Source organism: Ursus maritimus, unplaced genomic scaffold (assembly GCF_017311325.1).
Source record: "Ursus maritimus isolate PB19 unplaced genomic scaffold, ASM1731132v1 scaffold_12, whole genome shotgun sequence".
Classification (NCBI taxonomy): domain Eukaryota; kingdom Metazoa; phylum Chordata; class Mammalia; order Carnivora; family Ursidae; genus Ursus; species Ursus maritimus.
The window spans coordinates 5,689,292-5,833,470 of record NW_024423564.1 but is presented as its reverse complement, the minus strand read 5'-3'; the positions used below and the strand labels follow the sequence as shown (position 1 = coordinate 5,833,470).

Below are 144,179 nucleotides of genomic sequence, written 5' to 3'. Positions count from 1 at the left end.
TTTCGTTTTCTCTAATACAAACGCCCATCTTTTTATTTTAAAAAAACAAAATAATGAAATGGGAACGGATCAACTGAACTCTGTGTGACATAAAGTCCTATGTTAGGTCCTCAACCCCTACCCCCATTCTGTGGGAGCGGGAGAGCGGCATTCTGGACAAGTCCTCGCATTTATGTTTCTGGACTGGTCTCTCCTTGCCCCAACCAGATCTCTCCTCACTATGGCTGAGGACAAGGGCAGAAAGAGAAAACTGCGAGCTGAGTCTCTGATTATGACCCCACGTATTGGTCCTTTTGAACAAGCAACCCTAGACCAGCTCCTGCGAACCTGGACCCCTCCCTAGAGAAAACTACCCGCGGACACGGTGTCTGCCACGCGCAGTTAGGCAACTTCTATCTTTTCCACCGTCGGGAAAATAAAATAAACTAACCTTTCAAACCATGAGTTCTCGTGAGGCCTGAAAGAACTTCTACTAAACTGTGTGAAGGCGCAAGTGAGATTTTGACAACATAGAAATGCGGTGAGGAAACAGGGTCTAGCCAGAGATGGGAAACACACATTAGCCACGCGTTCCTTTCTGGATTGCCCACACAGGGGTCCGCGTGGACAGGCACCCGCATCCAAATACAAGGAAAGATTTGAGCGGGCGAAATAAATCTCCTTTTAATTTTCTTTTCATCGACTAATAAAAATAATTCCCCAGCACTAAACTCAAATACCGTAACGGGCCACAAGAACACGGAGAATTCATAAAGCTCTGTGTCTGCAAGTCACCCGCTAATCGCGTTATTATTAGCCTCAGGAGCATGGAAATCGAACTGTCACTGCCTAAAGAGAAAATGTAAGCGACAGCTGTCCCTCCTTGGGTCAGCCAGTTTTCCAGCCCCCAAGCCCCTGGGCCCCAAGCTCGGTCCCCAAGCTCTTTGGCCCCGTGGCCACCCCCATCCCTTTGTGGGCCGCCGCCCCCACCCTGGCTTTTCGCTTTCCGGCGCGCTGACCCAGGTTTACTCCCCAGCCCTAGCTGGTCAGCATGAGCACCTCCAGAATGGCAGCAGAAGTCCTGGCTGGAAAGTTTCTGAAACCGCTAAACCAAGCTGCGAGTGTGTGTGTGTGTGTGTGTGTGTGTGTGTGTGTGTAAGTGCGCGCTCGCGCGCGCGCACGCAAGATTCTTCCGACAACAGCTGTTCCCCGGGGCTGTTTTGCACAGTCGAAATCTTGGCACTTAATACAAAACGTTAAGTTGTCTCTCCCTCCAACTACCCGCCCAGGTTTCTACTAAAATGCAGACGCCAACATCCTCTCCGTGTTTTACGTGTTGTGTGCATACAATGTGCATAGATCCGAGACGCAAATTAATCGCTCCGCTCCCCGCAATACACAGAGATGTGGGCCCTGAAGAGTGCCCCGGGGCGCAGGGTAAGGGGTCTAACATACATCCTTTTTCCATAAGCGCCAACGAAGTAGAGATATAATTACGCTCCGTCATCCCCGGAGTACGGGAAACACAAGAACTTGAGTCCCAGAAAAGTTGGTGGGGGAAGGGCGAGGACCGAGGTCGAAGGCTAAATGGGACAAACTGGGGACTTCCCGAGACTGGGTGTCGAGCCCGAGAACTCCGCGCCAGTCCTCTAGGGCTCTCTGAAGAGAACCCCAGCCCCTCTCCGCTCCTGCGGTCGCCTTCGATCTGCGCCCCTCCTTAACCCCAGGGGCCTGCGGCCGCTCAGCTGTGAACACCAAAGCAGTGCGCTCCGCTCTCAGAAGAGAAAGGGATGCGAGCGAAGCCTCTTTGCCTGAGGTTGGCGAAGACAATGCAAGGCTCAGTTCCCCCCAAATTGTTTGCGGCGGATTTGGGCAAGGCTCAAGACGTTTGCGCAAAGAAAAGGAAACCCGCGTTGGCGCAAGGCAGGGCGTCAGCGAGCAGGGCCTCCTTCCACACCACTCCGCCCGCCGGCTGGCGGCCCGGCGTCCCCTCTCCGCCCGCCTCCCTCGGTCTGGTCCTGCGCACTCACCCGGGTGAGGCTCCAGGCCGTGTGCGGCCGCGTCCTCCGTGTCTCCGAGTGGGCCCGCGGGGCTCAACGCCTCCATGGACAGGTCCAACCCCTTCTCCTCCCAGTCTCGCAGTTTCCGCTTTTTATTTGAGCCGATCAAGGCTTCAACGGAGAAGGCATGTGCTCGCGAGCTCAGGGCGACTGCAGATCTTCTCCTTTCACTCATCTTAGCCGCCCGCACCCCGGCCTCCGCTCGCCCTCGCTACTGAGGGAGCTGCCCGCGCCCTCACGCTCGGAGCGCCCGCAGGGCCGGGCCCGGGAGAGGCGGCGGCGCGGCGGCCGAGACAGGCGGCGGCCCTGCGGGTCCTCTGCACCCTCCCCCTGCGCCCTCCCCCGCCCTCCGCCGCCGGTTCCGACCGGCGCCCCTAGCTGCCCCAGCCTCTAGGAACGTGCGTCCGGAGCACCGCCCGCTCGCTGCATGAGCGCCTGAGTCCTGCTTCCCACCCACCGGGGCAGGCGCTCACAGGCTGTGCAGACTGGACTTCATCTTTTTTTATTCTCTCTCTCTCCTCCCTCTCCCTTTCTCTCCTCCCTCTCCCTCTTCCTCTCTTGGTCTTCCCGTCCTTCCTCTGATCCAAACTTCTGGGAAACTTTTTTTCTAAATTCCTCCCTTCCCAAGGAGCTGGGGGCAGGCGGTGCGCTCCTGTCCGTGGGGTGAGGGAGAGGGAGGGGGAGGAAGAGAAAGACTGAGGGGAAAAAAAGCCAGCCCCCGACCAATGGCGAGGAGGGAACAGGAGAAACCCTGAAAGCGCGGGCCAATGAGAGGAGGGGAGAGACTGAGGCTCGGGCCAAGGCGCCGCGCGGGTAGTCTGGGGGATGCTCCTGGGTCGACTTTAACCCCTGGCTACCCGGTCCCCCACGGGTTCTTCATGGGGGAGGGAGGAGCGCTGAAAGTCGAGGTCTGATCTTCGCCGCTCCAAACTCCTGCCGGTCCCAAATCCGTACCTTTTCCTCCCAAATCTGCTAAATCTCATAGACGCTGCAAGCCCAGAGTCATTTTAATTACCGATCTGGAATTTGGGGGCTCTCAACCTGTCCAAAATCGCCAGAAAACGACTCCGATAATCTTGTGCCTGTGCCCGGACGCTATTAGCTCTTCTGGTTCTGCCGGGATTTTGCCACACAGGTTACTTTTCTGTTGTAAGATTTCTAAGCAACTCTGGCTAAGGCAAAACGAAAGAAATAAACAAAGACGCCCCGTTACTATCTAGGGTCTTGTAATTGTAAACGTAATAACCCCTTCCTCCTTCCAGTTCTACCTGGTGGAGAAGGAGACGTAGGCTCCCGCTCCCTCAAAGCAAGAGGCCGGCGGTGGGGCTCACGGCTTACCGCGCACTCCGCAGACTTACCCCGACCCGGCCCGCACGCAGCAAACGCTCGCCTTCTCTTCCGCGTGGATGCTGATCTGAGCGTTGCCTGCTCGGGGCGCCTGTTCTGGAGAACCCACAGAGAAAAGATGGGCAAGGGCAGCCAGTAACTATGACAGCAGAAGAGCTTTTTCAGAATTCCCTTCAAATCTGATCACCTCGGGAATCCGGCTCTCCCCGCTCACTGATCCTTCCTCCACCCTTAAAAAAAATCTTTCAGAACTGAGCGGTCGTCAGGGATTTCTCTGGAACTTACAATCCAGCACTCTGGCCATTCTCGTTTCCCACACCCCCTCCTGGGTCACGCCACTGGTCGCAGGCCGCAGGAGACCCCGAGCGCAGCCCAACGCAGAGCCAGTTCAGAGGGGCCGAGAAGTTGATCCTGCCAAGCAGAAAAAAAGGTCTCGGATTTCGCGGACGGCGGCCTAACCGCAGCGTGATCTTCGCATCCCAATGCCCTGGTCGACACTCCTCTATCCCCGTGCGAAGAGGCAGGAAAGAGCCAGCTCGCAGTGCCAGTGACAGACCAAGAAGCTCAGCAGACAAGTCTCGCCGACAGGCAGGCCTTGAACAAATTCAGCAAGCCTAGGGTAGAGGGGCCCACGGCGTGTAGCAGGCGCCCCAAGAACAAGCCCCCATCTGCCCTTCCACCTTGGGGCCAGAAGGGAGAGCCTGTCGGGCCCCTGAAACGACACATTCGCCTCCTGACCGCAGGGTAAATCTCGTCCTTAATATTATAGTTGGAAATGCTGTGGTGCTGGAGGCAACCGCTGAGTGTCCTGAAGGCACCTTGGGCCTCCCCCGAAGAAAGCAAAAAAAGAACACTTTTGGAGCCCCCTCACACTGAGCGTCAGCCAGAGGAGAGGAAGCTAGTGGCAGCAGCAAAGGCAGAAAGAATAATGGAAGCCACCGGTTGAGTGCGAGTCAGCCAGGCTTGGCCTCGGGTGACTTCCAGGAGTCTCTTTCAGGCTTGGGGATCCCGGAGCAGCACTCCAAGCACCCTGGGATCTAGAAGCCGGCACAAAGGCCCTCCACGTCTCCTGCTGCACTGCGGGGCAAACTCCAGGAACCTGGGTGGCAAAGCGCAGTGTCTCCCACCTCAGTCACCACTCAGCATTGCTTCCAGGAGCCCTGGCAGAAAATGACAGCGCAATCACCACGACAGGGCCTCAGCAAAAGAGTTGGAGACAAGGGCAGGCCAGGAGCATGCAGCTACCTTTCTGCGGCTTGGACCTCTCTTTCAGCTCCTGATTCTGGTGTCACTGCCTGGGGCTGGGGCCTGTTGACCAGGCCCAGTGCGATAGCAGCGATGGGGCCAGCCTCTCTTCCTTCCCAGCATTTTCCTCCTCCCCCTTGCCTGTATCTCCCATCTCCCTCTGGCAGCCTCTTGCCTTGGCCTTCCCTCACAGACCTAGTTTGGATAGCGAAGTAGAGCAGCATAGGCCATACAACCACCCTGCGGCTGTGAAAGTTTCTCAAAAAGAGGACTTTTGGTTGACCCACATACCAAGATGCAGGTCCAGAAAGCCTGCACAATGTAGGTGACCACACACACATGTTGGAGAGACATGCATAGAAAAGAGAGCACTGCCTTCAACAGCATGCATCTGCACCTCACCCCCAAATACACACTCTGCATAGAGTTCTCAGAGGAGCTCCTACACACTTCCTTCAGGTCACACATAAGTTGCCCCCCACCTCCATTCCATATATACACATATCTTAGAATTGTGGTTTAGGCCATTAAAATAAATCAGAGGGTCGGAAGCCAGGTTGCTTTGGATCAGTCATGAAAATAGGAGTTTTCCTCTAGGTAAATGGGAGGGGCAGGGACATTTTCTTTTTGTGACTGTAGGGGTCAATCTAAGTCCCCCCCCCCCAGGGTCCTGCATTCCTTGGTTCCTGACCCTATACTGATGGGGAGGGAGGTCTAGGGAAAGATTAAGCAGGATGGTTTAATGTCTGTGACTTAAGTGTATAGTTTTACGTGATTGGGTGAAGAAGAAAGAGAATTGGGGGATTAAATGTAGAAATCTGGGAGTGTGCTATTCATTTTCCTTCGCTCATTATATCAAAGGGTTTTCAAAATCGCATGACCCAGTATCTCTCTCCTTTAACCTTTGGGAATAAAAGTGGGGTGCCCAATGCAGGAGGCTAATTCCCGAGGCAATCCCCAGATTTCCCAGCCACCAACCTTAGGTCTTGGGTGTAGTCAACAGTTCTGTTTCAGGCCTGAGGCTGATGGAAAAGGAACAAGCTGTAGCTCCCCCCCCCCCATGTCCTTCCCAAAGAGGAAGAGAAGGTTATTGAGCACCTGAGGAGTCAGAGGGGATTAAGGGGAAAGAGGAAGAGAGGACCCCACTGACTACCGGTAGGGACCTATGGGAAATGGATGGCCAGTCCTAGCCTTGACAGGAGGAACGCCCAGAAGGAAAAAGCAGCATAATGACTGCTCACCTGAAACTGACCATGCCCAGATATTTTGATCTTTCTAAGGAACAACAGAGTTCTGCAGCGTAAGGATGAAAGTCCTGGAAACACAGCCCCTACATCCTGCACATACCAGCCTTCCTTCTGTTTCTCCACACTAAATACCACCCCTGCTACTGCCTCAATACAAGGTGATCTACAGACGCTGGGACTTTGCAGTTTTGAGTAATTGAAAACAAAGTTAAAAATAGTTGCCAGCAGGACACGTTAGTGGGCCCTTAAACACGTGGGCAGGACACCCGGTGGGGGTGAGGCAATTACAATGAATTCAGCCTGTCTAGGCACTAGATATAAAACATTATGAGGCGACTATGGGGTGGGAGGTAACCCTCCGGACTCCAAGGCAGGTGAAGCCTAGCGAACAGGTCCCCTTCAGCTCTCAACTGTGTGACCTTAGGCAAGTCAATGCGTGGCCTGTGCCTCAGTCTCCCCTCTGGCAGAATGAAGGAGCCTTAAATACTTCACAACTTAGCAAAGCAGGTAAGATAATCGATTGGAGGCGGAACAGACCTGAGGTTTTATTGTTGCTGTGATCGAATCTTCGGGGAATATGAGGCCAGCGTACCCACTTTTCACTTCTTCCAAATTGGCGCCCAGTTACGGGGTGGCAAAACCGGCCTGGAGCCCTCGGGTGGGCGTGGGAGGGAGCCGATTTCTGGAAACGCCTGCCCGATGCCAGCCCCGCGGACACTGCGCAGGCCCACTCCCGCAGCCCGCATCCCGCATCCCGAGTCTCCGGGTTGGTTCAGGTTGCCGGGCGCTTGGGGACCGGCGTGCGTCGTTGACTGTTCAACCACCCCCTCACACTTTTTAAAATAAATGTCCGTGGGGGCGAAGGGGTCTTTAATGATGTTTTTTTGTTTTCGCGAAATAAAATCTTTTGTTTTTATTTTAAACCAGCAGCGTGCCCACCTCTTGGTCGTTCCAGATGTTTGCAATAAAATCGCAGGTTTTGCCTTTGGGACTGGAAATAAAATTTAACGGCCTTCACCCTGTAATTATTCTCTTAGCTCGCCCTTCATAAATTTATCTGCTTTCTATCGGCGTTGGGGTAGGGGGCGAGCGAAAGGGGAGAAAGCCCCGATTTTATATTTGTGACTATAAAAAAGCGCCACCCGGTTTCCTCGCCTTCGGCGGCCGTGGTGTAACCGGGAAAGCCTGGCCCGGCGGGCGGCAACATTGCGCTATTGTTCGCTGCCTTCGGTCTGCGCAGGAGCTGGGTCCCTCCACAAAGGGGGCCTTGTGCGGCCATGCCCAGAGCGGCCGCGCCCAGGAGGCGAGGAAATCCTGTTCCCCCAGGCCCAGCGCCTCTTTTCCCTGGGCGTATCGTGCAACCCGGCAGCCAGACCTTCGCCTTCAGTTTGCGCCCGCCATGGATGCCGCCCGCTCCTGCCCTGCCAGCCTTCGCAGGAAGCGAAACCTCGAGCCTGCGCTGAGCCCACTGAGGGTGAGGGAGGAGCCTGCCTCTGCATACCCAGGAGCTAGGAAAGGCGGGCACGCGGCATGAGGCTCCGGGGCTTTCTGCAAGGCCCTCCAGCCCCTTTCCTTCCTTTTGCTGTGCCTGGGCTGGAAGGTAACATTTGGGCACCTTCCTGAGCTCAGGATTGCTGGGCAACCCTAGGCAACCCAACCCAAAGTCAGCAGATTTGAGGACACCAGCGTGCACCCCCAAATAAGGTGGGTACATCAGTAACTACTATATACTTGTATAAGAAGCTTGTACATACAAGGTTCATGCATCTATTTTGCATGACTATACAAAGCCATGGTTGTATCTGTCTGGCAGTATACACATGCGTGGACACACCACGTGCAGCACTGTGTGTGTACAAACATGCCTTTCTAGAATCAAACGTGTGTAGAAACAACCCAGGGTTGGGTACAAAGCATCAGGCACAGCCATATGGGGGAAGCATTCTGGCCACACACTCAGCCAGCCCCAAAGTCTGCAGAGATCTCCCGGAATTCCGCCCATTGCATCTCTCTCCCAACTCCACAGTTCCCTTGGTCTCTCCCCAGCCTCCAGAAGCTTAATCCATGTGGCTGTCCCACGACCTCCTCCTTCATCTGCATGGAGCTTCATCCATGGGCAAGGTCTCTTAGGTGACAAAAGAAGTACAAAATGAAGAGCACCAACCCTCTAGGCCTCACCCCTTGGGAGAGCTCCCCGGTGCCTGAGTGAGAAAGCCCTGGAGACCCAGCAGGGCCTGAAAGACTGGGCATTGAGAAATGACACCCAGAGGGAGCAGCGGGGGTTTTGTCTTGTTTAATTTTTAATCGCATGCAGCGCCTTCCACCCTCTAGCCAGCCTGCCTTGGGCCAGAATGCCAAACTTCAGGAGCCACACCAAGCAATGCCTTCTTTTGAGTTCTTTCTGACATGCGGACTCCCAGCTCTTCCAGGTTTGCCCCTCAATGTGACTCCATCTCTCTTTTCCCGCTGGTTTTTGCAGGTGCTTGGGTAAGCAAGGTTAAGAGTTCCCTTTGGTTTTTCTTCTGAGAGGAAGGATTATCCAAAGCTTATGGGGGTGAAGACGGGGAAAAGTCCCAGGCCCCACACTCTAACACAGTAGGCCAAAGTCCTGGGACCTACAGAGGATACTCAGGGATTCCTGGGGATGGGATGGGGGACTGAGGCTGGCGGTAGTGAGGCAGGGGAGAAGGGCACCTTTGTGGGGCTGCCCACAAAGACCAGCAGCTAAAGGCAAATGATTTGACGCATTAGGGCCTTGATGTGATGGCTTTTTTGCCAAAAGTGTTTGGATTTCACTTGTCACTAATAAAAATCGGCCACCCAGGAGGAAAATGTCCTCGGTAGAGCTAGGCGAGCTGGCTGGGCCCGAGCCGGCACTGGCAAAAGCCGACAAGTAGATGTTTACAGCCTCCTTATGGACCAATCTCTCCCTCTTCAGGAGTGAAGAACGAATTGTCCATTATACAAAGAGAGGGGAAAAACAGCTTTCTGACTGCACAGCTCCAAGGAGGGGCTGGGGAATTAAATCCTTGGGTGTGCAGAGATAGGGGTAGCTACAGGGGCCAGACCTGTGCTTGCTTCTGCCCTCCGCCTGGGGAAGGAGGAGCTGGGAAGAAGCATGCTGGCTAGATCACAGGAGGCTTTTCATCAGTGTTGGTCCATAATTCATAAGCCACTTCTTCCACCCTTCTTGAGCGAAACAAAATCAGTAGGGGTGGGAAAATATACAGAAGTCTTGGGTAATAGGCATCACATCCCTGGTGACAAGGAAATTGGCTGGCAAAGGGATATTACCAACACGGGGACCCTTGCTGTCCTGGCAAATGAGCCCTTGAAATGTTTATATGTATAAAACATTATTATATACATAAAACATACACCTATAATATAAAACCAATTACATATATACGCATATCTATAGTTGTTTTCCAACTACAATGGTCTTTCAGAACAAAGACACATGGTGAGTGTCCATGGAGAGGCTGACATTGCTAGAGTTACAGGGCCTGCCGCTGGGAATAGGGGAGACAGTCCCACGCTGGTGGGGCTCAAACAGCAGCGGGGAGGGGGGCATCACACTTAAGCCCTCAGCCAGGAAGCCAGGGGCAAAGAAAGCTATCTATCCCTAAGCAGGAAAAGTATTCACTTAACTTTACACACTTTCCAGAGACTTCATAGGGCAGTCAACAAATCCAGGCAAATGAGGGCATTCCCAGGGCAGAACAATCAGTGCGTCCATATTCTCTCAATCCTCAGTGGTGTCTGCAGCCCCAGAGGCCCAGGATGTTTGAGAATTCTGCGGGCCAAGAGCAGTGGCACCAGGGTGGGCCACTACACTGCCAACTCCTGCCCCCAATATTGTTCTCCTTGACTGCTTTCACGGGAAATGAGAACTTCTGACCCAGCTCAAAAAACAGCAGAGGCATTACCATCCAGAGGCCCCTGCTTCCAGGAAAATCAGACAGAAAAGTTAAGAAGTATGTATTTCTACAGCTTTCCTCTCATGCGGCCAAATCTCATTCTGGATCTCCTCTCTTTCTAGTCGGCACCACTTATGAAGAACTCATATTCACTGAGCCTTTTACTTTGTGCCAGGCCCTGTACTAAGCGCTTTACATAAACTGACTCGTTCCACCCACTTCAAGTTCTGTGAACCAAGAACGAGTGCTACCAGCCCCATTTTACAGAGGAAAAAAATTGAGGTACAAAGGTGTTAAATAACTTGGCATGGGTCTCACAGCTTTCAGTGCAGGTATGATAGCTCTACAGCCAGAATTCTTAATCCCTATACCCTCAGCCTCTCTGCATGCAAATGCTCTAACACGCAATTTACACACTTAGGTTGTCTCTGCCTTTAAGTGACTCTAGCAAAGGGGGCTGGGCTGGGGAGGAACTGATGGAATTGTCTCACACAGGCGGGAAAAGAGCCCACCCCATCTGAAATATACACAGAAGGCCTTCCCAGTTTGAGTTCAGGGTCCTTGTGAGCGAGGAGATAAAAGGGCAGGAGCTTCATCCTGTCTTTCCTCAGGGTGAAGCCCCACAGGTGCTGAATAGAAAAGATACACCACCACCAGCCACAGGAGAAGGGAACCTGGGGTGTAGGGGTGTTGCCGTCTCTGGTGGGGCTCAGTCACCTAAAATCAAGCGAGGTGCCGGCCTCAGGCCAGCCTCTACCTGCAGACTTGCGACCCCAGACCTTCCCTCCTGGCCCAGCAGTGCAGTGGGCCAGTGGGCTGCTTCACTTTAGAAGCATGGGTTTTACATGGCTGGGATCCTTTGATTCAACCCCTAAACCACCTAATCCCTGAAGGCATCTTGCCTGCACATCACCCATCCCCTCCCCCAGGCACAGATCTCCCAAATACTTTCGGCTGGTAACTGAGCAATTAGGAGGCAGCTGAGCCCCACCCCTCCCCAGCTCAGTTCAAACACCTGTCCGTGCCCAGTGGCTTTTTTCCACCCAGTGGTGGATGGTAGCCAGTGCCATGCAGACCACCTCTGCCCTCAGATTGGGAGTTCCCTGAGAACAGAGTGTGTTCATCCGGCAGGCATAGGAGCCATAACTCCAAGGTTACTAGGGAGATGCTGCTCCATATGGTGGACCCTCAAATGTTTTCAGAGTGAGTTCTCCAGCTTCGTTTTTCCTCCCACCTCCTTGCCCCTCCCACCTGTACGCATATTCACAGGGCTCAACTTTGAGGTCCATGGTATGTTCTAGTCCTCATTTCTTCAGCTCAGATCTGTTTGAAATGCAAATAAGGAACAGGTCTTGTGGCCCCAGCACTGATTGGTATCAGCAGTTTATACATCAAAGTAGCTGAGGCCCCAGGTATCAGATTTGTCGCATAAAACGGAACAGAGAGGGAAAACTCCTGAGGCCTTGAGGCCCAGCATAAGGGAGAACTTTGGAGTTCGGAAGAAATACTTTGGTTTAGGAAGAATCATTTTTTGGTTTAGTTTGGTGGGAAAAGAGAGAAGAGCAGAGGTCCCTGGTGCCCAAGGAGGGCTCACTGTGGAGCCACGGACCAGCCAGGCTTGGGTAGGAGACAGACTCAACATCGGGGTCCTCATCCCTCAAAGGGTGCACCTCAGCAGGTGCACCAAAGTCCCAGGAAACCCTCAGGCTCTGTGGGACTCAAACAGAGTCCAGTCATGGTTCGGTGTCCATGGGACTGCAGCCTCCTCCTTTCACCCAAGTCACAAGCCTCGCTCTTTCCTCCTACACCCAGTGAAGGCAGGCAGGCCTGGGGAGTTGGGGCTGTGGGAGTGAAGGGAGCTTTTCAGACAGAGAACAATTCCTGGGATGGCCGGGGCACTGGTCCCAGCCAGCCGCTTCCTGTGGGATCCAGAAAGAGGGAAGAGGGTGAAACTCAGGCAGACCATCCCTTCTCCTTTTTCCCTTTTCCTGATTTTGGTTTCTTGGTGGAATGTTGGCAGCCTCTCTTCTTGGGCTATTTTTTCTCTCCCCCTGATGGCAAATCCAGTCTCCCTGGCCGACTTGCTCTGAGCAAACACCACATGAAAACTCCTGTCGAGGCAATGTAGTGAAGCGCCGGAGTCCTTGGTGTGGCTGTTTCCCTAGGTGGGAGCTTGCATGCTGCTCTCCAAACTCCCTTGTGCTCTCACTGGTAATGTCTGCCCCATCTCTCCGGCCAGGGAGCTTCCCCCAGTGCCACAGATGCATTTTTCCACACAACCAGCTGACCCAGCTCACTTTTCTACCTGCCTGGGACTCCCACTTGTCTCCTTTCCATCTATTTTTCCTGAATTTTTACACTGTAACTGGAAGCAGAGCTCACATGTGTCCTGTGGGGTGGAGAGAGAGGTGAGTGAGTGGGGGTGTTAGGGCAAAGGAGAGGAAAAGAATGTGCGGGGGTGGGGTGGGGTGGGGGGACAGTCCCTGTCCTGGGCCTTCACCTCAGGCCCTGGGAGGCCCTTAGCACTCTAAGATGGTCAGCTTCTGTTTTGCTCCTGCTTCCCCAGGCTTCCTGCAGGACCTAGCAGCTCCGGTGGGCAGCTTGATGGTGGCCCCCTCAGAGCCTGAGAAACCGGTTGGGACTTCTAGGGCTGAAAGGCTACAAAGAATAAAAGCCAGAGAAACATAAGAGGGAAGGGACGGATGGAAGGACAAGACAAAACTTAAGTCATAAAGGAAGAAAAGAAAGGGAAAATAACAAAAGGAAAGAAGAGGAAAAAAGAAAAAGGGAAAAATTGAAGGAAAGAGGACAGGAGGGCTACACCTCCTAAAACCCTAACCCTGGCCTGGGCCGGGTTAAAATCAGTGTCCCAGACTCTGATCCAGCTTCCCAAAGTAGGATTTAGGGTGAGTCAGGCCAGGAGGATTGGGGAGGGGGCCTGGAATGGGGTCTTCCTCAGGCAGAGTCCCTGTAGCCAACTGCTTAGCTTAGGGTTCTTAGAACAAACCAGACTCCTACAGAGACCCCAGTGTCCTAGTCAACCCGCCTGCAGCCTGAAGATGGGTAAGCCTTCTGCACTGCTTCCTCAAGCTGTGACTTGCTGGGTACACAGTCCCCAGGTCTCAGGGAGAGGAAAGAGAAGAGATTCCAATTAGCGAATAGAAAGTAATGGGGCGAAAGGGCTGGCGGGCTGAGGACCCCAGGGAATCCGAGACTCCAAGCCGGCCCTCGAACGGTGGGAGTTCTGCGGGTTTCGCCTGGGCAGAAAAGGAGGGCCTCTCTGCTGGGTGTGCGCGTGGGAGGAGTCGGTGTGAAGCCCGCGGTGTTTGACTGGCTCTGTACGGAGTTTAATATTCTCGAGAAACTAATCCAATTTGAGGTTTTTAGGCAAAGTACCAGAAAAGGTTGCACGTCGGTTTTATTTAGTAAATCCCCGTGGCGGGAAAGCCCAATGGAAAGGGTTGATATTGGCCCTCCACCCACCGAGTCTGCGGCTGCCCCTTACCCTCGGTCTGCGGGTACCGAGCTCTTCGCGGGAAGGCAGGAGGTGCTTTTACTCTCTGAGCTCCTCCTCCCCTCTCTTCTAATTCAATTCACGGAACGTGGAGCCCGAGTCAGAGCTATTCCTACAGCACCTCCCCCCGTTCCCCCTCCCCCGGCCCCCACCCTGGCCGACCTCTCCACACCTCTCCTAGCATCTCTAGGTCAAAGACAAATAAAGCCCAGCTTCCTGCCTGGGGTGAATCACGCGGACCTGTCCGCCGGGAGAGAGGAAGAAAAAACCCTGGCGAAGAGGAATGCGCTGCAAACCGGGGCCCAGCAGATGTGCCTGGCATCCCGGGCCCAGCCCTGGCCCAGCCCGGAAAGCCGCTCCTCAGCCCCGCGCCCGTGCAACTGCATTATGTTCTCCCCGGTCCAATCATCTTTTTATAGAAAAAAAAATTTTTTTAAAGAAATATAAATTACTGCTTTGCAAGATCAAAGTGCCGATTTCTGGTGCATCTGGCTGAGCTGGGAGATGGGGGAGGGAGTGGGGCAGAGTGGCGCAGTCCTAGTTACCCAACTTCAAAGTATTCTCAAGAATGAATTTTGGCCAGTGTATTTTAAATTTTCTTCCTCTTCCAACTTCGACGGGTGCGCAGTGGGGAAGCGCGTAACTGCGCTTGTTCTGGGCGCGTGGGGAAACTTTTCCTTCACCAACTCCACTCGCACTAGATTCAGAGCCCTGAGGCTCCAGCCAAAACACTGACTCTGGGACTGCGCAGGGGCGTGGTGAGCGGGAGGGCGAGGGTGGCTAATCACGGACCATAGGGTCACCAGATACCCAAATAAACGGCGGAGACGCCACCAAATCGCCAAGTTCCTACCAGGTAGCTGCCAGCGACTCCTTGTCAGCCTCCTCTCGCTCCTGCTGGGAAGTCACTTCTGCTCTGCCGGAAGAACTGGGGAGAACTAGGCTAGGATTCGAATTATTCGAGGGACTCGGGCCAGTCCCAGGCTTTCCAGGCAGAAGGTAGCGAAGATCTTGATTGTGGACTTGTTTCTACATAACAGGTCAACTGGGCAATTACTCAGGCCTGGTCAATTGGGCCACCAGAGCTCCCCTGAGCCCCCTCGCGCTTTCTTTAAGTGAAGCGCAGAGCTTGGCATCCGCCACGCCAAAATTTCGAAAGGGTGGTCGGGGTGCCAGCGGCGGAAGCCTCGAGAGGTGCGCGGCGAGTTTGCAGGGCTTGGGAATTTTTGCGGCGGAAGAGGATGATTCCCGGTTGGGTTGAATCCCGGGGAGGGGCCGGCCGCCTCTTGGCGTTCGCCGCCAGGTTATCGCGAAGCCAGGCGGCAGAGATGAGGGCTTTTTCTCGTGCGTCTGCTGAACCGACCTCCCGAGCAAGGGGTGTAGGAGGACCGCCACGTCCCCACTGGGCTCCCCGCGCCCTTCGGCGACGGCCGGGGGCAAGCCGGAAGACTCGGCTGCTCCCAAACCGCGGCGGTCTTTCCTTTCCTGGAAAGACCAAGTGCGCCATGTCACCTCGATTGTACTCGATCTGTGTTGTCCCTGCGTGGCCATTTCTGATGCTTTAAATTTAAGATTTTCCTGCCAAAGCAGGATGGGTTAAACCGCGGGGAGCGCGCCTGCTTTTTCCCTGCCCTCTGTTCCGCTTCTCCCCAGCCGCCCTGGGGACTGCAACTCCGACCAGAGGGTTGTCCCTCCCCTGGGGCCTGGGGACAACCTGATGTTATCCTCAATTCTAGATAAGAAAACCAAGATCCCTAAAACTTCGTTGATTTGTCCTAAGTTATTGTGAGGCAAAATTACGTAGGACTTTTTACCCGGGTCGCCTAAAAATTCTTACTCTTCCCACTCCCTGAGGGGTGATTCCCCCCGCCTCTTACTCCGTTCTCCCGCCCGTCACTAGAGGACGTCGCGGCGGCGGCTCCCGAAGCTGGGCGCGGGCCTGTGCGCATCGCCCTTAACGCGCGCGCCGGGCATCTCACCTCAGCCGGGCAGGTGCAGAGGCGGCGGGCGCGGCAGCCGTGGGTCGTCCGGCCGAAGGGCAGGAGAAGGCTGGCCGCCTCTTTCTGCTGCCCGGTGGCTGAGGGGGCAGGGCGGGGGTTGGGGGGGGAACAGGGCTGGGGAAACCGCCGTCAGCGGGTCCCGGCCCCGCCTCCCGAACACAACATCCAGGAAACCTCGTAACTTTCCATTGTCTTAGGAGCTTCACCAAATTGTCCCTATAGCTCTGGAGCTACTTAGAAGAGCGGCTAACTGGGGGCTCGAGTGCAAGAGCGGGCCTGGGCAGGCCCTGGAGGAGCCCCGTGCCCGGAACCTGCCCGCTGGGGACTGTGACCGCCGGAAGCCCTCAACCGCCCGGGAACCGCTAGGAGGGAAAAGCGCAGCGCCCGTGCTTCCCGGAGCCTCAGCCTGGGAACTGCGCTGCCGGCGTCGAGGCCCCAGGAGGAGGGGGTGTCCACGCCTGGATTCCTGGGTTCCAGATGGGCAACGGTTGGCTCCTGGGAGAGTGCTTGTTCCTCGGAAGACCTGGTGCCAGACTACCGAGCCCAAGCTCCAGGTTTCCCGGACGTTGAATTTGTAGCGATCCCCAACCTGGATAGTGGTGGGTGGTGAAGCTTCCACTTGTCTTGTGTAACAGAAGTTACACCCCTCCACCCCCAGATACTTGCTTTTCCATCTGCAAGGCTCGAGCGTCCCACTTTTCCAGGCACGCGCCTTCCCGCTATGTGCACTACCCCCAACCCCTCCCCGCCGTCAGAGGTGGATTCCCAGGAGGCCCACGGACTCTCTGAACGCGAATCTCCGGTTCTTCTCGCCGCATCGGGTAAAAAACCGGCTGCCTTTTCTTGGGAAGCGGATGCACCGAGTCGCGCACTAACCATGAACAAGTCTCTTGATCACCAAGTTCACATTTATTTGTAAAATCAGGGCGATTAGAGCAGCCCAAACGGGCTTTACGGTTCCTAGGGACCGTCAACTGTGGCGCGGATTCCAAACACATCGGACACGTGTGCACAACTACATCGGACACGTGTGCACAACTACATTGGAATCCCTCCACCTGAGACCCTCAAACACCAGCGCACAGACCTACACTGTCTTTCTGTCCCTCTAGCCACTTTTCCTGCTTGCTGGGCTGGTTTCTGCTGGGTGATTAACGACCCCAGATAGTGTACGGAATTCAGCTTCTCAAACTCAGCATTTTCAATTCTTTAATTTGTCCCTAGGTGACCATTAGCGATCGCGGCTGTAGATCACATCGGGGGCGGGTCAGGTAGAGTGAGCAGCTGATTCAACACTGTTGAGTTGGGTTTGATTTCGTGTTTTAATGGCAACTCAGAAAGCAGCCCCAGGAGAACTTCAAGAAGGCAGCAGGCGGCAGGCTGCCCAGGTCCCTGAGCTAGACTAGCCTTTGGGTTGTCACCGCTCTCATTCTTTACAAACGGTAAAGCGCTAGCAAATCGCAAAGCCCCTCTGGGCCTTAGCCTCTGATGTGGGTGGGGCAGACAGGTGAGGAAACAGAAGATCACAAGCGTCCTGACCCAAGCCCAAAGCCTCAGGGGAGAACTGTGCTCTGGGTCAGGCCTGTTCCTGGAACCTGCTTACCATGGGGCAGCTCCAGAGGCAACCACAGTTTGACATTTTTCTAGCTGCTCCGGTTAGAAATGAGTTGCACGCCCCTCCACCTCTACAGTCTGTTTGCAGGACTCCTCATCACTGTTCATCTCATTGAAAGAGGAGATATCCTTCCTGGGGGGCTGGCAGTTTGGTCTGAAACATTTGTGGTTGTCCCCCAAAGAGCTGCCACTGTTTGTTTGTTTGTATGGTTTTTGTTTTTATTTTTTTCAGTTTGGCTTTAGTAGAGTTTTAAAATACTCCTTTCTTGCCCCCGCCCCACTCTTCTTCCTGCTGAAGCAGACAGAAGCCCTGGAGGCAAAGCCTTTAGACACAGCTCCCCTCCTGGACCTTCTGGACTTCCAAATGCTAGGGGGACTGTGAGGGAAGAAACGAGAGATGAGGGAGGGGAAAGGGAAGAGTCTTTGTCCTTGTTTTCCTGGGTCTCTCAGGCTCAGACAGACTCTGTTCAGAGAGAACAGAAATTAGCTGGGCTCCTGCCCTGTGGTGACTAGGGCACTGGTTTGGCTGCTCCTTCCAGCTTGCTACCCCGTCAGAGAAGGTATCGGGGAAACAGGAGGAAGAAGGTATCCTCATCCTCTAGGTGGCAGCAGGCTGGCTGGGGCACAGAAGAGAATCCTCCATCTCCCTCAGAGGGATGAAGACTTGGGGTCTATTGGATAGCAGTAGTGAGACCCACTGAGTTCAAAGGTCCTGGCACTGGACTCTCTTCTCTGAGGCAGCAGGTCTGTAATTTCTAAGTCACACAGAATTGCAATTAAATACACATTTTTATAATACAAACCTAGAGCATGAGACTAGTCTCAGCCAGATGGGGAACAGTGGCCTCTATCCTTCCCGGAACTGGCAATTCTTTCCCATATTAAGACCCAAAGCTTTCCTGGGAACTTTGGCCACTCTGTGAAAATGTGACTGAGGCTAGGTCTGTTAACAGAGGCGACCTGCCTGTTTCCAGGCCTGTGAAATCCAAGCACTATACCACCTATAGAGAGTATAAAGGAATGTGGGGGTGTGCAGGATGAAATTAGCCGAAGAACCTTTATAGAAACACGAGTGTGATCTGTGAGGGAAGTAAGGACGTGACCAAAGCAATGCATTTGCTTTTACTGGCTAACTGACAGGCTTTGGTGGGGGAAGGATAAGTTTACCAACTAGTTGCAGAGACCTGTGCCTCAGGCAGGGATTTGGGGGAGGGGGTTGCTCGGGAAAACTGGAAAACAAAAAGGGACAGATACAAAAATTCCCCTATATTCTGGGCACATAATTCTTTGTTACATACATGTTACATATGCATACACAAGCTTATTTAGTTTAAAAATTGCCTTGGAAAGAATAAATATACATGAGTTCATTCATTCACTCAACAAATAATCATGGAATGTCTACCACGTGTAGGGCATTTTACTAAGCTCTCCTTTGTAAAACAGTGTGTGTGTGTTTGAGTACGAATTCATCCAGCAAACTCTGATTTCGCTTCATGGTAGGTTTGTGAGACTTTCATTTCAGAACAATCAGAGCAATGGGGCTCAGACTTCAAGATACACACACACTTTGGGTCATTGCCAGAGGTGGTAACGAGTCTGCTGGCGCCCTAGGAGTTCACACTTTTCCTCCTGTGCTGTTGTGGAAGTGGGGGAGGGACAGCCTTGAGCTCCAACTTCCAGTCCTACTACCTTTGGGGGAAATGCTGAGAAGCAGAGTGTGCTAAATCCCTTTTAAATAATGCTTTCCATTCCTAAAGCCTGTTCCCCTTCCAGGAGCAGTCTAAGGAGGTTGGGATCATAAAGCCTGCAACCAAAGAATTTCTTTTCAATGTGTATGCCAGAGAGAAAGAGAGACTGGTTTAGGGCAATTTCCATAGGTGCACACTTCAATATCACCCTCTCACACACAGACACATGTGCACACAAATACACACATTGTAACATTACCATACAATGTCATTTGCACACAGTATAATCACACCTACAAAAAAAGCGGAACAGGAGAAGAGTTTTTCCTACTTCCCAAATTCAGAAACTCTGCAAGTAAGCTCAAAATACCACTTAGTTTTTTTTGCAACCATTTTCATGCATCTTGACTAACTAATCTGCTTTATCAGTGTGTGCCCTATCCTGGACGTGAAGCCGCAAATGAGCCAGTGGCCTGTGGCTTCGTGCCATACTCGGTTAAAATCCGATCTGCACTCCCTGGTATTGAATGCTCAGACCCTCTGAGACGTATCAGAGCTAGTGAACAAGGCTCTGCAGGCTTGGTGTATGCATTTGCATGTACAAGCATATTCCTGGGTAGGGACTTCGAATTCTACAATCTAGGCCAAGCAAAGAGGTACTAATACGGGCATTCAGTTTGGAAGTTCCCCCTCCTTTGTTTTTGGTCAACTAGGGTAGGGTGTGACAAAGGAGTAGGGAGGAAGATAAAAAGTCTCAAAAGATAGAACCGCCAACGGCCGAGGCGGGTACAAGTCTCTCAACGCGAAGGCAGCGACGAGAGGGCACTGCGAACGGAACCCTTTCCTTGTACGGATCAGTGGAAGCATAAAGCACGCGACCTCCCTAATTGCCCATTCGCTTTAGCTTTATCTAGAGAAGCAGACAACAGAGAAAATCGTCCAGCTATATCAAGTTGCAAACATTTTCACTTTCACCTTAAACAAATGAAGCAAACGGCTTTTCCTTTTCTGAACATCGCTCTTATTTCTGCACCTAGTTTTTGGAAATGTAGCCTCGGACTTAAACGTGCGCTATCATTTTCACTGCACCTGTACAGGTGAGAGACGCTCACATCCCTGCGGCGTTGGATCGCTAAAATACAAAGCCAGGCGGCTACCACCTAGGGGTGGCCGCGAGCTTCCCTCCCCGGCCCGGGTTCAGCGGCAGGGCCCAAAGTGGTGCGGGCCGGTGGGAGAGGCAGCGAGGCTGCTTGAGGACCCCAGCCGCCCACCGGCGCTGCAGCGTGGCTGGAAAAGGGAGTCTGGCCGCCGGCCGCTCTAGCGCACGAAGCGGAGGGGTGCCAAACGCACCCTTTGCAGCTCTGCGCTTTCCACTCGTCGCGGAGGAGAGTAGAGACTTCTAGGTCAGGCTCCGTCCCCACCCTGAGAAGCGCAGGAGCTCCTTGTGCGACTAGGCACGTCCGCGATATTCAGGAGACCAGGCAGCTACGCCTGCCTTTGTCCCAGGCGGGAAGCTCCGTGCGGAACTCGGGTGGGGCTGCAAGAGGCAAAAAGAGAAAAGGTTGGGGGAGCGGGGAGCAGCGCGGCTGAGCGCCTGGCCAGCGCCCTGTAGGAAGCCCAGCTCTGCGTCCAAACACGCCTCTCGGACTGAGGCTTCCGCGGATTTCACACCCACAGGGACACCGAAGAGCCTTCAACCCGGGTTCCCTCGCGTCCCGTGCCCCCTCGCGAGGTTTCCGAGCAGGGGCTCATTCCCACGCACCCCACCGCGCTAATGCCCCACGTGGGCGGGCCGCTAAAGCGGCTACGGCAGCCCGCGAGGGGGTAAAAAGGCGCCCTCGTCTTATTTCTAGGGGCTCCAGATGAAGAAGGACTGAGGCGCCTTGTTCACCTTAACCCAGATATGCCTCTTCCCCGTCTTCTGAAGGGGGAAAAAAGACGTCTTGAGTTTTCACTTCTTTTTTTTTTTTTTTTTTTTAAGGATTTTGAAAATCTGCAGCCTCGCTCTCCTTTCCATTAAGGGCCTGCTCCTCTGGGCACAACTTCCGGAGAAATGGGTCCGCGCCGCGAGTTCCGTCGAGCCTGCGGGCGGTGCCCTGGGGGTCGGATCGCACACCTCGACCGGCGCAAACAGGCGTGTGGTCCTGGGCCGCAGGAGGCCTCCGGAGCCGGCTCCAGGTTAAAGCCGAGGCCAAGTCCTCCAGGAAGCTTCCCCTCTTCCTGACTTTTGCGGGTGCCCCCTTCTTCCCCCCTTCTTCTGCCAGCACGGTGGGCCTGTGGGGGTAAAGCCTCGAGGAAGTCCTCCCTCATAAACCCAGGCTCCCCACCGCTGTTTTGTGGAGCGAGGATCTGGCTTTGTTTCGGGCGCGGGGCTCTTAGGTTTTGCTCTACACTCTCAGGGCTCGCACGCCCGACTGCACTGGCGCTCAGTTGCTTCCCGGGCTGCACCAACACATGCACGCCGAAGGACAGAACCGTCTAGGCCCCGCGCTCCTGCCCCCCGCCAGGCAGAGGCTGCGATTGGCTTCCCTTGCACCGACTTTAGCCTCTAGCACAGGAAGGTTTTAGGAGGAGCTCTTAATCCTAAAACACGATCCCCGTCGAAAACAGCACGCAGGGCTCAGACGGTTTCGAGCCCTGACTGCCAACAGTGCGCCCAGTGAGCCCCAATCCCTCCTCGCTGCAACGGGTGACCCCAGCCAGCCGTGGGGGGAGGCGGGCTACCTGGGCCAGCTCTACGCCCTGGGGGGTGGTGGGCTGTGGATGCCCGGGCGCGGGCCGGGCAGCTCCTCCGGAGCGGACCCAGTAGCGCCCTAGCTTGTGAGCGACGGCTTGTAACGCTTGCGGCGGCAGCTGGATAGGGGCAGGCCTGGCTGCCGCCGCGCGAGTGTCCACGTTGATCAGTGAGCGCCGGGCAGAGTCCACACCCCCCTCCTCCCTTTGCTAACTAGTCCCCGCGCGGTCGTGGGCTAGAGCCAGGGCGTCTCGGAACCCGCGGGCAGGCCCGGCCCGATGGGGTGGGGAGGCGAGTACGTGTGTGTGTGTGTGCGCGCGCCCGGGTCGGGGTTGGGGGTCTCCGTAAATTCCCGGAATCTCGGGAATCCCGGGCCTCTGGCTGTTGCCATCCGCGCCGAGGTCGTTAGTATCCCAGGACCCGGTGTCTGCCGCCTCCACCCCGCCGCCTCCTCGGCTTCTGAGGCTTTCCATTTCAAAGACCCAAAGGAAAACCTTTGTGACTGTTCACAACCTCCGGCACAGTCTCGCGCTATCGCCTCCCGCCCGATTGAGAAGGGCGTGAGGCTTCGTTCCTGAGCGTCCTTCCCCTTTTGCCTTTTTTTCTCACTCCTTAACTTCAGCTAAAGAAACTGAGCCCATCGAGAAAATAGTAAGTGAAATCCTTGCGAGAAGGAGGCCGAGGAAACTTAACAGTCACAAGACTGCCCCCAGGTGATAGTTTACAGCAATAACTTTTCTGGATAACCTCAGGTCGCTTTATCTCTTCTGAGCTAATGTCATCTGTGGTAGGAAAGTTATTGAATCCAAACGTCTACGTTAATCCCTCAAGAAAAGGAGAAAGGGCCCTGAGAAGCTTCCTTTCCACAGACTCTGAGAAATTGCTCAATTTGTCTTTCTAGCCTCACTACATTAACATTTGATAACTGCACCTTCAAAATCAAACTCTCCCCTCCCCAAGGGGCAGACCTGCTCCCACCCATCCCCTTTTCTCCCTCCCTTTCTTCGTTGTTTCCTCCTTCTGAAACAATAGTACGGGCTGCTGGAGTCAGTCTGATGATATAATCCTTAAGGCATTCACGGGCAGACCAAGGGCCAAGCTATCAAAGGGTTCAGCTTCTTCTTTTTTTAAGCTGTTTACTATTCAGGAAATTTGGTAATTATTTTTTTTCTCCGTGTAGTGGTATTACCCTCTTCCTTTTGATATTAGATCCTCTATGGGCCCCTAGCTTCAAGCTGTAGAGAAAGGAGAAAGATGAAGGGGCTGAATTCTGCATCAGAATGTAATTTTCCTTTATGTCATCATTGCTGCTAAAGACCAGCTGAGGGCTTCCAAAAGAACAGGAGCCCCCAGAGCAGGCAAAGTCCTCATGTTTCTCAGAGCAGAAGGGAGTGCCAATTTCATTTACTCTTTTACACCGCAAACTTGGTTTTTTCGTACTCCACTCCACCAAAGTATTTTCAGGACTTTTATAGTAGGACTGAAAGGGCACATCAGGAGGGGCAAGGGAAGATAATAACCAAATTGTATTTATTTATTTTTTAAAAGATTTTTTATTTATTTATGAGAGAGAGAAAGAGGGAGAATGCATGCTAGAGAGCGCACAAGTAGGGGGAGCTGCAGAGGGAGAGGGAGAAGCAGGCTCCCCATTGACAGGGGGGGGGGGGCGTGCTCTATCCCAGGACCCTGAGATCACAACCTGAGCTGCAGGCGCTTCACCGACTGAGCCACCAGGTGCCCCGATAATAACCACGTTTTATTTTATTTTATTTTATTTTTAAAGATTATTTATTTATTTATTTATTTGACAGAGAGACAGCCAGCGAGAGAGGGAACACAAGCAGGGGGAGTGGGAGAGGAAGAAGCGGGCTCCCAGCAGAGGATCACGCCCTGAGCCGAAGGCAGACACTTAACGACTGAGCCACCCAGGCGCCCCAATAACCACATTTTAAAAAATCATTTGTTTAGAATGCTTCACAGTGAATCATTTTTAGGGGGTTTTATTGATCAGTATTAATATCCTTGATATGTTATCAGGTTTACCAAGGTTTTCTCTGTGCCCAACATAGTGCCTTGCTCATAACAGGAGGCTGAAATATTTGTTGAGTGAATGGACAAATTGAGAAGTATAAAACAAAGGTACACAAAAGGGATTAGATATTTAACCACATTCAGTTAAAAACTCTTCCAAGACACATTTCTCGAGTGTGTCATACAAAGCAAAACTAGTTTGCTAGACCATGTTTAATGGGTTTACTTTTTTTTTGGTTTACCAAACTGTAACATACTGAGATGAGAGACTCAAGGTTAATACTTTGATTTATACAACATCTCACATCTTGCTGGGTTTATTGAACAATTATCTTAGAATAAGGTGAAGGGAGAAGACTCAATTAATTAAGATGGAAAATGTTAAGAGAAATTTAATGTTCAGACATCCCTTTGGGCAGTGCCAGGTATCCTGAAGGATCAATATATCAATATATAGGAGTCCAGAGGTATTGAAGTTTCTGTTCTGATTTCTCCTCCAATCAGGTCAGATCTCCTCCTGCCCAAATTCTTTCCAGAACGAACATCCTCTCCTCCCTTTTCTTCCCACATTAGGCTATGAAACAGAGAAGGGAATGAGCTAAGCTGAAGATGACTCTTCCGTGTTATTTCCCCCACTCCCCCAGCCATAGCTTTTTTTTTTTTTTTTTTTTTTTTTAGCTGTTCCATTGTAAACTGTGATGACCGGTTAACTCAGTGGGTTTATGTGGGTACTAATGAGGTAGTCCCAAAGGTTCCATCCACCTGGGCATAAGTTGATTGTTTCCTATTCCAAGTACGTCCTTTATAGCCTTTTTGGTAAACATGTGCTGTTTGGCAAAAGGGAACTGGGGAAGAGCCACACTTAATATATCCACAAGGGCGGTTGTATTTTTGGAAAAGGTGTGCCGATTAATTGGATTTTCCCAAGGGAGCCAACTTATCACATAGGCTCATGTGCTGTGTCAGACCATGTAATAAAAAAAGACAAAAACCCATTTTCAAGGAGCTTTCTGTTTTCCACCTCTTTTTGTATTTTTCATTTCAAATTTCCCCATGGCAAGCTGAGGCAGTCAAGGTCAAGTTGTAGGTCATTCCTTGTGGCATTCCAAATAGAAAGACTTTCTGCTTTCTTAGGGAGCCATCTCATTAATACCCTGTACCTGGATGTAGAGCAGAAGGTACAGACATTTAAATGCTGGCCTTCCTAATAATGAAGAGCTCCTCCTTTGATTCCTCACTACGTTTCTGCCTTAACATGTTCAAAAGTCTCAAATATTTGAATTGGTTGTTGGCAAAATTAGAAAGTGAACAGTGTTGAGTTTGCTCCTAACTCCACAAAATCAGAAGTTATTTTCTATCTCAGCCACACATCCTGCCTGTTACAATGGTGAATAGCAACTGTCACTAAGGCAGGGCTCTTTCCTTTGATCAGTTAAATTTGTTTAAAAGGATTAAAGGATGGAAAGCTGACTAGAAAGCAATGGGGCTGATATATATTTTTAAATACCAGAATTTATTTATTCAAATTGGAGTTGTCCTTCAAAGAAGATACCCTGGGATTCTCTATCTTTTTCAAATGATTGTTCAAAACATTTTTGGAATGCCTCTTTTGGAAATGTCTTTAAAAATAGCTTACCGGCCACATAAAAGACTGCACCATCACTTTCTCCAGTATTCTTTTCCTCTTAGCCAGCTAGTATGGGTACACTTCTAGGAATCAAAGCTGCTCATACTGAGGAAGTAACTCTAAAAACGAGGAGTGTCAGGTACAAAGCAACATCTTGCCCAGAGAAAGTATGTCACCGCAATGGTGTCCCTGTGGCAGAAATGTAGCAACCAAAGCAGAGCCCTAGAGCAACCGTGGGTCAGTCCCACCTACAACCAGGGGCTCCAGAGCTCCAGAACAAAGCAGCCCCAGGAAATCAGAGCAGATTCCTAAAGAGGGTGTGCCTGCCTGGAGAGTCCCAGATATTCTGGCTCTTTTTATTTTATTTATTTATTTAGATTTTATTTATTTATTTGACAGAGAGAGAGACAGCCAGTGAGAGAGGGAACACAAGCAGGGGGAGTGGGAGAGGAAGAAGCAGGCTCCCAGGGGAGGAGCCTGATGTGGGGCTCCATCCCAGAACACCGGGATCACGCCCTGAGCCGAAGGCAAAGGCTTAACGACTAAGCCACCCAGTCGCCCCTCTAGGTCTCTTTATTTGAGAGAAAGCTTGTTCCAGGAAAACCTTCCCATGTGGAAGTGTCTGAGATATTGTAAAACGGTCTCAGAGGAGGGGTGCCTGGGTGGCTCAGTCGGTGAAGCAGCTCAGGTCATGATCTCCCTGTTGTGAGATTGAGCTCTGTGTAGGGCTCTGTGCTGGGCGTGGAGCCTGCTTAAGATTCTCTCTCCCTCTCCATTTCTCCCTTCCCACACCTCCCTTTCTCTCCCCCTCTCAAAAAGAAAGAAAGGAAGAAAGGAAGAAAAGAAAGAAAGAAAGAAAGAAAGAAAGAAAGAAAGAAAGAAAGAAAGAAAGAAAGAAAGAAAGAAAGAAAATAAAGAAAGTTCTCAGAGGAATTGGACTAATTTAGCTGCTACGCCCCTCACTTTGCTATCCCCCTAAACAAAATAAACAAAACAATAAAAACAAATGCTTTAGACTAAGAATCAGACTAGCAGGGCCAAACAATGAAATTATAAAAGTTTGCTGATGGCTTAACTGATGATGGATCATTTATAAGTTAAGAAGTAACAACCCAATGGCCAAGCACATGTTGCTTAATGTCCTCCCCACCCTGTAACCTTCCAAAGTGCAGACTGAGGAAAAACTACCTTGCTCACTTACCCGTGGTCGCTACCCGGCCCAAGCCTGCTACCAGGGGGTGCTGGAAATGTGGGGGATCTCGTGCTCCAGCCTATACATGACTCTGGCAGCTGGAGGTGGAGGACGTGTCCCCTTTGCTCCTCATTGTTATTTCCAGATCATTGTCCCTCATTTCTGCCTAAAACCCCTGGCTTGGGAACTTGTGCCATCAGCCTACAGACTCCTAAGACCACTCCTCTTCATTTCTTGAAGATTTTATTCCTGGCTCTCTCTCACTTCTCCAGTGCCTCTCTGGGCAAAGTCTTTGTGGTTGCACATTGAAGTCAATGATCTTTACAATACCCTAGCTTCTTTGACTTTCTCTTCTCTTGAGATCATCTTTTCCACCCCATGTACGCAATCATTCCTCAGGCCGTCCCTCACACTTGATTATCAATACCAAGAATTACCTGCCCATGAGCTTGGATTCTCAGTCTAACATATCCTGTCTTTCCAGCTCACTCCTTCAATTCTTGGACACCTCTGGGAACTTCAATCAACTGATCTTGCTATCTTTTCACTATTTCCATACCCCTCACAGCCTCACTTTCCCCTCTCCTGGTTTGGATGCCATGAGCCATTGTTAAACCCACTTAGATCCTTTGCCCATTTGACCTTTTGTTGCAATTACCTAGCAAAGCACAGCTCTAGGTTAAATCCAACTCTTAACTACAGCAAACAAACTGAGGGGGCAGGGGGGATGGGCATTAAGGGCATTAAGAGCACTGGGTGTTGTATGCAACTGATGAATCACTGGATTCTACCTCTGAAACAATAATACAGTGTATTAATTAAATTGAATTTAAATAAAAATTTTTAAAAAGAAAATCCAACTTTTCCTGCACTGTGCCTACACTCACACAGTGCAATGTGGCTAGAGCAAAATAATCAACTTCCTTGACTGCCCTCATAAATTCATGTTCCCTAGCCTCAAGAGAGACCCTAAATGCTGCCTGCCAGTTCCATTTCATTTCCCTGGTATATTCCCTTTCCTTGTCCCCACGACTGTACTTCCCTCCTCAAACCTCCAACATGTCCTTCCTTGTCTTAATTCTCCGCCGTGGACCTTGATTCCTATTTCACTAGGAAAATTAAGGCAACACAGAGGCTTTCTACCACTTGCTTTTCTACCACACGTAAAAATCCATCTGCATCTGTGTCCATCGATCCTTCCTCCTCTTCTGTCCTCTCCCATCTAACTCCAGCTTGTTCACAAGTGCTCTGGATCCCATCCCTTATCACTCAAGGACGTTCCTTCAGCAATTGTCCTCTCTCTCTCCTGCAGCACACATTTTCATTCTCTACAGGACCATTCTCATCAGCATACACACATGCAATTTTCCGTGCCCCTCCCCCCTTGATTCCATATCACTATCCTCCTGTCCCATTTCTCTGCTTCTCTTTACAGCATTTCTCCTGCAAGGGTTGTCAAGGTCACTAGCTTTCATTTCCCTTTTTCCATTTCCTCTTAAATATATTCAACTCTTGACCCCTCCATCTACCCAGACTGCTTTGATCAAGGTCACCGATGACCTCCACATTGCTTGCTAAATCCAGTTGTCCTTTCCAGCCTTCACTTTACTTGACACAGATTAGTCCTTTTGTGGAAAACAACTTTTCCATTTGTCTTCCAGGGTAACACTCTCTTCTGCTTTTTCTTCTGTCATATTGGCCTTTCTTTCTCAGGCTCCTTGCTGCATATTTTCTCATTTCCTTCTACCTTGAAATAGGATCAGTCCTTGGACCTCCTCTTTTCTCTGTCCACACTCATATATGCAGAGATTTCTTCAAGACTCGTGGCTTTAAGTGCTGTCTCTATCTTGGTGACTCCCAAATTAATATCTCTAGCCTAGACCTCTCCCTGACCTCTAATTTTAAATATCCAACTGCCCGCTAAACATCTCCACATGTCAAAACCAAACTCCTGATCTTTCCAAAGTTACTTCCCCTACAGTCTTTCCCATTTCAGTAAACAGCTACTCCATGCTTCTAACTTTTCAGGTCAAAAACCTTGAAGGTATCCTTGACTTCTTTTTTTTTCTCTCGATATCACAACAAATCTATCAGCAAACCCTGTTAGCTCTCCTTTCACAAATGTATCCCAAATTTGACCACATCTTACTCCTTCCATCACTATGATCTCACTCCAAGGCTTCCCTCTTATATGGATGATTAAAATAATCCCCTAACTACTCTTCCCATGTCCAACTCTGACCCCTATAATAGATTTCTCAACATAATAGCCAGCATGAACCTTTTCTAACTTAAGCCTACAACGGCCTTCCAGTTCCAGTGCCCTAAAGTAAAAGCCAATAGCCTACGATTGCCTGGAAGGCCCTGGCTGCATAGAGTTCCAGCCTATCTACCACTCCCCTCCTCATTCACCCTGCTCTACCCACAATGGTTTCCTTGCTACTCTTTCAACAAGTCAAGCACACTCCTGCTTTTGCATTGGATGTCCTCTCTGGACTGCTCTCACCCCAGATGTTACCTTGCTGTCTTCCTCACCTCATTCAGTTTTCTGCTTAAATTTGACCTCAGCAAAGCCACCCTTTATCAGCCTATTTAAAACAAGCACTCTGTATGAGTAGGGTAGGGCTGCCATAATAAGAAGCCACCAACTGCTGAACAGCAAAACATGTAGAGCCAGACGTCCGAGATCAAGATGTCAGCCTGTTTGGTTTCTTCTGAGGCCTCTCTCCTTGGCCTGCAGAGGGCCACCTTCTTGTTATGTCCTCACATGGTCCTTTCTCTGTGCAAGAGCACCTCTGATGTCGTCCTAATCTCTTTTTATCAAGACACCAGTCAGATTGCACTAGGGCCCACACTAGCGGCCTCATTTTAACTTCATTACCCTTTTAAAGGCCTGTCTCCCTGTAAAGGCACATTCTCTGGTCCTGGGGGTTAGGGCTTCAACATAGGCATTTTCAGGTTTCGGGGGGTGGGGGGGGGGCACATTTCAGTCCACAGCACACTCTAGCCTCATTTTCTTTATATTTCTACATCGCTCCTCACCTTATGCCTAACATTTACTTTCCTTGTTCATTTATTGTTTGTCTCTCTTCACTACAATGTCAATTCAAAGAGGGCAGGGATTTTTGTCTGTTTTATTCACCACTGTATCCCTGGTGTCTAGAGCAGTGCCTGGCACATAGTAAGTGCTGAATAAATATTTGTGAAGTTATTTAATGAATTTACATAGTTATCTGTCTTGTGAAACCATTTGAATTTGCAAAGCCCTCAAAGGCACTTACAAACAAGTACACATACAATAAATGAATGGTAATTTATGGTGCAAATTTCAAGTGCAATGAATAGGTTAATTAATGCCAAAGTACACAGGGAATACTTAACTGTAAAATGGGGATAACAATTCTTATGCTCTATATGGGTTCGTGAAGATGTAACATGGTTATAGTTTGCCAAATATTTCTCCATGTGTTAAATTAGGAAAAGATTAGAAAGTTACAAGAAAGACAGAGGGGGCGCCTGGGTGGCTCAGTCGTTAAGCGTCTGCCTTTGGCTCAGGATGTGATCCCAGCGTTCTGGGATTGAGCCCCTGCATCAGGGTTGTCCGATGGGAGCCTGCTTCTTCCTCTCCCACTCCCCCTGCTTGTGTTCCCTCTCTCGCTGGCTGTCTTTCTGTCAAAGAAATAAATAAAATCTTTAAAAAAAAAAGAAGAAAGAAGAAAGACAGAGACTTCTGGGGGCCACATAAGCTCTCTCATGGAAGGTTCTTGAAGATTGACAGGATTTAACCTGCCTGCAACACCCAGGGGCCTGTTAAGCCTGGTGGGCCAACATAAGCAGATCACAATGATGTAATTCTTGTAACATGAATCCTTGCTGGGGTGCAATGCTGGGGTGTGCTGGAGCCTCACAGAGGGGTCCCTCTCTAGCCTGCCCACACAGTTCAATTTGCTCCCAATAAAAATGCAATAAAAAGCTCACTTGCCTCCAGACTGTTGAATACTTTTGATTCCAAATTATTTGGAAATCCTGACTGACAGTATTTTGGGGAAGAAGATGGATGAAATATCCTTAAAGAGAAAAGGAGGGAAAGAAGGAAATAAATTGGTTGTATCTTATCAAACTGGATGGTAGTTTCAAGACACTGCATGATTTTAAAAACATGTAAGCCAGGGCTGAAGTGATTTCTAGCAGCAAATGACTTTGTTCCAAACAGTGGGTGAGGAAATTAACCCCTTTCTTCTAAAGATGCACAGGGCTTCGAGTAACACTAACTGCTACCTCTTATCACAGAGTCCAGCATTCCTAAGTTTGGCAGTTTGGGGATGTACTAACACTTACTTAAAATTTTTTTAAAAGATCGTATTTATTTATTTGAGATAGAGAGCGAGTGAGGGAGCAAGAGGCAGAGGGAGAGGGAGAAGAGACTCCAAGCTGAGCAGGGAGCCCAATGTGGGATTCACTCCCAGGACTCCGGGATCATGACCTGAGCCGAAGGCAGACACTTAACCTATTGAACCATCCAGGCGCCCTAACACTTATTTTATATGTTAGCACTATCTAAAGTGTTTAGCTCCAATGCCAAAAGCATAAGAACAGTTTGCTGTGCTTAGTAATAATATTTTATGTAGCTTTTGGATTATCTACAGATTTCAATGATCTGAATCATCTCTTGTTAAGAAGAACAATGGCAAACTGATTTTAATCTGAAATCACAAATTCTTTTACAAATTGCATCCATTGTCCCCTTTATTTCCTCTACCTTTATCGCCCATTAAAACTGAAGGGTGTACAGGTTTTATACAAAACACACTAAGTTCAAGAGTCTTTATTCTCGGGCGTTCTCCTTTCTAGCGCATCACTGATACAACATTGGCTTTAGTCCAGTCTAGCTTAGAATTCTGAACACTGAAGAGTATGATGATAAGGGTGGTGACAGCAAAGATGGCACTTGACTTTAATAATATCGATGTCGGATACTTTCAGAATAATTTGCATGTTCCTAACTTGTGCTTAATGCAATTTTATGACTTTCTCACCTATGACTTTAATCCATGCTCAACTGTTTTTATTTCTAGACCATATAATTCTTTATAGGGTAATAAGTACTGTACTTTTACTACCCACGGCATAAAATAACTCCCTCTTCTTTTCTTTCCTGGCTTCAGGAGATCCTCATCAATCCTAATATTGATGATCAAATCTTTATTTATGCTATTTCAAATATAGCTTTAGTTACTTCCCCCTTTAGGATTTGCATAGACCTGCATGACGTAAATTTTTAGGCTGTCTATCAACAATCACATGTGTAAACAAAAAACAATCTAAGCTAAATTATTTTGAGTTAATCTGATGAAAAAAGAGAAGGAGACAGGAAAATAGCAGACAGTCAAGGCAATATTTTGCTTTTATGACTGATTATTTATTTGCACCTTTTTCCCTCAAATATAAATTCCTTGAAAGAGGCCATTTTTTATTTTTATTTTTTTAAGATTTTATTTATTTATTTGACAGAGAGAGAGACAGCCAGTGAGAGAGGGAACACAAGCAGGGGAAGTGGGAGAGGAAGAAGCAGGCTTCCAGCGGAGCATGGAGCCCGATGCGGGGCTCAATCCCAGGGACCCGGGATCACGCCCTGAGCTGAAGACAGACGCCCAATGACTGAGCCACCCAGGCGCTCCCCCTTTTTTCCCCCATTTTTTATTCTTTTTTTATCCCCCAGTACAGTGGCTCTTACACATTAATGTGCATCCAGGTCACCTGAAGGGCTTGTTAAAACCAACTGCTGAGCCCCACCCCAGACTTTCTCATTCAGTAAGTCTGGGGTAGAGTTTGTGGGTTTGCATATCTAACAAGTTCCCAGGTGAGATGATGCCCCTGGTCTGGGAACCATACTTTGGAAAACACTGCCTCACCACATAGAAGACTCTCACAAAATGCTGGTTGGATTGAACTGAAATAACCCAACTGGAAGGAAGACATTAGACAAAGAGTCTAATAAGATTAGCGTATTGGTTGGGATAATAGCTAAGATACTGTTACAAAGAGATCTCAAGATAAAGTGGCTTAAATATAATAAAAGTTTATTTTTCACATAACAGTCCAGAGTTAGGTAGGGCAATCCAGGGACTCAGGCTGAGGGGTTGACTCCCCCATCTTTCTCTTGTGGTTTCCATCAATGGGCTCAACAGGCTGTTCCAGTAAGTGTATATGTGTGTGTGTGTGTGTGTGTGTGTGTGTGTGTGTGTGTGGGAAAGGAACTTCCTTTAAGAGAGATGTGTCTTGGAAATTGCACATAGCATTTTGCCCATATCCCATTGGCTAGAACAAATTCACAGAACCATCGCTTGCTGAAGGGTAGGCTGGCAAATGTGGTCCCTACTCGGCACTACGTTCTCTGCTAAAACTAAGGGAGAGGATTCCATCACTAAAAAGGAAGGAGAGATGAGATACTGGAGCATGGTTAGGAGCCTCTGCCACAACAACGTGATGGCAAGTCCACATCTCAAGTGATGAAAATTGGAACCACAAGTACGGTAAGGGTTCTTTGTGTATCTGTACATATTATTTTCTGGGGGTGGGCGATGGGAGGTGGGGAAGCATTTATGCTTAATGCAGAGGTTGTTACTTTGGGATTTAGATGGATCAAAAGGCAAAACCTCTCCAGTTTACCTTGACATGTCCATATGCCAGGACATCAAAGGGGCATCAGAATGTGCTTTCCTCAAAAGAATATGAAGCTATAGAAGGTGTGAGAACAGCATGGAAGCCGTACAGTGGCTGATGCAGGAAGGACAGTGCAGGAACCAGCAACTGCAGAAAGTCCACTATTTGTTCATTCCCAGGAGGGGAATCCATCATAAAACAACTCTGTGGCTTTGAATTCCCATGAGGCCTCATCTTCCCTTCTAGTATAGGAACTTTCTTCTGGAATCCTGCTAAGGAATAACACCTTGATCACTGGCTGTCTGGCTCTAGGTGGGAACACCTCTCCCCAGGTCTGGTTCCTGTGGTCATGTCTGGATTAGCCACACAATGTTTGGTTTTTAAAAAAATTATTGTAGGAGGGTCGCCTGGGTGGCTCTGTCGGTTAAGCATCTGCCTTCAGCTCAGGTCATGATCCCAGGGTCCTGGGATCGAGCCCCGCACTGGGCTCCCTCTCATCTGGGAGTCTGCTTCTCCCCCTGCTTCTCCCCGCCCCACCCTGGGTTGTGCTTTCTCTCTCTCACTCTCTCTCAAATGAATACATAAAATCTTTTAAAAAGTTCCTCTTTTGGGGGGCAGAGAAGGCTGCTACGAACTGAGGGAACTCTGGATAATCTATTTATGTGAACTGACAGTTGCTCCCTGTGGGGTTCTCTGTGAACAGGCTAGTGTTGGGTAATCTGGTGGTAAGTGCGAGGCACACATACTTCTTTATCCTGCATTCACAGATAAAAGATGGGATGTGGCTAGGAAGCCTGTATTGTAAACTCTTACTTGAAAAAGGGATTAAGGTGGCTATGATAAGACAGTGACTATGTAAAATCAAATCAGGTTATTCTAAATAGAGTCATTTAAAGTCATATCATGTGCTTTTCAGAAACTTTAGGAAATGATGATTGTCAGCCTGGTTTACCATATGTGTATGTGGGTAGAGATGGGGGGGGTAAAAAAAAAAGTTTGCATTCTATAGAGCCAAAATGGTTATATCAAATACTAAATATTCTGTTCCTTTCAGAGCCACTAAATGAGTGTGACATTCAGAAGCCATATATCAAATAATTAAGAGTTAATGCCAGAGTCAATGGCATGTACCCAGGAGAGGTACAAGACCCAGAAGACTTCGGTTCTAGTTCCCATTCTACCTCTCACTAGCTCTCCATGTTCATCTCCAAGAGACCTCTCGTGAGACCGTGTCTCATTTCTAATTCTTGGTGCTTTGATGGTACCCGTAAGACAGCTGCTTGACAAAGTGCTTGTTCATTGGATAGATCAGGTTGATCCACCCTGAACCACCAGGTTTTTGGCAAAAAAAATAAATAAATAAATAAAAAAAAATCAAATATTGACAATTTCCTATGGCTCAACCTAGTGTTTCCATTCTCCTTTTGCCACGAGCTGTGTAGATTCACTTTTCCCTGAATGCTTTCCTGTCCCTGTGTCCTAGTTTCTGACAGGAAAGCCCTTTCTCCTATCATGTAACTATTTTATTCCTTCCCTAAACATCTTGGCTGATCTTTCGTTCTCATGCTCACTCAGAGCTAGTACCTCTGTGTGTCCTCCACTAACCAATTGGCATATCGTCTTTCCCCTGTGCCTTTCACAAAGGAGGCCCTACATAAACATTTGTCACAATGCTGAATTACATATCTGAGGATAAGTCACCAGCCCTCTGAACCTTTTCCTTCCTGGAAAAAAAATCAGAATCCCTGCCTAGCCGATAGAAGAAAATTATTGGAAGTGAACATCTGAGAACTTAAAATGATTAACAGTAAAGCCTCCAGGTCATTCTGCCTATGGGGGTACTTGGAAAAATGACAAGAGAGTGATGGACGTTCTGTTTTCAGCTCTATTTCAGGGAGGAATGGTCTCTTCCCAGCCAAAGAAATTTCAAAAGCCCCCCCTCTGGTTGACAGACTGAAAGGGGAATGTTGATCACACAGGGAGAACACAGTCAATGAGAACAGACAGAGTTGTCATGTTAAAGAGAAAGAGACCAACAGCCACCACATGGCACAGTCACCCCCTTTCACTAGTAACACAGGCACACAGCACTTGACCGCGTGAACTGGAGGAAAATAAAGGCTGCAGGAGAAAACAAACTAGACTGTGCTGTGTGCACAAACGAAACTTGTGGGAAATAATTAGAGGAGCATTGAAGCAAGAAGCACAGGTAGGATGAAGGGAGACAGGGAGGGAGAAGTGAGGGCTAAGGTCATGGGACACACAGGAGAGGCTCGTAAGTGCTCAGAGAAGAATCTAGACTGGTCAGGAAGGGGCAGACCATTCCTTTGGGCACACTAGGTAAGGGGTATCAATGGGTTCCTAACTAGGAGATACTAGAGAGTAATAATCAATGGGTGACTTTATGTAAGTGGCTGAATCTTTGTTTACTTACTTGAAAGAGCAGTGCTAATCGTTCCTATCTTATAGCCTGATAGAAATATGAAATGAGATATTGCATATAAACACACAAAGTGCCCTGCATCGAGCAAGTGCAGAGAGTAGTACGTGCAAGCTCTTATTACTGAAGGATTGTTTGGGGAACTATATGGTCTGTCTTTCTCAAATAATCCTTTCACGATCTTCACGAACTCTCCAGTTGAAGAACTCTCCAGGGAGAGTTCTGACCTGTATGTGTTTGACCTACTACAAGCAAAATCAGTAAGCTGAATGCCTTCACACGGCAGTGTCCAACGGACATTTCTGTGTTGATGGAAATAGTCTCTGGCCGCACTGTCCAACATGCTAGCCATTAGTCACGGAGGCTCGTGAGCACGTACTGAGCACTCCCGTCCCCCGGTCTCATTCTTAGTAATATGAGACTGATACTAGGATTGGGTTTTGAGAATTAAATGAGAGAATATATATAAAGCAGTGGCTCTCGAAGTTTATTATGATCAGAATCACCTAGAAGGTTGTTAAAACACGGATTGCTGGGTTCATCCCCCACATTTCTGATTCAGTAGGTCTGGGGTAGAGCCAGAGAATCTGCCCGGTCGTGCTCATGCTGCAGGGCAAGGAACCACAGGTGGGAAAACATGGTTCTAAGACATCTGGAAGGGTGCCTGATACATGTGACAGCGCAATAGTGTTATTTAATGTTTGAGGATCAGTATCTTTAAGGTTTCTGGAAAAACAAGCAACCCACACTTTAATAGAAACCTCTAGCCCATTTTCGGACATTATTTTTATAAATGTTTATGAGGTACCTACACAGGACAAGACACCCCCATGTGTTCCAAGTGACAGTCTGTCAGAGTGGGTTTGAAATGGGGTTTGTCGGCCTGTGGAGCTACGGAACACCGACTTACCTGGCATCATTACTGCCATGTGAAATACCTTTCATCATTTCAACTCTCTACAACACATATGGAAATGACAATTAAAATCACCTTTTGAGGTGGGCCACCAGTTAGATGTCTGATTCTTCATCTCAACGAAAAGATTGTGTGGAGGCCTGTAAACGGTAGGTGGAAAGGAGGGAAAAGACACCTAGGTTCTCATCTTGGCTCATTTATCAACTTCCTGAGATCACTGGCACATCTCTCAATCATGGGTATGGGTTTCGGACTTGATGAGCCCTCGGGTCACTTGCAACGATAACCAGAGCAGGATGGTCACAAGCCCATCCTCACCTGTGAGGGCTTTGTTCCTTGGAAGTTACCACAAGTCCTGTAGTTTTTCTCCTCCGAGATTCTTTCCATGGCACCTTTAGTTCTGTGGATGAAAGGTGTGGCAAGCAGATTTTTAAAAAAATACACAGACACAAAAATTGGTTTGATAGATCCATCTTTAATTTTGTCATTTTCCAGTATTCATACTTTGGTTCGTCTCAAAGGAAAAAAAAAAAAAGGAGCCTTGGAGAAAATACACCCAAAGAGGCTCTCGGACTATAGATACTACATTCCAAGAAAAGATTCCAAAAAGGATTTGAACCTGGGGTGGATTCTGGGATGCAGTGTTTTGTGTCCTTATATCTGTTCTGATAGAAGGACTACTCTACTTTCTTCCCTTAAGAAACATGAACAGAAATTCTTTTCAGGGCACCTGGGTGGCTCAGTCAGTTAAGCTCAAGACTCTTGATTTCAGCTCAGGTCATGATCTCAGGGTCATGGGATCAAGCCCTTGGTCTGGCTCTGCGCTTAGAAGGGAGCCTGCTTGAGATTCTCTTTCTCCCTCTCCCTCTGCCCCTCCCCCTGCTCTATCTCTCTTTCTTTAAAATCAATCAATCAATCTTTAAAAAAATTATTTGCCCAACATATGTATTATTTGCCCAACATATGTCCCTTATGTATAAAAGGTGATCATGGTACCCACTGACAAAAAACCTTATATTCTCTTACAAAATCAAGCTTACTAACAGGTCCTGGTGCTGTCAGTCAGGACTGTCATTTTCATATACAAAGTGCAGAAAAGCTAGGTTTTAGAGTGACTCGTTATTACTCAGAGAGGCTGAAGTAGAGGAGAGGTGAGAAGCTTTCACTCATCGGGAATGTCTGATTGGTCCGGCCTCCCTCCTATGGTAGTATGGCAGAATAGACTTTGAAGTGTCTCTGCCTTAAGCATAGAAGACAGAACTTAGGACCTGCCTTGGGGATTCTGAGAAGCAAATACAACCAAGTTGGCTGAATCCGGATTTTCTGGTTGAGTTACTGATATAAACAGGGTCCACAGTTCAGGTGTTACATTTTGAGTATTCACCTTCAAAATAATGTTTGGAGTCCTATAGCTACTGCCTCTTATGGTTCTATGCTGATGGAAAAAATACTACTCTTCAAGGAGGGAAGGTTTGAATCTTGGACTTGCTTCTCACTGAGTGATACCGCACAAACTAATGCAGTCTCTGAGCCTCACTTTGGGGTAAAATGGCAACCCCACCCCCCGTATATTTCCCAGTGTGCTGGTGATGTTGAACTAGAAGTGAAGGCAAAGAAGTACTGAACTACAAACAGAATCCAGGAACCTGGGTTTTTGTACATCCACCAAGTTGAAATAATGCAACCTTCTCAGAAGATTGTATCACGTATTGCTGAATTAAACAAAACAAAACAGTATTTATTGGGACAGTCAGTGTGGTTTCATCGGGAAGAGTTAAGTAGCTTAAATACATTTAGGCAGGTACTATCTTAGTGACAAATGAACTCTAATTATCAGCTTATTATTATAAGATCTCAATACAAATTGGTCCAAATGGCATCCCAAGGATTATTAAGTCTAAGAATCTACATACTACTTTTTAAAAGAGTTGGGACAGAGGGGCACCTGGCTGGCTCAGTCAGTGAAGCATGTGACTCTTGATCTCTGGGTGGTGAGTTTAAGCCCCACGTTGGGCATAGAGATTACTTCAAAACAAAACAGAAACATTTAAAAGGGCTGGGACGCATCAAGTGAGCACCCCTGACAGTATGTACTCCACAGAGAGAGACAAATGATACCCTCATTTGCCAAATTACTGCTCACCTCAATCACATTCATGGACCTAAATTCAGGGTAAGGTGTGTGCCTCAAATAACTGAGGATTCAGAGAGTTATGCCTTCTTTCTTTCTTGGCCACAGCATTTTGCTGATGGGATTTAGAACACTGCTCTCTTTGAAAGTTACAAATTCTTTTTTTTTTTTAAGATTTTATTTATTTATTTGAGAGGGAGGGAGAGTGAGAGAGGCAGAGGGAGAGGGAGAGGCAAACTCCCCACTGAGCAGAGAGCCCGACGCGGGACTCTGATCCCAGGACCCTGAGATCATGACCTGAGCGGAAGGCAGACGCTCAAGGACTGAGCCACCCAGGCGCCCCTGAAAGTTACAAATTCTTACTGATCAAATGAAGCCAATAATCATGTGTACCAAAATTAAATGTCCCCAAGCCATCATTTTTCATTTCTGAGGAAAGCTGCCTTTATTAATAGGAGTGCACAGGACACAACACATATAAGCCTTCCTGCCAGGCTTGGAAGCTTCCTATAGAAACCCCACCAATTTCTTCACCTCCTGGCACACGGGATGGGCTAATTCTTTGGCTTTGGCTGACCCAACCTGTAAAACCTTCTCTAAGTGGCTCCTGTCCATCTTCAGTTTTTCAATTTCCCTCTTTATCGGAGCAAATCTCTGAATCACGGCGTCGGCCACCAGCAGCTTGTAGTGAGCGGTGTCCATGCCCGCGCCGAGCCGGAGCGCCTCCTCCACGGGAAGGCCGGCCACCGCCGCGTGGATGGCCACGAGGTTGGAGACCCCGGGTCGGCGGGCTGGCTCGTAGGTCACCTCCGACGTGAAGTCCGTCACAGCCTTGCGGAATTTCTGCACGATCTCCTCTGGGCTGTCTGTTATCCTCACCGTGGCCAGTTTATCAGGGTCTGATTTGGACATTTTGGCAGAAGGATCACGGAGGGATTTTACCTTCTTCATGGATGCTAGGGAAAAACGCCAACATACACGCACCAAAACCAAAACCGTAAGACAATAACAAGGTAAGAAAACATCACGCCAGGAATATAAGTGTCTAGATCTTAAAAAGTGCCAAGAGTAGCAAATGACTTTATTATTACTACAAATGAGTACGGCTGACACACCATGTTACACCAGCGTCAGTGCACGACACAGTGATTTGACAAATTTATACATTATGCTGTGTTCACCACAAGTGTAACTACCATCTGTCACCTACAACACTATTACCCTATCTGGCTATATTCCTTATGCTGTGCCTTATTCATTCCCTAACTAGAAGCCTGTACTTTCCTCTCCCTTTACCCGTTCTGTCTATCCCCTCTCTTCCCCTCTGGCAAACAACAGTTTGTTGATTCTTCTTTTTGTTTGTTTATTCTTTTTTTTTTTTTTTTAAGATTCCACTTATGATTGAGATATGGTATATGCCTTTCTCAGTCTGACTCACCTCACTTAGCGTGATAGCCTCTAGATCCACCCATGTTGTCTCAAATGGCACAATCTCATCCTTTCTTATGGTTGAGCACCATTCACTGTGTATAAACCACATCTCCCTTATCCATCACCTAATGATGGACACTTAGGTTGCTTCCGTATCTTGGCTATTGTACATAATGCTGCAATAAACACAGGAGTGCATATATCTTTCTGAATTAGTGTTTTCACTTTCTTTGGGTAAATAACCAATAGTGGAATTACTGGATCACATGGTAGTTCTATTTTTAATTTTTTGAGGACCCTCCACACTGTTTTCCACAGGCGCTGTACCAGTTTGCATTCCCACCAACAGTGCACGAGGGTTCCTTTTGCTCCACATCCTATGACCTTATTATTTTTATCTGATTATAAAAATAGTGAATACCCATTGTGAAAAACTCAAGCCATTTATATAAGTATGAAAATAAAGATCACCTGAAACATGTAATAAAACTGTTAACATTTGGTTGATCATATTTTCATACAACTTTTAATGCATTTATACACATCAAATGTGTAATTTTACACATATGAAGTTGTATCAATCATACTGTGCATACCTTTTAGAAAAGTCTGGTCTATTTCTTTGCTCTCCCTCTCTTTTCCTCTCTGCTCGTCCCTGTTAGCTAATCACTCTCTGGCCACAACCACTGCCCTTCCTGCCTCCAACAAATTTTAACAATCTGTGGCAATCCTTTCGTTTCTTTATCCACAGTTATAAAAGTATATACCAACACACACACACACCAGAAGTGACTCTGATAGAATCAAGATGTTAAGCTGTGCTTTATCAACCAATATTATTAATAATTGCTTATTTTATGGCTCTTGCAGAAACATATCAAGTTGGAATAGGTAAAATAATAATAGGAAAAAACATTAAAATATTACCTATTGCTAAAAGAAGCTTGATTTCAATGCACGGTATGCCCGTCTTTTCTTATGTGAACCACTGGAACAGCTTAGAAATGTATACCAGCCTTATTCTTCTGAACTGATACTAGGTCCATGTTATACTCCTATAAAATGCCATCAGCTTAATAAAGATGGACAGAGCTTAGGTTCAGTGACCTCTGCCCCTGCCACAAATCTACATCACTACCAAAATGTTGATAGAGAGGCACAGCTTCTCTCCTCCAGAAGATTCCAAACTAGTACTGCCTCACAGCTGCTGGTGAAGTTTCAGATCCAGGGGGAGATTATCCATTCCATCAATGTTGTGCACTTATTTTTTTTTTTATATTTTATTTATTTATTTGGCAGAGAGAGAGAGCACAAGCAGGGGGAGAGGGAGAGGGAGAAGCAGGCTCTCCACTAAGCAAGGAGCCCGATGGGGGGCTCAATCCCAGGACCCTGAGATCATGACCTGAGCTGAAGGCAGACGCTTAACCTACTGAGCCACCCAGGCGCCCCAATGTTGTGCATTTAAGAAAGGAGAGTGTGAGAATGATCAATTCCCTCTTGTTCTATCTAGCTGATGATTCAGCAGTTCTTCTTCTTATGACTTTGTTTTCTTATGAATAGGGAAGGCAAGGTCCAATGGCTTTGGAATCTGAAGAGCTTTGCCGCTAACTTGATATATGACTTGGGTGCAAAATTAGCCTTGCCAAGCCTTAGTTTCCCCATCCATGAAATAGGGAAGGAGATATATATATATATATATATATGTTTATGTTATATATAATTCATGATAAAGTATTAAATGTTACTACATTAACTTATAATATTAATACATTGATTTATTAATACATATTCATATAAAGTATAATATAATTTACTAAATAAATATAACTGGTAAATTATATAATGCTTTATAATGAAAATGATTATTTTTCATTTTTAGGCTTTCCCATGTATACTTTTCAATAGAAAGCATTATATGATTTACCAAATATATATATATTATATAACTTAATGAATTTGAATATTTTTCATTTTTAGTCTTTCCCATACTTTTCAAACTTTTTTGGCTATTTTATTGAATAATCTAATGAGGTCTGCGCGCCCCACATTACAGAGAAAGATGGGGATTCTTGTTCCAAATCCTGAAGCCTGTCCACAAGAAAGCCAAGTTTAGTCCGAAGGAAATTCCAAGCCTCAGTCCGTTATCCAATCCTGTCTTGCAACCCTGGCCTGATTTAACAGTCATATGTTTGTTACTTACTCAGAATGGACCTGGGCACCGGGAAGAACTCCCCATACTTCTTGTTAAACTCTCGTGCTAGATCCTGAACGAGCTCCATGTGCTGGACTTGATCCTCCCCGACAGGAACGTGTGTGGACCTTTAATAAAAGACAGACAGGAAAACTCAGCAAGGCTCCTGCTTATACTGAAACGATATTGCAAGCAGCTGCATTTCCTGTGCCTATTTCACTGTTGGTGTTCAACAAATGTTCACCAACTACAGAGGGAATGTTGAGACCCAAGTCTTTATCTATGTATCAGACAAATGCCAAAGAGACATTTGTCTACTTGAGTTCTGTTTCTTCCATAGCAGAAGAATACAGCCATCAACACCAGTGTGACAGGATCTTGCTGGGAGGGAGGAATGGTATCTTAAATAGCATATGCTCTAAGCATAATTGTATTTTAAAACCACTCCTCGTTCCCTAACCCAGTCAGCACACATTATCCTAGCCTTGACCAGATGCTTTTTACTTCAGAGCTGTGCTCACACTTGAAAGCCACTCCACCCCACCCTTCAAATCAAAGATGGCAGAAAGCTCTTCAGGCAAGAGTTTTTCCTCCCTGTCACACGGGGAGTAACAAGATCTTTCTGGAATATGCGCCTTCATTTTCCAGTAAATTGCAATCACAGCACAATTAATATGCCGTGGGGAACTTGAAATAAATGAACAAATCTATCAGTACAATGTAGACAGATCTCAAAAACAATGTTGAATGAAAAAAAATCAAGTTGTAGGAGACATGTAGAGTACACTGACACATAAATCTTAAAAGTACGTATCAAAATATATTGTTTACAGCTGCATACATAAGTATAATAACATACTGGCAGCCCCTCCACAAATCCATGATTGTAGCCACCTCCAGAGAAGGAGAGAGGAGGATGGGTCTGGGGAAAAAGAACAAAGGAGATCTGAAATTTATCCTGTAATATTTTATTAGAAAATAAGGATGCGAGACAAAATATCAGAATACAGGAGCTTTATTTATAGTTATTTTAACTCCATATATACAATTTTCAGTGTTGGATCACGATGAAGTCCATCAAACAAGGGAAGAATTAACCATTACAGAGAAGTCTTGGTGGGGAAAACTTTCTCCTGAAGTATTACTGGGAAAAGAGACAGGAGAGCTTAAGTCTTTAATGCTTGGCTGGGGAGTTTACATTTGATGATATAGATAATAAACTGCTGTCGTTTCTTGATCAAAAGAGTTTAATGTTCCTCCTGTGAAAGCAGCTGCCTGAAAGTGAACTTGATTATTTATATGATAATTGTACATTTTGAGTGGAAAAATAACAGCTTTTCAAAACAGCTTCAGAAAAGGAAAATTATTCTCCTTTGTTATGGAGAGGAAAACCTCTTACCCCGTGGTTAAGGAGTGGTTCTCAAAAATCTGGCAGAGATCTTCTTATTTCCCTTGTGAATTACTGTCCACAGGCTACTGGTCCACTTAATAAAGTTGTCTAGCATACAGACTAGCTACTTTAATATAGTAAAACATTGGAGAACTTTTTGAAAAACTTTGAAAGAGCCCTCATTATTTTGCAATTATTTTTATTTTTGCAAATTACTTCCCAGTGTTTGCTCTTGTCTATGTGGATGCATATTTTTACATAACTGCAGTATAATATGCATACCATCTTTTATGTTAATAGATATTTCCCATGTTTCTATGTGGTCTTCATTAATAGAATTTTTTTAATAGCTGCATAAGAACATTCCTGTGCTATAGTTACAGAACCATAAGGAATTTATATGATTTTGTAGCAGATTCTTTTGAATATTCACACAGGGGGAAATTTTGATTCAAGTGAAAAAAAAACTGTCTTTTACAATAACCCAAAAGTCCTATGGAGACAAATCTGGTGAATGCATGTTCAGTACTTTCTGGTCAAAAGCAAGTTATGATTGTTAGTTAATGAAACTAGTATTTGTTTGTGTCATAAAATAATTCTGTGTATATTTCCTAAGAAATGCTGATAAATGTTTTGAAGTTTAGAATAAGCAATAGGTTTGAAAGCAACTCTTTGACACTTCTTTTGCATGGAAATAACACATTTTATTTATTAAAAAGACCCCTCTGAACATGAGTAATGTTTTCATATAGCCCCTCAAATACTCATGTAGTTGGGCGGTGTGTGTGTGTGTGTGAGAGAGATTCAGTATAGCACTCATTTAAGAGCACAAGCTTTGGGGATAGGCCAGCTTCAAATCCTGATTCTGCCACTCTCATTTTGTGTGACTTCGGATAAATCATAGAATGCTATCATTGGCAACTTTCTTACCGTAAAATGGGAATAATATTCACCCCATCCTGTTGTTGTGGAGATGAACTGAGAAAATGTATGTATAGTGCTTGGCACAGTGTCTAAAATCCGGTAAGCCTTCAAATCATGGTAGCTATGTAGGGAGTAGAATTCCAAAATGGTATACTGTATTTCCGAAAGGTGTTCAAGGGGCACCTGGGTGGCTCAGTCAGTTAAGCATCCAAACCTTTTTTTTCTTTTTTTTTAAGATTTGTTTATTTGAGAGAGAGAGAGGGCATGAGCATGGGAAGCGGGCAGAAGGAGAGAATCTTCAAGCAGACTCCCTACTGAGCACAGAGCCCAAGGCAGGGTTCGATCTCAGGACCCGACCACTGAGATCACAACCTGAGCCGAAACCAAGAGTGGAGGTCTAACTGACAGCCACCCAGGCGCCCCAAGTGTCCAACTGTTGATCTCAGCTCAGGTCTCGATCTCAGGGTCGTGAGTTCAGGCCCCTCACTGGACTCCATGCTGGGCATGGAGCTGACTAAAAAGAAAAAAAAAGAAAGAAAGAAAGAAAGAAAGAAAGAAAGAAAGAAAGAAAGAAAGAAAGAAAGAAAGAAAGAAAGAAAAAGAAAGGTGCCCACGATGCACTGTCTATGCAACTAGAGGTTCACTCATAACCTGACACTGATTCCAACTTCTCTGTAGCTTGGCCCCAAAGAGGAACAGTTTATGAGGGGAAAAAAATTCCAGGCTCATCTATTTGGCAAAGTGGAAAATCAAGACCTGATGAATATTTATTTATTTATATGTAAATTGACTCTCACAGGAGAGTAAAAAAGAAACAGAATCAACAGAGAGCAATGTTGGCTTATTTTTTCCTCCCTTTGTCCCCTAAATGTTGATATTTCTAAAAACATCAGCTCTCCAGTTCTCACCCATCACTGGAGAGCTCACCAAGTTTCACGTGGGGATCTGCATATCCCTTCGCCTCTGATGATTCAGGGCTCAGTCTCTAGCTCTGCTGTCTCTTGGAAGCGTTAGGACTGTCTCTCTGCTTTCCTGCTAGATATTGGGACTACAGATCCCACATTTACTCCCCAACTCAACATTGAAGAATCAACATTCCAGGTTGGCACTGTAATCCGAGATAGCCTATCTCAATTTCTTACTAAAATACCCACAAAGACAAAGAAAATATAAAAAACTGAAAACTAGCAGCAAGAGTTAAAACTAAAGAGAGAATTTGAGAAGACCTTTCATGAACCGTGAAGATGAGCAGAACTCAGCTGAAAAGAGCTGCTGGTTGAGCTTCTTGTGGTGTGGAATGAGAGCAAATGCCGCCATTGCTGGAAAGCCACCCCAGCCGGAGCCGAGGGCAGACATCCCTCTCCTGCAGCTGGGGTGACGCTGGCCCTCATCAGCTCCGACTCTATAGACACTGAGTCCTGACAACAGAAAGTAGCCCCAGAAGCAGTGGAGGCCGCAGGGGCTGGTCAGGGTGAACTGCGCCCTCACAAGAACAGGGACGTGAGCTCCGGGAGGGCAGGGACTTGGCTCGCCCACCGCGGTATCCATGATGCAGAACATATTCTGGCTCAGGATGGACAGCAGTCCAGGAATATGTATTGAATGAAAAAGGAAAGTGCAGAAGGTGAGGGACTGAAGCAGGATGCGATGTGGGAGCAACATAACCTGGTGACTGCTCTTTGTCATGTATCACCTCTGTTCACAGAGTGAGAGAGCCAGTGCCTCTGTCCCTCCCCCCTGCTTGTGCGTGCTCGCGTTCTCTCTCTCAAATAAATAAATAAAATCTTAAAAAAAAAAAAAGAAAATTGCTTGGTTACCTCAATAGGATTCAAAAAGGCATGGCTGTCACAAAATAAAAACAAGAAGCCACAAAACAGAGAAAACCCTAGGTGGCGGGAGAAAACTGATAAAATGAAAAGAAAATGAATTGAGGAGATAAAGAAAACCAAACACAAAATAGAAGAATCAGGAGCAGTAAGGAGTGAAATCCTAAGGACAGGTCCTATCGGTGATCTGGGTGAGAAACTTGAAGCTCTTCAAGAACTGTGGCAAGAGGAAAAAGAGAGAGAAACTCAACAGGCGAATGGTTGGTTGGAGAACTGTTTTCCTCTGATGGAAGACAGCAGGCCTGTGTGAACAGAAGCAACAACGGAAACATGAAGGAAACTTGATGGAATTGAAAACAAACAAGCAGGCAAACAAAACAGAGTATGCATACTGAAGGGGCACAACATAGTTCAGGGAAGACCACTAGAGACTCACAACAAAGCACCACCCAGGAAAATCTCTGAATTACAAAGGTAAAGAAAAAATCCTGTATGTCACAGTCAGGAAATAAAATCAAAAATAAGAAAAATCAGGTTAATGAATACAACACTGGAACAATGTTTATAAGGGTTGAGAGAAAAATGTATTGAAAACCTAAGCAAGCTGTCTTTTATGTGTGAAATATAAAAATGAGGAGGAGGACAATTCAGTGGCTAATAGCCATTGAACACTTCCTACATGCCGTACGCTTTGCTAAGCATATTTTATGCATTATTATTGTACTTAATCCCTTTTTACAGATGAGGCAGGTTGAACACAAAGAAATTCTCAGGCATGTAAAGGACTAGAAAAAATTCTGAATCAAATCTAAGGACACAGGAACTCAAAAACAGAGATGCTGAAGTATAAAGACTTGCTATGAACACTAAAAACATAAAGTCTAAATTTAGGTTACAGTTTGCAATAGAAAAAAAAATCTGATCTAAAATCGATCCATTTATAACAACAGTCTTTGTTGAAAATCCCCGGTCAGTTAACAAAATCAAAAGGGAGTGTGAGTACAGACCAAGGCTCTAAAAGTGTGATTGATAACCCACCGTACCACATGATAATCATTTTTTACTTGGAATGATTAACAAAAGACTTGAATATTTCTGTTAAGTGAGAGATAAACAGACAGCGGCTAGATAAGAGATGACCGCAAACCTTGATCCAAACCTCTTGAGCCATCAGCCCAAGAAGCCAGTTACAGCCTCTGCAGCAACTGGCCCAGAATGGTCTAGACTCCGTTAATGATGCCGACGCCCCGACTGTGCTCGCTTCCTCCAACGCGGGACGAGCCAGGGAAAGTCAAATATACTCCCCAAACTAATCAGGGAAGAGGCCCCTTCTAGTCGGCCAGCCTCCAGCCTCCCTGTGGCAACAACCTCAAATCACAGCATTCCTGCCTCTTCCTTTTTGCCACTACAAAGCCTCTCGGCCCCCCTGCCTGCCTTCAAGTCTCTGCGAAACATGAAATCCAAGCGATGGTAGGTCTCCCTTACAGTAGCAAGCTCTGAATAAATAGCCTCCACTTGTTCTCAATGGCTGGTCTTTGTTTAAAGATGATCACTACTGGAATTAAACACAGCACGTTTTCTGAATCATTGGAATAGGTCAAAGGAAAGAACACTCAATATATATAGCATGAGGCAGAAAACAAGGAATCAAGAAAAACAGTCAATACTTAATGATGTGGAAAAATAGAAGACAAAAACACCAGGATATAAATTTGGGGGGAAAGACATATAACCTGCACTCATGCCAAGGAGAAGCCACAGTGGCTGGAGGGCGGGGGGGACTTGTGTCAGGCAGTTCTGGGCTCAGATTCCTGCTCTGCCACTGACCAGCTGCATGTGCCTGGACAAGTTAACCTCCTCATGCTTGTTTTTTCTTTCTTTCTTTCTTTTTTTTTTTTTTTTATTATGTTCAGTCAGACACTGTATAGCACATCATTAGTTTTCAATGTAGTGTTCAGTGATTCATTAGTTACGTATAACACTCAGTGCTCATCACATCACATGCCCTCCTTAATATCCATTACCAGGTTACCCCTTCCCCCCAGCCCCCTCCCCTATGACACCCTCAGTTTGTTTCCCAGGGTCCATAGTCTCATGGTTTGCCTCCCTCTCTGATTTCTCCCCCTTCAGATTTCCCTCCCTTCCCCTGTGGTCCTCCGTGCTATTGCTTATGTTCCACATATGAGTGAACCCATATGATAATTGTCTTTCTCTGCTTGACTTATTTCACTTAGCATAATCCTTTCTGGTTCCATCCATGTCGATGCAAACGGTGGGTATTCATCCTTTCTGATGGCTGAGTAATATTCCATTGTATATATGGACCACATCTTCTTTATCCGTTCATCTGTTGAAGGGCATCTCGGCTCCGTCCACAGTTTAGCTATTGTGGACATTGCTGCTACGAACATTGGGGTGCATATGGCCCTTCTCTTCACTACATCTGTATCTTGGGGGTAAATACAAAGTAGTACAATTGCTGGGTCATAGGGTAGCTCTATTTTTAACATCTTAAGGAACCTCCATAATGTTTTCCAGAGTGGCTGTACCAGCTTGCATTCCCACCAACAGTGTAAGAGGGTTCCCCTTTCTCCACATCTTCACCAACATTTGTTGTCTTCCGTTTTGTTAATTTTTGCCATTCTAAGTGGTGTAAGGTGGTATCTCATTGTGGTTTTGATTTATATTTCCCTGATGGCTAGTGATGTTGAGCATTTTTTCATGTGTCTGTTAGCCATTTTAAAACAACTGCCTACTCCTGGAGTTGTCTGAAGGAGAATATAATAATGCATGCAAAACTTGTAGCCTAACGTATTGCATGGTGCACTGGGTGTTATACGCAACTAATGAATCATCGAACTTTACATCAAAAACCAGGGATGTACTGTATGGTGACTAACATAATATAATAAAAAATATTATTATAATAAAAAAAACTTGTAGCCTAGAGGCTTGTACATAGAATGCAAATAAGGATATTAGCTTTAAAAATTGATTTAAAGGAAATGCACTAAGATGTTAATAAGATCAGAAGTAGCAGCAGCGATTTTTAATTTTTTTCCTGTTGAATATAAGAAAGAACGTTTAAACTACATTAGAACATTGAAATGAACCAGTGAGAGACTGTTGACTCTCCCACTGCTAGACTATAAAGACAGTGAAATCATGTATCCTGGATGGCTTACAGATCAAACATCAAAGGCAGGGAGTTGGATCTGTTGAAGACACCATTCCTCTACTCTACTAGAATGTTCTTCCCATAGCTCTTGTACCCCGGCTCCTTTATTTCCAGTTTAAGCTTAAATATCACCCCCTCAGAGAAGACTTCCCCAAGCATACTCTCCAAAGTTGGTTTCTCCCTCTTATTCTTTCCTTTTTTTTTTTTTTCAAACTTTTTCCCCCCTAAGTAATCTCTACCCCCAATGTGGGGCTTGAACTCACAACCCTAAGATCAACAGTTGCACGCTCTTCTGACTGAGCCAGCCAGGCGCCCCTCCCTTTTATTCTTTTCCACATATCCTATTTCTTTTCTTTCTAGTATTAATCCTATCTAATTATTTTATTTCATTTGTTTATTTAATTGTATGTTGTTTTCTCTCCTGCCAAAAAATAAGTGTTTTGAGAGCTTGTCTGTTTTGTTTTTCAATCTATTTCTAATCCCTACGAGAGTTGCCTGGCATGTGTGAGGAGCTCAAGAAATATTTATTGAATAAGTAATCGTTTCTTGACCTTTTGGCTAAGATCAAGTATAAATATTTACTGAATAAGTGAATGATCTCATGAAGAGGGCACTATGACCTAGAAAGTTTTATAGCAAGAGAAAAACCATAACGAAATCAGTTCGTCATCACTGTAGAGGATCAGAGCACAGACTCAGGAGTCAGACTACCTGAATTTATATCACAGCTCCACCGGCTCCAAGGTGAGTCATCATAGCCCAGCTTCATACTTTTTTGAGCCTCTGTCTGGAATTGGGGTTCACAATGGTGCTTACCTCATAGGATTGTTTCAAGGATTCAATGAGATAACCAAGCATAGTACTTGAGAGTACAGCTCAAAAAACACCAGCTATTGATATACACTCATTAATATCTGACCCGATGAAGGACAAAGTGGTGCCTTGGTGTGAGGTCCATTGTGACTTTTTTTCAAACCAGGATCATTTTATTTTTTTGATAGGTGATTTATATTGCAAACAAAAATACTAACACATAATCTCAGGGATACTCACAGATCTGGGCAGCGATGCTGATATGGATAGAAAACGTCTTTGACAGTTCACCTATCTGACTCGGCAATCCCCAAATATAAATAGCATGTTATAGGGATTCTGAGAACCCCATAATTTAAGGAAAACAGAGACAGAATAATGAATGGAAAGGCAAAGCATAGGGACCATGACAATAGATCAGGAAGTGCCTTCTCTTTTTCTAAGGTCATACATGAATTTAGGAAATTCAACATAATGATCGTTAGGGCTTTGTCCATTGCTGTCTTCTACACAGCCTGGATCAGAAGAAAGTCACTGGCTTCATAAATGGTAAAACCGAAACCAAAACTGTTCCTTTTATGTTTCCCTCAGTGCCCACAAGGCCGCATGCGCTCCTCTCTGAAGTACAGGAGCGCAACCCCACCTTTCGAAGTCTGCCTTCTTTACTGGACTCTGCTACTCCTGCCTTGTGATTCTAGTGAGGCTGACGTGCAGAGGTCACTTTGACTCGCCCAAACCAAATTAGCCAATAGGGCAGGTTAAAAAGCAATTACAGTAGCCCATAGGAAATCACAATGGACTGCAGCTAACACAGAAAAAACAATTACCATAATCAATACACTTTAGGCACATCAAAATGAATCTTTCCACATGTCAAAATGGTTCCAGATCCACAAAGCAACCAAACTAAACAGAAAACACATTTAGTTTTCATAATGACTCTGCATGCGTCTTTGCTTTCTGTGAGATCCTTGCCTCTTTTCTTACAATTCTGTGAGGTTTTGCTTTTTTTTTTTTTTTTTTAAAAAGGGATTAAAAAATTTTAATTTTTTTCACCTGGTCCTATTGCTCCACTTGGCTTTTTCATCTGATTTTAGTTTGTTTGTTTCTAGTCTTTCCTCCCTCTGCTCCTGCTGCTCTTTTCACCTCCTACAATTTATCTTGGCCCTTATTTCTCATCCGTTGAGTTTACACTTTACATGAATTCAGCCTGTCTTTGATTCTGTTCACTTATGGGGCTTATTCTCTTCACATTTTCAACCTCTCTCCTCATCGTCTTCCTTTCACTTCAAATAATTTAGAGCTGCTCTTTTAAAATTTATACCCTACATAATGATATCCATATTAATGCCTTCTCTTTTTCCCCATTTTTTTTCTTTTCCCTTTTTCTTTCTTTCTACCTTTCTTTCTTTCTTCTTTCCTTTTTCTTTCCTCTTTTTTTTTTTTTAAAGATTTTATTTATTCAACAGAGAGAGAGAGACAGCCAGCGAGAGAGGGAACACAAGCAGGGGGAGTGGGAGAGGAAGAAGCAGGCTCATAGCGGAGGAGCCTGATGTGGGGCTCGATCCCACAACGCCGGGATCACGCCCTGAGCCGAAGGCAGACGCCTAACCGCTGTGCCACCCAGGCGCCCCTTCTTTCCTCTTTCTTTCTTTTTCTTTTTTCCTTTTATCTTTTTTCTTTTCTTTCATTTTTTTCTTATCCTGACTGTGCTTCTTCCTTAGATACAACATAAAACAAAAGCCTTTCATAACTTTGATTGTTATAACTTCTGTCACATAATAATGCATCTGATCTTCTTCTTTGGTGATGAACTCATTTTTTTCTTCTGCTCGGTTCCTTGTTGTATTAGCATTTACTTGGGATTCACCCCACCCTCTGGCAGAATTAGTGTCCAGATGAATAATCATTGCCTACATGTATCTGCTCACGGAGACTGGATCTCTTATTGTTATTTTTTTCCTACTTCGGCTGTGTTTGTGAGTTTTCAGTGCTGCTGGGCGGGGTGGAGTTTGGTGCTGTTTTTCCTTTCGTGAAGGATGAACTCACCATCACCAGCTAGCTTGTTGGATATGCCGTAATGACTCTCTAATTTAGGAATTATTTCCTGAACACCTATGATGTGCATGGCCTGTGCTGGGTCCTGTGAGAGATACAGAGAAGGTTTTTACCCTCTAGGGAGTTACAGCCTCTAGGAGGAGAGGGCGCCACACGAAGCTATAAATTCTTCTGGCCAGTCCTCTTTCACTGTTTCCGGTCTTCATCAATGGCAACAGCATCAGTCCAACTCAGAAGTCAGAAATGAGGGGTCACTGAGACCTCCTTCTCATACCCATCCAATCCATTATGAAACTCAATCCACTTTACCTCCTAAAGTCTCCTACATGCAAATGCCTACTGCCTCTATCTTCACTGACACCGTCATGGTCCAAACAGACTAGGGAAAGAGCCTCTGAATAGACTGCCCAAAGGGCTCTTGTCCCCCTGCAAGTCATTCTCTATATTTTAATCAGTTCACTTCTAAACATATATATGAGATCATCTCACTCTGTCCTGAAAATCACAAAGAGCTTCCCATTGCTTTCAGGACTGACATCTCAGCACCACCCTCTCCCTTCTACACTATTTGTTGATTTCCAGGGGCTTCACCCCGGAAAGTACAGTTCTGTGTGCTTCCGATTTACCGTAGGCATTTGCCCCAGAGCTGGAAAGTGAAAGAGAAGACGCTACTGCTTGGCAGTTGTGGGCGAGTATGTGGAAGGCGGCAGACGGCTGGAATGAGGTTTGGCCAGCAGCTTTCAGGATCTCATAAAAATTTGGGACAGACTGGTTTCATAGAGGAAGGATGTAATTCAAGAACCAGAAGTCTCCCAAGCAGTGTTAGGAATGGATTATTTTGATTGTCCTCAATGGCGATGATCTGATCCTCGGACATTACAGTCGACTCACCTCTTCTCTGGAATTACAAAGTGTGAAGCTTCCGACCAGTTGTCATACTCTCTACTGTTTTTGGCTGGCTTTGCTTCTGCTTACTCTAAGTTCCTGAGGCCTCTGTTTGCTCATTTTCCTAGGTCATGTCAGCTTTTGCTTTCACTATCTTCTTATCCCCTTCCCATAGTTCTCCATTTGTGTTCTCAAAAAAGAGAAACTGGTTAGCCCAGGTAATCACTCTCATCTCTGTTTGAGCAGACTTAGTAGTACCTCTCTAAAACTTCATTTCCTTATCTGTAAAATGGGGATAATATCACTTACCTATCTTGCAGAGCTGTTCTGAGAATCTGAATAGATAACGTGTGTGTAGCAGCTAGTGTGGGGCCTGACAACTAATGCCCACCTCACGTCAGTTCCTTCCTTCCCTTTGCTCAAGTCCATGCAGAGCACCTTTCTCTGGATTAGCAGCACTGTAGGTACTTAACATGTGTTTGCTGTATGTTAATAAAAACTGTGTGTGTGGAGAGAGAGAAAGAGAGAGAAACATTTACTTAATATATAGCCAGTTATTTGAAACTGGATACTCAGAAAAAGAATGCAGATGCAAAATAAAAACTTGGAGCAAATGCTATTGTTGAGTATTCTGTCTCTCTTCAAATATCTGCTATTTTATGATACTCTCAAGCTTAAGATGGTCTCAGCTTTCCATTCCTGGGTTTCATACCAAGTTCCACCAAAACAATGAAATAAATCTTTCATACGCTTATCTGGAAGACTCCCCTTTTATCTCCTCCCCTCATGTTTATTCTCTGGCCCACCATGTCCCACTTATTCCAATGCTGATTTTGACAAAAGCAAATGTGAAAACTACACACACTCTGTATCAACTTTTCATGAAGATGCCACATAGAGATTTGCTGGAGGGAGAAAATACAAATGTTTTTTGAATCCATATAACTTGCTTGTTTGTATCTATCTATATTTATGATGTAAATATTCATACACATTCAGGCTATGACCTGTTTCAAAATCCAGAACTGTCTGAAACAAAACCAAACAAAAAATACCCCAAGTGCTTGAGCTGTATTATAGGGAAAACAACAGTACAAGCGAAAAATCAGACCTGGGTTTGAGTCCTGCCTCTGCTACTTATTATGAAGCAGTTAGGCATTTCTAAGCTTGGGGAAAAGCATAATGAAAGAGATGAGAAATGTACGTTAGCAGGATAAATGCTGCAGTAAACCAGAGCTGATTTTATTGTACTTGTCTGCACACTTTGGAGGGGTCCAAATGACACACATGCCCAGGAAATGTGGGAGATGTGTGTGGGCACAATCTGAAGAAGGAGGGCAGAAGAAAAGAGCCCAAAGGACCAGAGCCTAAAAGCTGGAGCTTGTGCGGCCAACGGCAGGAAGTCCGGCCCAAGAGCAGAGAGGAGGCAAATGTAGGGCTGTTTCTCTTAAGAAAAGGAGCACGCAGTTGTCTGTTCCATGCCCAGGATCTAATTATGGCATTGCAGGTAGACCAGTTGCTAGGCTAAGGTGGGAGGGCAGTCGTCTTGAATGTAGAGAATTACCTGGTCTTAATACTTTAAATACTTTTCTCTGTTTAACAAATTATATGTAAAATAAAACCTGATGGGGACACTTAGCAATCTGTCACCATAGTCCTCCTTTCAGAAAATAGGAAAAAGAAAGGTATATCATGGCATTCTTAGTATATATGCTAACCTCCAAATGGATCAGTAAGAGTTAAAGAAGGAATATTTATAGTTTGGGAATTTCTTTGCTTTCTGGGAGTTGGCTGGGGGGGGGGGGTAACTGAGGCTGGAAGTTACCTGGGGGTAACTCATCCTTGGAAGCATTAACTAACTGTGAGAACCTGCTGATGTTAGGCCAGAGTGAGGCAGGAAGCTACTGAAAGCTTGAGTTTACCAGCCACATCTGAAATAATTACTGCTTTCTGTAAAAGAGGACATTCACAACCTCAGGCCTGGCTTGAAAACAGGGAGAGTATGTGTCAGATTTGGGGATCTGGAGCTACTTTTGCCAATGTCAGCCTTTTAAAATGTTGCTTGTACTCTTGAAATGTTTGTACTGACCACATGCTAGGTGATACCAATTCATACATCATTTGTTTAATAACCTCTTGAGCTATGCCCCGTTAGCCCCTACTCCATAGACGAAAGCAACTGTAGGATTTTATCATTAGCTAATTGTATTTTGGGCAATGGATAAAAAATAAATGCATCATCACTTTAGTATATATGATCTTGTATTGTCCTGGTTGTTTATGTGATGATTTTGCCCCCGAACATTACCGGCTCCTTAAGGAAGGTCAGCACGGGCCTTAGGAGACCATAACCAAGCTTGGATGCTCCACTGACCACTGACTGGCTGTGCAGCTTTGGGTAAATTGCTCTCCCTCCCTGGGCTGTGTTTGTAAAGCCAGGGAATCGAAGGAGAGCCCTGGCAAAGTTCCTCCCCGCTCTGCTCCATGGTATCACAAAGGGGGCACTCTTCAAGTTTACTTTTTCATAGACCTGAGCTTAGAGGACTCTCGAGACCACTCTTGAATGCTTAAGGAACTCAACTATGCTCACGTGCTTCCGTCTCCTGGTGCTGACAAACCTCACCCTTTGCTTCGGTAAAGAAGTCCCCCTTGAAAGTGAAATCTGACATTGGACAAAATCATCACCGGGCACGACCAAGGGACAGCTCCCAGTCACAGCACTGCCTGGCCATATTTCATTTTAACCTTTTACTAATCCTGTGCAGGATAATTAGTATTCCCATTTCACAGGTGAGAAAACACGCTACTTTGCTGGGAAATGTACTAGACCTTTATTAGACTTTTCATTTGCTACTCCTGGAGAAAAGTGGTGTAGATCTCCCAGGATAAGTCAAAAGTTACTTACTATAAGTAATAAATGCTGTTAGGAATCCAGCATTCAAATTAATACAACAAATAACACACAATCCTTATGTATATGTTTTCATCAGAGTTAAAGATAGCCTGCATGTATTAAAGGACATTCCTGATTTGTGAAGCCAAGCAGCTGTTTTTCTGGCTGTTTCCATCATAATGGCACGGGGCTCAGGGGTCATACTTCGAGGTACACATACTGTATCTCCATGCTATTATCATATTTACATGCAAAGAATTCTAGTTTTCCCAGGAAAGAATCACTTTCGCAGGGTCAGGGCTTTAGGGGAAAATCAGATTGACAGCGTTTCTCTTTTTTCCTCAGAAGCCTTCATAGTAGCAAGGCTTGGCTATGCGTGCCTGCTGATTGGGAAGCTTTATCGCTAGAAGGCCAAATGGGGAGCCAGGGAGGTGATGTGGGGATGGCAGGGAAGGACTGGGAGAGAGATGGGGTCAGAAGTACAGAGAGGGCAGGCCTTGGCATCCTCTGGTTGCAGGGTTTGAGACCTGTAAAGGACAGCATTGGCTGAGTTGAGGGATTATGGGTCCAGGAAAAGTAGGGCACCCTATAGCATGTTGAAAAACTTGCTCTCAACTGCTGATCCAATACAGTAGCCACCAGGCACAGGTGCCTATTTCCATTTAAATTATTAAAATTAAATAAAGTTTAAAATTCAGTTCTTCTATCAACACGTCCTGTGGCTAGCAGCTAAGGTCTTGGAGAACACGGATTCATTTCCATAATTGTAGGCAAGTTCTATTAAAAAGCATTGCTTTAGAATCCAGATTGTATGCAAAATCAACACTGAAAGCTCTCGAAGCTTAATTATTACCAGGGAAGTATATATCGCATAGTGGTTAAGAGCGCAGCAACTCTGTACCCAAACTTTCTATGCTCAAATCCTAGGTCCAAGCTGTGCTAGCTACATGACTTTGGGCAAGGGACTAACCTCTGTGCCTTAATTTCCTCATCTGTAAATTGGGGATGATAGTCATGCAACTTTCCCAAGGTGGTTGTGAAGATTAACTGGGTGAATGTCTGCCAGGCACTTATAACAGTTTCCAACACATGGTAAGTGCTGTGTAAGTGTTAGCCCTTCATATTACTAGTGTCACAGTAAAACATACTTCTATAATTTTGTACCTATTACTGGGTAATAGACGCAAACCGATTCACACAATCCTTTCTATAGCCTCGCTTCCCCGTGAGTCAAATCTTTTTGGGATAGGTTCAAACACTCTCTTGTCAGTATGCATAAGACTGGGGGTATGCTCTGCTCCTTACCTGTACAGCAGGATGTCTGCTGCCTGGAGCACCGGGTATGTGAGCAGGCCCACGGTCCCGCCGTGCTTCTGCGTGGCAATCTTCGCCTGGGCAGTGAAAAGAGAAGAAGGAAAGAAATCCGACATGAATCTAATTACACCCCCAAATTAAGCAATCTTTAAAGCAAGTGAAGGGTAGTCCAAAGCTACTGTATTACCATATATCTTAGTTCATTTTAGCAACACTGGAAGCCATGTGGCTTCCTTGGTTCCCTGTGCAGGCTCAGGCAGGACTAAGAGAAATCCACTTCACCACTAGTGGCCCCGGTAATGGATCCCGCACTGCCACTGTTTCTTGTGCATTTAATTAAAGCCAGGGGAGAAGAGTCTCTAGGTTCCAAATCAGATAAACTCCATTATTAATTAATCTGACAAGTTAACATCGAAAGCCATATTGTTACGTCTGTGGAAACCTCCCAGAAAGTCTCCCACTGTGCTATTGACAAAAATGTAATGGAACCCTAAAATCACACTTAAAAAACCAAAACACCAAAAGTCACAGCATTTAAAAAAATGAAACGAAGGGAAATTTTAATCAAACCAATTATGCATCTGTCTTGACCTGTAGGTGCTGACAACAGAGGGGATAAAATGATTCCAGTGAACAGGACAAGTCATAAAGACTAAAATATTTCCTTAATGGGGAAGCTGATAGTAACACCAGAGATGATACTATGAGGATTTAATTAACGGATGCCAACTGTAAGCTATGAGTATGTACCCACTGACCAGAAGCCCTCGTGATGCCAATTCCCTGCTACAGCAAGTGTTGCTAACAGGTACTTTGGCTCTCTGGGTAGAACTGTGTATTGGGGAAGATTGTGTGACGTTTACTCATCATTGCTTCCAAGGCCCAAGCATATCATCTCTTGTAAAATGATAAATGGTGATTTTGGTGTGCAGATATTATTCATTTAGTTAATATGAATCACTTCCCTGAGGTCTGATTATTTCTGAATGAACTGAATAACTAAATATATAAACTTCCATGATTCTGCGGACCAAGTTCATGGGCTCCCAACTCGGGCTTCCCCAAACAACACACCCTTTGAGTCTGGCTCTGAAAAGCAACAGCTTCTCTCTTTACCCATCTTAATGTCGATGTTTCATAATTTAGGTACAAACTTAACTCTTCTGGTTACTTCAAGTAGTTTCTTGCTTATAGCAATGAATGTTATAGGGTCACTTAAAGGAAGTTTGAACATATAATTCCTTTAATACATCTCTTTATTGCAATGTCCATGATAAAGCCCAGTTAGCAACAATCACTGGTAAAGATAATAAAAGTTTAATTTGGCAATGAGCAAATGGGAAAAGAACCCCATTTTAAAAAACTGCTACTGCATTAGATGTATAGTCTTTTTATATTAGAATACTGGGTCTTGAAATTACAAAGGAAGGGGGAAGATGTGGAGAGCATTAATATTTATTGAGTGCCTATTATGTGCCCCAGATGCCTTCCATCTGTGTTACCTTCTGTGGAATCCTCCAAATAACTGTGACCTCAGCAGCCTGGACCCCACCTTTCTACCCTACTATTCTCCCCTAATCAAAACCAAGCTAGGTGCTCTTAGATCCTCCTACAGTACCAGAATCCCTCCCTCTGATCACTTTTCACACTTCCTGATTGCTTGTGCAATTGTCTCTGCCCAAACAGACTACAAGCCTCATGAAAGTGGCTGCGTCTGTCTGTCCTGTTGACTGCTGTACCTCCAGCCCCTAGCGTGGTATGAGACTTGCAGAAGGCTCCGCCACTATTTGCTAATGAAGGAATGACCAGAGAAGGCAGTAGCATGCTCTAGGATAAGGCTGGCATTTGAAATCCAGGTTTTTTCCCGCAAATAAAATATCACAGTGGGCACCTGGGTGGCTCAGTCGGTTGACTGACCCACTCGTGGTTTCTGCTCAGGTCATGATCTCAGGATGTGAGATGGAGCCCTGCTTCATCTCTGTGCTCAGGGGGGGAGCCTGCTTCTCTCTCTCTCTTCCTCTCCCCTCCCCCTGCTCACACACACACACACTCTCTCTCTCTCTCTCTCTAAAAAATAAATAAATAATTCTTAAAAAAAAAAAATCACAGGCTGGTGGGAAGTCTTCCCCAGAATATAGGTTTCCCCTACTACCTAAAACTTATTATGCCACTTTGCTTTTCCGGAAGACCTGTATTAGTGCCTGCTTTCGGTAACTGAAAGAAACCGGAAGAAGATTTTTGCCTTTATGAAATGGTACTTGCTTCTTGGCTCTGCTCCATTTTGGCTTATGAAAGGTTTCATAGGGATGCTCTAGTTTTAGATAGTGGGGGAAACCTGAGTTAGTGCATTCTCTAGTCAAGTGTTATCAGGAGGTCCTCAGTCGCGATCTTAAAGTGGGAGCATTTCCCATTAAATTGGTAGTCAGTTCCTCTGAAAAGGATTTCAGTATTCAACATAGAGTATTTCAATAAAAGGAGAAAGTCTTGGCTAAAAGTAAAATACGGTAGAGAACATTTCAAAATTTTGTTTCTAATGCCTGGCAGGTAATGATTCTGCAGCATTACCGCTTAACCTCTTATTTCGGCACAGTCACTTTAAAAGCTCTGTTTCTCTCTGCGACGGGTCTGGAGGTTTCTGAACCAGCTTTTGAAGAAACCAACGGCCCTGAAAATATGCTGGAAAGCAGCTTGAAACTGAAATTCAGTGTTGACGCACTTGGGGGCTACCTACCCTCAGGTTATCCAACTGCAAAAATAAATGGAAATGAAGGACTATGAATTATCCAATTTATCTTTCTCAGTTGAATTTCCTAGAAAAAGTACAGCCTCAATTTTTCTGTGGGTTTGAACTGTTGCCTGGACTCAACTTGTTTAAATGTTAAATAAAATATGTTGTTCCTTCTCCCCACGGTGAAAATATCGGAGCCTTACTGCCGACTAATTACATGGCAATGGCAGGCAACTCTGGGGTCCAGTAATCCAGAAACTTCGAGTGTTTGTTAATCATAACATGGTAGGTCCAAAGTCATTACCAAATCTATCCAAAGGTCACTCTGATTCGACCTACACAGATAAAATCAGACAGTTAATAATGTGGATATTTTTATCCTGCTTTTAAGTTGGAATCCTGGAGAACCCTCTTATTTTCCATCTAATACCCTGAGGCAGAGAAGTTAAGATACTGTTCGGGCCACTAGTGACTAACAGACCACGGAGGCCAGTAAACTCAGGATTCCCAGAGCAGAATGCAAAATAAACAGGAGGAAAAAAAAAAGTCATAATGGGGACTTTGAACTCCTTTTTGTTTATTAATCAGATCACTGGCATTTACCTTCCACTGGTGTAAATGCTGTAACCGGGGTAGTCGGACCATGCAGGTGAGGATCCAACTTAACTGTGTGTGTTCAGGCACCTAAAGAAATAAAACAGGACATTAGCAAAGGCGGTCAATGGTTTCTTGCATATGAGGCAAAACTAAACAGACAACAGGTATTACCTCAAGTGGCTGGAAATACCCGAAATCAAGGTCATTTAAGAAATGACAGGCAAAGGGGACTGATTCATAACGCATGGGATTTTAGATGAAGAAGAAATGTTTAAAACTAACCAATACATGCTGTGGTGAGCCCTGGGTGTTATACGCAACCAATGAATCATTGAACGCTGCATCAAAAACTAATGATGTACTATATGCTGGCTAACTGAACATTAAAAACAAACAAACAAACAAACAACTAACCAATATAATTACTATTCCAGCACTTAAATCTTCTTCACAACATCCCTAGCAAGTGGCTGACCAGACTCTGCTTCAACATAGGGAAAGGATCTCATCGTGTCCTGAGGCGTCTATTCCAGCTTTAAAAAGCCAAGGTAATTAACACAGACACATATGCATTCAAATCCTCTCTAAATAACTTCTACATATATGGAAGCCACTCTAATACCTTACGTGTAAATAATAGAGAAAGGTACTGGCCTTAAAATTAATGATTGAATCTGTTAGACCTGCAGTAATTTCAAATTTAGGAATCACTTTATCATCCCACAGGGTGGTTTTTTTTTCTTTTTTTAGTTTCTATTTCTTCTCTTCCTTTTTCTTTTTTTCTTTCTTCCTCATCTCCCCCTCCTCTTCCTCCCCCTTCTTCTTCCTCTTCTTTTTAAAAAGAGATCTAATCAACAAGAAAATATAACCTTTTCTCAATTTGTTTTAACCAAATTTAATCAAGTAACCAAACCTGGCAGCAGATGGGATGATTCTTGGGTCCAGGCCAGGTTCGAACCAATGACCTAGAATTTAAGGCCTATGTATCTCGTTTCTGGACTCTGGGGATCCCAAGCCCTTCATACATTGTGGCTTTTTGTGTGTGTGTCCATATGATTTCCTTAAAATGCAGAGACTGTTGCCAACTCTGAAAAGTGGCCCCAAATGTGTTCTTTGTGGGTTTTGCAAAGGGAACGTAAAGGAATGGAGCCGAGTCAGCCCAGGCCTATTTTACTAGCAAGGAATCACCATCTGGTGTAAGATAGTTTCTCATTTTTTTCCTTGAGTCGTGGAGAGGGAAGAGTTGTTTTTCACATGTTTGACAAGGAACTGCTTTTAAAGTTTTGCAAGTCACTGGGCTGAATCCGTCATCTTTCTTCCAAGAGGCATTTGGGTTTCATTGAGAGCAGCGCTGTCCATACAAATTGCAAATTGCTAACCGCTGCTGTAAACAAACGGCTATCAGACAAAAACAGTTACCCTGGATGCAAGCAAGAGGATTATAGTTGCTTCCAATCATCAAGCAAAACACATCCCCATTAGAACTAATAAGACAAGAGCTGTTTTTTTAGCATGAAGAAGTAGGAGAAAAAAATTTTTTTCTTCTTTACTGAATTAGGGAAAGGAGTAAAAATACAGAAAACAACCATGCATATGCGGAAAGAGACAAGATGACTCCTTCCCTTCGACTCAGGCTTAAGTGCTCAGGTTTGGTGATATGCAAGAGGCTATCACGTCTTCATGAAATCAAGTATTTTTCTTGGAGTAGCCTTTTATTGGAACATATAGAATGAAACTTATTTAATATTCTGCCGACATCTTCCTGGTATTTCCAAATAAGGGGGCATAAAATTAATTCAAATTATTCTTATACAGAAAAAGGTAGGTAAAAAGGCAAAGGCAATTTTCATAATTTATCATTAATAATTATATAAGAAGGGGTAGTATCCTTCAGGATTTGGCTCTCTTAATTTATCCATACTCATGACAACTGCTTGGAAAGGTTCAGATTTCTATCTGGGGAAAAGTGAAAATGGTATCTAAATATAGTAATTCCGACTAAATGTTGCAAAACAAACAAAATAACCATATGATCTGTTTTAGCCACGGGGGTTGGGCGGGGAAGCTTGGAACACAGAAGGTGGCTTGTTGACCACCCACAAACAAGTCAGCAGTGGCCGAAGATTCTGTACCAAGTAAAGACATACACGTCCTTCAGTTGCAGACAGCTTTGCCTGGTTGGTTTACCGCCGTAAAACAGAGTCTGGCACACGGTGCTCGATAAATATTTGCTGAATGTATGAACAATATCAAAGGGTGCAGGAAGAAAGGTTAAGGACCAAAAAAGACTCCATTTGATTTAGCAACATTTTTTTTTTAAGTTTTCATTTATTTATTTGAGAGAGAGCTCAAGCTCAAATGGGAGTGTAGGGGTGGGGAGGGCAAAGGGAGAGGGAAAAGCAGACTCCCCACTGAGCAAGGAGCCCAATCCCAGGACTCTGGGATCACAACCTGAGCTGAAGGCAGACACTTAACTGACTGAGCCACCCAGGCACCCTCTCAACAGACTGGTTGGTGATCCAGGCAAAGCAGTTTCATGGGAGTGGCTGGGATAGAAGCTAAATGATAGAGGGTGGGCTGAAGTGTGACAAGGAGGCAGGATACGAAGACAGACACACAAAAAGTACAGCAGAGTGCTTCAGAGTTCTGCATTGGGAATGAGGCTGCCTGGTTCTGAACACTAACTCTGCCATCTACGAGCTGGGTGACTCCGTGTGAGTGACTTCATCACGCTGTGCCCCAGTTTCCTCCTTTATAAAACGAGGAACACTAGTATCCACCTGTCCGTGCTTAGAACAGTACCCAGAACACAGCGAGCACTCAATAAATGGTGGTTATTACTATACATAACTTTTAGAAAGACTTGTTTTAACTTTCTATTTTGAGATAATTGTAGATTCATGTATTGCTGTAAGAAATAATACAGTGCAACACAATATACCTTTTTCCCCCAATGGCAACATCTTGCATAACTATACTACAATATCACAACCAGGAAATTGAATTGGATACAATCCATCTGCCCTAGTTAGATTTCACCAGTATTACATGCGCTCATTGTGTGGGTATATTTAGTTCCATGAATTTTATCACATATGTAAGATATTTCTTTTTTTTCGGGAAGGAGAGAGACGGGAATAACTAGTAGGGGTTAGAGGAGAAAAAAATTTATTTTGTTTTTTAAGGTGGGATAGACCTACTTTCTATGAAATGTCTTCCACTGAAGCAGGAGGAAGGGAAATAAATACGGATGAGGATCTATCTTATGAGATAGGAGTGGAGAGCAGAAAGTTAGAGAACTTCACATCTAATAGGCTCTGTTATCTCTGAAAATAGAGCAGATGGGTCAGTAGGAACAAATGGAAAATATTCTCAATGGAATTGCTGGGTTTGATAAGACAGAATAAAAAATCTTCTGGAATAGAGTTATATAAGGCTTGATGTTTGGTGGATGCTTTTGTGAATGAAAGAGGATAGTTGTTCAAAAAATACTACTCTTGTGAAAACACTGCTGTTCGTCAAGGTAGACTAAAATGTTCTGCATAAATCATAGGCTTTAAAAAAAAAATTCCAGAAAAAATCAGTTGATTGCATTTGATTTCCTTTAGCCAGTAAAAAATCTTTTTTTTTTATTTTTTATTTTTATTTTTTTTAATTAATAATGATTTTTTATTATATTATGTTAGTCACCATACAGTACATCCCCGGTTTTCGATGTAAGGCTCGATGATTCATTAGTTGTGTATAACACCCAGTATTCTGTTCCACCTATTTTCTATCCAGGCACAGTCACTAGCCAATCAGAAAGGATGCCTGCTGAAGCACCGGGACAGAGTCATGGGGACCCTGTGCTGGGCCAGGGATTTCTCATCTAGTTATTGCATTATGAGGAAGTTTGGGGTACCAGAGTAGGCTTAGGCTCATGAGGGCTGCAGTACCCAACATACTTTGGGCTTCAAGATAGTGGTTTTATTTTGAGGTATGGATGTATCTCAATAATTTAACAGCTTACATGGCCACAGCCGTGTTTACTGGCTGAGTACCAGCCCTGCTTCTAATGCTAAACATCTCCCCCATTACATCAGAGTTTATTCCTTGTTGGTCAGTCTTTCACTGGTTGTTGGCTATTGCAAACATCTAAAAACAATTCAACTACAATGGCATGTGTTTGCAAAGTGAAACTACAAATCTTGTAAAAAAATGTAAGATTTCATGAAATTCCTGAAAATGATGAGGGAGAATGACATTAATTACTGGTAATGATTAACTCATGAATCACTGGTTACTACTAATTAATGCAGTTAAATATAGTTAATATAGATCATGCATATTAATGTGGTTAAAAATACTATACTTTCTGGTGGTGGAAAAAACTTTTAAAAAGAAAATCAATAAGGTTTAAAGATGGGCTTTTCAGATAACTTGATTTGGCAATCACTTTAGGGAAAATTGACTAGCACTTGATTTATTATTATTTTTAAAGTTTTTGCTTAAATTCCAGTTAATTATCACACAGTGTAATAGTAATTTGAATGGTACAATATCATGACTCAACACTTCCATACAACACCCTGTGCTCATCACAAGTGCATTCCTTAATCCCTATCACTTTTTTGATCCAGTGTGAACAGACAGAGGGGCAGAGAGAGAGGGAGAATCTCAAGCAGACTCTGTGCCGAGTGTGGACCCCAACATGGGGCTTGATCTCACAACCTCGAGATAATGACCTGAGCCAAAGTCAAGAGTCAGAGGCTTAACCCACTGAGCCACCCAGGTGCCCCTTTCCCTATCACCTTTTTATCCCATCCCCCTACCTCCCTCCCCTCTGTAGCCCTCAGTTTGTTTCTCATAGTCCATAGTCTCTCAATGTTTCATTCCCCCTTCTGATTACCCCCCCTTTCTTTATCCCTTTCTTCCCCTACTGATCATTCTAGTTCTTATGTTCCATAGATGAGAGAAATCATATGATAGTTGTCTTTCTCTGCTTGACTTATTTCACTAAGCATTATCTTCTCCAGTGCCGTCCATGTTGTAGCAAATGTTGAGAACTCATTCTTTCTGATTGCTGAGTAATATTCCATTGTATATATGGACCACAACTTCTTAATCCAGTCATCTGTTGCAGGGCATCTCGGCTCCTTCCACGATTTAGCTATTGTGGACATTGCTGCTATGAACATTGGGGTGCATATTAGCCAGTAAAAAATCTTAACGGGATCCCAAAAGTACTAAACATAAAGCAAAAAAATACTGATAAATTAAATTACGTAAAATTTAATAACTTCTCTTTATCAAACACCACCATTTAAAGAGGAAAAAGGGAAGTCACAGAGTGGAAGGAGATATTTGTAAACCTATACAGAATATATTGGTATATGGAATATGTAAAGAATTCCTACAAATTGGGGCACCTGGGTGGCTCAGTTGGTTAAGGGTCATGATCTCGGGGTCCTGGGATGGAGCCCCACATTGAGCCCCTCATCAGGCTCTGTGCTCAGTGGGGAGTCTGCTTGTCCCTCTCCCTCCCCCACTCCCTGAGCTCATACTCTCTCTCTCTCATAAATAAAATCTTTAAGAAAAAAAGAATTCCTACAAATTGATTAGAAAAAAAACAGATAACACTATGAAAATGGGCCAAATGCATTAAGTTCAAATTAAAGTCATAATATGATACCATACATACTCAGCAGAATGATTAAAATGAAAAAGTCAAATAATACCAAGTATGGCACAGATATTGAGTAAATATAATACTTATACACTCCTGTGGGAAGGTAAATTGGTATACAAATGTTGAAAACTGACACAAACATTTAACATTCATACAACAAATGACCCAGGTGTTCCATTTCTAGGTATATACCTAACAAAAATGTGCACATATGCACAAAGATATATGTCCAAGAACGCATTGTAACAACCTCAAATTGCAGACCATCCAAACATCCACCCACGCAGAATAGATCAATTGTGGCATCTTCAGACAATGGGATACTAGAGCAGCAAGGATGAATGAACAACTGCATCCAACAACATGAATGAATTTCATAGACATAACGTTGAGTGAAAGAAGCCAGACACAAAAAAGTATATACTCAATAATTCAAATTATACCAAGTTTAAAAACAGGTTATCTTGGGGGAGGGCTAGTTAGTGACTGGAAAGGAGCATGAAGAAGTACATGGGTATGAGTTCACGGATGTGTTCAGTTTGTGAAAGTAGATAAAAGGCTAGAAAATCTAACTACATTTGGTCTTGAAGAAGATAAAATTAAAATGTCTTGGTGTTTGAAACAAGGTGGAGGGCCTTCTAGAATGGCAGAGTAACAAACTCTGAAAATCTGCTCCCCCATCAGGGTAACGGGAACACTAGGAAAAATTGTCAAAGTCAATTTTTACAGAGCTCTGGAAAATTAACCAAAAGCCTGCAATAATGTAAAGAGTACTTATTTAAGAAAAATATCTGAATCTCAGTAGCAACAGCATTTTGTGGCATTTTAACTCACCCGATTCCCATCATCCTTGCCCCATGTCTGTGGTAGCTATGAAAACTGGCAGCCTCACAGCCACTAGAAGGGGAAGACTGGGTTTGGAGCTTCTCAAAAAGACCATTCTCATCTGCAGAGAAGTGTCACTACTTGAGCTGACAGCTCCGTGGAAAAACCCCATTTGCAGGGCGTGTTGTTATCTGACCTCACTTAGAACTCACTCATTGGGAAAACCCCTATCCAGAGCACAATTTCCAGAGATAATCAGCAGCAATGATTTAATATTGCAGCTGCCTGAGGTGCTGATACCAGGAGGGGAAGATCAGGGGCTAGCCAAAAACTTAAAGGAAAAAGCTGGGAAGTGATATGGCCATGAGGTGCTTTGGAAAAACCTGACATATTTGTGGGCATCTAAGGGGACACATACGTGTCCAGCACAGACCCGAGAAGACCCTAACCTTTCACCTCTGGCTCACCTTGAGGCCCTGTGTAAACCCCTCAGCAAAGGGTCAAAAACGTAGGATCAAGGCATTTGGAAATGTCTGTTCAAGTGTCACCTGAACACTAGGCTAACCCAACAGACTGCAGTGGCCGGACATGACAGTGAAGACAGACTTTTACAGAATTGCCTCAGAAAAGCCACTAAACGATCAGCAATGACGAAAATGAACCCTAAGTGTGTGTGGGGTTTCACTAGTGAAATCTAACAAACATTTAAAAAATAAATACCAATTCTTCATAAGCTCTTCCAGAAAATTAAAAAAAAAAAAAAAGAGAGAGAGCATGCTTCCCTACTCATTCTAAAAGGCTAATATTACCTTGATACCAAAGCCAGGCAAAGGCATCACAATAAAAGACAACTACAGACCAATAGCCTTTATGAATAGAGATGCAAAACATCCTTCACAAAATACTAATAAACTAAATGCAGCAACATATAAAAAGAATTACACAACATGATCAAATGGGATTTATTCCAGAAATGCAAGCATGGCTTAACAGCCAAAAATCAGTTAGTGTAATACTACAGTAAACTAACAATGCACTATTGGTATAAGGATAGGATATGTAGATCAATAGAATAGAATTGAGTGTCCAGAAATAAATCCATACACCTACAGTCAATCCATTTCACCAAGGGTGCCAACAGAGTTCAACGCGGGAAGGGTCAATCTTTCAACGAATGGTGGTGAGATAAGTAAATATCCACACGCACATATTTACAGGCAGAAGAATGATGCTGGACCGGACCCCAACCTCTCACCATTGATAAAAAGTAACTCAAATGGATCACAGACATAAATGTAACAGCCAAAACTATAAAATGCTTAGAAAAAAACATAGGAGTAAATCTCCATGACCTTAGGTTAAGTAACGGTTTGTTAAATGTGACACCAAAACCACAAGCAACAAAAGAAAAAAACAAATTCGACTTCATCAAAATGAAAAACTTGTGTGTTTCAAAGGACACCATCAAGAAAATGAAAGTCAATTCACGAAATTGGAGAAGATATTTGCAAATCATACCTCTCATAAGGGAACTGTATCCTGAATATTAAAAAAAACTTTTATAACTCAATAATTAAAGAGAAATAAAGCCAGTTAAAAATGAACAAAGGATTTGAAAAGACATTTCTCCAAAGAAGATATACAAATAGCCAATAAGGCTACGAAAAGAACCTCAACATCATTACTCATTAGGACAATATAAATCAAAACCACATTGAAATCCCATTTCACACTCACCAGAATAGCTAAAATTCAAAAAGACAGACAATAACAAGTTTTAGGAAGGGAATGGAGAACTCGGAATCCCTATACATTGGTGGTGGAACCCTCATACAAAGTGACACAGCCACTTTCAAAACAGTTTAACAGTCCCTTAAAATGTTAAATACAGAGTTACTATACTTGGTATACTGGTGTAAATCAAGATAACTGAAAACATACAAAACATTACGCAAACGTTCATGGTGGCATTATTCATAATAGCTAAAATCAGAAACAACCCAAATGTCTGTGACTGGCGAATGAATGAACAAAATGTGGTATATCCATACAATGGAATATTATTCAACAATAAAAACAAATGAAGTACTGATAATGCTAAACACTGAACACATTTTGCTAAATAAAAGAAGCCAGTCACAAAAGAACACATGCTACATGATTCCAAATCTGTATGAAATGCTCAGAAGAGGCAAATCCACAGGGGACGAAGTAGATTAGTGCTTGCCAGGGAGGGGGTAGAAGAGGCAATGGACACAGGGTGTCTTTTTGGAGTGACGAACGTGTTCTAAAATTGACTGGTGATGGACGCACCACTCTGAATACATGAAATGCCAGTAAATTTACATTTTAAAGGAGTGAATTTTTGATATATTTTCAATAACTATGCAGGTGCAGTTCATCACAACTATCCCTTGAGGCATCAGCAATTCTGTGGCAATAGAGGTAACATTATTACAGGAATCCAGATTTTCTTTTTTCTTTCTTTTTTTTTTAATGATATTTTATTATATTATGTTAGTCACCATACAGTACATCCCCGGTTTCCGATGTAAAGTTCGATGATTCATTAGTTGCGTGTAACACCCAGTGCACCATGCGATACGTGCCCTCCTTACAGAGGGGAGGGGGGTGGGGGAATGGGATAGACCGGTGATGGGTAGGAATCCAGATTTTCTGATCTGTAGCATGATTTCTATTTTCTTTCACACGGGAATATGTGGTCCTCAAGTCAAAGCCAACTCCAGATCCTTTCAAAATGGTTAGTGGGGAGAATGGGCTCACATCAATGAAGATAGATACCAGGGCTGTCTCGGCGTTTGATGAGACTCACTTCTCACTCCAGCCCTTTCTGGTCAAGTTTTCACCTCTCCCACTCCACTGCAACCACGCACCACTGCCAGCAAGGCTAGGGGCTAGGATAAACCATTACTATTCTATTGATATTAATTAATATATTAATATTATCTTAATACTGCAAACACCCAGGTTTTTGTCCTCGATTTATTTCTTCTATTCTTTTCTCCACTCACTCTTTTTGCAATTTCATCGCATATCGTGGCTTTAGATACAATCATGGTTTTAAATACAATCTATATAACTAATGACTTTTAAATTTATAACTCCAGCCAAGACTCTTTGCTCAACTCCAGACTCACATATCCAGCTATCTATTGGGCATCTTATGTGGATACCTAGCGGACACCTCAAACTCAACACATCCAAAATTGAATTTCCGCTCCTCCATCCTGAACTTGCTCTGTCCACAGTCGTCACCTCTGTTGGTGGCAACTCCATCCTTGCAGTTACTTAGGCAAAAACTTTGGCGACACTCTCATGCCTCTTTGTCTCTCACACTCCACATCTAATCCATCTGCAAATCTTGTTAATTCTACCTTCAAAAGATATTCAGAATCTTACCGCTTTTTACCACTTCCCCCACTGCGCTGGCCCAGGCACCATCAACCCTCAGCTGGGGGGGGGGGTTACTGTAATAACTTGCTAACTGGGCTCCCTGCTTCCACCGACTTCTCATACAATCTATTCTCAACATAGCAGCCTAAGTGATCCTTTAAAAACGTAGATCATATGACTTCTCTGTTCAAAACCCTGCACTTCTCATTTCCTCTGAGTAAAAGCGAAGTCCTCACAATGGCATATCAGACCAGGCACGATCATCTCCCATTTAACCCTGTAATGTCTGTGACTCCAATCCCCCACCCCTCGCCCTTTGCTTCCTCTCCTCCAGCCATGCTGGCCTCCTTGTGCTCCCTGAACACACCAGGCATGTTCCCACCTTAGGGGCTTTGCACTGGCTCTTTTCTGTGATCGGGATTCTCCTCCCCCAGATATCCATGTGGCTAATTCCTTTTCCTTATCTTTGCTCAAATACATCTTATCAAGGGGCCTTTCCCAGACCTCACTGTTTAAAATAACAATCTGTTTCCCTCAATGCCACTCTTAATATCCCTTAATTTTTTTTCTGTATAACTTATCACCTTCTAATATACCTTATGTTTGGCTGATTTATTATAGTTATTATTTATATTGTGTCACCCCAACAGAAGGTAAGTACCATGGTGGCAAAGATTTTTGTCTATTTTCTTCACTGATACAACATGAGTACCTAGCAGAGTATCCAAGACATGGTAAATGCTCAATAAATATTTGTTAAGTGAATGCATGAATGAAATAAAAGATTTATTAATAGGGAAATGTCTAAATAAAGTGCAGCATATTTATATAATAGCACGCTATACAACACATAAAAGAAATGAACTATATTTACGTGTATAAACATGAGATCCAAAAAACATACTGTTGTATGAAAAAAGAAAATTGCTAAAAGGTACTCCAATATGGCATCACTTATATAATTCTTAGAAACCACACAAATAAAAATATTATATATTGTTCATGAAATTACAGGTGAAAACAGGTATCACAAATTGGTTAGATCGATACACACCAAATCCACGATTTTGGTTGCCTGGGGAGAGCGAAAAGGGATGCAGCAAGGAGGGGTATAGGGAGTAGGCAAGAGGAAGGATTAAAGGGGCCTTCACCTTCATAATTATTTTTTATTATAATTATTTTAATATAAGAAAGTCAAGCAAATATGACAAAATGTTAACAATATTCACCCTTGCTTTTGGAAACATGAATGTTTATTACATTATTCTCTGTATTTTGCTGCATTTAAATTTTTTTTTCAAAAATATTTAATTAACAAAAAGAGTATGGAATACCATGATTCCCAAAGCTATAGCTGCTAGGTATCAATCAAACCCACTCAAACAATTAGCTGGTTCAGTAAGTACTGGATCAAATGTCTAAGATACCCTCGGTGTCCCTTACAATTTTACTATTTCCCATATAAACATGATCTTCCCAGGAATCAGGTCCTATAAATTTTGGTTAGAACACCTGGAAGACTATTCAGACTCACAAATTCCCATTTATCGTATCCTCTTGAAACGAGCAATTTCATGCTGAGTTATTTTTATTGGACTCCTATCGTCCCCATGACAAATCCCTTTAACAGAACCTTGTTTGGGGATCTGATCTTAATTAAAAGAATTATGTTATCAATAATAAACTCTCACCCACTCTCTTCTACTGTCAGTATTGATGCTTGCAATGACCATCTCTGTGTATACATTTGGATTTTTCTATACTTTTTTTTAGTCTAATACTTCCAAAGCTAAATAAATAGCTTCTATCAGCCTGCTGTTAAGTCACCCCCGTTTAAATTCTATTGCTTATTGTGTATATGTGTGTATGTGTACATATGTTTTTTAAAAAATCTATTGCATTATATCAGTAAGCTACTTCTAAGCTATGCTGAGTAACAAATAACCCCAAATATAAATGGCTTACAGTAATGGTTTCTTTCTCATACACATTACATATTGGTAGCTGTAGGCTGGCTATAACTCTGCTTTATACACCTTCTTATTCCAAGACCCAAACCGAAGGAGTACTCTTTACCTGGAACATGCCATTCTTAAGCTAGAGGAAAAGAGCAGCAGAGTTAGAACAAACATGGAATTGCTTCTAAACATTCTGCTTAGGCATCGTGTACAAAATGCCCAATCACTTTCCACGGCTAAATCAAGTCATATGGATGAGCCCAACATCAGTGGAGCAGGAAGAGACACCCTCTTACAGGATGCACTCACAGTCACATGGCAATGGATGAGGACATATAATCCTCATACATGGGGGTTAGCAAACTACTGCTCACAGGCCAATTCTGGCCTGTGGATTATTTTCATTCAGCCCATGGTTTTTACATTTTTAAAAGGTAGTCAAATAAAAGAGGGAGAGGCGGGGGAGAAGGCAAAAGAGAAGGAGTTAAAGGAGAAGAGGCAGTGGTGACAGAGACTGCATGTGGCTTGCAAAGCCTAAAATATTTACGATCTATGCCTTTACACAAAAGTTTGGCTGATCCCTGTTCTTACAGTAAATGAACACGAATAATTAAAACAATCACAATCTACCACAAGCAACTCCCAAAATTAGCTACCTTGAGGAAGGAGAAGAGACTTGATGGCAGACAGTTTATTTTTTTGGTAAATGTATTTTTTTAGAAAGCTTCTATTTTAAATTTCTATGTGGGTATATCTGATAGCCCTGGGAATTTAGGTCCAACAAAATAATGGAGGGTTTTTGGACTACATCAAAATTAAAACCAAGAACACAATCAAAGTATAAAGGCAACCTACAAAATGGGAGAAAATAACTCCTACACCTCAACAAACAAACAATCGGATTTAAAAAATGGGCAAAGGACTGGAATAGACATTTCTCCAATGAAGATACTCAAATGGCCAACAGACATATCAAAAGATGCTCAACCACACTAATCATCACAGAAATGCAAATTAAAACCACAATGTGATATCACCTCATATCCATTAGCTTGGCTGCTATAAAAACAAACCAAAAAAACACAGAAAATAACAAGTGTTGGTGAGATAGAGAAATTGGAACCCTTGTACACTGTTGGTGGGAGTGCAACATGGTCCAACTGCTATGGAAAACAGTAAGGTGGTCCTCAAAAAATTACAAATAGAATGACTATATGATCCAGCAATACCACTTCTGGGTATATATACAAAAGAATTCAAAACAGGGTCTCAAAGAGATGTTTGTACACCCATATTCACAGCAGCATTGTTCACATTAGCCAAAAGGTGGAAGTGACCCAAATGTCCTTTGACAGATAAATGGATAAACAAAATGTGGCATTATATACATATAATGAGATATTATTCAGCCTTAAAAACAAAAGAAATTCTGGCACATGCTACAACATAGATGAACCTTGAGGACATTATGCTAAGTAAAATAAGCCAGTCACAAAAGACAAATACTACATGATTTTACTTATATGAATTACCTGGAGTAGCCAAACTCATAGAAACAGACAGTAGAAAGGTGGTGGCCAGGGGCTGGGGGAGGAGGGGAATAGGAAGTTGTTTAATGGGTAGAGAGCGTTAGTTTTCTTAGATGAAAAGTTCTGGAGATTGGTTACACAACAATGGGAATATATTTAACACTTTTGAATGGTACACTTGAAAATGGCCAAGATGTTAAATTTGATGTGATGTGTATTTTACCAGAATTTTTTTAAAGGCTATGTAAAGAAAAAAATATAGATCAAACCTATTTCTCAAGGTAGGAAAAAAATGGCTAATTTTATGTTATATGAATCTCACCTCAAATTATTTTTAAAAATCAGGTGGAGGAGCAGGTCAGAAGTAAAAAGGAAATCTCTGGCTTCAGATATGTTAAAGTTGAGATTTGGAAAAGATATCCAGATAGAGATATCTAGAAGGTAGCTAGAAGTGCAAGTCTAGAATTAAGGAGATAGGTCAGGGCTAGCGAAAAAGGCTGGGAGAGAAAATGGCTGAAAGTTATGGAAGAAGGTAAGACTTCAGGAAGGTGGAATACATATATAGAGAGAAATTTGTATCTCAGGACAGAAATTCTGGGGAATTAAAGAAGAGGAGTCAATAAAGGAGACAAATGAACTATCAGAGGAGTAGAAGAAAAATATGTTACTGCCATATCATTGGAGTCAAGAGAAAATCCTAAAAGGAAGAAGGGGTCAATATGTCAATGCATCAGAGAAGTAAAGACATTTAAGAATTAAGAAAAGACTAAACCCAGGTAAGAGGTCACACGGTGTTTCCTTAAAAACACAAACACTTGGTTGTGTTCTTAATCCTGTGATATAACACAAAGAAGTAGAAAATGTGTTTGTAGGGGCGCCTGGCTGGCTCAGTCCATGGAGCCTGTCTCTCTTGATCTCGAGGTTGTAAGTTCAAGTCCCACACTGGGTGTACAGATTACTTAGAAATAAAATCTTAAAAGAAAAAATGAAAATGCATTTGTAAAAGATGGCTGTCCTAGGTATTTTTTGTTTGTTTTGATTTGGATAAATAATGTTTAGACAAGGAAAGACATCAATTTCAAAACAAAAATAATGAAAATCTTACATTATAAGATGGTTTTCATATCCTTATTTTAAGCTCTTTTTAGTTCTTGACTAAAATTTCCTGATATTCTTGGCAGTTAAAATCCCTTCAATCAAATTCAAAGCACTGCCCTAAGCAAACTTTCTCTTTCATACTTTCCTTGCAGTGGGGTCAACAGTTGCAACACTTGGTTTCCCAGTGCTTCTGGCTAGTTTAGAATCTATAACATTTGAAAAGCACAGGGAACATGCTACAACAACAAATCAAACAATTAGTTTACTTACTAAATTTGTGAGCAGTTGGCTTCTTGGTTTCACTATGAATGGATGACTCAAAGATCATATGAAATTTTCATGCCATATCTATTTTGCCTGTGTCATTTAAAGTGTCTGAATGACAGCTACATGGAAATATCTGTAGTGTTCCTACACAATTCCGAGGGCTTCTCTCTTTTTTTCTACTTGAAATAACAATATCCTAAGTGGGGGCGCCTGGTTGGCACAGCGGTTAAGCGTCTGCCTTCGGCTCAGGGCGTGATCCCGGCGTTGTCGGATCAAGCCCCATGTCAGGCTCTTCCGCCATGAGCCTGCTTCTTCCTCTCCCGCTCCCCCTGCTTGTGTTTCCTCTCTCGCTGGCTGTCTCTATCTCTGTTGAATAAATAAATAAAATCTTTAAAAAAAAAAAAAAAAAAAAAAACAAAAAAAAAACAAAAAACAATATCCTAAGTGCCTACTTATTTAAAAATTTTTAAAAATATTAAATCGACTTTGATGAGGCATAATTTACGCACAGTAAGATGGACCTATTTTAGCTGTTCAGTCCAATGAGTTTTGACACATCTACACACATGTGTAACCACCATACCAATCAAGACACAGAACATTTCTATGTCCCCCAAAAGTTCCCTCATGCCCCTTTGCAGTCAATCCCTCAGCCCTGCTCCTGGAGACCATTGATCTGTTTTCCGTTATTATGGATTAGTTCTGACTGTTCTAGAATATTATATAAATGGAATTATGTAATATGAACTCTTCTGTGCTTGGCTCCTATCAACATAATACTTCTGAGACTCTGTATAGTTACAAACTCCTTTTTCATTGTTGAATAGTATTCCAGTGACCGAATAGTCTATAATTGTTTACCTACTCACCAGTTGATGGATGCATGGAGTTTGGGGGCTATTATAACTAAAATACTATGACCATTTCTGTACAAGTCATTTTGTAGACAATGTCTTAATTTCCCATGGGTAAATACCTAGGACTGGAATTAGTGGGTCATGTGGTAAGTATATGTTTAATTTTGTAAGAAATCGCTATTTTATACTCTTTTCAGCAATGTTTGAGAGTTTGAGCTGCTTCATATCCTTACCAAAATTTAGTATTGCCAGTATTTTTAATTTTAGTCATTCAAGTGGGTGAAATGGTTTATCCCTATGGTTTTATTTTGCATTTCTCTGATGACCATGATGTTGAATTTTTCACGTGCTTACTTCTTCATTTGTGAAATGTCTGTTCAAATATAGTGGCCAATTACAAAATTAGGCTGTCTTATTATATTATTGAGATAAGAGTTCTATATACATTTGGACACAAAGTTTTGTCAGGTGTTTGTGTTACACATATTTTCTCTTTATGGCTCACCTTTTCATTTTCTTAGTGGTGCCTTTTAAAAACTAGAAGCTTTATCTTTTCATGAAGTCAAACGTATCAACATTTTCTTTTAAGTTAAATGTTTTTTGTGTACTTTCTAAGAAATCTTTGCCTACCCTCAAGGTCTAAAAGATTTTCCCCCATGAACTACTCTAGAGGTTTTATAGTTTTCACTTTCACATTTAGATCTATGGTAGTTTTCAGCTGATTTGTTGTGAATGGTGTGAGGTAAGAGGCAAGGTTCATTCCCTCCCCCCATGTAGCTATCCAGTTGGATAACTAACACCATTTGCTGAAAAGACTACCTTTCCCCCACTGAAATGGTTTGACACTTTTGTTGAAAACATTTGGCTTCTGGATGTGGGTATACTTCTGGATTCCCTATTCCTTTCCATTGATCTATTAGTCTATTCTTCTATCAAGACCACACTCTCTTGACTACCATAGTTTGACAGTAAGTCTTGAAGAAAGGTGGCATAAGTCCTTAGAAAGAAAACTGTGTTTTCTTTTCTAAATTGTTTTGGCTATTCTAAGTACTCTCTGTATTGCTATATGCATGTCAGATTCAATTTGTCAGTGTCTACAACATTTTAATTGGTATTGTAATGAATCTATGGTTCAAGTTGGAGAGAACTGATATATTAACAATATTGAATTTCCTATCCAAGAACAAGCCTTCCACCGACGGTACTGGCTGAGTGTTCTGCATTAATCTGCTAGGGCTGCCATCACGAGATACCACAGACAGGGTGGCTTAAGAAACAGAAATTTATTGTCTCACAATTTTGGAGGCTGGAAGTTTGAACTCAGGGTGCCTGCGGGGTCAGGTTCTGGTGAAAGCTCTTTCCCTGGTATTCAGACAGCTGCCTTTCCACTGTGAGCGCACATGGTAGACAGAGAGTAATCTCTCCCTTCCTCTTCTGTTGGTGGGAATGTAAATGGGAATCCCAATTTGAAGAGCAATCTGACGATATCCAGTAAGGCTGATGATGTATATGTCACATAATATCCTTATGACTCCACTTCAGGTATGTATAACTAGAAAAGTCTTTCATGTGTCCATAAAAAGCATATACAAGTTTGCTCACTACAGTATTGTTTACAGTAACAAAAAAATCAGAGAAAAAACCTAAATATTCTTTGCTGGGAAAATGGATACATTGTGATAGAGCCAGACAATGGAATGCTGTAGAGTGGTCAAAATGAACAAATCTCAGCCAAGAAATGCTGCACGCAAAAATATAGATGCAGGAAGCTATGTGCATTAAGTTTAAAGCATGCAAAATTAATAATATGGCCTGTTACAGCCAAATCCTCTGCAATATAAATATAAATACATACATTGGAGGGGCGCCTGGGTGGCTCAGTCGGTTAAGCATCAGACTTCACTCGGTGGTGATCTCAGGGTCCTGGGATCAAGCCCTGTGTTGGACTCCTCACTCAGTGGGGAGTCTGCTTCTCCCTCTGGCCCTCCAACCCCCAGCTTGTGCTCTCTCTCTCTCTCAAATAAATAAATAAAATCTTTAAAAAAAATACATACATTGGAATGATGAGTATCAAATTCAATACAGTGGTTACCAAGTGGAATGGGATTAGAGAGAACAGAAAGTTTCCACTATACTTGTAATATTTTATTTCTTTTTTTTTAGGTTAACATATAATGTATTATTTGTTTCAGGGGGACAGGTTTGTGAAGCAAAACTAAGCAACTATGAAGCAAGTATGCCCAAAGGTTAGTATTTCAAAAAGCAACCATTCATCCTCCTGCTTTTCTGAATATCTGAACTATTTAAGAAGGTCCCAAAAAACCTTCAACAATTACCTTTTCAGAAAATATTTTATTATTGAGTGTGACAGCAGGAACTGTCATTAATTTGACCTCCACTTTCCAATTCTACTCCACCTTTAAATCTTTACAGTATCAAGAAGCCTGGGGTGAGGGCTGCCTGGGGGGCTCAGTTGGTTAAGCGTCTGCCTTCGGCTCAGGTCATGATCTCGGGGTTCTGGGATCGAGCCCCACATTGGCTCCCAGCTCAGCGGGGAGCCTGCCTCTCCCTCTGCCTGCCGCTCCCCGTACTTGTGCACTCTCTCCCCCACTCTCTGTGTCAAATAAATAAATAAAACCTTAAAATAAGAAAAAAGAAGACGGGTGGGAGTAGTATTGTATGCAGCGGGGTAGGTAGGGGTAGGGCAAGAGAAAAGGGTATTATTTACCAGTACTATATGTCATATTATTCAAATATCCCTGTTATAGACACTAAAACAGGGGTTCAGAGAACTTGCCCAGTGTGTGACAACAAGAAGAGGTCACAGTGAGATTCAGGCCAACTCGATGCGGCTGCAAAACTTGTGCTTTTCCACTCTTGCTCTGATAATAAACCAGAACTCTTCTTGAAAGTATTAAGATATGACATCATCCTGTGGCCCGGGACGGAGGCAGCGAAACTACTCTCACTTGCTCATCGAGTCACATAGGACTATAGATGTAGGCAAGGAAAGTGGTACTAGTGGAAACTTCTTAGAGAAAGAAATACATGAGGAGTTTGGTTGTATAATGATTTTCCTAACTTCTCTTTATTATTTCTGCCATGGGCCATTTGGATCCTTTGTCTCTCCCGAGAAACTTCGGAGGAAATGCCAATTTTACAGATTGATTCTTCAAGTCCATTAATCCATGTGGACGTTTGTTTGCTTCCTTTCTTCAAAATTTTTTAAATTTATTTTTTAAGTAATCTCTACACCCAACATGGGGCTCGAACTCACAAACCCGAGATCAAGGGTCTCGTGCTCTACTGACTGAACCAGCCAGGTGCCCCTTCTTCCTTTCTATTATGAGTTGTATGTTGCACCTGTTGTTGGTCGCCTAACAACTATGAGAGCCCAACAAATAAAAATCTGTACTCAAAGAGGCTTCTAAAATTCCTGGGATGAGGGAAAACGTGATACTGTCCATCCAAGTTTAGGTGTTGCTGGTCTCACACCTCTGAGATAAGGGACATGGGTCAGGTACAGCTTGTGTTTGTATACAGTGAGCCAGGATTCATGTGAGAGCTTGCTTATTATTTATTATTATCCATTATTATTATTCTTGATTTGAGTTTCCTGGAAAACAAAACATAACTCTAATTAGAGAATGAAGCCACCTTCCAAGGCTGCAGATTCCATTCTCCTCCCTCAACTCTTCCGCGGAGAGTTCTGGGTGCTCTGTAACACGGTGTCCGCTGGTCAAAACTGTTCTTTTCTCCTAGCCTGGGCACAGAGCCAGTGCCCAAAGCTATGAACTCCGGCTTTTATCTTCCATCTGCACGGTGATTAGTTCACAAGGAAAGTAACAACTAAAGATGTGGAGACGTGCACCTCAGAGACAGCTGTGGGAATCAGACTGGATGTGCACGCAGGTCTGCTGGAAATAAAAGACCATTGACTTTGGCATTGGGATGGAAACCCCTGCCAAACACACACAGGCAGGCGTGCACTCGCGCTCTCTCTCTCTCTCTCTCTCTCTCACACACACACACACACACATACACACACACACACACCTTTCAGAGGAGAGGCTCTGTAAAATTCCCCACATATGGCAAACATATTTTAGGGGAAGCGCCATGACTAGAGGCCAGTGGGAGAGAAAGAAAAAGAAAATAATGAGAAAAATCTTCAATAAGTCTAAATTGTTTCAGTCAGACTGCTGAGAAAGAATGCAAAGGATTGGAGATGAAAATTATTGGTAAAATAAGCATTATAACACAGCTAAATTCTTTCCCTACTTCAAATGATTGCTAGAACTTACTCCCCTGGACAACAATAGCACCTGGGGGAACTAGTCTTTATATTTAGCTCCAAGTACTTTGCTTAACACAATGGATAGACAGGGAAAGAGCACATTATATAATATAAAAAAATATTTTTCTCTAACACGCAATTTCAAAAATTCTTAATTTTACTTGTAAATAACTGTGTGTGGGCAGGGAATGTAGGTATATCTAATTTAGCTGGCATTGGCTCACAACACTTTAAGTATAATTGTTTTCTGACTTCTTATCCTCTTGGTTACATATTTAATGATCAATTAAATGCTACCATGCATCACAAAACTCCCAGTAGAGAGGAGCTAACAAAAAACTGTTAAAATGTAGAAATGATCTCTTAAGTTACCCACTTTGTAAGTTAAGAACTGATTTACCATACTTTCTCAAAATAAAACCAGAACCACCCCCAACTCTTGCTTTAAAGAGTTGTTAGTAAAAGTTAATCAGATCATCTGAGTAAAAATAACCTGATGATTAAAAAGTGGTGAGGAGGAAACAACACTGGCCTGATGTTCTCAGGGGCGTCATTCTTTTAATTTTTTAATTTTAATTCTAGTATACTTATATTAGTTCAGGTATACAATATAGTGACTAAACTCTTCCATGTAACACCCAGTGCTCATCACGACAAGTGCCCTCCATAACCCCCATCACCTGTTTCACCCATCCCCCGCCGCCCTCCCCTCTGGGAACCATCAGTGTGTTCTCTGCAGTTAAGAGTCTGTTTCTTGGTTTGTCTCTCTCTCTCTTTTTTTTTTACTTTGCTCGTTTGTTTTGTTTCTTAAATTCCACACGAGTGAAATCATATGCTATTTGTCTTTCAGTGACTTATTTCACTTGGTGTTATACTCTCTAGATCCATCCATGTTGTCTCAAGCAGCAAGATTTCATTCTTTTTTATGGTTGAGTAATATTCCATTGCATGTACGTATGTATGTATGTATGTATGTATGTATGTATGTATCTGTCTGTCTATATCAGGGGCCTCTTTCTTGAAGGGCTTTCTAGAAACTGAGCTTGGATTTTTACCCTGAGGGTAAGGAGAGAGGTGCTGAGGTATCTGAGGAAGAAAGATGAGCATGGCTACAGTGCTGGGGGGAGGCCTGCTGCCAGGAAAGCCTGAGGTAGGAGTGAAGGGGTGAGAGGACTGTCCAGGCAAGAAATAATGAGGATCTTGGGGTCAGTTCTGGCTCTCCACTGCCCCTCTGCCGTCAGCTACTGAGGCAAAGGCATGGTGGGGAGGTAGCATAAGGCTCCCTCCCGTGAGAACACCTTCTAAAAGCAGTGTTTTAGGAAGAAAAAAAAAAAAAGAGTCCTGGATTTGTCACCTGGATGACTTCAGGTTAGGTTAAGAAGATATATTTGTTAAGCATTTACTAAGTACCAGGCACCATTCAGAGATGGTTTTAAGGATGTTTTATAATTTACTCAATCTTTTCATACCTTAATTTATTCACATGTGAAAGAATAGTAAAGCCTAACTCATGTGCTCTTTTGAGGATTAAAAGTGAGGTCATATACATGAAAAGGATTTTGAGATCTTACACATTTAAAAATATTAGTTTTCTAATAAAAATGACTTCTCATTTTTTTTCTAAATATGACAATGCTACGAGTGTTTTCTTTTCAGTCTGCATCTATTAGAGACTCCACAGACTGATAAAGACAGTTGTTGACTACTGTATGATAAGACACACAACACAAACACCGTGAGGATTCTTCCACCTACTAGAACACTGCAAATATGGGGCCAGCTGTCTAGAATAATCACTGTTTCAGGGACACTAGCTTTTCCACTTATACTCCTACTTGAGAATGGTTCTAAGAAGCAAATCCAGCCTGTCCTTCATACTTTCAAGATACAGCATGAGGAAGACCTTCCCACTATCCTCCTTGAACAACTAGAAGCTTCACGGCCGCTCTGAAGGAACTGATGCCCGGGCACTCTATGGGCACTAGGCAAGCAGAGTTTCTTACAAACTATTAAAACTGGTGATGAGCAACTATGTGAATGGTAGTTTATAGCCACTAACCATCAGCCAATACACACTAGCACTAAGAGAAAGCAAAAAAAAATTATAAGGTTTATTTTTATGTTCAAAAGAGCTAATTTTATAATGAATAAAAGGAAACTCAATTAACATATCAAAGGCATGAAAAAGGTGGGAGCATGAAAATCTTAATTTTTTAAAAAGATTTTATTTATTTATTTGAGAGAGAGAAAGAGAGCAAGAGAGCGGCAAAGGGAGAGGGAGAAACAGGCTCCCCGCTGAACAGGGAGCCTGATGTGGGGCTCCATCCCAGTACCCTGGGATCATGACCTGAGCTGAAGGCAGACACTTAACTGGCTAAGCCACCCAGGTGCCCCTAAAAATCTAAGTTTTTAATTCTTTTCAAATGCAGGATTAACTTTATGGGAAATAAAAATAAAACTTGAGCAATAAACAAAAATATATGAAAAAAATGCAATGTGTAGACCTTCATTGGATCATTATTTAAACAAGCCAAATATAAAAGACATTTTGGAGTTGGTACAGCTACTTTGGAAAACAGTGTGGAGAGCCCTTAAAAAGTTAAAAATAGAGCTACCCTATGATCCAGCAATTGCACTACTGGGTATTTACCCCAAAGATACATACGTAGTGAAGAGAAGGGCCATATGCACCCCAATGTTCATAGCAGCATTGTCCACAATAGCTAAATTGTGAAAGGAGCCAAGATGCCCTTCAACAGACGAATGGATAAAGAAGATGTGGTCCATATATACAATGGAATATTACTCAGCCATCAAAAAGAACGATTACCCAACATTTGCAGCAACATGGATGGGACTGGAGGAGATTATGCTAAGGGAAATAAGTCAAGCAGAGAAAGACAATTATATGGTTTCACTCATTTATGGAACATAAGGAACAGCAGGGACATCGGTAGGAGAAGGAAGGGAAGAATGAAGGGGGAGTAAACAGAAGGGGGAATGAGCCATGAGAGACTATGGACTCTGGGAAACAAACTGAGGGCTTCAGAGGGGAGGGGGTTGGGGAATGGGATAGGCCGGTGATGGGTAGTAAGGAGGGCACGTATTGCATGGTGCACTGGGTGTTATACGCAAGTAATGAATCATGTAACTTTACATCAAAAACTTGGGATGTACTGTATGGTGACTAACATAACATAATAAAAAATTATTATTAAAAAAAAGAACAGACATTTTGGGAAAATCAGCATAATTTGAATATGGACTGGGTATTAGATGATCATATGGAATTATCATTAGCTTTGTTAGGTGTGATGACGATATTGTGGTTATGTAAGAAAATTTCCTCGGTTTATACAGAAGTACATTGAAATATTTAGGGACTGAAATGCAATGATGTGTGTTATCTGCTTTAAAATACTTAAACCACCACCGGGACACCTGGGTGGTGCAGTTAAGCGTCTGACTCTTGGTTTTGACTCAGAGTTGTGATCTCAGGATTGTGAGATTGAGCCCCACGATGAGCACTGCCCCCCCCCCATGCCCTGCACTGGACTCCACGCTCAGCACAGAGTCTGCTTAAGACTTTCTCTCCCTCTGCCCCTCCCCCCTCTCTCTTTCTCTCTCAAATAAATAAATAAATAAATCTAAATAAATACTTCAACAACAACAAAAAAACAACATTGATGAGACAAAAAAAAAATGCTAGTAAGTGATGGGGATACAGTACACTAGTTTCCCTACTCTTCTATGCATATTTCAATTTTTCTTTATTAAATAATTAAACGAAGGAAAGAAAACCTGGTAAGATATCCAGTCCATCTGCTGAGTTGTATTCAGGTTGGTTGCCTGAGTTAAAAAAGGAAATGGCCCAGCCCAAATACGTCTTGAGGTCAGAAAGACACCTGAGGAAGTCTTGCATACTGTCTTTGTGGGACAAAGTGTAGACTGTAGGCAGATGAGTACTACGCTCACATTTTCCTGGCAAGCTACCCAAACTCCCTGGAGGGAGCTGCAGTCTGGGATGGGAGCAGGGGACCTATGAGGCAGTGTGGAGCTGCATGAGGCCACCGAGGAAACAGGCAACACCAGTGACCTGCCCTCTCTGACCTAAACCCACAACTCCTGGGACCAAGGAGCTCACTACATAACATAAAAAAAATCAAAAGGAAGGTGACTTTCATGATCCCTCATTTATGAGGGAATTCTTACAAAGTCCCACACTGTGGGTGACCCTTTCAATTGCTGTTTTGAACACCAAAGTACCCCGTTGAAGAAGAGACCTCAATTATTGCAAATTTTAGATGCTTGTGGAGGTCACTGCCCAAAATCCTTCAAAAAGGAGATAAAAATTATAATGTGGTGATCATTCCTGGGGGTATGAGCTCAAAGTGCAAGCACTGGATGTGGTTGAAAATGAGCCTTTAATTTTAAACGTCACTTAACAAAGCAGTCTGGCAAGTGGTTACTTTGTGGAGATGCAGACATTTTTGCCTTCCAGAAGTATGGAAATAAGTACTGGGAATACGATTTTTAGAAATGGTATCACATAAGAATCAAAAGGGAGCTTGTATCAAAAACAGCTTAGATGAAGTGAAGATGTATCAGGTAACTTACGAAGTGGTTCTAATGATCGGCATTATAATGCTGGAGACAGGCTTGAAGAGTGTGAATAAAGATTGTTTCATGAAATAGGACAGGCACATTTCTTTCAAGTAGACAGCAAGAGTGCTCCCGAGGTGGGACAACTAGCTTGAAGGAGGTAAGACCTATGGGGTAAGGACCTGTAGGGTAAGGCTAGTGTGTAACAGATGTCTCTGAGTATTTGAAGAGTAGTCATGTGGAAGACAGTTGATTTACCATGTATTTTTAGAGAGCGTAAGTCAAGTGAGTGGATGGAAATTATAGGGACACAGGTATCTGCCCAACATAAGCAAGTATATTTATATATTTAAAACAACTAGATCAGTCCAAGATTGAATTTGAAAAGTTATGTGTAAATAAAGGCTTTCTGACCAACTTTGAGGAAGGAAATAGAGGTAAATTGCCTTTATGGACATTTTCATGGTCAGAGTCTATTACTCTATCACATTATTTCTAAGCTGGAAACGAGTTTTAAGTTGATAAATGTATTTACTTTTGAAGATATTCATTTCTTACATATTTTTTTAAAGGGTCACTCTCTGTGAATCACTATACTAAGTTCTGTGGGTGATATACATAAAAATGACGATTGTCAGAAGTTTATGATCAAGGCAGGAGATACACACATGTATAACCCATATCACACATGCATACATGTTAACATGTAGCAAACATGTATAACATACTGTTCCTGGGCTGTGGCTTTGTCACAAGGTTCAAGCAGATATGTAATGAGGGCATGATCCAGTTAAATTTTTCATCTTCTTTGCTATGGAGTCTCTTAAGTGCCCTGTCTCTGGTCCAGGCTATCTGCCCGTCCAAGAGTAAACTGATTCATCCATAGTGACGATATCAGTCAAATATTTTGGCTTTGTTCTGAAGCCTTTCTTGGCTTGGACTCAAGAGACTGGACATTGTCTTCCAATTTCCTAGCTAGTTCTCTCAAGTCTTCTCAAAAGCTATTACACAAAGAAGGAACAATGGGAATTATCCACTAGGCCTTCCAAATGCATTACCCAGTAAAGCAACATTGAAATTATGCAAAACCACTGGTTACTAAATTCTATCCTTGATCACCAGGAGATTAGTCAACAGTATGAATTCAGCAGTTTGAATACAACCCAGTAGAGAAAAACAATTCCAGACTTACAAGTACTAACGAGATGTAACGTTTTGGTAAATGAAGCAAGAATAGTGGAGGAAAAGGTGAAAAATACTATTGCTTATAATGACATTTAAAGATATGAATATAGGGTAAACATTAAAATGAAATCATCACATCTGATGAAGTCACTCTTGAACAATTTTAAAAGAATCACAGACAGGAGCTATGTAAACTTTCATTCAAAGTTTTCCTCAAATAACTAGAAAATGCAAGTGTTCTTGGTTCAATCTGAGAAGCTGACCTGAGATTGTTGGAAAAGGATGCTCTTCTCTGGGTTTATGCCACAGGCAAGAAGAACAGCAGTCATGTCCAAGATGCTCTGCTGAAGGAGGGCTGGGTCCTGGGCGACAGTGATGGAGTGTAGGTCAACGATGCTGTAGAGCACCAAGCCATGCTCTTCCTGCAACCTCACCCAGGCCTCAATGGCTCCCAGGTAATTGCCGAGGTGGGGGATTCCTGTAGGCTGAATGCCAGAGAATACTCGCTTCACAGCATCTTTCTGGAACACAGGAAAACAAGCATTTGCTTTCGAGGCAGAATCCATGAATCCTATGCCCATGTTACTGTAGCAATGACAACTAGGTCTATTTTTTACAACTGCAATCTGACAGTCATTATCCTTATATATCCAGCATTTATTTTGTGCCTGGGCAAAGCACTCTATTAGGTGCTATTAGGACAGAAAATTATATTTAAAACGTGGTTGGATTTTTTTTTCACTCAAAAACATACAAATACGAAGGTACATAAGAAAAAGTCTGCAACCCCAGGAGATGCAATCTAATTGGAGAGAGAGGATAGGTTTACAAAGAGATATGTAACAGTACAGTGTGGCAACATGATCACAATCGGTTTGCAAACATAAATAGTGGGGTAAGGCAGAGCTCCCAAGAGGAAAAGATGACTGTGGATCTGGGGGTCAGTGAGAAAGACTTCGGACATAGAATCAAATTTCACTGGAGATTAAAGGGGCCTTGACAGTTTTTCATGTGATTTCATTCATTTTGTAGTTAAGGCCAGGAGTCACAGCATTAGGGCTAAAGGCTACTGCTATTTTCTTAATTCAGCTTTTTTTAAAAATAATTGCTGATATTACAACTTAGTGTTCAGGATCTTGGGTTAGAAATTAGAAAACCTACACACCATTTCTAATATTGCTTCTTGATCAAGTTATTTAACTTTTTTGTGGTTTAGTTTCCTTTTACTTTTGATAAAACCACTCTTTTATTTCTTCAAAAGGAGTTTTTAATTTTGTATAATTTTTTTACATTATAAAAACATTTTTGTTAAGGGCTTGTTTTTCTGGTTTGTACTTTCTAACATTGAAGTTGCAATAGGAAAGTGAGAAGGAAAAAAGTAATACAGGATAAAAAAATGCTATTTTTCTCTTGAATCATTTTGCATTCTGTAATGAAACATGAAAAATGAATATGTATCAGTAAATGTGCTGTCATTCAGAGGTTCTGAAGAAATAAAACGAGTCATTATCATTTTTAACAACAGCAGCAAAATATTAATAATGGCAGCCATAATTTGCTGGACAACTATGTTACGGGCATTTATGCTCAGGACTTGATATACATTAATGCTTTTAATCCTTACAATACCCAATACAGTAGGCATTTTATTACCTCCAATTTGCAATTTACAGATGAGGTAACTGAGGCTCACCGATCTTTAGAGATTGCCCATGGTCACACAGCTAGTAAGTGGTGAAGTTGGGATGTCAAGCCAGGTATCACTTACTTTAAGGCCCATGTATGTTCTTTCCACTACCTGCTATCCAGTAAGGCTTTATCACATTCGTTGCATTAATTTTGCAACTTTTCTGTAGGCTTGCCAATTTCCAAAAAAAAAAACTTATGGAGAGAAAAAAAAAAAAGAACATTCTTATACATGTATCTTTGTGTTCTATGAGCCAACTCTCTCTAGTGTATATACCTAATTACTGGGTCATAAGGTATGTGTACTACAGCGTGCTAACCCCCTCCTAAGTATGTAACATACTGCAATTTCTACCATCAATGTCTATTGCTCCCCATCCTCATCAACACTGCCAGTATTTTCATTTTGAGTTAATAGGGTGGATATGATGTGGAATCTCACTATGGTTTAATTGCATTTCTTTGATTATTAAAGAAATCGAGATCTCTTATGGTTATTGGCCATTTTTATTTCCTCTTCTATGGAGAGCCTACTGAAGTTATATTGCCTATTTTTCTCAGATTGGATTGTCTTTTTATTGATTTAGGTATTTTTATATATCCTGGATACTAATATTTTGTCAATTACATGTATGGCCAATATATGCGCTCATTGTATAGCTATTTGTCTTCTTTATGTTATCTTTTGATGAAGAGACACTCTTAATTTTACCAAATATATAATTTTTGACTACAGACTTTCATGGCATACAAGAAATCTTTCAATACCTTGAGGTCACGAAGATAAGAGTGTTTATACATATACTCACATATAAAGCATATGTATATGCATGTGTGAGTATGCTTTAAAGTTTTATCTTTCGCATTTAAGTCTGTATCCATTTGGAGTTTTTTGCATATGGTGTAAGGTAGGCATCCAATTCCTTTTTTTCCTTTCCCCCCATATGGAGATGTCAGATAATTCCAGCACCATTTATGGAAAAGGTTGGCTTTGACCATTACTCTGGAATGCCACTTCTGTCATAAATCAAGCATCTCTTTATGCTTGTGTCTGTATCTGGTCTTTCTATTCTGTCCCATCAGTCTGTGTGTCTATCTCTGATCAGTACCACAGTGCCTTTTTAGTAAGTCTTGGGACGTAGTGGAGCAAGTCCTTTTTACCTTCATCTTCAAGAATTAGCCTACCCATCCTTGGCTTTTTATACTTCCTCATACATTTTATTTTTTAATTTTTAAAAATATTTTATTTATTTATTTGTCAGAGAGAGAGAGAACACAAGCAGAGGGGGAGCAGCAGGCAGAGGGAGAGGGAGAAGCAGGGTCCCTGCCGAGCAGAGAGCCCAATGTGGGGCTTGATCCCAAGGCCTTGGGATCATGACCTGAGCTGAAGGCCGACACTTAACTGACTGAGCCACCCAGGCATCCCTTCCCTGTACATTTTAGAATCACCTTGTCAAGTTTCAACAAAAAACTATTGGGGTTTTATTGAGATTGCATTGAATCTATGGATTGCTTTGGGGAGAACTGGTGTTTTTATATTAGGTCCTCCAATCCAGGAAACCATATAGCATATGAGGATCTAAGGTAAAACATGGTGATTACAGTTGATAACACTGTGTTGTATAAGTGGAATTTGCTGAGAGTAGAACTTAAATATTCTCACCAAAAACAAATAAATGAAAATAAACATGTAAGATGGTGGTGTGTTAATTAACAAGGTGGAGGGAGCCTTTTACAAGGCATATGTATATCAAATCACCGTGATATACACTTTAAATATCTTACAATTTTTTTCCTTTATTTATTTTATTTTTAAAATTTTTAAAATTTAAACTCAATTGGTTAACATAGAATGTATTATTGGTCTCAGAGATAGAGGTCAGTGATTCATCAGTCTTATGAAACGCCCAGTGCTCATGACATCATGTGCCCTCCCAATGTCCATCCCCCAGTTACCCCATCCCCACCCCCTCCCCTCCAGCAACCCTTAGTTTGTTTCCTAAGATTAAGAGTCTCTTATGGTTTGTCTCCCTCTCTGATTACATCTTGTTTTATTGTCTCCTCTCTTCCCCTATGATCTTCTGTTTTGTTTCTTAAATTCCACATATGAGTGAGATCATATGATAAAAACCACCAAAAAAATGAAATCTTGCCATTTGCAACAATATAGATGGAACTAGAGGGTATTACGCTAAGCAAAATAAGTCTATCTTACAATTTCATTTGTCAATTATACCTCAATATAATTGAGATATATATTCAAAAAAACCAAAGTGACATAATAAAAAGTCTATATACCTAGTCTATATACTAGCTTTTAAGAGCGAATCTTCTTTAGATATGTGTGGGTCAAGGCTATTTAAATTTTGCCCTTCCCTTTCCCCAAGAATTCTAAATCCTACAAATACAGTCTGTCTCCCCCGTATCTGCTTCTTTTCCTCTCTACTTCTGAGATGACAGCTCTAAAATAGAATGCTACATTCTATTGATGCATCATAGCTCCATGGTCCAGAATTATACTTGATCCAAGCACTCAGGAGACCTGAAAGATCTGTGGCTCCAAGGATATGAAAAATATCTTCTAAGTAACTGAGAACAAATAGAATCTTACCACCTAAAACCACATGCACGGGCAACGCGCACACACGCGCACACACATGGCCTTGAGATGACTAATATGACTAATTCCCCAAATCATAATTTAGAAACATTTTTTGTAGAAAACAGTTTGTGGTCGTGAACTGAGGCTGGGGGCCAGGGATGAGAGAGAGAGAGAGCGAGAGAGGATAGAATAAGCACATATCAATGAGGCTTCTTTAGTACCGTGGGAGCTCAACCAGCTCTGGGCTCCTGATATGGGAATAAGCAAAGGAGCTTTCAGTGAGGTAAAAATATGATTAATGGCCTTTAGGGACTGATTGATGAAGAGAGAAAGCAAAGCAGAAAAACAAGCTCTGAACTTAATAAATGGAAGAAAAAAAAAAGTACCATCCAGAAATACTTGACTTAGGACGAAGAGGGGCTGTTTATGCTAAAAGAAAGGGTTATGAAGAGTCGGGCTATCAGGCTGAAAAAAAAAAAAGACTATGGATATCTATCTGCACATACATTCCTCCGTGGTCAAACTCAGGAATTATTCCCCAGGAGAAATGGAAAAACTAATTCTTGAGAAAACTAAAAGAGAAAAGCACTATAGAGGACAGAGTGTGGGAAAAAAAGAACTGTAACCACTGGGAATGGCCGAGACATGATCTAATATATCTTTTCCATTCTCTAGTTTCTGTGATTCTATACATCCACGCAGAGGGAATGATGTTATCAAGAAATAAGAGCAACAAGAAATGTTTTGTTCAATTTTCAAGGAGCTATTAAAAAAATACAGCCTCTAAATGAGAACTGGATTCCTGGTCTTAAAAATATACAGAGTATCCTGCTCCTTTGCGGCGAGTTTATGTTCCCATCTGTTCCCCCTGCAAGAGTCAGCAGGCAGCCTGCCGGCCTGGCAGGGGAGCTCGCCTGGTACTGTGAAATCACGGGGCTGGAATGTGGAGTTTGGGTGGTGGGAGGATGGGGGGTTCTGTGTTCAAAAGCACGAGAGAGAGCTGGAAAAGAACGAAAATGAGAGGAAAACGGGCTTCCCAGTGGACAGGAGGCAAGCCACAAAGAAAACCGCTTCGGGACTAGCCCACAGGCACTCGCTCATGGGGACGTCTGCAGCATCAACCTACAGTCCCATCGCAGTGCAGGGGATAAAAAAGCAGCATTTTACAAAACAGGGCTCCGTTTTTATTTCAGGCGCTATCTCCTTCGCAAATGCCGCTTTAGTCAATATACTCATTGGCTCATTTTGTAACAGAAACAGCTTTACCAGGGGGCAACACCAGCCCGGGGGATCTGATCTATTCCAGAAGAGAGGGTGGGTGCGCAAACCAAAGGGAGAACGTACTTAGCTATCTGACAGGCGTAGCTAACACTCTTCCGGTCTTAAGGTACGTAGTGGATCCAAAATTCATGATTACCTTCATTTTAATTACTGCACCTGAAAGCAAGTGACGAATCAGAATGTGCTTATTCTAGCAAAAAAATATTTTTTGTGATTAGCTAGAAAGAGCTTCTGTCTTTAATTCCAAGTGAATAAAATACATCAAAAGGAGGCTGCCTACTAGCTTCGAAACACTTTCAGCTTGGGTATGGTGTTGGGAACCAAAGGTTTCAAGTGCAAATATTAAGCCTCTTATTATTAGGGCCACCTTAGTAATGCTGTAACGTCAACTGTGCATTCACTGTGCCTGTTTTAACTGCAGGTTGCACACCAAAGCCTTGGCTGAATAACCACTGTATCTAATCGGTTCCATAAAGGGCATGTTAGCATAGAGTATGATTAAAAAAAAAAAAAAAAAAGCAACCAACATTATTCACTAATTGGGCTGAAAATCCCTTTCTATAAGTCTGTTTATCCTTCTAATTGTATATAAATAAAAACACATCTTCAGATTCTACTCCTTAGCTCTCTGTCAGCGTTTCCCAACTCTATCATATATGTCACCCTACTATTTCAATCCTAGGCTCCTTGAACATCTCAATGGTTTGTTGTTGTTGCTGTTTTGAAAATGCTTCTCCTACCAATTCGTGATTTAAGGGCTGAAACAGAGGAGACTCAACATAAAAACCAGCACCTCAGCTCCGGCTGGGAGGAGTGAGGTGCTCTTCTGAAGCTTTCTTTGGCCACCGCTCAGCATTGTTCTGCCACGGTCAGCTCTTTCTTCCAGAAAGTACGGGGAGCCCTGGGTCTGGGGAGAAAATGCTGACTCAGCACCAAGAAAAATGGGTTCATTTCTGCTTAGAAATGAAACCAGATGCTCAGACCTGGGAATCGGTATAGTAAATATTAGTTCAATATAAGAGAAAGTAGGTCTTACATCACCCCCAAACACCGCTTATATGCCCCCAAATATGTAAGCCGATAATTAAAACCAAAGGGAAAAAAATATTTTATAAAGAAAAAATTACAAAGAAGTGACGAGCTCAGTCATCTGTGAGTCCGTTAAGGGCACAGATGATACACACTTAATATGTATTGTTAGGCTGTGCAAGAGTTGAATAAACTCAACTTTTAAAAGGTTCCTGCAGACTTATTTAAGCCTTGTCCACATTTCAAGAGCTGCACGTCTATTTGTCCTGTGTGCTCAGTGTGGTGCTCCCACCATGGGATGGAAGGAAGGCTCAGGCACATATATTTTCCTTCTTGTCACGGGCTGTGGCAATCGGAAACACTCCCAGGCACTTGCACGTACCTTACCTCGGTCAGACCCAGAGCTGAGCTCTTGTTGCTGACTCCAGCTCGGTCCCTTCCTCCACACTGGGCTGCAGCCCGTGTGGCACTTCTTCACCTCAAGGTTGGCCTGGCCATTAAGCACCCTCAGCCCACCAACACCTCCCCTCCCCACATAGCCTTCTCAGAGGGACAAAGTGTGTCCCAGAGGTTGTTTACCAAAAGGCCAAGGACACACAGCTGGTGGTACAGCTGGGACCAGAATTCAGAACCCCAGAGCTCTGCCACCGACCACAGAATGCTCTTCCCCAGCTTTGGACATTGACCATGCTCTTTTCTTCTGTAGCTATTTCCTTTGTACCTCAACTGGGCTTATATTCTTCGGGTCTTCTTTGTTTTTTTCCCTACACGTTAAACGGCAGTTCAGGGGATGTCTCCCCATTGGACAGAGATGATTAAATACAAAGTCTGGGGACTTTGGCTCCCAGGAAACATTGCATTGTCACCTCAGGGCAGCTAAGCTATATTTAAACGGAAAGGTTATATGTAGGTGTACAGAATAAATTGGCTAGTCCCTTGAGTTTTCATTGGAAAGGTGATTAAAAATAAACTAACATATTATCTGAAGATGACAAATATTTATAACATACTGTGATATGGGGTAAGAAATATTTTTAATTCCTAATGATAACATCACTTGCTAAACCAAATCAGCAAGGAAAAAAAAAAGTAAAAATAAATAAACCCAATCAGCGAGGGTGAAATTTTTGACATAAACATCTTCACCACCAACGCACATTATATTTTTATGTTGAATAGAGCAGGAAACACAGGCAAGAGATCAAGTACTAAACTTTTAAAAGTGTAAAGAATAATCTGAAATGCTTAAGAAAAGATCAGTTTTTTGTCATTAGAAAATTCAAATGTTGATCTTAAAGTATAAGATCATCCCAGGGAGAAATGAGTTTCTCATTACCTCTGCAGCCAACTGAAGGCTCCCCTCCTAACCACTGTCCCTGGTCACACAGCCACATCAGTGCTGGCCTCATGTCCCATCTGCAGCTGATGGTCCGACAACAGTCATCCTCTTGCCCGCGGTTGAGAGGTTTGGCTATGCACACCAGAGCCCTCAGACTTAGGAAATGTGTGAGTAGATTACAGTGTTCTTCAAGCCTTTCTTTTTTAGTTACGTACCCTTTTTCAAATGTAATATTCTCCCTAGATGTGCCCAACATGTAAAGCAGCCCAAAGAAAACCTGGTAAGGTGGGTGGCTGATGGGAGGGGGGGAGGGAGCCCTGCCTGCTCTTCGGCCCTACCCCAGCCAGCCTCTGAGGGGGCTTCCCAGAGCACAGGTTTGAACACCGCTGGATTCAAGACATTTTCTAAGTATGAATATTTTGTTGAAAATAAGAAGTTGTCTTCCTCAGGGTAGTGCGAAACATATAGGAGAAGAAAATTCTTTTAAAAAGAAGGTCTGAGATAACAATGTAGTCTTCTCTTTTCTTCTTCTGGGTTAAGGCTCAAACTTTGTGTGGCCAGGAATGCCCTTCCCAGTTGTCCTCCATCATCCTATGTGAAGAGCTAACTTGGTTACTGGCCAGTCCTGTATAGCTCATTCCCAATGTGCATTCAGACTGTTCCATCACCCTGGATGCCCTTCACCCCCTTCTCTACTGGGCAAATCCCCTGGGTCTTCAAGGTCTAACAATCTCTCTCTGATTCTAAACCTCTTAAACACATCTTCTCTTCTCCCTCCCTCCCTGTCTCTCTCCCACATACACAGAGTCAGCCCCCCCATTCCCCATTTTCTTTCTCCTTTCCTCTCCCCCTGCTCTTTCTTTCTCTCTCTCCTCCCGCCCCCTCCCATTCTCTGTCCCCCCCCATCCCCAGGGCAGAACAGATCCCTCCTTCATTCATTCATTCTGCATTATTGCACATATCACACTGGCAACTTGGTAAATATTTTCTTATTTGCTTAGAAAATATTTTCCCACCTAGAATATGAGCTCCTCTAGGGCAGGGGCTGTCTTTTTCATCTGTAAATCCCCAAATATAGCAGTGCCAGGTACACTGTGAGCACCTAATAAATGTGAGTGGAATGAATGACAAGTCTTCCCCCCGCCCCACTTTGGCTCCAAAATGTAAAGGGCAAAATAACTATAAACAAAATGAGTCAAATGTTCCAGTTATGGTTAGTTCCTAAACAAGTTATGTTCTAAGAATTCGTTTGAAAATTGGTTTTCTGAAACTCAGAAACTCAATTCTTTAAATGCCGGTTGAGTTCCTGGAAGGCAGTCCATTGAAGCCTTATTGAGCCCACAGTATTCCTGACAAATGGTTTTAACATCACCATTTCAGCTCTACCTAAACACCATTCATAAAATTGTTTCTGTGGGAAAGTGAAATCCAAGTCCCACTTTGTGACGCCAAAACCCTACCCAGCGGTGCGTCTGAGTTTGATGTACAACGGGCTTAAGATGGGTGATCTGGAATAAGGAGGAGGTTGCATGTGCATATGGAGTAGACTTTTCAAATCAGACTGCATGACCACCTGGAGGTGGGGCAGTATGCTAAAGCTTGCTCAAGCATCCATTTCCTAAGGTGGATATTGACCACGTGGGCTGTCCTGGAGGCAGGTGCCTGGCTGCCACTGTCGGGAAAGAGAAGAGCAGAGGGAAGGTGGAAGGCAGGCACTGGAGCTGATGCTGTCACCATGTGTCCCCTGGTACCAGCAACACCACCATAACAGGGAACTTGTCATAAAGGCAAACTCCTGTGTCCCCCCTCGGACTTACTAACTCAGAAATGCGAGGAGTGGGATTATCCCAGAAGGAATAAGAATGGCACGATCTGGGCTTCCATCAGCTTTCCAAGTGATTCTGGTGATTGTTCGAGTTTGAGAGGGCTTCGGGGGCACCAATATCAAGTCTTAAAATTCACTCCAACTGCATAAAATGAAGTACAGATGAAAACACTATGGATGAAAAAAAAACAAAGAAGATACCTTCTAAGCCAACAGTTCCCAATCTTGGCCTGGGAGTCATCACTGGGAGCTTTAGAAAATATGGATGCCTGGTCACATCCTCAGAGATTCGGATTTAATCAGCTTGGGATTTGGCCTGAGCGTGGGGAGGTTTAAAAGCTCCCCAGGTGATTCTATGGCGTGGCCAAGATTGAAAAACCACTGTTCAGAGCCAACTACTACATAATTATCCTCCAAAGCTGCCAGCCTGCTAGGAAACACACACACAGAGACTGTAAAAATGTGAAAAGTAAGTTCATTTGCTTATAATTTACATTTCAAGGTAGTAAAACCCCTGAGATGGTTATTTATTAATTCATGGTCAGAGGCCATTTGGGCATCAGGCAGTCCTGGTCTCACATTTGGCAGCCAGGAAGGCTAGCCGAGCATGAAGGTGTGCTTGGAGCCTCTATGTTGGTGAGAAAGGACACCTGTAACAAGTAAGCACACCTTCTTTGATGCCTAGGTAGACTTATTTGGCAATGTCTGGGTCCATAAATCCTTATGGCTCAGGGATTCAGGAAGCATATGCAGCCTTGCCTTCACCAAGAAAACAATCCCACTAAGAAGGTGTTGACATCAGAATTGTAATGGAGAGAAGACAAAATGATTTCTGCCCAGAATGCTCTTTTCTACCCATTTTCCTGCCTGGAAAACTCTTAACTCCTTCTGATCCTTATGAAAGAGTCTTAATTCAACATTCAAGCAGTTGTTCGTAGGTCTTGTGGTTACTCAGTTGAACAAAACCTGGACAAACAACAGATGGTGTTGGCTACATGACATGGAAATGCCAGAAATTCTTATACCCAGTGTAGGAAATAACTCCATGACTAACGCAAGTGTTCTGAACCTTTGAGAGAGAGAGTGTGTGAATTTCTTACAAGGTATTACAGTACCAATGGAGAATAAAAAATTTCTAGTTATTTCCCTGGCATAAAGATAGTCCCTTTCATAAAACGATCTCTTTGGCTGTCCTGACCGCTATCAAGAGAAAGAAGTCTCACTTTCCACGCACCCAGGGCTCCCTTTCTCTTCATCTAACCTGTCCACTGACACAATTCCCAGGTTGTTTCAAACACATTTGCTTCAGTTCAAACCCTTCTGTCAGACCCTAGACCTATCTCGACTTTAGAATAAATTAGAAAAATGACAATGTCAAGCAGTAAAATAGGACTATGATGACTTGTTTGGTTATTAACCATGGTAACAAGCAGGCCTGCACCAGGCTGCCTGGGTTAAAGTCCTAGCCCTACTACTTATATGACCTCGAGTGTCTATAAAATGGGTGATTGGGGGAGGGGACTGTGGTATGTTTATTAGTGTAAAGTGCTTAGTGCCTGGCATGTAGTAAGCTCTCCATAAGTTATCTGGCCATTTATGGAGGTGAAAATTTTAAGAGTTTATATATTTGGACCCAACCATTCAATAGAAATCTGTCCTAAAGAAATAATTCTACAAGACCGTAAGGATACCTGGCATTCCGTCCATTATTTAATAACGAGAGAGCCACAAGCAACTAAATGTCCATGAGTAGGAGGAATATTAAATAAGTTACAGTTGTATTTTTATGGATGGAATCCTGGGGAAGAGATAAGAATATAAGTAGCAGGAGTCGCACAGAGTGGGTGCCAGATGCCCAGCTCTGCGATACACTAGGGGTATTTCCCTGTGCAGGTCACAGAACCTCCCCAAGGGTAAAACGGGGACTAATAATAGCAGCTTGGCCCACCAGGGTTCTATATAAACGTTAAGTAGATGAATTCTGACAAAGAAGGAGAATACGCATTTAAAAATAATGGCTGTGCCCCCAGGCGATGGGTGTGGGGGCCTCCTTTTTGATACTTTTGCATTGTTTAACGTTTTTTGTTTAACGTTTTTTTAGGGCAAGAACATTCTCTGTAGCCGAATTTTTAAAAGAGTTTTTGTGCATACAGCTTGATGATATTAATCAACACGTAATTGTAAGAGGCTTGTCCTAACAGGAATGTCCGTTAATACCATTCTCGTTTCACCTGATGGGAAATAAAGACATAAATAAAGTCAAGTGATTTATTAAGCTCAAACATGAGTTATTTTAAAGGTGGAACTGGATGGAAACAATGTAGTCAAACAGAAAGGGCACGAGTTTGGGGGGTGGGGCAGTGCCAGGTTCAAATCCCTTCTGTGCCTCCTATGACTTGTACTAATTAATCTCTCTGAACCTCAGTTTTATTATTTGAACGATGAGGTCAACAATGATAATTAATGGCTAACATGTATTGAGTGCTTACAATGTGCAATGTACTATATATAGCAAGAGCTGTGAATGTATTATCTCATTTAATCCTCACAAAAAAGCCCTACGAGGTAGGTAGTATTATCATCTCTGTTACAGATGAAGAAACTGAGGCACAGAGGGGTTCAGTGAATAGGGCATAGCCAGCGAATAGTGGACTTGAACCTCGCTAGCTCAATCTCCACTGTATACACTTAGAGGGAAACTCTGAAAATACAGCTAGGCACCAAGAAACGATTGGCTTTTACCCCTCTGATTCAATAAATGATACTGCAACCTTTCGAATGCATGACCCAAAATCTGCCTGAATCTTAGGCTTTCATGAACTTCTAAGGGGATGTGGGATTCTATCTCCGGCACTGTTCAGAACATAAAGAGAACCGCCCTATGCACTCCTTATTTTCATTCAGAAGTGGTGGCCCGTACTGGGGCAGGTGACGGGGACAGTGGTTCTTAGTCATCTGGGCAGCAGCTTCAATGCTGATTCTAAACACAGGTGGTGAGAGAGACAGCCAACAGGAAGGGGGAAGGAATCACTGCTGACATGTGCAACTGGGAAGATGGATGGTTTCCCTCCCTCTTTTTCCCCAATGCGTCGGCCTGGGGGCAGAGACGCAGAGCTGCCGAGCGGGGGACAGTAAAATACACAGCACAGTGTCTACCTTGCTGCAGTGCTGATTAATGAGACTGAAATGACACAGAAAACAGGCGGTGCTTCGCCACGAGAATTCACAGGCCTTTCTTTCTTTAATGATTTCAACAAAAGCAGTTCCCATAAACCGCCGGGTTTGAACTGGAATACCCCGTGGTTAGAGCAAGGCAAGGGGCATATTTGGCGGGATGCTGGAGCGAAGGGTGGGAGCGTGAGGGGAGTTGGTAAATGAAGGAAATCTGCTCCCGATCCGGTGGGTACAAATCATTCACGAATGCCTCTCCTCTTTCTGCTTGGCTGAAAACTGTCACAAAGTTCCAGGCAGGACAGTCATTTACCTTCCTAACTTAATGGAAAGAGGGCGACACGAGGACACGCTATCACAGAGAATGTCACCCGGTTAAAAGCACTCTTCCTTTGTAGGAGCTGGGAGACAGGATCACCGATTTTTTCCCCATCTTTTAATACAGCTGTGTACTTTTTACACTAACACAGTATTTTCAAAAAGAAAATAGATTGATTTTAACACATTTAAAAGACTGATTTTAACAAATATTTTTCAAGCACTTACTACAGCTAACTGTCGGACACATCCATTTGGATTTCCCACCCGCAGCTCTTCCAACTTAATATTATATCCAAGACCAAACATACTGACTCACAACCTTCCAGTCAAATTCCCCACCCAACCCCCCACCCCACCTCCAGCCCCAGACCTGCTGCATTTCTGTATCTCAGTCCTGGCTAATGACACAACCTTCTACTCAGCCTCCCAATCTCAAGAGTCACCCCCGATTCCTTCCTTGTGCTCACCAGATTCTGTGGGTTAAAATCCTGACCCCTCCCACAAGTAGGTAGGTGATCTTTGGCAAGAATTTTTGCCTCAGTATCTTCATGTGAAATCAAAATTTTAATAGTACTACTTCATAGGATTATTGCAAGAATTAAATAAACTGGTACACAAAAGTGCTTAGAATGGTACCTAACACATAGAAATTGCTCAATAAATATTACCTATGGTTGATCTTAAATGTTCTCAGTACACACAAAACATTATAATTATGTGAGGTGATGGTTGTCTTAACTAACCTTCTTGTGGTTATCTTTTCCCAGTGTATACATGTATCAAATCATTATGTTGTACACCTTTAACTTACACAATGTATATGTCAATTAAATCTTAATAAAGCTGGAAAAAATTAGCTATTATTATTAACATCATCAAATCAATTACTAAGTCATCAGGATGTTACCGAATACAATTTTACTTCCCTAACCCCATCATTGTGGTCTAAACCCCACTCATCTCATCTGTTCAGTAGCTTTGATATGACCACCTGAAATATCTTTTTGAAATAGTGAATCTCCACTGGTGTTTCCTTTCCTACAGGGTCAAATCCGAACACCTGAATTTAGCACAAAAAATCCTTCATAATTGAACTTCACACACATGTAAATTACTTAGACATGGTAGAGGCACATATCTCCATGAATGTGCCTTAATTAAGCATGTGAGAAATCCTATGAGAAATTTTGGATTAATGTTTCACATTTTATGACATGTTATTTTTCCACTAATTATCCTAGCACTAAAAGCCAATATCACATTCAACTGAAACCACTAGAGGAATCTTTAGTATTTATAATTTAAAGCTCAAAAAGCAAACAAAAATTATGTGACAATTTATATTACTCTAGATAAGATTAAATGTATCATATTTCTATTGCTTGGTATCATGGGTTGAATATATCTCCCTACAAGTCATGTCCACCTGAACCTCAGAATGTGACCTTATTTGGAAATGGACCTCTGCAGATGTAGTCAGTTAAGATGAAGTCTAACTGGATTAGAGTAGGCCCTAAATCCAACGACTGGTGTCCTTATAAGAAGAGGAGAGACACAGGGGTGCCCGGGTGGCTCAGTTGGTTAAGCATCTGTCTTCGGCTCAGGTCATGATCTCAGGGCCCTGGGATCGAGCCCTGAATCGGGCTCCCTGCTCAGCGGGGAGTCTGCTTGTCCCTCTCCCTCTGCTCCTCCCCTGCTTGTGCTCTTTCTCTCTCTGTCTCTCTCAAATAAATAAATAAATAAATAAAATATTTAAAAAAAAAAAAAAGAAGAGGAGAGACACAGAGGGGACAAGGCTACGTGACACTGGAGGCAGAGACTGGAGGGACGTACACAGCTACAAGTCAAGGAAGGCCAAGGATGCAGGGAGCCACCAGAAGCTGGAGGAGTCAAGGAAGGACCCTTCCCGAGAGACTGCAGAGGGAGCGTGGCCCTGCTGACACTTCGGTTTCACACTACCAGCTACCAGAGCTGTGAGAGAATGAATTTCTGTTGTTTTAACCTATCCAGTCTGTGGCACTTCGGTATGGCGGCTTTAGGAAACTAAACCACTTGGTTAATGCGGTGAACTGATCCGGTGGGTCTTTCCGGATCTGTGATCTGCTGGGGTAAGGCAGAGCAGACTACAAGCATTCGCCATTGGCTATGGAGGCTGATCGGACCCCAGCGACACGTGCATAGGGAGTGGTGCTGAGATGCACGAAGCGTTTTTTGCATAGATCACGACAAATAAATAGATGAAGTTGCTGTTACTCTGTTCTGGGAAAACTGAAGTTCTAGGATCATACTTGCGTTGATTTTGTACAATTATTGCACGTGGTTGGCTCTGCTCCATTTATTTCTTACAGTTAAACAGTAGCTCTGAAATTTTCACTATGCTGTAATCACTCTGAAAAATGCAGATTTTAAACTTAGCACATACTATTTCCTTTGGTAAAAATATTGTGTACCATTTATCTGATTAAGTAGTATGGCATACATTATTGGCGGCTATGATCTGCTGCTCTCCTCTGAGAGACTTTTTGTTTCCCCTTTGGAACCTTAAGAGATTGTTTTTTGGGGTAACTACCCCAGCCCAAATGGTTCTGAGATATAGGTTTTCTTAGATCATAAGCAATAAACTATTTCTTTTACTTTTAAGGACAAAGTGAACATGTCCATAATTTCTCTTTGAAGCAGATTGGAAAAAATTCTTAAAACGCTTTGAATGTAATAAATAAGCATGGGGGAAAAGAGGGGAAAATATTCACATTTGGAAGTCAGTGTCAGCCAATCATTAATTCACTATCCCTCTTACTGTTTGAAAGATTGTATGGATAATCTCTGGAAGCCCTTGATGACAGCCCATAACGTGAGAGAACAAATAGTCCAACATATTTTTGACATCCCACATAGCTTCCTGAATGTCACAGCTTTCAGCCTCTTAAAGAAGTTTCACTTTTGAAAGATTTCATTAAGTAATCTCTGTACCCAACGTGGGGCTCAAACTCACAACCCCAACATCAAGAGTCACATGCTCCACCGACTGAACCAGCCAGGTGCCCCTTCTTTTAGACAAGTTTTGAAAAAATTGGCAATCTATATGTAGATGCAAGAGACCGTGGGGTCAAAGAGGTGTCAGTACTGGGGGCATTTCAGAATTTTAAATTCCTCACACTCACCAGTAAACCTTAGAACTTTATACAATCAAGTACTCAGTTCTTCCTTCACAACTTTGCCACCATATTTAATTTCCTACTCATGTTTAGTGGCCCAGTCATGGTTCTGATTTGCATTTACTCTCTGCTTGTGTGTGTATAAAATAACTCTCCACTCCTTGGTCAGCTGTCTCCTTATGCCTATTAAATTCAAGAATATTTCTTTAATCAAGATCGCCTTTCCTTCCTGATTGTTTATATAAATTGATGACATTGTTTTCATTCTGTTATTAAATTGTCTCATCATGTGTTATTGCATAAGTTGAAGAAACATGTATCTCATTTATACGATAATGCAGCTAACTGCAACAAAATGCAGTTTTGTTTCTAAGTCCAATGATCTCATCTGGAATTTGTGCATTTTTACAGTAATCAAGTTGTAAATGTATAAACCAAAACAATTATTCTCTTTTATATTTTAACTTCATTTCCAACAACTCCAAAAACCTGCCTTTATTCTCCAAGTATTGATCATGTCTCTTTTGGAGTGAACATTGTTTTCCAATAAACTTTTAATTCTTCTTTTTATATATTTTTATGTATTTTTACATATTTTACATTTTTATATGGGTATATTTTACTTTTGTAAATATGCTTTGAGTCACAATGATAGTTTTCAACAGCTTCACCACAAAATCAGTACTCATGCTGAGACTGTAATGATTTTAAATGCAATTTACTTCTGAGTTTTTGAGACTCCTCTCCCCTCTCCAATTGGGAATTTTTTCTCTGATACATAGTTCTCTATGACTAAATTCTCGTAGGTAAAATAATCAGTGTAAATAATAGAATATTACTCTAATTTTCAATAATTTCAATCACATGGTTTGAAAGTGTACTTTGAAGTGTACTTTTTTCCATCTATTTCCATAGCCAATTACTGTATACTGAGCAAGTATTAATGATAAAATACTTGGTACCAACAAATGACATGACTGCTTGCCAAAACTGGTTAACTCTTTTACATTTTTGTGAAAAATAACACTAACTTTTGTTTTGATATTACCATAAAAAAATCATAGTTACTGAGAAAGTAATTGCAAATATTCATGCCTGAACCATCAATTAGGGAAGAGGAGTGAGAAATGTATGTACCAAGAGGAACGGGGAGCTGTTTTGTGTAGACAGGAAGAACCCCCCACTGGTAAAGATGATGCTGTTGAAATGTCATCGGTTGAGTTACACGAAAGGGATTTTGTTTATTTTCCATCTGGATGAGAATTTAAAAAGAGAAAAAACGGTGTTGCAGAAAAAAATTAACCAGTTACCTATCAGACGATTTATGTAACACACTCAAAGTATTTTTGCAAGTTCTCTCGTGTTTCCACCAATTTTACCTCTTTTGCTGGCCCCCACCCCACCAGCACTTGTTGTTGGAAAGACCCAGGTCTACTTCGATAGCTTTTTCCTTCCACCGTCCCATTCCATGAGTTGCAGACACCTCTCACCACCCTGAAGAAGCCATAGTCTTTCTAAACGCTAAGCCTTTGCACATTCAGGTGTCTCTGCCTGCTGTGCTTTCATCCACCTCACACATTTCAATCTCTCTTTTAAGACCCAGTTCAGATACCACCACATTTGTAAAGTGTTCTCCACTTTCCCAAGGCAAGGCGAGTTACTTGCCCCCTATAAGAGCTTATAATTCTGGTCTCCCTCTGTTATAGCACATGGTTGTATGTAATTTACTTTTCCTACAAGTCTACTCCCCTCAGCAGCCAGCGAAATCCTCAAGGGCAAGAACCATGTTTTTATTCCCAGCAGCAACAGGGTGGCAGTTCAATGCATGCATTTGAATGAAGCAGAAGCGAACACTGACTATATGAAGCTTATAGAATGCAGGAGCTGGAAGTCTGATGTTAAGCTCCACAGCACTCAGTAGCACCAGGGGAGAGGACGATGAGGGAAGGGCACTTACCAAGACCAGTAGGATGTTATTATCCCTTCCCAGGTTACCTAAGCAAGTGCTGGTTATCTTTTAGTCAACAGTACCCACAACCATCACAACAGTTTTCCGAATTCTTAACATACTGCAATTTTAGTTGAATCTACAATTAAATACTCTTTGGATAAAATGTGCTGAAAAAAATATTTTTGTGAACTCCTTATAAAGTGGTTCAACTCTCCTTAGAATGCAAGCGGTCTTATCTTAAGGTTTAGAGTAGATTTTATGCAATAATGTACTGGTATTTTAAGTATATAGGGAGCTCAGAGCATAAATGCAGTTGGGATTCTGACTAGGTATGCCTTAGGTCCTTAGGTGGAGTGTGTGTACCCTACAACACAGTGCGATTTTCCCTTTTCTGGAAGACAAGCAGTGCGTGCCCCCCCCCTCCCCACCAGGCAGCCAGGAGCACACCTATCTGGCAGGGGCAGAAACACAGCAGAACACTGCAGGATTGGGATGTTTTGAGTTGAGTTAAGGGGTGATTTATGAGAAAACCAAGTGGAAATGTGTTTATGCTTTTTTTTTTAATGAATCTTTAAAAAGTATAAATTAAGAATCTTAAAATCAACATCAGATGTTGTGTGATGACTTCACCACGACAGACAACCTCTTAAAACGAATATTTTGAAACTGAGTTCAACGGCCGCTCAGCTGCTACTGCGGTGGTTCAAGGGGCGAGGGCTTCCACTGTGACAGTTCCCAACCACCGAGAGCCAACAGGGAGAAAAATGCTTCGGTCTGACTAGTGTTCCCAGTAATAATGAAAAAAACGGCCAACGCCTGAGGTGAACTGGTTAAGGTGAGGAGAAATACATGTTTTAGAATCAGGATCATGTCAACATCCCTTTGTTAGACAATAATCAATTTGCAGAATTAGTTCACGGATTTAAAATCAAAACAAGACTATGCTATTTTTTTTAATGAAGGATAACCAAAAACTTTTCCCAGTGAACAAGCTGCATTTTACTGGCCTCATCTTAAGGAGATGGCCTCTGCATACCATAGGGGCTCAATACAGAATTATTGGGTGAGTGAGAGTTTCATCTCCAGTTTCCTTATAATCCCATAGAAAAATAAAAGATTGGAAGTCTTTTTCTTTTTCAAGCAGGCTGGGTCTTCCTTTCTCTTCGAAGTCTTTTACCAAAGAAAAGGCATATGCTTTTAAGTCTGGAATCTTGATGTTCACTTAACAGTCTGATACAGGTTTCCTAACATGGGTTCCCAAGTTTCTCCAACACACACGCTAGTTATTCAGTTTTAAATAGGGATATCTGAACTATCTCAAAGTTACTGGAACATTCAGATGAGAACGCAAAAGCAGGAAGGTGCAGGTTCCTCAGGGGGCTGCAAATATGAGTCCAAATATGGCATTTTTGAACTTGAGCCAGATTCCAGAGCCAAAAGCAGCAGAATAATGTGTGTTAGGTGTAACAACTCTCCCTTTCATCCCTATTGCCAAAGCAAAATACCGCTGCTAACCCTCATACTGCAGAAAGCCAACACACAAAATTTGGGGTGCATAAAAGGGGTACCATCAACTTAATTCAGTCCTGTTTCCAAACTGTAGACTGTTATAGGTTTGTTTAATGATTATATTTAATTTCACCTAGGGATTAGGGATCAAGTGTAGTTTAATTCAATAAAATAAACTTTCAATAAACTCATACTACATACCAGACCATCCACCCATCCAACCATTCAAATATTTATTGAGCACTAGTCATGCACTAAACATTGTGCTGGGCAGTGGGGATAAAAGAGTAATAGAACACAGTCTCTGCACTTGAAAACTCTACAGTCCAATGAGGACTGTGGCAAACCCAGCTAATTCACTGATCCTTTTTCCTTAGGGCAAATTTTAAATCTCCAGTCCACGTAAGCCCCCGGAGTTTCCCTCCCTTTATCAGATGACCTTGGTTCTTGCTTTACTGAGTTTGGTGTGTAATATATCTTCTCTACTCTGTATTCCCAAATATTTCCATGTAGATAGCCATCTTCTCTCCTCTTGTTTTGAAGAGAAAAATCCCTCTAAGACTAACCCTTTCCCACAGTGCTGACTATGTCCTTTCTTGTGTTCTTCAGACTATTTCTCCATCAAGTTTTCTTTTCATTTTCCTCTTTTAATCCTTACACGGTCTTTCCTACTGTGTAGAAATATAAATAGGTCTACCCCTACCTGGAGTTATTTCTCTCTTTATTCTACTCTTTCCAAATATTGCTGAGAACCCTATACTCCACCACCACCTTAATTCCCCATAATCTATCCCTTCTTTAACTTCCCCCATAATCTGTGTTCTCACCCACCAAGTCAGTAAAACTTCTCTAAAACCAATAATGGTCCCCTAATCCTTTAATCCAATGGCTCTTTCTTTCTTTCTTTCTTTCTTTCTTTCTTTCTTTCTTTCTTTTTTTTAAGATATTTTATTTATTTATGTGACAGAGAGACAGCCAGCGAGAGAGGGAACACAGCAGGGGAGTGGGAGAGGAAGAAGCAGACGCCCAGCGGAGGAGCCCGATGTGGGACTCCATCCCGGAACAAAAGGATCACGCCCTGAGCCAAAGGCAGACGCTTAATGACTGTGCTACCCAGGCGCCCCACCAATGGCTTTTTCTGTCTTGTTGCTCTTCAATGGTCTTTTTGAATCTATCAATTGACACTCTTTATAATCATCCTTTCAAACACTCTCCTTTGACTTTCATGAAGCTGCATTGCCTTGTTTGTTATTTTAGCCTCTGGTTTCTCCAATTTTGTCTGTTATTCCTGATTTTCTATTCTCACTCACCCCATAGCAGCAGTTTCAACTTTTTTGCTGCTATGACAAGTAATGTTCACTGAAAAGGGAACCTCCTTTCATCCCCTGTTCTCATTTTCCACCTGGATCAAAGAACTGCTTGTTGAATCGATTTACTTCAAGGACCATGACTGGGCCATGTTTGTTTCCAGATGAGTCTTGCCCTCTCTCTCTTCTCTACAAGCCTATCTCAGAGCCAGGCCTGGCTCCCTAGACTCTCTTGCCTTCATTCAGGAGATGATGTCCATCTCTGGCACCCTACCTCAGGCAGCTGGTAATTCACATCCCAATGTTCGGGTCTGGGTTTAGGACAAGAGTCTTGGTCTAACCAAGTTTACCAGAACTATACATCGAGGTGTCGGGCCCATGCTGAGTTCTTAATAAAATAGTATTTTAATTCTCATATGTCACTGTCTTTTGATATCTATCTATCTATCTATCTATCTATCTATCTATCTATATCTCCTTTGGAATCTCCTAGGGAAGGAAACCTGAGGTTTGAAGAAGAACTGATGCACTCCTGGACCTCAGGCCATAATGTCATCTTTTATTCCTCCTTATCACTTTATTAGATTTTTAAAAAGTCAAATCATGAAGAGATATACTAAGAAGGAAGTTAAAAAAATTATTTCTTTCTTCATGTTACACCCAACTAAAGGAATCAACATTAAGACCCTGGACTATATACACACATAACTTTATCAAAAAAAAAAAAAAGAAAGGAAAAAAAGAAAAAGAAAAATTTTACAGATGTAGGGTACATTTTTAAGCAAAATTGGGATCATATAACACATTACTATGACCTTGCTTTTATTCTCACTTCATAATATGCCATCATCAATGTAAGTATATACAACATTTCTTTTAATATCTTAATACCCATTATATTAGTATCCTTTCCCCTTCACACCTATATTTTTATAAACTTTCTGCTGGTGTCCTTGTCTCCATTCTCTTCCTCTTGAAAATCACGGGACTTAGGAATATTAAAAATCATTAAGTCAAACAGCAATATTTCTTTTTTTTTCTTTTTTAAGATTTTATTCATCCATTTGACAGAAAGAGAAAGAGAGCACAAGCAGGGGGAGCAGCAGGCAGAGGGAGAGGGAGAAGCAGGCTCCCCGCTGAGGAAGGAGTCCAGATGAGGGACCCAAGCTGAAGGCAGAAGTTCAACCATCTGAGCCACCCAGTGCCCCAAACAGCAACATTTCTGAAGAAAAAAAGTGATGCTTCAAGAAATTAACTGCTTTGCCGGAGAACACTAAATTAGCAGGAGAAATAGCCTTTCATTCATTCATTCAACAAATATTCACAAGCATCTACTAAATGGTCCTGCTCTTGTGGAGTTTAATTTCAGGAAGAGACATGCAAAAAAAACAGGTAAATAGCCATAACAAACACAGACTGCGATTAGTGTCAGGAAGGAAAAACAGGGTGAAATAACGGAGTAATGGAGTAGTGCCCACTGGCCATAGAATGGACACAGAAAATATCTGGAAGTAGATGGCATCTGAGCTTTTATCTGAAGAATAAGAGAGAAAGCAGATTATAAAAAGAGGCAAGGCAAAAATATCCCAGACCAAAAAACAAACCAGCAGGAACAGAGAGACCAGTACAGTGTTCCTGGTGTGCACTGAGCAAGGGGAGAAGAGTGGCCAGAAGTAAAGATGGAAAAGCAGACAGGGAGCAGGTCTCATAAGGCCTAGTAGGCTATGGCCAGGTGTTTGGTTTGGGAACTGAGTCAAGGAATTTAAGAAAGGAATGACACGTATCCTGCAACTTTACTAAATTATTTATCAGCTCCAGTATTTTTTTGGTGGAGTCTTTAGGGTTTTCTGTATATAGTATCATGTCATCTGCAAATAGTGACAGTTTGACCTTTTCTTTAGCAATTTGGAAGATTTGGATGCCTTTTATTTCTTGTTGTTGTCTGACTGCTGTGGCTAAGAATTCCAGTACTACGTTGAGTAAAAGTGGTGAGAGAGGACATCCTTGTCTTATTCCTGACCTTATGGGAAAAGTTTTGTTTTTTACCATTGAGTATGTTAGCTGTGGATTTTTCATATATGGCCTTTATTACATTGAGACATATTCTCTCTAAACCTGCGTTGTTGAGAGTTTTTATCATGAACGCATGTTATACTTTTTCAAATGCTTTTTCTGCATCCATTGAAATGATCTTACAGTTTTTATCCTCTCTCTTGTGGTGTGATGTATCACATTGATTGATCTGTGAATATTGAACTATCCTTGCAAACCAGGAATAAATCCCACTTGACGGTGGTGAATCATTTTCTTTCTTTCTTTCTTTCTTTCGTTCTTTCTTTCTTTCTTTCTTTCTTTTTTTTTTTAAGATTTTATTTATTTGAGAGAGAGAGAGTGAGTGAGAGAGAACAAGCAGTGGAAGAGGCAGATGGAGAAGCAGGCTCCCCACTGAGCAGGGAGCCCAGGATCATGACCTGAGCTGAAGGCAGATGCTTAACTGACTGAGCCACCCAGGTGCGCTGGTGAATCATTTTTTTAAAAATGTATTGTCAGATTCTGTTTGCTAGTATTTTGTTGAGGATTTTTGCATCTATGTTCATCAGAGATATTGACCTGTAGTTCTCTTTTTTGTAGTGTTTCTATCTGGTTTTGGTATTAGGGTAATGCTAGCTTCATTGAATGAATTTGGAAGCTTTCCTTCCTCTTCTATTTTTTGGAATAGTTTGAGAAGAACGGTATTAACTCTTCTTTAAATATTTCGTAGAATTCACGTGAAGCCACCTGGTTCTGGACTTTTGTTTGTTGGGAGTTTTTTTTATTACTGATTCAATTTCATTACTGATCATAGGTCTCTTCAAATTTTCTATTTCTTCCAGATTCAATTTTGTGAGGTTATTGGTTTCTAGGAATTTATCCATTTCTTCTAGGTTGTCCAATTTGTTGGCATATAGATTTGTATTTCTGTGGTATTAGTTGTTACTCCTCTTTCATTTCTTGATTTTGCTTATTTGCGTCCTCTCTCTCTCTCTTTTTTTTTTTTTTTTGATAAATCTCGCTAAAGGTTTATCAATTTTGTTGATTTTTCAAAGAATCAGCTCCTGGTTTCATTGTTATGTTCTGTATTTTAGTTTCTATTTCATTCATTTCTGCTCTAAGCTTTATTATTTCCTTCCTTCTCTGGTTTTGGGTTTTGTTTGTTCTTGTTTTTCTAGCTCCTTTAGGTATAAGGTTAGGTAGTGTGAGATTTTTCTTGCTTCTTTAGGTAGGCCTGTAATATCCATAAAAATCATATGCAGAAATCTGTTGCATTTCTGTACACTAATAATGAAACTGCAGAAAGAGAAGTTAAGAAAACAATCCCATTTACAACTGCACCAAAAATAATAAAATACCTAGGAATAAACTGAACCAAGGTGAAAGACCTGTACTCTGAAAACTATTAAATACTGATGAAAGAAATTGAAGATGACCCAAACAAATGGAAAGATATTTCATATTAATGGATTGGGAGAACAAATATTGTCTATACTACCCAAGGCAATCTATACATTTAATGCAATCCCTATCAAAATACCAACAGCATTTTTCACAGAACTAGAACAAACAACCTTAAAATTTGTATGGAATCACAAAAGACACCGAATAGCCAAAGCAATCTTGAGAAAGAAAAAACAAAACTAGCAGTATCACAATCCCAGATTTCAAGATATACTACAAACGTATAGTAATCAAAACAGGATGTTACTGGCACAAAAATAGAAAGATCAATGGAACAGAATAGAGAGCCCAGAAATAAACCCACAATTATATGGTTAATTAATCTTTGACAAAGGCAAGAATATATAATCGGAAAAAGTGTTTTCAGTAGATGGTATTGGGAAAACTGGACAGCAACATGCAAAAGAATGAAACTGGACCACTTGCTTACACCATACACAAAAATAAACACAAAACAGATTAAAGACCTAAATGTGAGACCTGAAACCATAAAAATCCTAGAAAAGAGCATAGATGGTAATTTCTGACATCGGCTATAGCGATATTTTTCTAGATACATCTCCTGAGGCAAGGGAAACAAAAGCAAAAATAAACTGCTGAGACTACATGAAAATTAAAAGCGTCTGAACAATAAAGGAAACAGTCAACAAAACAAAAGGATAGCCTAAAAAGGACAGCCTACTGAATAGGAGAAGATAATTGCAAATGACATATCTGATAAAGGGTTAGTTACCAAAATATATATAGAACTTATACAAGTCAACACCAAAACCCCCAAAAAATCCAATTAAAAATGAGCAGAAGACATGAACAGACATTTCTCCAAAGAAGAAATACAGATTATCAATGGATACATTGAAAGATGCTCAACATCATTAATTATCAGGGAAATGCAAATCAAAACCATAACAACATATCCTCTCACACCTGTCAGAACGGCTAAAACCAAAAACACAAGAAACAGTAAGTGTTGATGAGGATGTGAAGAAAAAGGAATCCTCTTGCACTGTTGGTGGGAATGCAAACTGGTGCAACCACTTGAAAACATGGACGTTCTTCAAGAAGTTAAAAACAGAGTTACCATATGATCCAGTAATCCCACTACTGGGTATTTACCCAAAGAATATAAAAACACTAATTCAAAAAGATGTGCACGCCTATGTTTATTGGAGCAATATTTACAATAGCCAAACTATGGAAGCAGCCCAAGTGTCTGTCAAGAGATGAATGGATAAAAAAGACATGGTGTATATAAATATATACAATGCAATATTATTCAGCCATCAAAAAGAAAGAAATCTTGGCATTTGCAACAAGATGGATGGAGCTAGAGAGTATAATGCTAAGCAAAATAAGTCAGTCAGAGAAAGACAAATACCATATAATTTCAGTCCTACATGGAATTTAAGAAATAACACAGATGAACAAAGGAAAAAAGACAAAAAAACCAGACTCTTAACTATAGAGAACAAACTGATGGTTACCAGAAGAGAGGTGAGTGGGGGGATGGGTAAAACAGGTGAAGGGGATTAAGAGTACACTTACCATGTGATGAGCACTCAGTAACGTGTAGAATTGCTGAATCACTATATTGTACACCTGAAGCTAATATAACTGTATATTATCTATACTGGAGTATAAAAAAATTAATTTAAAAAAAGGAAGGAGGGGCACCTGGGTGGCTCAGTCGGTTAAGCGTCTGCCTTTAGCTCAGGTCATGATCCCAGGGTCCTGGGATTGAGCCCCCTGTTGGGCTCCCTGCTCAGTGGGAGTCTACTTGTCCCTCTGCCTCTGCCCTTCATCCCCGCTTGTGCTCTCTCTCTTGCTCTGCACTCTCCCTCTCAAATAAGTAAATAAATAAAATCTTTAAATAAAAAAAATTTTTTAAATAAAATAAATAAATAAATAAAAGGAAGGAGTCACATGATCAGATTTACATTTATAAAGGATTACTCTGGCCTCTAGATCAAGAAGGGATAGAAGGCAATCAAGAAGGGGAGCAGGGATATCTTAGCAGGAGCAGAGGTAAGCAATGAGGGTAAGCAATTAGGGTACTGGCAGGCAAATGGGAGAGATGTGGACAGATTGGACAAATACTTGGAAAGGAATTTCAATAAGACTTGCTGATGGAATGGGTGTATGGCTGAAGAAAAGGGTGGTACCTGGTTGGAATCCTAAGTATTAGTTGGTGAAACTGGTAGCTGGGGCCATTTTTTTGTTCTGTTTTGGGCAAGTCAAGTTTAAGATCCTTCCTAGTCTTCTACACGGAAATGCTAATTGGGTGGATGGATACAAGTGTGATGCCTAGGGGACAGCTGGAGCTGTAACTTTGGAAATCATGAGCATATTCATGGTATTTGAAGGCATGACACTGGACAAGCTCACTCACAGAAAGAGTGTGGTGAACTCAGGACATAGCTCAGGGGCCTTAAACATGTAGAGGTCAGCGACAAGAGTTAAGAGGAGCCAGGATATGTGACTAAGAAGGTACAGCCAGGGAGGTAGCAGTAAAATCAGGAGTGTGTGTCCTGGAAGCCAACACATAAAGTCAGTGTTCCATAACGAAGGGTGAAATTCAACTGCGTCAAATGCTACTGACTGATCGAGCAATATGACTACTAACTACTGACCACTGGATTTGGCAACGTGATGGTTACTGAAGACTTTGATCAAAACAATGAGAGCAGGGAGCTAGACTAGAACCCACCTTGTAATGGCCTGTTTGGGGGAGGTCAAGAGAGCAAGTACGGACAATTTTTAGGGAAGCTCTACCACAAAAGGGAGCAGAGAAGTGGGGCAGCACTTAAAGGGAGTTATCAGGTCAAGACATGTGTTTTTAAGATGGGAAATAGCAGAGCATTTTGTAAGGTAACAGGAATTATTCAGAGAGGGCAACATTTATGATAAAGGAGACGAGAGAGAGAATATAGAAACAGGTGAGTAGAGGGAACCCAGCACACAGATGGATTGAGAGACCCGCATGAGGAGCGGGAACACGATTTCCACTGTGACTTGAGACACCAGAGAACATGGACCCAGATGGTAAAACAAAAAAAAAGTCTCGTTCTGTTTTCTTCATGACGTAGGAAGTGAGAACCTTACCTGTTTGCCAGGAGGCAGGGCAAGACTCAGGAGTAGAAATAACACAGACTCTCAGACAGCCCTTCAGAAAGGCCAACCAATTTACTAGAGAAACATAGCTGCCAGGCAATAGTAAGTGCGTGTTTGAAGACTTCAGCCAGGAATCCAAGGTTGAAGCAGTTAGCCTGCTATGTAATACTCTGCAGCCATGTTTGGCTGCTTGGGGGCAAGGGAGAAGAAAGTGAAGAGCAGGCTGGGTTTCACTGAGTGCACGCAGCAGAGGGAGAGACTGCAAAGAGAATGAGAATATTTGCAAAGGAGCGATTTATGACGACAGTGGAGTGGAGTGGCGGATCTCGAGAAAGGAGTCAGGTCAACAGGTTGGGGGACATGTTAGGGTTGAACACAGTTGGCGTGTGGGTGCTTGACGAAGCAAGCCAGGGGTTCGCAGGTGGGTTTTAGAGAGTGGGGTGCTGAGAGGTGATATTTGTGAAGCTATGAACTGCCAGTGAGGACAGGATCTTAGAGTTGAAGCCATATGCCGCTACTCAGAATTTCTGACTGTGAGCAGCACACCGACTTGGGCTGGCTGAAGTAGAAGAGACTAACTAGCAGGAACAACCCAGCTAGGACGCTGCCACTGGCCCTGGATACTGTGGGGCCTATCCCACTGCCACCATGAAGCTCACCCTCCACCCCTTCCTCTTTTAGCCTCGCCTCTGAAGATTCAAAGGCCCAGGTACGTGAGTCCTACCCTAGTGCTGGAGCTTGGGTCCTGTGCCTTTCCTTACTCGTTCTAGAAATGGAGGAACCCCTCCTTGGGCTTCCTTAGCGGTGGAAGTGGTCCTGCCTCCCACCGAGCTCACAGAGAGGATTCTTTAAAACTAAGAAGGGGTCTGGGCAGATAATGGCAGTCAAAGAAAAAAAATTTTTTTAAAGAACAAAAGATAGAAGATAAAGACAGAGGTGAAGGAACAGGTCAAACCCCTGTTCTCTGGGAGCTCCTCTTCTAGCAGGAGATCTGGTCTCTTCATTCTTCCAACAAAGGAGGCTTCCACTGCAGTGTCAACGCCAGTAAGGCAACGCTGTGACCTCGAGGATCTCCCCAGCTGCAGTCTTTCCTGCTGGCTAACCCCTAAATTCTTCCCGTAGAACTCACAAGCTTTTCATCTACAATAAATAATAAAGGGCTTAAAATGCTAAACAACTGGTTGAGGTAAAAGGAACCAAACCTGTTTATACTAAAACAGATCAAATAATACCAACAACTGTGTTAAATATAAATTAAGCACCCTGTCATGCCGGGCTCTTCCCGATGCTTGCTTGACTGTCGCAACACACCTAGAACACGGACACTGTTACTAGTTCCACTTTACGGAGAAAGTGAACAAGGCATTGAGATGTTAAGTAATTTGGGTAGGAGGGGGCAGGGCCCGGAAGTCTGGCTCTAATAATGACTTGCTATCACACCTTTTCCTCTGTTGTTGTCCTTTTTGTGTTTAAGTCGGGGAGAGGATCTGAAAGCAGGTAAACCCTACAGGAAAAACAGGCCACTCAGTACAGAAAGGGAGAGGCTAGCCTGAAAGTTGCCAGACAGATGGAAGCCATGAGGATGTGCCCAAAGCTCAGAGGAATAATGCTGCTAAGAATCTGCAACCTTGCTCTGCCCGACTTACGGTTTGGAGGGGATTTTGTTTTTCTTTTTCTTTTTTTAAGAGAGTGAGAATGGGGGAGCAGAGAGAGAGAGAATCTTTTTTTTTTTTTTTAAGATTTTATTTATTTATTTGACAGAGACAGCCAGCAAGAGAGGGAACACGAGCAGGGGGAGTGGGAGAGGAAGAAGCAGGCTCATAGCAGAGGAGCCTGATGTGGGGCTCGATCCCATAACGCCGGGATCACGCCCTGAGCTGAAGGCAGACGCTTAACCACTGTGCCACCCAGGCGCCCCGAGAGAGAGAATCTTAAGCAGGCTCCACACCCAGCTGCATGAGCTCGACACAGGGCTCAATCTCACAAACCTGCGATCATGACTTGAGCCAAAATCAAGAGTTGGATGCTTAACTGACTGAGCCACCCAGGCGACCCAAACAAGTTTCTTAATCTAGGAGACCTACTTGCTGTTCTCAATACTAGGAGAGCTAAAGGGAGAACAGAACAGGCAGATTCTGAGAGTGGAGTCCCTGAATGATAAGATGGGAGTGCGGACAGTTTGTACTGTACAGTTTGGCACAGAATAAATATTAACTCTGAATCCACTGGATAACCTGAACAAGGTACAAAACCGGAGCACTGTGGTCCATGACGCCCCTTTAGCAAGCTGGCTGGACCCCAGCAAGGGCTTCTCCAGCTGTCAGCGTGGGAGGTTTGGGAGCTGCCCTAGCATTTAGGGTGCAGCGTGGGGACCATTTCCGTCCACAAGGAAAAGTCATGTCTGTGCTTAGGGTTTGGCAACTCTTCCTGCCATCTCTTCCCTGGGTAAGAGACAAAATGGCAGTTGTCCTACAATTTTTACCTATTGCACAAGCTATAAATTCACCCCTAAGTACATCCTTCAGCGATTCAAACCAAAGCTTGCTTTATCAGCGCTTAGAGTTAGATGGCCTCCAGCTACCTTAAAACATAGCCATATGCTCCCTGATATTACAGGTCCTATTATGCAAGGCTCCTCCCCAGTCCCAGAGGAGACTGAATGACATGCCATTGCTTGCTGTTGCTTCCTATTCACATTTTTAAATAACAGAATAAAAAGAAAAAAATCCGGCCACAATTGGCTCCAGTTGGTGTGAATAATGTGATGTGGTTGTCAGATTCCTGGAAAGCCGCCAATATGGTCATTAGCTGGCCAATACTGGGCCCACTTATAAAGAGAATAAGGAATACAACTTTAAATGAGGTCGATTTTAAGGAGACATTAAGTTTGGCATTTGGGTGTGGGATGAAACAATCTATGAATTAAAACCCTCGTTGCATGAAGTGCCCTCCCTAAGAAAAGGGAGATAGACTGGGATGAGATGGAGCTTCCTCAATTTTGGAAATTGAGCTTTGCCCAATTAAAATCTGGTCCTTTTTTGAAGTCTATGATGGAAGAATCCTAGCTCTGACAGGTTGGCAGTAATCCTTGTGATCTATTTTACTGGGATATATATTGTCACTGCAAAAATAAAACATTCTACAAAACTGGAGAGCAGACCCTGCCTGTGATCATTAGACAGACTGGACCAAGTGCCTCAAGCCTTTGATGCCCCTGACATATTATTTTCTGGATGGTGTCCAGCAACCCAATGCAGAATAGCTTTTTCTCTACTGTATCCAGATGGCAAATGGAAGAGATCAAATTCAACAGTTTCAGAGCTAACCTTAATGGATGTGAAAGGCTGGATTCTCTACTAGCTGTTCAGAGATCTATGATACCAAAAAAAAAAAAAAAAAGCCTTTGAACAAAGAGACAAATAATTGGCTTTTCTCTCTCTCTCTCTCTTCAAAACTAAACCATGGTTGTGGTAATCTGGTTCAAATCCATCTTCTGGCTGAAAAGGACAGCCAAATATCTGATCAGTTCTAATCATTGACAACCTCATGACACTTTCTGTGAAGTTCAGATGAGTGTTGTTCTTAATATTCCGGGCATCTTTTTTTTTTTTTCCCCTGCCCTTCGAGTAAATATTTTCAATCTTGCTCTATTTCCTCCAAAACTTTAATAAAATATATATATATATGTAATCAGCAGCTTCTTATAGTAAGATTCTCACACCCCTACTAAAGAAAGAATTGCAGAATTGGCTAGCGTGACCCTTACATATTTGTTACCGCATACACTAGAAGTTCATTTATGAAGCCATTTATACAGAAAGGAATAGGTATGAAAGTCTATTTCACTCTCCAGACAAGAGGTTTTACGTATTGAAGTACCACAAATACTTCATTATAAACCAACTGCACATAAAAATCCAATCTTGATCATAAGATCAGCTTTGTAACTGGTTAGCAGCAGAGAAGGCAATGAGGAGGAAGGCTCAATATTTGAAAGAAATAGATTACCTTTTGTGGGTTAAAGGAGTTCTTAACCATGGTTTATGGACTTCTGAAATTGCACATAAAGTTCTGAGAATTTATATACATATTTTTCTTGGTAGAAGGTCCACATTTTAATCAAAGGAAATAGTAACCTCCCCCCACCAACCCAAAAAGTATAAGAACTCTGAGGACAAGACTTAATAGAAACAAGATGAGGTACATTAACATATCTAAAGAAAGAATATGTCCCCTGGAGGGTAGCAGCTTAGAAAAGCACTCTGTTGGGAAAACCTTGGCCATGTGTTTTAAAGAGTTGTCCAAGGGAAATGGTGCTGTGAAACAGACCAAAAATATGTTGCCCAAGGAGCAGGTATGTCCCATAATGCAGATGAAGCTTTGGGTTCTTCAACTGGATTACACTAGCCAATAAGGTGATCTAATGAACTCTCCTTGTTTTGATTCCCCACCTATCAAACTACCTTATTTAATAATCTGGTTTTCTAATTAAATTTTCCTGCAAGTAGAGACTATGGTAATCAGTAAAGAAAAGTGACTGGTACTCTGTCACTCCAAATACATAGATGATATGTGGTGTGTGCGTGGGTGTGTGCATGGACTTGAGTGTGCGTGCGTGCACACATGCACATGCACTGGTCTATGAAACGTTTTCCTCATTTGGCTCCTGGATGTCACCTTTTTCTACTTTTCCTTCTCCTAATCTGGCTACTATTGTCTTGGCTGGTTCTTCTCATCATCCTAATCTCTTAATGTTGAAATGCCCACAGGCTTAGTACTTGGACTCTTCTCTTTCTACAAACACCACCTAAGTGATCACACCCAGTCTCACAGCTTTAAGCACCCAGTCTCTATACCAAAACTTCACAGATTTATAGCTCCATCTAGACCTGACCCTTCAGCTTTGGTCTCATGAATCTAAGTGTTTGCCTGACATCTCCACTTAGATGTTCCCTATGCATCTAAATTCCACATCTCAAAAACTCAACTCCTCATCTGCCCCCCCAAAGACTTGTTCTTCTCACAGTCTTTACCATCTCAGTAAGTGGCAAATTCATTCTTCCACTTGCTCTATCCAAAAGCCATCGGTCTTGACTCTTTTCTTCCTTTCATCCTACATCTAATCAGAAAATCTTATTGGCTTTATCTCCTTCAAAATAAATATCCAGAATCTGACCACTTCTCATGAAACCATTTTTACTACTCATCCAAGTCCGACCACCACTGTCTCTTGCTTGGATCTTGTACTAGCTTCCTAACTGGTCTCCTTGCTTCTATCCTTGCTCCTCCGCATTCTATTTTTAACATAAAAGTGAGAGTAAGCTCTAGAACCTTCATCAGATCATACCACTCCCCTAAACCAAGTCCTCCGAAGGCTTTCCAACAACTCATGTAAAAGACAGTCTTCACAGTTGCTTCTGAGGTTCTATACAATTGAACCCCCACTTCCACCTTTCTATTAGCTATCTGACTTCATGTCCTACTACTATTTGGGGCATATTCAACCCAAAGTTAGAACCCTCACTACCTCCCCTTTTTAGCTATGTGCATTTTGTTGCTCCTGTGACAAGTTACTTAACATCTATTTTATAGATCCTCACCTGTCAGCACTAGCACTGGGTTTATATAGGGTTGTTATAAGAATTACATGACTTAATATTTGCAAAGTATTTAGAGAAGTATCCAACACATACTAAGTACTACATAATATTTGCTAAACAAAGAAAATGCTCATTCTTCTTCAGCCACATTAGTCTCCTTGTTGGTCTTCAAACATGCCAGATTAGCCCATTTCCATTCTTGTTTGCTCCACCTGGCATGCTCTTCCCCCAGATATCCACTTTGTACATGTTCTTACCACCTTCAAGTCTTTCCTCAAATGTCACCCTTTTGGAAGCCTTCATCGACCACCTAATCTCCAACTGTACTTACCATTTCCTGTCTCTGCTTTTTTTCCATCGCTTATTATCATCTAACATATTATATATTTTAATTACTTTTTTATTATTTGTTTCTGTCTCTGAAATGTAAGATTTTTGTCTATGTTCTTCAATGGTTTATCTCTACCACCTTGCACATTTTAAGTGTTCAATATTTGTTGACCACATCAATAGAAATAAAATATTCATGACTTTTTACTTCCATGAATTAGAGATGTGGATACAGTTTACCAGGTGACAAATCCAAATATTCCACTGAACAGTCTTTTAATGGTTCAGGAGACATTGGGCATAAATATCCAAAATGTCTTACATGGCTACAAAAATTGGAGAAGAATAATTATTTACATGTATCCAGCCCTTCATTGTTATGTTCCCACCTCTTAAAAACTCTCCTACATCAATTAAAGGCTTGGGAAGCTGGCACTCTTTCTCCCCTAACTTCCATTATACAAGAGAGTTCAAGGATCAGGTACACTACACCTGCAATACACCAGCATTCAATATACTTGTTTGGTCTCTCCAAAGTCAACCACCTATTCCCATGGTCAGCAACTGGACCTTATCATCACCATGATTCCTCCATTTTTGTAATCATAAATGTCAATATTCCACTCAGTCTGAAACCTTCCAGTTTTCAACTCTTCCTGCTTTTATTTCCACTATACCTACTTCCAAAGTTCATTTAGGAATCAGAGCCTCTGATTTTCCCATTTTTCCTCCCTGGTGCAGCAGTCCCTACTTGTCCCCTCCTCTTCCCTACCTAGCCTGGCTCCAAGGTCAATCATCTGGACTCTGCTCTCATTTGCAACCCTAACTGCTCTTGCTACTAAGTCTCAACAGCCACATAAAAGGCCAAACCTGGATCAAGGCTAGAGAGTTTGTTCTTCATTTACACACCCTGGTGGCTAAGCACTTTTGGTGAAAAATCTCAAAGCAATGCAGAATTTACCTATAAATCTAATTTATGGTTTCTTATCTCATTTAGGCTCTCAACTCTCAACACTGCTTATTGAATCCTTTTTTTTAAACTTACATACCCCTCACCATATGCCTGGTACTGTTCTAGACACTTATAAATATTAACTCATTTAATCCTCACAGCAGTCCTCTGAGGTAGATACTATTATTGTCTCTGTTTTACAGATGAAGAGGTTAAGACACAGAAAGATTAAGTGACTTGCCAAGCACATAATGCTAGTTAGGGACTAAAGTGGTGGAGCCTACCAGCTCTGAACCCTGACAAGTCTGACCACAGAACTGAAGCTTTTAACTTTTTATTTTATTTTATTTTTTTATTTTTAACAGCTTTTATTTGATTTTTTTTAATGTTTTTTTATTATGTTAGTCACCATACAGTACATCCCCGGTTTCCGATGTAAAGTTTGATGATTCATTAGTTGCGTATAACACCCAGTGCACCATGCAATACGTGCCCTCCTTACTACCCATCACCGGTCTATCCCATTCCCCGCCCCCCTCCCCTCTGAGGCCCTCAGTTTGTTTCTCGTAGTCCATATGAAGCTTTTAACTTTTAATTCACCTTGATGAAGATGAAGATGAAGAAAATGAGATAGAGAGGTTCAGTAACTTGCCCAAGGACATCTGGTTATCAAGTGGAAGAACTTGGATTTGAACCCAGTTAGACTTTAGAGTCCATACACTAAACCACTAACCTATCTCATATCCTCAGGTAAGCCCCTGAGAGAATTATACCCAACAGATTTCGGAGTCCCTGATTTCCCATCCCATTCCCAGCAAACTGATCTAGACACACAGTCATCTTTCCTCCAGTCTCAGGGCTGATCTCTCTCTCCTAATGTTTAATCATTTGCTCTGGATTGCATTTCTTCTGTTTCTTTCCATCTCTCTCCTGTATCTTCAACCTCTCCCTCTTCACTGGCTCCTTTAATCACACTCAAGTCGCTTCCATCTTCAAAGACCCCACCACCAAAAACTTTGCTTGGTCAGACCATTCTTTATAGCTCTCTTCCTCTTCTCTGACACTTCCTTCTCACTCAGGCTCCTCAAAACAACAATCCTCACTTCCTCGCCTCTGTCTCACTGTAATTAATCTTCTGCACCAATAACTCTTCTAAAGCTGTAGCTGCTTACATCTTTAGTGACATTCCAATTGTACATGCCAGCAGATAATTTTTAGTCCTTATACCACACCACTATCTTGCTCTTCACTGAGTCTGAAATCCTCTAACCCCTCGAAATCCCTAGATCCACACACACTCCAGTAACTCTTCTCCCATCTTTGTCTCTTTTTCAGATTCATCAACTCTGGGCTCTCTCCTAGAATTCAGCCTACAGAGGGTTAAAAACCCTTGATTTTTAAAAATTATTTTTCCCACTTTACACGCTTTTCTTGATGATCTCGCTAAAGAAGACACAAATTTAAGTGCTATTCAGCTGGCAGTAATCTTATCGGTAGTCACAGCTTTGTTACTCCTTTTTGAAGATTCACTACTTTCTCTCCCAAGCCCTCCTAACATGTGGTCCAAATGGAAGCTGGATGACCCTATCTCCAAATCTAAAGGTGGGGATTTTGCTTTCAAGAAGACAGGTATCATGGAAGTCTGACTCCAAAGTCTGCTATTTAGACAGAAAAATAAGACTAGAGCATAAGCTGTATCTCTAGTTGAGTCATAGATATGTTAATATATTCCCAATCAAAATTAAGGACACATGGTCTGCTACAGAATCTCTCTTCCATTTTAGAATGTGAAAAACAATGTGGGAGATGTCATATGGAGGCTGAAACATTGGAATTTGCAAGACATTTTAAAGATTTATGGGTATAACTGGTCCCTGATTTAATAAGATGTCTGGCCACTGTAGTCACAGACTTATCTGGAAGATGCTGCAATCCTTTTAACAGACATGACATTCTGTGACAGTTCTATGATTATGCTGGGTTGATTTAAGGTTTTATTAAATATGTAAAGGAAAAATTGGTAACAAATATAACAATAAAACTTTCCTTATCGACTACTAAAATACCACTGGCCACTTTAAAAAGAAGAAAATATTAGCTCTTTGTAATAGAGATTAAAATCTGCTTGAATCACACTGCTCTCCTCTTACCACAGTGCACAGAAAAATGGAACAGCATTAAATTGTATGCTTACAAATGGCCTCACTGTCTACACACTGTAACAGTGCAGTGGGACCTAAGGCTATTAATCTATGTAGGGCATACCAAGATCAATAGAGCAAAGGTACTAGGCACAGTCTGACAGGTTGTTTTCAAGGGACTTAAGATGGACAATTAAGAGAAAAGGCAATGTTAATACAATAAAAGAGCTTTTTATTTCCTTCACGAGCTGCATGAATCCTTGATTTATAATATTAGAAAACACAACATCAGTTGTTGTATAGATAATATAGCACATTTACTGAACCAGACAGTATTCTGAGGCAAAACTATGCTCAAAATAAAATCTTCTCATCTTAATCCTGAGTATGTCTATACTTTCCTATACACAGAGGTAACAAACTTTAATGATATGTAGAAGTAGCAAACTGAAGTATAAGAGGTTATGCCTTTGAAAAATAAAGTTAGAGCTAGAGTAGCAATAAAAGTCCATTATAGCAACAACTTGGAAATTACAGCCTTCTTGGAAAATCACTGAAATAAAATTGGCATTATCTTCCAAGCACTTATAAATATCTGGATACTTAGGACAATTACCAGGTCATTTATGAACTGCAGCAAACACTGAACATCTTCTAAAATTAGATACATAAAAACGTACAGTTTAAATTCAACAATATGCTAAATGCCAATGGTACGCATTTTCTCTTGTCTTACCTCCTTGGCTTTACTTTTCACTGAATTCATTCACTCAAATACTTATTGAGCTCTTTCTGTTACAGGAATTATTATGCCAAAAATTTAAGTAATAACTCATTTTCTCACACATATAGTTATCATAGCCGAGGCACAACAGGAAGAATCCTTCCCTCCCCAGCATTTATGACTGCTGGAGGTCTCCATGAACATACTTCTGGTAAGATCTGCCTGCTGAGTGGCCGCCTAAGGCTGCACCTGTGGAACCCTGGTATTAATTATAAGCCATTTCCTGCTGGAGTGTTCATAAAAGGTCTAAAAAAAAAAAAAAAAAAAGCACACTCTCCATCTGTCCTAAAGCAAGTACCTATAAACAGAGACCGAATATAAGGATGTGTTAATTTCTGTAGGGAAGGTACAAAATCCTATAAAACTTCAAAATGGGAACAATCATTGCCAACTTCAGAACAAAGTTTTCTGGAACCAATAGAGAAGTTCTGTTGTTGTTGTTGTTGTTGCAAATTCCAGTTAGCTAACATACAGGGTAATATTAGTTTCAGATGTAAAATATAGTGATTCAACACTTCCATACATCACCTGGTGCTCATCATGACAAGTGCATTCCTTAATCCCCATCGTCTATTTCACCCATCTCCCCCACCAACCCCCCTAACTCGCCACCCCCTGCCAGTAAACATCAGTTTTCTCTATAGTTAAGAGTCTGTTTCTTGGTTTGCCTTTCTCTCTCTCTTTTCCCCCCTTATATATATATATATATATATTATATATATATATATATATTCCATATATATCACTTCTTCTTTATCCATTCATCAGTTGATGGACACTTGGGCTGTTTCCATAATTTGGCTATTGTAGATAATGCTGCTATAAACATCGGGGTGCATGAATCCCTTTGAATTAATGTTTTTGTATTCTTTGGGTAAATACCTAGTAGTGCAATTGCTGGTCATAGTATAGTTTTATTTTTAACTTTTTGAGGCACCTCCATACTGGTTTCCACAGTGGCTGCACCAGTTTGGATTCCCACCAACAGTCAATAGGGTTCTCCTTTCTCTATATCCTTACCAAAACCTGTTTTTTGTGTTGCTGATTTCAGCCATTCTGACAGGTATGAAGTGATATCTCATCGTAGTTTTGATTTGTATTTCCCTGATGATCAATGATGTTGAATATCTTTTCATGTGTTTGTTGGCCATCTGTATGCATTCTTTGGAAAAACGTCTATTCATGTCTTCTGCCCATTTTTTAATTGGATTATTTTTTGGGTATTGAATTTGATAAATTCTTTATATATTTTGGATACTAACTCTTTATCAGAAATGCCATTTGGAAATATCTTCTCCCATTCCATAGGCTGCCTTTCAGTTTTGTTGATTGTTGCCTTTGCTGCGCAGAACCTTTTTATTTTGATGAAGTCCCAATAGTTTATTTTTGCTTTTGTTTCCCTTGCCTCAGGAGACATATCTAGAAAAAAGTTGCTACATCCAGTCTCAAAGAGGTTACAGCCTGTGTCCTCCTCTAGGATTTTTATGGTTTCAGGTCTCACATTTAGCTCTTTAATCCATTTTTAATTTATTTTTGTGTATGGTGTAAGAAAGTGGTCCAGTTTCTTTCTTTCTTTCTTTCTTAAAACATGTTGCTGTCCAGTTCTCTGAGCACCATTTGTTGAAGAGATGGTCTTTTTTCCATTGGATATTCTTTCCTGCTTTGTCAAAGATTAAGTGACTATACTTTGTGGATTCATTTCTATTCTGTTCCGTTGATCTACATGTCCATTTTTGTGCCAGTACCATACTATTTTGATCACTATAGCTTTGTAATAGAACTTGAAGTCCGGAATTGTGTGTTTTTGTTTCATTTTTTTAAAATGGTGGAATACAGACAAATAAGAATGGGAAGAAATGCCTTTCCAAGAAGAGACAGTGGCATTAACAAAGAAGTAAAAGGGAAGAGCTCTGAGCGAACTTGGAAATTCTATGAACGCCAAGGCAAAAGATCCATGTAAGACAGCAATGGCCTAGAAAAGTGTTTTGGATCTAGACTGTGGAAAGTCTTGATGTGAAGCTCTAAGGGGACTAAATTTCATTAGAGGCCCCCAAAGGTTGCTGATCAAGGGGAAAACCATAATTAGACTGCTGCTTTAAGAGGATTATTCTGATAAGACTGATTTTGGGGAGGAGGAGATGGAAGGGTAGAAAAGTGTGGTGATGGGGGAATCAAAGAATTATTAAGACAGATAAGGGTAGAGGAGAGAAAGTTCACTGAGTAGAATTATATGTAATTTAAGAAATAATCATCATCCAGCATGAAGGACCCACTAGGTTTTATGCACTGGCAAAAGGACTTTTGGGAAGTGCTATATATATATGTATATATATATGTGTGTGTGTGTGTGTGTGTGTGTGTGTGGCAGGATCTCGAATCCACATATTTCTACAAGGCATTATTATGAATACCTGACAGATGAGAAAACTAAAGTTAGGGAGGTCAGATAACCTGCCTGGCATCACACAGCTGGTACAACCAGGCCTAACTGATCCCAAGAGTCACGTACCTTCTGCTTTATCACACTTCCTCTTAGGAAGGGACCAGTAAACTTTAAAATGACAAGTATAATGTTCCTGTGACTGCTTATTCTCTAGACACTTGCTTCTCTAGGTTACTGAGTTTCACAGCTTGGTGGCATGGGGGTGGCTGGAAAGTTGCCAGCCATTGGGAAAGCCAAAGTTGCCTGCCTGCAGAGAAGGATCTTCCTTCACAACCAAGACAGCCAGGTAACTAGTATCCACGGAGGGCCAACCTGGCTCTCTCCCCAGAACTGGCAAGGGCTCCACATAGTCTGGTCCTTAACATCTCCCTTGGGACTCCACCCTCATCCTGCACACTTAGCCCCTGCTCAAGAGACCTCTTCTGTCTTCCAGCAAATTTATGAACTGGCTGCTTAGCCCATTCTCCCCATGGGAGGGCAGGAATCCAAATCAGGGATTTGAGTAAACAGCTCCATATCCCTTCTCCATTCTCCCACTTCCCAAAAGGGGCCCAAGGTAACATAGTGAGTAAAGTTTGGGCCTGAATAACTATAAAATAGAATGGACCATGCAGTCTTTGTTCATGGGGAATATTAGGAAAAGGTCATGAGGAGCCCTTGGGTGTATAAAACAAATTCTGTTCAACGTTGCTCATTTTAAAACCTCAACAGCATCCTAATTGATGTACTAACAGGAAACAATTCACTTTAATTCAATTACTGAATTAGAGACCCCTTTAAAAGCTCCTTGGAATGAGGATCCTTTAGCATAAAATTCTCACTTATCACTTGCAGAAATGGCCCACAACACTAATTACTTTCATCTCTCCCATTTCCCCACTTTGCACCTCTGCTACTTTTGAAGAAAGTACTCTTGACATAAATCCCAACTAGACCCTAGATAGTGGTCCCTTGGTCATCCATCAGCTCCAGCACTCACCACCTCCCCTCTGCCTGCAGGGCTGTGCACAGGTTGACCTTTTAGCTATCGACTGTGTGTAAACAGAACTTCCTACATGTACCTTGGGACTCATGTGTTTAAAGCCCTTATTTTACACATGGTAATCCTAGTGGCAGTAGCCAAATAGAGACATGGAGATAAATTTACAAGACAGCTTTGCTCCTTCTTCATAATTCATCGAGCCAAACAAGAGTATAGGAACAGTGACAACAAAGGATGATTTATAATTTCTACTCTGCGTGTCACCATGGCAAGATATATAAGTGGCTTTCATAGAACGAATTTAAAAGTTACAAGGCAGTTATCTGCATATTATCATGGGTTGAGTTGTTTAATGGCATTTTATTACAGTTAGGGTACAGACTTTGGAATTAAGCTACCAGGGTTTATATCTGGGCTCTAACATTTGCTAGCTATGTGATCTTGGGTGAGTCATTTAACCTCTTACTATTCTCATCGACAAAATGGGGTTCATATTAGCACAAACCTCATTGGGTTGTGAGGATTAAATAAGCTAATGCATGTCAAGTGCTTAAAACCTTGCTTGGTACATGGTAAGCATAAATATGTGCTAGTATCACCTCCTCCATCATAATTGTGCTTATAATAACTATTGTGTCTATAATAACACTAAATGATTTCAATACAAATATGAAAATAACATCCACTGAACTAAAACTTTAAGGAATACCGATATTTACTTAGATTCATCATCATTACAACTGGTTAAAAAAATTGGAAGACACAATGAGAATTTAATCAGTGAGTCAAAATTTTAGATGACTAAATAGTGAAACTTGGTATGCTGCAATCAAGATTAAAAGAATATGTGAAGCATTTTGCAGACTAAAAAGTGGTGTATTAGAACAGGATATTATAGGAAATAATAGATTCCACTTGAAAATGTTTTGCAAGGTGAGATTTATCATTTTATTTTATGCTGTCAAATACCTTAATGAAAAATCTACAACTATCACCCTAAAAACCTGGGATAAGAAGCAATGGAACCAAGGTCATTCATTCAGGGCTCTACCCACAGTGGACTTGCCCCGCCCTATAGTGAGTCACAGCCAGATCAGCAGACCAGGAATGAAAAGGAGAAACTGACAGCCCTGCATGCTGGCTGGTGTCCTGGCCTAGAGGGCAAGGGATTGAGAAGCAGAAATTGTGAGAATCTCCAATGGTTAGAAATCAGGGTGACTTAACTTTGCCTTTTAGGAGACAAAGGGGGCAGTCAAAAGGCAGTTCCTTAGCCAACCAGAAGTAGGTTCAATAGATGCCAGGATGACTGCGTGCCATGGAAAAAGAAAGCTGTAGATGATTTTTGATAAATGGCTAGAGGCCCAATAGAACTTAGATGTCAGGGTGCTGTGAAGACCTTGATATGACCTTGACTCATTCAGTAAGCTGGGAAGTTAAGAAAAAGTGTTATGCCTCCTCCTGGGAATAAAAGATATGGTATTGCTAAGAGATGATATATAGAGAAAACTGTAAATGCTCGAGCAGAGTTAAATTAAGTCAAGCTGGAGTCAATGTTGCACCTCTGTGCCTATAAATTCTCTCTCCGCATCTAGCGTCTCGCACGGGCAGAACAGCTTCCACCCTCTATGAGTAAACTGCTCCTGTGGAAATTCAAGAAGAAGCCCCAGGCCTCATGTTGCAGTCTCTAAAAGAGAAATTCCTGAACCCTGAGAGGTAGTGGTAGAATGGAATCAAGAGCAGAACTGGATAAGTGTGCTTTATGAGGAGGCTAGAGGCTGGGTTAGTTATAATAATGACTAAGGGAATCCAGAGAAACTTCTTTGCGCACAAAGATCAGCATATTATGCAGAAGTAAGCTGTGTTTAGAAAGAAAGAAGGAAAGAAGGAAAACTGACTACCAATATCTTCAGTGCTTGTGCAGCTTATATAAATAGAACATACGTTGCATTTTATTGATAAAATACACACACTGTCGAAGTGAATACTCTCAAACTACTTATTTTCGGGGCAGTTCCTAGAACATAATTCATCCATCACATGTGGCCCTCAGCCAACAAACGTACTTGGATATGTTTGGGAGCTGAAGTATTTTTCAAATGTCATCATAAGAAATTTAAGATTGTGTGGCACCATCTCTGGGGCCGCTGTTTCGTGTGTGGAGGGAGGGTGGTAGGGCGGTGGGGGCGATGAGGTCAAGCAACAGGGCTCTAGCTACCCCTCTACTCCTGAAATCAGAAAAGTTCTGCTTTTATGTTTTATCTAACAGGGACTGATACAAGATTTTATTTGGTAAGAGAATACTACTGGTCACGTGGAAAAAGCACAGACGAGGCTGAATTTGAATCTTGGTACTGCCATTTACTAGCTCTGACTCGGGAAAGTTACCTAATCCTTCAGAGCCTTAGCTTCCTCTTTTATAAAATGGGTAGAATAATATTTACAGGATTGTTGTGAGAAGAAAATAAGATAAAAGTGTGTATAGCACATTGCACAGGGCCTTAGCATATAGAAGATGCTAGCTAAATGTGCATTCCTTTTCTGAAAGACAGGATTATGTACGGATATAGGCTTAAATATATATATTTGTGTAAGCCTCTGCAGACACTTCTGTAACCTGCAGCCATGCAACAGACAGACTGAGAAAGGATCTCAGGGAGCAGCCTTACTGCTGCTAGCATTTCCTGGCCGTGGATGCCAGAACAGTTACTAGCAAAAATCCTCAGCATCCACTTACTGTTCCTCCTCTATATTTTCATCAGTTACCATCAGTAATTTCCATTATCTATTCAAATAAAGTTTTAAAAATTATTATTTCTAATAAGCTAAGTCAGTTTGCAAGGAAAACCAATCTAAAGAAGATTTTAAGTGAATGGACTCCTAGGCTGATTGAACTTAAAAGGGGTGTTCAAGTGGGTCCATGCAACACCCTCTAAGAAAAGCACAGAGATGAAGTAGTCCCATCAAACCAGCCCAGTTATTATCTTGCAAAATGATGGCTACAGATGCTCCTGATAGCCCTCCATGCTGATTAGCTCTTGTTGCGAGTTGGAGGCACAATACAGAGCAGAGAGAGACAAGCTAAGGGAAAAGTCACTGGGAACACTACCCCACTTTAATGTCATTAAGATCACAGAAACCTACAACAACAAATACTTATTGCAAAATAGGGAATGAAATCCCAATAGTAAATTTTACCATCCTAATTCCACAATTAATTAGCGCTGTGATTTTAGGCAAGTTACTTAACTAAAGTCAGTTTCCTCATGATTTAAAATAAGGTGCTAATACCTGCCTTAAAGCCTTGTTATGAATAGTCTCTCTTTGATGGTATTCTTGCCAAAATCCATAACGTAATCGTGAGAAAACACCAGACAAACCCAAATTGAGAGACATTCTAGTAAATAATTAACCAATCCTCTTCAAAAGTGCCAAGGTCATGAAAGACTGAGGAAGTGCCATAAATTGGAGGAGACATGACAGCTAAATGCAACAGGGGATCCTGGATTTGACCCCGGACCAGTAAGAGACTAGTGGAAAAACTGGTGAAATTTGAATGGGTTTTTAGCTAGTATTGTACCAAATTTATTTCTTGGCTTTGATCATTGTATTATGATTATGTAAAAGGAAGCGTGGTGAAGGATGTACAGGAAGACTATGTACTAATTTTGCAACTTGGTAAATCTGAAATTATTTTAAAAGAAAAAAAGTTAAAAAAAAAAAGCAATTGTTTGAAAAGCCTAGTCATGAGAACCGAATACAAGAACAATAATTTAACACATTGCCTTTTTTTTTTTTTTTTTTTTTGCAGGCTTGAGTCCTTCATCTAATGGCTAAACTTGGTAGCCATTAACATTGGGAACAGTCCGTTAATACTGGCCACACCCAGCTTGGGACAGCTAACAGCAAAGTGTGCTGTTCAACTGCAACAAAATGTGGACATTTTACACTGAATGATTACAAATAATTCTTGCAAAAGTCTACTAACCATCAATATTTCACTCTTGGTACAACACCATAAGTTAGGGCTTCAAGAAGTGTGGATTCTGTGTTTGGCCAACGATGACAGACTTAAATTTACCTAATGCCATCAATATTTAAACGTAGCATGTCAAATCTTCATTCCTCTGACTCTGTGACTACTCTCATCTTGTCAAACGTCAACAGTTTTTTGTGAGGTAACACCTGGCAAAATAAACCGCTTTCACATAAATTGGAGACAGCTCACAATGAGTATGGCTTAGAAACACTGTTATTCCTGGTTTCTCTCTAATTTTTATTTTAAACTTGAATCTATCTCTAGCCTCGAGGGGCAAAAGCCTACCTTTGAGATAACTCAAGGTCCTCAATGCCAACCTTATTACTCAAGATTTTGTTTTTTAAAGAAAACATTAAAACAACCTAGGAATCATAATACTTTATCAGTCATAGTTTCCAACACAGCACTGCTTTGGCTCACCCACTTTTGCCTCTCACCTCAGGGAGTAACTGAGTAACCAAACTAGTAACAAGCAACTTGGTTATTTCTTAGTTTTTGATAGAATCATCCATAGGATAAAAATATATTTTCTATTAGACTATACTCTTGCAAAATAATTTTTGTTTTCTACAAAGGTTATGAGATATCATAAAAATGTCGAATGCATCTGGTTTAAGAATCCAATTCTTCCTTCACATATTTCTGCATCTGTTCACAAAAATCGCTTTGACTTCAAAGGAAGCTTTTCAAGAGAAAAAGAAGATACATACAGGAAAAGTACCCATAAATTTCTAGTCCTTTTCTAAGGCCATTTTAATAACAGCACTGTGGGACAAGTATCTTTTTAGGTCTTTAGAGATCTAAAGTATCACAGATGATATTACTGACTAAGCATTTATAAGGAGATTTATGCTTTAACACTTTATTCTGGGTCTAAAAGTGATATATCTTCAATTTTGAACATGTGGAAAATACAGAAAGCTTAAAGAAGAAAACTTAAGTGACTTTTAATCCACTATTTAGGAAGACCAAAGCAAAACAAAAAAAAGTTAAAACTGGTTGTTTCCTTCCAGTCTTTTTTTTCGTGTGTATATATTTATATAAATTTATATTTACAAACAATATTATAATTACTCTATGAAAACAATTTTGTATCTTTTCTCAGTTGGTCTTTCAAAAGACTACATTAGTCTTTCAAACCATCATATTTAATGACTGGAAATTACATGTAGATTTATACTTTAATAGAAATGCTCTAGCTTACATTTAATTCTTATCATACTCAATGATAAATTAAGGGTTTGTAAACATTAATCTGTTCTGGAAGGTCTACATTTTGAAACTATCTAGATTAGCAGTTGATTAATTTTAAGATAACCATATTCATTAATTCCACTGAAACAATAACAGAGGTTTAAGAAATTTTTCTTAGCATTTATAATAATTTAGTGCCCTAAAATTCCCTGAGCAGTCATTAGTGAGTTCTAGCTTATTTTCCTTTTCTTTTTGATTTTCTATTTCTCATGACATCCTCCCCTGTTGGGTTTGGAAAGAGAGGAAGTTTGGATCTAAGGTTTAGTTACTTTGGTACCACAGGTTTTAATATGCTATTAGCTAGCTATAAAATAGTAAACAAACATTTCTGATTCTGCAGAATCAAACCCTCAAACTTCATTGAATGGATTTATCTAATTTTAAATCAATTCTTACCTAACATTGCTGCCTGAAATTTAAAATAACGCTTAAGTAGCTGTTTTGTTGAAAAAGAGCTCTCTAGTATTTCCTTTATCTTTAAATCAATCTTGGGAGGTCCACATCAATGAGGAAAACTTAAGAACAGAACATTAATTTATGAGATGATGGGGAAAAACAGGTTAAACTCAAATCTTGGTTTTCATAATTAATCTCATTGCTTTACTTTGGCTTCATAATCATGGAGCCACAGATTTTCCAAAGCTTGAAGGAACATTAATGGGTTAATCAGTCCCACCCTTCCTCCACTCATTTTACTAAAGAAAACAAATCCTGTGAGATTGACTTGCCATGTCCCACAAGCTAGCAAGTGGCAAACAAATCTCTTGATCTTCGATTTCCTAATTTCAAGTCTAGTGCTCTTTCCAATATACCAGTTACCACACAAAATCCTCACACCTATGCATTTTGACCACGAATAAGCAAGGATGCCAATAAATCACCTAATAATCACAGAATCCCAAGTTTCTTCCTAGTTCCCTGAAGATACGTCCCAAGAGATGTACAGCAATGTGCCTACCACCAAGATCGCACTTAGAAGACATTTAGTAAATGTCTGAATGAGTGAAGTAAATATCTGAGTGAAAGGGGATATATATATATATATACATACATACACACACACATACACACACATATATAAAAATTATAAATATGGAAGCCAGTGTCCACGCTCCCAGCACGACACGGTAAAGGTGACAGCAGTGCTGCCAGGTGCAGGACAGAACGATGCACTTTGGCAACTTGCTGTAACTCCCTCACAGAGCCTGCTCCATGCAGGTCTACCTTGGGGAATGAGGAGCCGGAGTGGAAGACGCACTGACACTTGACACTGAAATGCCGCCCTGCCAGGAGGAGGATGTCAAGGGGCTGCTCCGACTTAAATCGTCCGATTCCTCACAAGACTCCTAATTTCTCCGCTGGCCCCTCAGAAAGGAGGGTGAAATAGTAATAGGACCACGAGAAGGCGGGCAGCTCAGGAAAGATCGGCGCTCTAGCCGGGTTACTTCACACAGGACTTGGCTTCCCGCGTTGCCCGGCAACAGCCGCGGTGCCAAGCTCTCAGGGAAAGAGACGGAGGCCAAGGGGGCAAGCGGAGGGGCGCTCCTCCCACCCCGGCGCGTGACATCATCGCGCATCCTTGCAACGTCGCCACGCTCCAAGTAGGAAGGGAATCTTAGGAGAGTGGACCTTAAGAGAGAAACCGCTCGGTATTCTCCAGAGGAAACGGGAGGAAAGAAACCAGTGGAGGGAGAGGAGACGAGAAGGACCTAGCGGGATGGCAAGCTGGCGGGAGAAAGGCCAGCTATGGTTACCTGAGGAGTCTGAGCAGCTTCGGGTCCTTTATGAAGTGCCCGGATGAAGCTCCAGCACCCACGCGCCTTCAGCATTGAGCGCATCGCCATTTTGAGAGGGGCGGAGCCGTATTGACTTGAGTGACGTCTGCCCGGAGAGCCAGTCCCTGAGTCTCAGCTGTTTTGCTTGCTGCGTAAGCGCTCTGGTCTTCCGGGCGTTTCTCTGTGCGGCTGCGTGCGGGAGTCCGGTCTTTGCAGAGCAGGTGGGGACAGGAACGGGGTGGGGCTAGGCGCTAGTGTTTCCCCTGGAGACCAACTCTTTGTGCGGGCCTCCTGGTGGGAGATTCCCTTTCCGGGGTATTAGTAGCAGCGTTGTAGACTGGAAGAAAGTGAAGTAAATTGCCTTTCGGATTCCGGCCATCCAAAGGCAGCTTTTAAGAAGTGTCTCTAGGAATGGGGCCTACCCAATCCTGTTAGAGCGCAGTAAGTGGTCCTTTGAGACTTATGTGGCCTCATTAATTCATTCGATCTACAAACCTTTGTTAAACCCTACCGTCTGCTAGGTACCCCTATCTTATACGGCCTAATGCGTAGCAGGTAGATAAACGATGCACTCTTCTAGATGTTAAAGAAGCAAACCCCAAGATAGGGGAAGAAGGGTGGTTAAAATTGTGGCGCTAAAGCCTGGTCCAGGGAGGGCTTCAGAAGGTAGATACCTGATAGAAGAAATTGTTTGCATTTTGGGTTAAATTATGAGAAGAATTAACACTGTACTCCTGCTTCTGCTAATGCGCCCAAAAAGCTCCCAGACAGAAAAGAACCTATCAGTAAACATATAACAGGAAAAGATTAGTCAGAATTCCTTTATGTGTTTTCTTGTGTTTATCTATTGAACAGATACTGAAAATTAACACATTTCCACAGGGAGAGGTACGAGATAAATGGAATAAGGATGCCCGTACTCTTAAACTAACTGAAATCTTAACCGGTTAAGACAAAGTTTATGAATTAAAACCATACATTAAAATCTCTTGAGTGGTGCTTTGTACTGGTGAAATTCAAGCGCAGTTGGTGTAATGTAGAAATAAGCAGGGAAGAAATTGGAAGGATGAAAGCCAAAAACAAAAACCTAAGAAAATCAAGTGTTATTCTTAAACAAATCAGTTGAGTTTGGTTTTGTCTCATAAATTTGAGGTATGTGGAATAGTTGCAAATGTGATGACCGTTAAGTAGGTCTGGAACCCAGGAGAGAGAGCCAAACTACAGAACGGATGGTAATTGAAAGTAAGGAACTCTCTGAGACCACAAGGTAGAGTCTGTGGAATAGAAATGGGCAGATGATGGAAATTTTTAAAAATAGTCAAAAAAATATTTAAAACCCCAAAAATGTGGTCTTCCTGAAACCCAGCTAAGAGGCCTTGCCAGTGGAAGTGATGATTGATCATTATAAAGATGCACAGTATCCCTTGTACACATGGCCTAAATATTTTGTACTCATATATACAGCAAAACATTAAAATACAGTTTTTTACAGATATTAATTAGATTAAATGACCCTAGGAATTAGTAAGGTTAGACTTCTGACATGCTCAGCCATCTGGATTATAACATAAAACCTAGCAATAAAACAAGGTTTACAGCAGAAAGCTGTCAAAGTCCTGCCCACTTTATTTCCTCAAGCAGTAATTTTAGTCTTTTATCTACAAAGACTCACGTGACTGATAATGTTTCCATAGGAGATATTTCCAAGGCATACTCCCATTGAAGAAGGTATGTCCGAGCACAAGTGGAACCACTTCGGTGTCTGTATTTTTTAAAGTACATTATTTTCAAACTTAGAAGTAAGAAATTATTTCCCATCGCAGTGGTGACTTGATGACTCCTGAGTGTCACTCAGCCAGCCAGGTTGCTCCTTGGACAAGGACTGTGTTTTGTATTTCTTATATTTCCCCCAGCACCTAGCACAGAGCAGGCACATCTTTTAAATCTAAATTTTATTTTGACAAAATATGTAACTAATCGTCAGAGATTTGTATGTTTTTAACATCCAGGAGGGAAAGCTGACAGCAGAAAAGACGCTAGACTTACTTAAAGCAAGCTAGTTTCATCTGCTTTTGTACTTTTTTACAATGGCATTCTGAAACCATTTGCCATTGGGAAAGTATCCTGATAAAGCTCACCGTTGTGTAAGCTCACCATCTTCGCTTCTAAGAAGTACACTACAATGAGCATAATTTAACAAGCATTTTAAATGTTAATCCTGAATCTTCAGGAGAAAATATGTCATTCAGGGTATCTTTCAATGAAAACTTGTCAAATGTACTTTTGAAATGTTTGCATACAAAGTGATTAACATTTTAGAAGTTTGCATAATGCAGGAATAGTTTGGTTACATGAGAAGTTCACTTGTGGAATATTGCATTGTCCAACAGTGTTTTTAAGTGAAGCATCACTGTATTGGCAGTATTTCACATTGCGATCATTTGATAAGCCAATGAGCTTAAGTAAAATGGGATAGAAATGTTTTACTTAAAGCAGGCTTTAGATACAATTAAACACTTATATAGTGTGTATGGTATACACTGTATGTCTACAGATGTTAGTGCTTACAATTTTGAAAACTTGTTTAAAATTTGATTTCTCATCAACACTTTTATTTTATAGTGAGTTCTGGTAATTTTGCTCTTTTCTTAACATTCCCTGCAAATCCCATCTTGCTTGAAACAATAGATTAAAACCAGACTGGCAGTTGGGGAACGCTTTCTATTGCAACCATGTGTGTCAGAAGAAAGGATTAGGTTTCCTTGTCCAAGAACATCAAGGGGAACCTCCACCTCTGCAGACACACCTTTATTCCTCGGTAATGGAGAGTTTATATCTAGTTAGATTTAAATGGGATAAGGAAAGAGTTTAAATCCACTCTTAGCTCTAGTAGTATAATCAGCCCTCAAGTCTCAAAGTATCTAATTTTGTTTCTCTAATTTAATTCTAAGTGTCAGGTTGGTATTAGATGCTGATCAAGGTGATGGAGAGTTGCCCTACACATTTATTCACTTAAGGAAGAATTTTGCAGACTGCAAAGACTAGATGGCATCTACGTTCAAAACTTACTTAAAGCACAACCCATTCACCTCTGACCTTTCCTTTATATTGAATATGTTTTTCAAATATAGAGGAAGAGATTCCATAGTTGGAAGTAAACCTTTCTCTTCATAATTTGGGATAGGGCCATACTATCTTATGCTGGACTCAATTCTAAGGACCTAAATCAAAGTGAGACAGAGTCTACCTTTGAGTGAGGTCACTTCCAAGTGTCATTAAAGTATGTGTGAAACCATAGTAATGACTGGGAGATTGTTTCTTTCTCCCCCCCCCTCCTTTGGCTTAATTCTAGTTCTGCCCCTTGTTTCAGAGCAATGAAAGTCATCCAAAGATACTGAGTACCTTGACAAAAATCACACAAAGAATAAGAGTGGGATAGAAAGAACTATAATCTCCAGACAAGGGCTCTACATTAAGTGACACCACTATAAAATGAAGTAGATAAGGCTAGGGCTGATCCAAGAGGAAGGTTTCACCCAAAGGCATATATTTGTGTCATGCTTCCAAGTCAAGGCAACTAAATGGCTGATTTTTAAAGCGTTGATGTACTCATCTCTCCACCTCTAACATTAAAAGATGCCGTCTTTCCCTCGCTGTTTTGGGGGAAGTGCATATTATACCATATTCTTTGTGGGAGGGTAATAAACCGGAGGCCTATCTGGTCTTTGGGGGAGGGGCTTAGGGTGTTTAAGGGAGGCATTACTATCACTTTTTTTCCTGGAAGATGATACCTGTGATATGGGTAGCAAAACAGAATTTTTCTCAGAGCACACTTTCCTTAGAATTAAGGGCCAAGGCCATAGTTTCTTCCAGATTCAACTTTTAACCTTAAGGACTATCTTTCCCACTTGACAGTTGCGGGTGGGAGAAGGTGAGGAGGGGAGAGAGAGAGCAGACATAAGTGGATAATTTGCATGTGTTGATCTTCAGAGAAATGACTCCATTACTTGTAGAGTCCTTAGCATTCGTACCAGGAAGAGGACTGATTATATGGGGATGGTGCAGGCCCTGGAACTCCTGTTCATACTTAATATTTTCTCTCTATACCTTTCTTTCCATACTGTTGTTTCAACATCAGAGTACAGGTCTTCAAAGAAGATAGAGAATTGCTCCCATAAGTATGGATCCAGAATAGGGAAAATAATTTTCTAGAAATGCAGAAGACTACTTTCAGTATTCTCTATCCCCATTGTTCACCCTCAGTCTTAGGACACATGTTGCATGAAGAAATGGAGCTTAAAGATTAGCAAGTTGAAGTTTCAGAAGAGCATTTTACTTTGTTGTCTCCGTTTGCATGCTGTATCTGTTCCAGAAGGTAATGGCCCTGAAGACAAAATCTGTATGTTACGTGCACACTCATTCTATTTTTAAATATCACCCTTTGCTCCCAGCTACTTCATAGTGGGTGAACAGGCTTTCCAGTTCTGAGTTTATGTTTTACAAAAAGAACTAGGTCTCAACAAAGTTTCTTGGTGTTGTTTTAGATAGGCTCCTTTCTATTTCGTCTATGTAATCAGACTCCATTTGATCCCTTCCCACACTCTATCTCTGTGGTGTGATGCTAGGAATGACTGAAATGAGACACAATGCTTAGATCTTGATCCTTCTAAAAAAACAACACATAAAGATACCTTGAACTCTCTGAAACAAGGGAGAGTGTTAACCTCACTGTCTCAGTCAAATCCCATCTTAACCAGTTAGATTCTGTTGGACTTCCCAAAACCCACTGACAGTTGCCATCAGCTGTGATTTTCTTCACTTTTTGTCCTTAATAAGTAGAAGTGAACATGAACTCAGAGAAAATTTGTATGCTGGCCCCATTACTGATCTCAGTGAATCATTTAACCTTCAGGTGCCTTTTTTTCGTATCTGTAAAGTGAGTAAAAATAGGAGGGCTCCAAAGAAAATGAAAACACTAATTTGAAAAGATCATCTGCACCCCTATGTTTATTGTAGCATTATTTATAGTAGCCAAGATAGGCAAGCAACCTAAGTGTCACCTGATAGACAAGTGGATAAGGAAGATGTCACACACACACACGTGTGCGCACACACACACACACACACACACACACACACAGAGGAATATTATGCAACCATAAAAAGGAGATCATGCCATTTGAGACAGCATGGATGGACCTGAGAAGGTATTATGCTAAGTGAAATAAGTCAGACTGAGACAAATACCACATGATTTCACTCACGTAGAATCTAACAAAGTAAATGAATAAACAAAAAGCAGAATCAGACCTATAAATACAGATAACAAACTGATGGTTACCAGAGGGGGAAAGGGTGGGGGATGGGCAAAATGGGTAAATGGGAGTGGGAAATCTAGGCTTCCAGTTACAGCATGAATGAGTCAAGGAAATAAAAGCAGAGCATAGGGCAAATAATCAATGATATCGTAATAATGTGTGGTTACAGATGGTAGCTACACTTGTGGTGAGCATAACATGGTATAGAGAAGTTCAATCACTCTGTTGTACACCTGAAACCCACATTGTGTGTCAGCTACACTCAAAAAAATTAAAATAGGGCCAGACGACATACATTGTAACTCTTGTGGTTCTAGGAACTAGTTTCTGTTTTCTCTCAAATTAGATTCATTTAGAGATGCAGACATAGGTACTAAAGTCAGGATCCACATTTCAGAGCACAGGCCCTGACCCCATGTCCATGGCAGATACTGACATGCAAATATTGAGAATGGGCCTCAAAATTTTCCCAAGACTGCTCCGGGCAGCTGCTCTCCACCAAATAAAATGGGCCCTACTTGTCATCCTGTCACAGCAGGGTTAAGTTTATGAAAACAGGTTAAGTTTATGAAAACAGTTTATGAAAACATGTTTATGAAAAACAGGGAATCTGAAACTTTTCTCACCCAACTGTGACCATGAAATGGCTTTCTACATACTTTTTTTTTTTTTGAGAGAGAGAGCGAGCGCACATGTACAAGTGTGGGGAGGGACAGAGGGCGAGGAAGAGAAAGAGTCATAAGCAGGCTCCACGCTCAGTGTGGAGCCTGACATGGGGCTCAATTTCACAACTCTGAGATCATGACCTGAGCCAGAATCGAGAGTTGGATATTTAATGGACTGAGCCACCCACGTGCCCCTCCACCTAGCTTTTCAAAGGGTAAGCAAGAAGAGTATCCTGACCCATTTTCATTCTTTCTAGCTGCTTTAGGTCCCAATCGTATTGCTTTTGTTATTTCTCAAAAATATACACATTATTTTGCAATTGGCAATCACAATGCTTTATATAACAGCTGCTAACCCAAGAGTTCTAGGAGAGGGTTATCCAGCAGGTGCTGTGATCTTGGGAGAGGAAGGTAGCCAATAGCCACCCACAGCCTGGCAGGTGTGGGGAATGAGGTGAGGAGGGTAATGGCATAGGGGCAATAGCCATGTCTCCCTCTCCTCCCATCCTCTGATCTGATCTTTTGGTTCCTCCCATTCACTGACCCTCAGGACAAAGGAACATGATTTATCTGGTCCATAAACATCAGTCCTTCTCCCCCACCCCCCATCTCACAGAAGCCCAGAACGGGCTGCAAAATGGTAACAGTGGATCTGGAAGGCCAAATGGAAATATTCAGTACAGAGGTCCTATCCATCTACAGAACTAGAAATAATGATAAAAATCTAAATCTTATTAGGATAACTTTCTAACCAGGCATTGCATTTGAAGGCAAGACTGCATTTTCATCTCTGACCTAGCAGACTACTTGGGACATCAGAGGAGACCTCAATAAATATGGCAGATTGATTAAATGGACAAATGAACACATGTGAGGAGGAAGAGGGAGGTGTGCAGTGGGATATTTTAAAGATAGTGCAGGGAATTGGGGGAAAAATTTTTAAAGCCTAAAATAAGCCCTGGAAGCATTTTTAAAAATCTCTGATATATGCCGGCTTTCTTGTGGTTTGCTCTTTCCACTAAAAAGCAGAATGCATAAAATATTCTGATTAGTTGAGGGTTATTACTTAGGTTCCAACTAATGTTTTATATATAAATCTAAATTACTGCTTTTCCTCCACTCTGCTTCTCTTTCTGTTCGGTCAAATCCCTGTGGGAGGGAGAAACATTCCTGTGGTGGGTAAAATAATTTCTATGGAAATTATTCAAAACGCAATTTCTGTAAACACTATGTGAAGATATGATTTATTTCTGGATTCAGCCCCCATGCTTGCATCATCTCCCTATTTATCATCAAGCTCTCTGTTTGCCAGCATCTCAAGGATCTGTCCATATCGGTTTTACATCTAAGAAGATGAACTTCCATCAGGAGGTTTAAAGCACTGGCAAACGAGAGAAGAAATTGTGTTCCAGTAGGCAATGAATGGGTGTACTGAAAAGAACACTGCATTTATACCCGGTTCTGACTCTGCTATAACTAGCAAAGGACGCTGGAACGTCCTTAACCTCTCAGCCTGCTTTTCCCCTGAAAAAAAATGGGAGTGGTTGATTCTCAAGGTTCCTTCCAGCCCTTAAGTCAACAAGCTTATGCTCGTGCAGGGGTCTCATTTTTAACCAAGGATCTCCTGGTACTTTGGCTGATAGGATGAAATATGCTCCCATTTTGATAGATGATCCAGCTGGGACCTCAATGATTCCATAGCTATTAATTATTATGTTATTAATAATTAATAATCACTGTGCTAATAGTAATTATTATAACTATTAACTATTATTCCACACTGTTCATGTGTGGAAGACCCAGAGACTGTCTTGGATAATCTGGTGTTGGAGGAATTGAACTGAAGTGTGACTGACTTGAAGAGCAGATTGTTAGTGAGGAAATCATTAGATAGTAAATTCAAAGGAAAGGTGGAATAACGAGTCTTCTAATATCGCATGCGTCTCTGGGGTGGGGCGCAGTTTGGTAGTGCTCAGGAAGAGAGCCTGGAGGTAGAGCAAGAACTGGGGGAGAGGGGGAACCCGTTACTATGAAGTTTGCTGGTCAAAGGTGCCATTACTCTGTTCACACGATTTACTCATTCAAGAAAACTTTACTGCATGCTTACTGCATGCCCATAAAACTAAAGGACTAAAAAGGCAATCTTGTGTCACCATAGGCACCACATATGATACTACTTACAGTTACCACATGTATCACCCTCTTTTCTTGGCTATAGTTTCCTAGTTCCCATCCTGAAAACTTAGAGACAGAAGAACCTGGAAAGCTGGCATTCTTTCCTTACTCCCTGCCCCCCACCTCCCACCCTTCCTTCCTTCTTCTTTCCCATACTTCTTGACCACCTCCTAATAACCTGGGACTGTCTAAAGTACTGGGATCCATGGAGGACAAAGACGTGCATCACACCTTGGGGAAGCTGAGTACTGCAGGGAAGATTTCTCGTCAACTTGTTAAAACACAACAGGGTAGGTGCTGTTCGAGAGCATGCACGTGGTAGTGTGAACTCAAGTGCCCCATTTAAAAAAAATATTAGCAACTAGATAACTCAATGTGAGTCCATGGGGTCACTGACAGCACAAGGATGCACTTCTTAGGGTCTGTCTCCCAGTCAACACGCACAGCTCCTACACCAGCCCTGGCGACACTTAGCAATTACCTGGTCACTGTCAGTTACCACCTCAGTAAGCGCAAGACCTCCATGCCAAGGGCCCCGAAGTTCACACGGAACAGGACTGCTTTTTCCTTGAAGAATAACAACCCTTCCGAGCTTATGTTATTCTTCTTATCCTAGAATTGCTTCTTATCCTAGAATCCTTATCCTAGAAAAAGAAGGGGTTTCTAGCTCTGACCTTCACTGTGTTAGGAAGATCCCATTTCAATCCTGATGGCACGCCTTTTGTTAAAATAATAAGGCGTCATTTCCTAGAACCCAGGGCTTAGCTCTCATAGATTCTTAGACCTTTCCAGTTGTCTGACATCTAACACCGTGAGGCAGTGGCTGCAGTGGGGTGGGGAGATATGATGCTAATAACATATAAACATAGACTCTTGAGGGCTTGACATCCTGTTATTTACACTTAAGCAAATACTTACTGGGGTCTGTTATGTACCAGGCACCACGCCAGGTGCCAAGTATATACAACGCTGAATAAGATGCTCTCTGCACTCTTCAAGATCACAAGTTAATGAGGAAAACTGCAAGCAGCAAAAGCATTTCAGGGAAAACGTCTTTGTATCCAGAAGACCTTTTCATTTCCTTTGAATCGGACTTTAGGGGCAGTTCTGGCTCTACTCCTTGCTCTTTAAATGACCTTGGACAGGCTTCCTAAGGGTCTGGGCCCCCCGTTCCCTCATCTGGAGATGAGGGCAAAGGCAAACAAATTCCCCGAGTGCCCTTCCAGCTCCGAGGTACGGACTGAGCGGCTCTTGAAGGAGGCACTGAATGGAATTTTGAATTGGAAAGAGGACCAAGGTGTCCTTAGGAGAGATAGCTGCGTGAAGGAAGCATGGCTATGTGCATGAGTAAGGCATCCCGAAAGGTGAAGTTAAAGAGAATAAGGTATGAACCCCTCTCCGCCTGCTTCTGCCCTTAAACCTTTCGACCTATTCTTAATCAGCAGCCAGAGCAACCCATTAAATGTATGTCAGCTTACGGTCACCCCTCTGCTCAAAGCCGTCCAGTGACTTTACATGTCCTTTGGAAAAAATCCCAAGTCCTTACCAAGACCTATAAGGCCCAAATGATCTGCATTCTCCAACCCAGCCTCCCCTTCTGGCCTCTTCCCCCACTGCCTCCCCCTTACCTTGCTATGCCTGGGGCATACTGGTCTCCTCA

General features: G+C 42.5%; 2 protein-coding genes and 1 long non-coding RNA gene across 3 annotated transcripts in view; all 3 read right to left on the bottom strand.

Moving 5' to 3' along the window:
* The window catches only part of TBX15 (T-box transcription factor 15), a 121,740-nt gene extending 119,465 nt beyond the window's left edge, over positions 1-2,275 (bottom strand). Inside the window, exon 1 of the mRNA XM_008706361.2 lies at positions 2,010-2,275. Within this exon, the coding sequence (XP_008704583.2) occupies positions 2,010-2,214 (205 nt within the window). The 5' untranslated portion in view covers positions 2,215-2,275. The remainder of the gene's footprint in view (positions 1-2,009) is intronic.
* A 36,502-nt stretch (positions 2,276-38,777) lies between these two features.
* Positions 38,778-135,327, bottom strand: WARS2 (tryptophanyl tRNA synthetase 2, mitochondrial). Its single transcript, XM_008706359.2, has 6 exons — positions 134,341-135,327; positions 86,546-86,803; positions 60,586-60,666; positions 57,246-57,331; positions 41,983-42,101; positions 38,778-39,307 (listed from the first exon to the last, which is right to left on the bottom strand). Exons 1-6 carry the CDS (start codon positions 134,428-134,430, stop codon positions 38,859-38,861), a joined length of 1,083 nt encoding a protein of 360 aa, XP_008704581.1. The 5' UTR covers positions 134,431-135,327; the 3' UTR covers positions 38,778-38,858.
* LOC121102028 lies at positions 79,761-80,288 on the bottom strand. Its single transcript, XR_005834035.1, has 2 exons — positions 80,255-80,288; positions 79,761-80,112 (listed from the first exon to the last, which is right to left on the bottom strand). It is a non-coding gene; the product is annotated as an uncharacterized LOC121102028 (long non-coding RNA).
* Positions 135,328-144,179: the final 8,852 nt, after the last annotated feature.

What these genes read in the sequence shown, in the direction of transcription:
- WARS2 (XM_008706359.2), bottom strand. Translation starts at nt 134,430, where the DNA reads ATGGCGATGCGCTCAATGCTGAAGGCGCGTGGGTGCTGGAGCTTCATC. An exon ending in AGCATTTACACCAGTGGAAG is followed by an intron (nt 57,332 to 60,585) that starts GTAAATGCCAGT and finishes TTCACTGCCCAG; the next exon opens with GCGAAGATTGCCACGCAGAA. An exon ending in GCAGACATCCTGCTGTACAG is followed by an intron (nt 42,102 to 57,245) that starts GTAAGGAGCAGA and finishes CTTTTATTAAAG; the next exon opens with GTCCACACACGTTCCTGTCG.